The 144,179-nt window shown below is 44.2% G+C and overlaps 1 protein-coding gene across 5 annotated transcripts; it reads left to right on the forward strand.

The window, feature by feature from the left end:
• Positions 1–44,434: 44,434 nt before the first annotated feature.
• Positions 44,435–94,477, forward strand: POC1A (POC1 centriolar protein A). 5 transcript variants are annotated; one of them, XR_006416699.1, is made up of 13 exons: positions 44,435–44,536; positions 46,602–46,686; positions 47,948–48,119; positions 49,326–49,505; positions 51,138–51,245; positions 52,123–52,238; positions 53,865–53,998; positions 58,624–58,692; positions 62,143–62,289; positions 69,819–69,878; positions 72,657–72,809; positions 92,589–92,921; positions 94,380–94,477. XR_006416699.1 is itself a non-coding variant. In XM_044451309.1 (12 exons), the coding sequence occupies exons 1-12, from the start codon at positions 44,519–44,521 to the stop codon at positions 92,736–92,738; spliced, it is 1,395 nt and encodes a 464-aa protein (XP_044307244.1). In that variant the 5' UTR covers positions 44,435–44,518; the 3' UTR covers positions 92,739–92,951. The 5 variants fall into 5 exon arrangements, 2 of the variants coding, with proteins under 2 accessions (XP_044307244.1, XP_044307245.1); XR_006416698.1 differs by having other exon boundaries at positions 72,654–72,809; positions 94,380–94,474; XR_006416700.1 differs by lacking the exons at positions 92,589–92,921; positions 94,380–94,477 and adding an exon at positions 70,069–70,251 and having other exon boundaries at positions 72,654–72,717.
• The last annotated feature ends 49,702 nt before the right edge of the window (positions 94,478–144,179 follow it).

The following is a 144,179-nucleotide window of genomic DNA, read 5'->3' on the forward strand; positions in this document are numbered from 1 at the left end:
CATTTCATTTTCTGTTGGTTTCCAAGACATTTGTGTTTCCTTCCTGCAGGATTGTCTCTTGTTCTTTGGATTACTTTGCAGCCACATGTATACTCCATGTCCCCTACCCCTGTATACCATAAATATTAAAGCCATGTGGGCGCAAAGGATATTAGGAGTCTGGGGAGAAAAAGAAAAAAGGCAGAAAAGCAGAATGTAAAAATATTCAACTAAAACCAAGTCAAAGTAAATGGAGAAGTTGAAGGGACATCTGAGCTGATCAAGAAGCAGGCCTAGGTTGATGTCTTCAAATGTTTTTAGTCTTAACTTTCAGCTCTACAATATGCTTGAACTTTACTTTTTTAATTATACTTTTAATTATGTCATGAAGCGATAGGAGGAGTCTGATAAGGATTTTTTGTCAATAATCTTGCTAGATTGTATGAGATTAAATACATCAGATTGCACATAGATACCTTGCCTGTGACACCGTATAGCTTGTAAATGTGAATGTATTAGAAACTATGTCCTTGGGGCACAGCCGTTGGCAACGTCTCTTGCACAAACTCCACTGAAACACATTAAGTCGTACCAGGCAGGGCTCTCCTCTAGCTGCTCCTCTACAAATCAGATAAGATTTGCAGAAGGGCTATTCTAGCAAATTCTTTTCATCCCCGGCTCTTGCACAATCACATCTCTTGAATTCTTTCTAGCATTTTAAACATCCAAGAACACCATTTTTCTTCTACACCTGCCTATTGTTTTGTCAGGTCAGCTAGGGCCAGTGGTCCCTGACTTCAGACACTCAGATTGCGTTAGAGCACACTGCCTAGCTTCAGTAGCCCCATCTGTGACGCTGTTTGCACAGTGCCTGATTTTTTAAGAGTCTTGCTGAAAGCGTTCCTTTCAGCTGTCCGGTGGAACACAAAGCAGATAACGAATCCTCTCCTCCTCACTCCCTCCCCCAGACTATGGCCTTATTTTGACAGTGGTTGAATTAATTATCCAAAGTGCCCTAAGTGGATCTTTCTATAGCTCTCCTGCTCAAATATATTAACTTGCTGTACACATGAAATAAACAAACATAAAGTCCTCTTGCCATAGTCTACTAATGTTCAGCAGCTGCTGGTCTTCCTCCTGTCTTTTTTGCAGAAACGGGTTAGCTCTATTGGGAGGGTAGGATGATCGCAATAGTGTGTGCGTGGAGGAGTGATGTCAGTGTGGGTTCTCCCATGACACTTGTTCTTGATCTTTACTCATGGCTTTCGTTTTAGCTAAAGCTTTGATGTGGGAGAAATACCGGAAGCTGTATGCTATCGCATATGAATTCTCAGCCTTAGTTCCCAGTCTGTGAATGGGAACAATACTAATCTACTGAATCTCACAGAGCTGGTATACAGAAGAAGCAGATACTGATAATAAAAATCATGTACACCTCTGAAGGGGAAATGCTTGATTCTTATATTTTATAGATTGTGCTACAATTATATCCTTTGCTTGAGTTATTAGGCTGTCTCATTCGCAGTTGTCCGTGTTCAGCAATGCACTTTCTAGTCATATGTGAAGCATTGCAAAGATATTTTGGCCATCTGTATCTGATCTAGCCCAAGACTTTGTGGTTGAGGATATTCACAGCAGTTTGGATCTGATGAAACCAAGTCTGGGATTCTGGTAGAAAAGCCATGCACAGCATGAAAGAAGCTGTAACATTCCCCTCTACATTTTGAAGGTCGTGCCACTGATTGTCCTGATTATACTAACATGCAAGTACCATATATACCAACATTTAAGGTGACTTTCATATAAGACAAGGTCAATATTTTGGGCTGGTTTTTTGGGTGTTTGTCATATGTCAGGCATATAAGATAGCCCCCCCCCCCATTTTTGCTTCACTATTTTCAGTTTCAAGGGGTTCTTATATGCTGGTATATATGGGTATTTGTCAGTTAGAAGCTTCTAGACTCTCATGACATCATATTACCGTATCTTAGCTAACAGTCGCATTCCCTCTTTGATTTGGTGGCTGACAGCAGCCTGCAAAGATGCTGGCTGCCTGGGGCTTGTCAGGGAGGGTGGTCTGCAGGATGGATGCAGGGGAGCTGGGGGTAAGGGTGGGCAGGTGCTGGATATGGGCCATGTCTACAACTGCATGCAAGACTCACAACTTGATGCAATGTAGGACAAGCTTCTCTGGTACCAATAAGAAAGTTTTAAAAGTGATTATTAATAAAAACAAGCTTGTAAATACACTTGTCTTTATTATCTATCCTTTATAAAAATGATGAATATGAATAAGATAAATTTTTTTCACTTGGTGCATTGGATGCCCCTCCCCCCTTTTTTGCCATGCTATTTTCGGTTCCAAGAGTCTTCTTATATGCCAATATATATGGTATACATGTATAACTAATTGGCATGTTTCAGAGGGGCATCTGCTTTAGTATGCGGCAGCAAAAATAATGAAGAGTGCTGTAGCATGTGAAGAACTGACAAATTTTATCATCTGGTTTCAAGGACACTCTGCTTTTTCAGATGTAAAAGAAGCTCATGTCTGTGAAAACTTAAGCCAGAGCAATTGTGTTTCTAGGGCACCACAAGACTCTTTCTTGTTTTGATCAACATCTGAAAAAATAGATCTTGAGCCTAGAGGGGTACCATGTGGAAAGGTGTGCTTTCCATTTATCCCAACAGGAGATTAACTCCTGAACATCAAAGACCAAGTCTTAAATTAAATAATACAGGCTGAATTATAGAATAGGTGAGATCATCAAATATACAACTTTACTATGCAATAGTACGTGAACTTGGATCAGCAACCATTACACAAGGTGCACAGAGCCAGTGGAAGAGAGCAATGGAGACAGGGAAGCAAAAGTTGCTGTGAAAAAGGAGAAGGGGCCAATTCAAGATGTAAAGGACATTGCTTAGGCAGCAAGAGAAGCCCTAGTGTCTGTGTATTTCTGTCATCAGTGCAACTCACGTTGAGAGACAATATCTGGAAAGCAAGGCAAAAACAATGCAAGTATTAAAGAGACAATTATGTGAAATACTGAAAATGTACCACAATGTTGTTTTCTGTTCTGTGACCTTTAAAAATGGTTGCCACAAAAATCATACAATTCCTTAAGAAATGGAAGCTGTTTCTGTGTCTTCCTGGATACAGTTGTCAAACTTTTAGCCCATTTATGTTTTCAGAAAATGAAATGCAACATTTCTCCAGTTCTGAAGGAATGGAAGTGAGAAACCCAAAATGAGACGTGGAGAAGTACAATGCATTCCTGACTGACTGTGTTCCAGCTGCTGGTATTTACAAAGAAAATTACAAAGATTGGTAATCCAAGTTAAAAGAAGGTTTGATGCATGATAATAGCACAAAACAGAGTTCAGTGGAAAAGAAGAACATAGACGGAAAACATAACGTAGGCAACCATTCTCTATAAGCAAATTAACTTGCTATGAATACCCAAAGACTTCAATTTTCTTTGTTCTGTTAACTGTAGTTTTAGCAAGTGAAGCAAGATTGGCTTGCCTCTGTTGAGCCAGAATGACAGCTCTTTACCTTCATTTTCTCACAGTGAGCAGAAACAGTTTTATTTATTTCATGTGATGGTTTTTATTTATTGCTAGGGACAGGCAGAACTCATGCTCTGCTGAGTTTTGGCCAAGGAAAAAAAATGTACTAGTTCTACTCCGGCAAAGCTCTGGAGTGGAGCAAGAAAGCTGGAGTGGAGCAGACTAGGGTGTGTTGTATGTGTGTTAGTTCAGCAAGTGAAAAAAACCAGATCCCTGGGAGGAGGTACACACACTAAGTAACACACAAATAAGAATGCCACCTGCTGCTTGCATCCAAGCCTTCAGAGGGCGGTGAGGTGCCTTACAAGGCCAGGCTATGTGCGAATACCCCCCCCCCCACACACACACACACCAGTCCCACATGCAAACAGGAAGGGTGTTCGCAATGTTTCTCTCCCAGCAGCCCTGGTCTTACGTATGGATGTACCAACAGAGAAGTAATTGGATGAAGGGAACGTAAAAAGTATGTCTTCTCCTACATCTCAGGCTGCATAGGTGGCATGAAGGCAAAGTCAGTCACAGAGGCCTGGTTTCCTGATCCCCGTCTCTGACAGTCTCCAGATTGTTCTTATTTGCTTTTTTTAGCACCACACCTGCCCACCTGCCCACCACACCTGCCCACCTGCTTTTTCCCCTCCAGAATTCCCATTCCATAAAGGTTAAAATACTAACCCCTCACCTGCTGCTGCACAGGAGAGGAATACAGCCTTCCTCCTTGCAGTGGAGGCCTCCCTGCACCTCCAGATTGTGCTGGGATCTGCCAGCAAATCACAGTGCCCTGATCCATCCTGGGAATATCTCTGCCCCCTAGAAACGCCAGCCCCAGGAACCATGGAGGCGGAAGGATCACACAACCTTTTTTTTTCTTCTTCTCTCATTTACCTCACCACTCTTTCTCCAAGGATCTCAGGATGCCTCATACCCAGTCCTCAGAGGCCTCTGGTGCAGGCAGCCAGCAGAGCCTGCCCTGGGTGCCTTAAGAGCCACCTGGAGGCCCAAGGAAAGCTCTTCTTTCTTCCCCAGCTCACAGGGCATGACAAGGAAGGGCCAAGGAGAGGGATGTACCCACTATTACACTGGCATGCCTGAGCACAGTGGAAGCAGATTTCCCGCCAACTGGGGTAAAAGCAGCCTGCCTGCCAACAAATCACTACTCCTGTGATTAGGGGCAGAGCCTGCTGCAGTATGCAGAGGAGGGGGTGCTGCAAGTATTTTAAGAAAAGCTTGGCGAAGAGTTCCTGAACTAGTTTTGTCTTCTCAGTCAGAAGCTGAGAACAGAGAGCTGCCTCGTGACTTCCCTGAAGGTGGCCGGTCCAGCACTCCCTTTGGCACCCAAGGAAGCCATTTGTAGGCTGCACAGGATGTGCCTCCAGGGTGGGTGTGGGTGGGGAGATTGCTTTGATTGTTCCCAGCAGGGCAGAGAAGGAAAAGAGTCCAGTGCTTTGCCTTTTCTGCCACAGGAAAAAAGGCCCCTGCTGTGCTTCAGTGACATAATATAGGTCAGAAGTAAGCTGAAGACAAGCATTATTGAATAGTTTGTGAAATGTGTGCGCGTGTGGCTGCCTAGACTCCTGGTAAAGGGGCTGATGACCCCCCTTTCCTTCCCATCTTCTAAAACAGCGAGATATTGAATAAAGTAACATTACAGGCTCTGAAAGTGTGTCTCCGCTAATCAAACAGCAGCTTAGCCTTTGCATGTTCTAAAACGTGAGGAAGTGGTAATCATGAGTGACTTCCATCACCCCCCCCCCCGGCACTGATTGGACAAATGTGTATTCCAGACATGAAAACATTTCTTGATGGTCTAAACAGCTGTGCCAACTCGAACAGTTGGTCATGGAATCAACAAGAGCGGAGGCAATCCTGGATTGTATCCTAAGGAACTAGTATGAGATGTGTCAGGGAATCCTGGTTTCACAGCCCACAAGAATGTATGCACGGCTCTACAGGGAGATGTCTATGCTATGAACCTCAGCAGTTTTATTGGTGAGAGCACCCAAGAAAATCCCTCTGCAGTGACAAACCTTTACAACAGCACTGCAAGGTAGAAGTACGCCCACCACCTACAAGTTTCCAGAACATACAGAGTGTTTTACAGGTTTCCAGTCATGTACACAGGAACAGGGCAGATGATGAGGAAAGATTAGATATGTGCCAACAGATAATGCATTCGTTAACAAAACAGTATGAAGAAACTGCAGAGGGGACATGGCATAATGGTAGTGTTAATATCAGTGAATACAGAGTATTGATATGGCAGAGAGAAAGGCACATGAATCAATAGATTTTGGGTGTGGGTATTGACATGCAAGAGAACTAGTCAGGGCAGTTTGCTGCAGCTCAGCAGATAAGAGAATTAAAAGCCTCAAGGTAGTGAAATGGGGAAGCTAACCATGTAACAAGTTCAACTTTGCAACTAAATGTGGCAGAAGGTGAGCAGAGAGTCTCAGTCTCTAAAGGAACAGAGAAATAATAAAGCATCAGGGGAAAGGGGGCTGGCTGGGAATTCTGCTTCTTTCTGGGCAAGAGGACCAGGGACACTGTGGGTTGGATTTTATGTCACAAAGGCACATATAAGCAGCCTTTCTCTATAAAGATTTATTTGGATTTTCCCAACAGATGTAAATATTGTTGCACCAACTGGAAACCCTGATCATGGTGTTATCAGGGGTTTGTGTGTGTGTGCAGAATAGCTCTGGAAGTCCAACACAGTCATTCAAAAGTGGATGCTTCAAAAGTGAGAGAACTAGTAAAAGAGAATCTGAAAGGGGAAGCCAAGAGAGTTAAAAGAAACATATTGCTAATGACCTCAAGGTCAACTATCAACAATTATTTAAATATATTAGAAGCAAGAAATAAGCTAGGGAAGCAGTTGGATTATTAGAGGATAACTAAATGAAAGGGAGTACTAAAGAAGGATAAGGAGATTGCAAAGAAGCTGATCCAATTATTTTCATCTGTCTTTACTATATAAAATATAGCACAGATATCAGTGTTTAATGATGTTTTCAAGAAGGGAGTCTGAGGAACTGAGGCAAATTACTGACAAAATATAAAGATGACAGACTGAATGTTAATAAAACACTGAACCCAGACAGTATTCATTCTAGAGTGAAATTCTAGAGTAAAATTTCTGACTTCCTTACAAACTTGAAATGTGGAACATGTCCCTAAACTGTACCAGAGGAATGGAGAATGGCAATGTAACACCAATTTTTAAAAGGGGACCTGGGACATTACAATTAAACTAATTTCCATTAGCATAATATCTGTTCTGTTTCAAACTTATTTGAAAGCAACATTAAAGATAAAATTTGTAAACATATAGAAGAACAAGCTCTGCTAAAAAGGGAAATAAACAAATGAATAAACCACATGGCATCTAAAAGTAAGTTCTGTCTCACCAACCATAGAAAATTCTTTGCGAATGGCAATAAATGTGGACAGATAGACAGTAGATACTGACAGATACTGTTTAACTGAGCAAATTTAGTTACAGGGAAGGTACTTTTATGGAACAGTAACTGCTTAAAGAGCAGAAAGCAGAGAGAGGGAATAAATGGTACATTATCTCAGTGGAGGGATGTAAATAGTGGGACCACAAAGAACTGATTTTCAACTTTTTAATAAATGATCTGAAATTAGGAGTGGGCAGTGAAGTGGCCAGGTGTGCTAATGACACCAAATTATGGAGGGTGGATAAAAGCACCCTCTCCCAGCTGGGGGGATCAGCATCAAATGGCAAGCATGGTTCAACATAAGCAAGTGTAAAAGACTTTCAAAGTCTTCCTCCTCCTTCCTCAACAGTATGCATTTGTGAGTAGCACTTGGTGGGATTATAAAATAGTGGTTACTGTGCTGTGTTCATTAGTGTGTGTCTTCAAAGCAGCAATTGCATATTAAAAAAAACCCTGGGACAGTGGAGTCCCCAAACAAAAGGAGGTCTATTCTAGATTGGCATGAAGGGCAGCAGCAGTGCTGCAAATGTGCTAAAGGGGACCGGGGGGGGGGGGGGGGGAGAGAAAAAGAAAAAAATACCCTTTGCAGGGTGAAAGAAAGAAAGAAGTAGCATGGGATAATTTAACTCTTATGAAATGCCTCAACACAGACTGGTGAGATGCTATTTATTTCTGCTGACCTCTTCCTGATTCTCACCGTGAACCAGGAAGAACCAGAGCTTTGGTATTTTCATGCTATTTCCTCTGGGACTTTGCTTCTCCTTACCAAGAAACTAACAGGGCAGGCTGGATCGCCTGTGCTGAGCAGACAGCATGGATCAAATGCTCTGAAAGAACTGCTCTGAAAAGGCACAGCCCTGGTATACAGAAAGGTGATCCTGCGGGAATGGGAGGCGTTCACTTTCAACAGCTTACACAAAGACAGATCCTGCTGTGAAGCTGGTCCATGGCCTGCCTATTCTCCACCTCCTCCCAAAAGAATGCCCCTTACTGGATGTCTGAGCTTGTATAGTTTTTTGTGTTAGCACACATAAGTCAAAATGTATGTCAAGGTTGCATGGCACTTGGAACTGTTTGCTACAGTACATAATAGGCTTAGCCAATGCCTTGAAAATCTGTATAGTGACAAAGTTCACAATTACTTGACTATTTGTTCATTATTTATTTGCTGTATTTTAGTATCTGGTGCTTTTCAAGGTGGGACATAAGGAAGTGAAACAATAAACAGGATACAGAAAAACCCAGACAGTTTACACAAAGTCACTGATGTGCTTCTTGCAGCTTTGTTGACCTTTCTTGGCCTTAGAGGCTGAATGCTTTCTGTGTTAGTTTTTTCCTTGAGAACGGACATAATTTGTGCACTCAGTTTTTGTGAAGAATCTGAATGATGCTATAGCAAAAATATGCACTTGGTTGTTTTCTGTATTGTTGTTGAGCTTTGACCATGCTCACCACAGGCACTGACTAAAGAGCACAATGTTAGCTCTTCTAAACCGATTGGTTCGTATTCCCATCATGCAGCAATTCCAAATGTTTTGAGCAGCCATACCAAAGGAATTCTCGAGATGTTTCCTGCCCTTATTAGCAAGTGTTTGTGGCTGTATTTCATCGCCAGGTACTTGTGGCCTAAAATCAGTAGCTTATTTTTGGGATTATGCGGTACCTTGAAAAAACCCTGTATTTTTAAAAAGATCTGTAACTCCATTTTGGAAGGACAAAACTCTCATTTTGTTACTTGGACATGGTGTACACATGTGAAGGCCACATAATCTTCATTCTGTGAATTTGGAATCTGTTATCCATGTTCCTCCAAATCTTGCCTTTGCTTCTCCTATGGATACATTCATGAACGCAGAGGAAGATTTGCCTGTTTGAGTACCCATTATAATATCTTTCTTTCTGTGACTTCAGGAATAACTCAACAACATTATACAGATTTTATTTTCCTGTGTGGATGATCAACTCCCTTTCCAAGTAAATTTTATAGGGTAGGAGCTGTTCAGCTAGTTATTGAGTTCTCTCTCTCTTTCTGGAGAAGGGACAATTCATTCCTTTGGGATAAGGGTGCTCAAAAAGCACTATAGGAAGATGAAATCTTACTTCTTTGTTTACAGAGTGTGCCAGCAACCTTTATTTCACCTTCTTTTAAGAATGGCTTGACTTTTGAAACTTTTTCCAACAAGGAATAGAGCTCACCAGGACCCATCAGCATTCAGAGGTTAGGCAGTATTATGTCTAGAAAATTGTCCTTCTTTGTTTTGTTTTTTTGAAGTTGTCCCCCTGCCCCCCAACACACACAACCTTCCCCACCTCCATGCTTTATAAAGTCTGTAAAGGAAATCAGGAGTTTTATTTTTAACCTATGCTTATGATTTAAATATTAGGAGCAGCTTTTGTCTAATGAATTATTTTCACACTTTAGCTAGCCATACCCAATCTGCACTGGACCAATGTTTGGAACCTTTCTTAGCTGCAGATTACTGAGGGGGATTTAGGTGTCTTATACTATAATCCAACATCCGGTGTCTTAAAAGTTGGGTAGTGGTAACAGCTGGTCAGAACTGCTTTGTGTCTTACCAGTTGAAAAATAAATGAATGAATAAAGTATGCATAAAGATAAAGGTTTTCCCATGACATTAAAGTCCAGTCATATCTGACTCTAGGGGGCGGTGCTCATCTCTGTTTCCTAGCCGAGGGAGCCAGCGTTTGTCCTCAGACAGTTTCCGTGGTCATGTGGCTAGCATGTCTTAAAACCGAGGTGGAGAGAATGCTGTTACCTTTCCACCAAAGTGGTACCTTTTCATCTACTTGCATTTATATGCTTTCATAGACACAAAGAAACAGAGAGAGTCAGAAGGGGCCTCCTGGGCCATCTAGTCTGACCCCCAGGCTCCAGCCAGCTCCACTCATGACATGCCCACCATGTGCATGTCTAGCCTATCCTTGAACACCCTCACTGATGGGGCCTCAAGCACCTCCCGGGAAAGCCTATTCCATACCTTTGGGGTCCTAGTTGTCAGGAAGTACTCCCTGGCATTTAAATTGAACCTTGGTTCCCTGAGCTTGGCTCCGTTGGAGTGTGTCCTGCCCTCCTCTGCAAGGGAGAACAGGCCTCTACCCACCTCCGTGTGACACCCCCTCACATACCTGTATGTCGCCAACAGATCCCCTCGGAGTCTCCTCTTTTCCAGGCTGAAAAGACCCAGTTCCCTCAGTTTCGCCTCATATGGCTTTCCCCACAATCCGGCCACCATCCTTGTGGCCCTATCCTTCCTGTAATGAGGGGCCCAAAACTGAACATAGTACTCCAGTTGCGGGCACACCAGAGTGGTAGTAATACCTCTCTTGATCTAGAAGCTTTCAAACTGCAAGGTTGGGAGGAACTGGGACAAAGCACAGGAGCTCACCCCGTCCTGCAGATTTGAACTGTCGACCTTTTGATCAACCAACCCAGCAGCTCAGCAGTTTAAACCACTGTGCCACCCACAGTCCCAAAGTATACATAGGTTGGTCTAAAAGATGGGATAGGAAAGATCAGGTCTGATTCACCAGAGTTTAGCTTCATAGCTGCTTGTTTATTCCTGTCTTCACCTAATTCCATTATTTTTCATTGATTGTACCGGCAGTTAAGAGAGCACTGAGAAGAGATCAAAAGGAATATGATACTGATAGGGACCCCATCACATGCTCTTTAACCTTTCATTGATAAAAATAAGGACACTTTAATGTTGCTTTCTTACACCATGGATCATTGCCAGAGGGTCGTTCTGACTTATCAGGACATGTTGCTAAAGGCCTCCTGCTTCATGCACTGGCTGTTGTTTCTGCATTGATTTAAAAGAAAATTGGGTTTTGTTTGAAAATTGGTTACAGATATAATTTGATTTTTAAAAAAGAAAAGAAACTTCCTGCATGTTTCACTACAAGCACAAAGGGATTACTCCCATGTATGCCATGGGCATTCCTTAAATGTGAAAATGTGTTTTAAAAACTGGGACAAAAGTGGCTTGCCACAGCCTTGGAAGAAAACACCTTCATGGGCCTTCACAAGGCTGCCGCTGAAGACACATGTAGGCCTAACTGTGTCCAGAGGAAGGCCTCTTAGAGATGCTGAACCTGTGTGCAGGAGCTAGGTCTGAACCTCTTGTCTGAGTCAATATGCATACATGTTTGCTTAAGATAAAGAAGATATTATGACTGTTATACAATCTAAGATTTTAATATGGTTGATCAGAGAGATCCTGGGAGAATGAGAAGCATGCGTACATGATTAATTAAGCTCTGCCAACCATGTCTGCTAGACAGTAAATACTTCACTGATAACAACTTTGTTGGTAAGAAGGAAAAAGAGCATTACTTCTTAAAAGAAGTATGCTAGCCACTATTTTATTACAAATCTGATTATCCAAACTGTATCCACTGATTATGTACCTTGCTTATTTTAGTATAGTAAAGTGTTGTTATTTTCATACGCTATTTTGTACCATTGGGTGTTATCTGGCTTGAAAGGTGGGTCAGGGACAACAATCCATAAATTGTGGCAATCACTAAGTCCCACACTGTCAGAATTTACACATTTGCCACTGAATGAGGTTTATGCACATGGACAGTTTTCTTTCCTGGTCAGAACAGTCACAGACACACCTGCTCAGATAAGAGGAACAAGCGAGCTGGCTGGTGTGCAAACGGTTAGTCCATCGTGAAATCTTCACATTGGATTTACGAAGTGGTCTGGGTATAACCTTGCGGTGGCTTTTTTCCAACAGGCTTATGCGTTGCTTCACTTCTTTCTTCCTATAGACATTTCTGTGAAACCCCCCATAAAGGTTGTCATTTAGTCACAAAGTCGTGCCTGACCCACTACGACCCCATGGACAACATTCCTCCAGGCTCTCCTGTCCTCCATCATCCTTGGAGTCCACCCAAGCCCACACCCACTGCCCCAGTGACTCCCTCTAGCCACCTCATCCTCTGCTGTCTCCTTCTTCTTTTGCCGTCAATCGTTCCCAGCATCAGGCATTCTCCAGTGAGTCCTTCCTTCTCATTAGGTCCAATAAAGGTAGCTATAGGTTAATTTTCCCATATGCTTATCCTTTTAGTGTACACTTTTAGTATTTTTACACTTATGTACCTTGAACTATGCAGAAATTACCTGGTTATGCAAAATAGTATGATAATTATATGTACTGTAAATATATTTCATTATTATCACTTTCCATTTCTCTCATACTATAGCCTAATAAGTGGTTCCATTTACTATCTCTTTTTGCTAGATTAGTCACTCTAAAGGAAGGTGTCGCAAATATTTTAAGTACATAAGGAAGCAATTTTCTAGGAAGAGGAACAAAGTACTTTGTGGCTATCTGGCATTTCTACCTTGCATTTTAGCTAGCAGTATAGGTTCCTTCTTGTAACCTCCATTTCAGCACCAAGCAGCATATCAGGATCTCTGGATAATAGCAGACAACATGCTTGTTTCTATAAGAGATCCCAGACCTACCAACTCCATTCCCCAATGACAGAGCTGTCACATCCTCGGCATCTCTTAAAATGAACATAATCTCACAGGAAAGAGAAACAACCTCTCCTCTAAGCATTTTAACTCTTCTTCTTTGGGGTGAAAGTGTATGGATGTATGTGGTGGATCGGGCAACCATCAGGGTCCAACTTGACTGGAGGAGTTCCCTCCACCTGTTAAATCAAATCACTCTGGCTAGAGGCAGATAAATGTGTTTAGTTTTGCCTATGAAACTTTCTTCCACCAGATGTCTGTGAGGCCTTGTGCATGCAGCAGTATGTATGTGGGAGAAACTAACTTGGGAACTATTCAATATATGCCAGATAGGGCGCTGTGCTAGGGCAACTTTATTTCATACCCTTCATGCAACCCATTTTGGTATTTTTTCCCCTTTTAGATTCCTTTCCCATTGTTTCCAGTAAAGTTTCTTAATTGGGATCTGGGGACTGACTGCCTAATTAAATGCCCAAGGAATAATCTCTCACAGGCCAGACTGCTCAATTTATATTGTAGGCTTTGAGATAAGAGCTCTGAGGGGAAATGGACTGAGGCTCACCCAGGAGAGCTGAGCAGCTCAGCAGGCAGTGTAGTTTTGCCAAATAATATCCCATAGAGCTCTGAGGCTTCCTTCTAGTTTGTGAAGGGTGGCAGTGGCAGGCCTGAAGGAAGCAAGGGAGCTATCTGCCTCGAAGGACTCGTGTAGGGCAGGCATGTTCTGTAGGCAGAACATGATCCTCTTTGTGGCCAGGAGTGAAGAGATGTAGGTTTGTGTGCTCTATGATGCTTTCAGTAGACTCACAAGGTCCAGCAACTAGCATAAAATAGTGACTCAGGAAGGTGGAGACAGATTAGAGAAGTACGGTGCTTTGGGCTGTATCTTCAGCCCAGGAATTTGCTTTTGGTACCAGACTGGACCTCTCGTACTATTTTTTCTTTCTAGCCCAAAGTAGGATTAGGAGAGGAAAGTCTTTTTGCTTTTGCTACAAATTACGTGAAGATTTAGCAGTAAACCCAATCTATCATCCATCCATCTCCACCACAGGTCATCTGATAGAGTGAGAATTTGAATTCAGATTAGAGATTCATTTGCTTTGCCTCACACAACTTCCTCCTAAGCAAACCACAAAACATATATAGCCTTACATCATTCCAGACTATTTAAAAGTCTTCTATTTCAGTTGGATAACTGTGTTATACAATCAGCAACAGTGGGAAAAAATCCATAGAGGATGAAGCAATTGGCTCATTATTTTCCTCTAGCAGAATTCATAATCACAGCACAACATGCAAAAGCATGATCTTCAAGTTTGTCATGGTAGCCCCGAATCCTATTATGATCAAATTAATTCATCAACAGTCTAACCCATTTATTTTAAAATGTCCCGCATTATGCTTTCATCAACAAAGGGTGACATACGTGAAGGACACAAGGGGTCCGGCTTTGGTATACACACAACAAGGAGTGAGAGGAAAAGAATGGATCTCATTCTTGAGATTAGGTCCTATCACAAGCAAAGGGCAATCGACCTGGGACTCATGGTGCAATTCCCTTTTATGCCTTCAGTGACCAGGTAGCAATGACAGATGCTCATTGGATTGAAATTCCCGCTGCGGATGCTGATTGGTACATTTGAATTCTGGTGGTTCCTGCTCTTAGCTTGGAGGCTAGACTCAGTGGAGCAAGGGATTTCGCATCCCCTGCTTCTGTGACTCAGCTCCAATTGCTTCAGCATTACAGGAGACATGACTAGCCTGTGGCATTTCATGTCGGCTGGCCAGGTATGTCCTACATACAGGACAGTACTTTTTAATACTATATTGTATCAGCAATAATAATTACAACTAAAACCTCAATAAAATAAAACTGAGAGGCATAAAACAATCCAACCAGTGAAAAGCACAAGTTAAAATGCCTAGGCAAGTAACAGTTTTGACTGGGCACCAAAGAGAGTGCAGGGTCAGTGCCAGTAAAAGCTCCCTTGGTTATTCTAGAGTAAGGTTGGCACCACAAAAGGCCCTATATTTGTGGACAGGCCATGCACTTTTCCTAAGGATGCAACCCAGAGGAGGGTCTCATCTGATGGGCTTAAAGCACAGGTGAGATGGTGTGGGAGGAAGCACACCTTCAGATATATGGGCCCTGGTTAGGGCTCCAATGGTAAGCACTTTGGACTGAGCTCAGTAGCAAATAGGCTGCCTTTTCCATTGCTGTAACAACAAATCCGTCAGAATTCTAAGTGCCAAGTTCTGTACTAGTTGAAGCTTCCCAACAATTTGCAAGGGTGGACCCACATAAAACATGTGACAGTAACTGAAGCTGGAGGTTACCAGTGCGTAAATCACCATAGCCAGGCTATCCCTGTGAGCTGGTTAACCATCAGAAACTGGCCATAGTTGTTCTGTGCTACCATGGCACAGCCTCCAGAAGCACCTACAAGCTGCTCACCTGCTCCTTCAGGGGCAGGTGAGCTGCCCCACACAGAGCTGTGTAACCCCATCCAGAATAGATTATACAGGAAGTTCCCAGACATTTGAACTGCTTGCCCACACCACTGCTGTTTACTCATGCTTTGATTTCGATTGATTGTCCCTCATCCCACTACTTACTAAATTAAGGTTCAGCATCTCCAAGCCAAAGAAATAGAGGTGGGTATTGTCAGCATATTGGGGAACTTGACACCCCGATCCAATGACACCCACATATTGGGGACAGCTGGTGTCTGACGGTTCCAGCATGTCCTTCTCAGGACCTAGATGTGATTATCCCTTCACCCTTTAAAAAAGCTCTGTTGAATGGCTACCCACCAATGCAGCTGTGGGGCTGAAGCCAGACTGTGACGTTGCCTTCGCCACCACAGAGTAAGCTTAGTAAGTCATAGGCACAGTGAGACATGTGCCACATGCATTCAAGTCATTGTTCTGCTTGCTTCATTGTCCCAAACTCTCTGGTAAATCAGGAACCTGGCTGGACCCTCCAACACAGCCAAGGAGGCCTGGGAGTGATCATGACAGCAACTCTTTCCACTACGCTCCATAATGATATGAGGCCTCCAAATGAAGGCAAGCCATGTCAACACAACCTTCTCCTGGAGTGTTTAGGAATCCACTGGATCCCTGCAGAGGGAGATGGCCACCACCCATTTAAACATGACTAGGAAGCTGTCTGAAGATGAAGGGAATACAGAATCCTTCCACCCTCAATTCCTGATGTGAAAATTTCAGTCATCTAGGGCAGGCATTCTAGGGTTCTCGATACCACACCAAAGACAACCTTGGCTAGCTGTGGCAGGCTGGACCTTGAACCCTCATCACCAGGGGAGCCAATCACTTGTCCGCCAAGGAGACTCCAGAGTTAATAGTTTAGGAAGGCAACTCAGCCACAGAGAGGTTTGCACATCCCCTGGACCCAGTTCACCAGAAAGACCCCAGGATCCAAAGGTAGTTTTATCGTTCTCTCAGTCTTTGGGGGCTTCAGCCATGAGAACACTAGCATACCCCTGTTACTCCCACATCATTGAAGCCTAGGTTTGTTTAAACAGACCAGGCCCTTTTCAGAGGCTGGGCCAAATAGTCCAAAGACAATTCTCCCCATTTAACTCGCTCAGCTCTTTGTTGGAGAAACACACAGTCTTGTCCAGCTTGCAGTCCCAGCAACACTCAGAGCTTTCTGTGCTGCTGACCATCTTCCTGTCTTGCTTCCTGAGCAACCTGGCTCATCTTCACCCTGGTGAAGATCTGTTCTAAGAGGAATCCTGTAGCTCAAGCTACATTCCATGTATTAAATTTCCATACTGCCCAATGGCCGAAGCTCTTTTGGGCAGTTTATAAAGATTAAAACTTAAAAATACAATAAGCAAACACACACAAACATATTGTTGGGTGTTTACTTGGGAGAACTGTATATTCTCTGTGAGCACACTGAATACATCAGATTGCATTGTGGATCTTTAATCCCACATTTGGAGTGTCCCAGTTTCAGGAGAAAATGACTCATGCAGAGGCTGTAGCTTAATATAAAAAGGAAAAGAAAGTTTAATAAGAAAAATACATAGAAAAGTCTAATACATAGTTCTGTCTCAAAGCCATGTGCTCAGAATAAGCACATGGGAAAGGCAGTAGCATGACTTCTCAGATAGAGGACAGGAGGTCTGAGTGATCACAGACCAAAAGAGATATCCTAAAACAATGGTCATGATAGAGGAGACAGGAAAAAGGGGTTAAATCTTAAGAAAAGAAGGCATCTCTATCTGTTCTACTCCCACAAGCCCTACCGGTCATTTGGGTAGGACAAGTGCAGAGAGATGATGCCAAGGTCAAGTTTCCAACAATATAAACATATACCATGTAGAGGAACACTCATGTATCTAAAAACAATGTTTAAATGATCAACAAGAAAAATTCAAAACCTGATTAAAAACCTTATCATATGCTGCCAAGTGCCTGAGACAAGTAGAAGGTCTAACCCAATGCCCAAAACATAACAAAGAGGCAGCAGGTGGGCCTCATGAGGAAAATAATTCCATAATTGGGGGCCATCACCAAGAAGGCCTTTTCTCTCATTGTCATGTAATGAGTTTAGGGATTGGGGTCATTCCCCCTATAACAGAGCCTTCAAAGGTTGTTGAATCGGATTCTGATTTAGAAGACAGGGGGATCAGAATCCACAGTTAAATGGCCAAGGTCAGTGAACCCAGAAATAGCCTAGTCAGTTGCTGAGGATCAGACAGTTTCAAATTCTGTGGGAAAGTTTAGTGAGTGAACAGATACAGGACTGGGCAGGCCTAATATCATTAGTTCGATCATACAGTGTCAGGTTAAAATGTTGGATTAGTGATAAGCATCAGCTGCTCCAAGCAACTGGCTCTTAAGCAGCATGATCTACCCAGCCCTTTTTGGTTTCTCAGTATTCAGTTTGGAATCAACTTTCAAGATGGTTTCATGAGACCTCCCCAAACCAAAATCTTGCCCTTCTTGTGGGAGAACAAAATTCAGAACAAGCTGAGTATCTGCCATCTGATGTGAAGAACCATGGAATAACATCATTGCAGTCTTGCCCATGCCATCAGATTATCTAGCCTGAAATGGCACACCAGCTCAGGAAGGGAGACTCATGGGCAGGGGACTGAATACTGGAGGTGTCTTTCTGATGCCACAGTCCAGCCCCATGGACTGCTAATAGCCTGAACTCTGATGATTTGAAACATTTTGGATGCCTTACAGACTCTTCCAGTTGAAGAGGCTGACGATACCTCAGGAAATTCCCCACAGAGTGACATGACTGATCGCAGTGCAGTACCTTGAAAACTGGCTTTGGATACCTCTGTGAGACCTTTGCACCTTGAATGATATCGTGCGCATGATAGAGTCTACAAGGAAGCAGACTGTGGGTACATGCGGGTGGAAAGCACCTGGGAATTTCAGTGGAAACGCAGTGGGTAGCAGATGAATTAACCCAGCTTTACCTAACCTGCCACTCTTTTGGACTGCACCACTGGTCATGCTATCTGGAGCTGATGGGGGTTGGAGTATTAAGCATTGGGAGGAGTGGGGGAAGGAAAGCAAGTGAGTGAGAGCACTACTAGGAAGCTTAGAAGATTTTGGAGAAGTGCACCTGCACAGGGAAGAAACTTTTAGAAGATTCCCCATACTTCCTGTGATAAGAGGGCAAAAAGGATATAGGAGAAGTTTCTGCTTGACTGTAACATGTAGCTGCGTCTTTGCATGCATTGGGATCAAATGTATATGTTTGTGATTGGCTAAAGTGCACTCATGCTATATTAGGCTAAGAGAGGTATAAATTCTTCAGGTCATTGTTTTGGGGAAACTGCTCTTTTTCTTAGCAGATTACTTGCTCTGCAGAACAATAATAAATCTTCCTGGATGCCACAAACAGTTAATCGCTTTATTGACCTCCAAGTCAATGAACCAAAATATTGCTTGCAAAATCTCTAACCTTGTTTTGAAGTGAGAATGAGACTTTTATGATTTCTCTGACAGAGGTTACCCATTGGGGAAGGCAGGAGTCACCTTACACAGATATATACCTCATCACCTCTCTCTGCTCCGTATCATTTACTTCTCTCCCCTAAAAGAAGCAGGTGCTCATCTTTTGTACCTAAGTTCTTCCTTCAGACTATCCTGCTTTAACCAACCGAGAAAGATAAAATGCAGTAACCCCACATACTCCATCTGGAGTTCCTTGGAGGAACAGCATGGTGAAAATATCATAAGGAAACGAATGGTAGGCTTCGTTATGCATTTAGAACTGGCTGATTAATTCTGAGAGCTGTTGTTGCAGCTTTGACTTATTTATTTACCACAGCCAAGATCCAGCTGTCTTAATCTTCTGAGATGAAGGGCCCTTTAGCTCAGCAGAAGGAAAGTGATATAATGATGCCTGTCTAATAGCAGAACAAAGCACATAATAGTCCAGTGTATCTGTACTGCTATTATTTGCAATGTGAATGGTTTTTGTTCTGCTGCACATCCCATTCTGGTTGAATTGTGACAAGATTCAGCCATCATCTCTGCAGCTTGCTGTTCTTGACAGGGAGCTTTGTGGCACTCCTTCTAGTGTACTTACACTGTGCTTTTTACAAGGGCTGGTTTTGACATATCTTCTGTCCCACTCCAAGATTTTACCTCAAGTATCTGTCAACCTGACACTTGTTTTCCTCTAAAGATGAGAAAAGAATAGCTAAATGTTTCCTATAGCAGCTCTGCAAGAGAGCAATGAAATCTGGGTGAAAGTTGCATTCTGGGTTAGGGATGGGTATCCAACTTGTAGATTGCACAGTATATATTTTTCTTTCTTGGTCGTATTTCCTGCTCCAGCCTAAAGAGTGAAGAAAAGGCACACAGTTCCATTTAACCCACATTTGGTATTTTAGCTATTATCATTAATAGGAAGGAACCTGAAAAACTTCTGCTAGACAGTTGGCAACTTGTGACTTTCCAAGAGTTCCAGCACAATTCCCATGGTCCCTAACCATGGTCCCTCCCTAACTCGTTAAACCTGATAGGAGTTGTAGGTCAAAACAACTTGAGGGTCACAAGTTCTTCACCCTGTGCTACACTGAAAAAAACTGCATTCTGTGACCTGAATATACAGTATTATATATGTTATATATTTGCTTATTTATATATTGTTATGATTTATAAGATCTTTAAATTATATTTTAATCCAGCCTTTTCTAATCTGATTATCACTAGATGGGTTGATAAGCAACTCCTATCATCCCCAACCAACATGGGAGTTGGCATCCAACCCATCCGAAGGGGCACCAGGTTGGGGACATATGGATTAATCACTCTGTTTCATGTATGTATGTGATCATTTATGTGGCCAAAACAACAGAAGAAGGATCAAGACATTTGGGGGAATCTCAGAATGTGCAGAACTACAAAAAATCTTTAGGAAAAGAAGTGCCCAACCACAAACATGGGAACAGGTACTCAGGACATATCTGTTTTGTTGTTCGCTTGCTAGAAATATAATTACTCTTCACTCTGAAGCAAAGTATCTATTATGTTTCTTTAACATGAGCAGTAAGAGAAAGATAAAGAGTGAGAAAACATTTCAGCCCTAATGAAACCTGTTCTCTCTTTCGGATAATAGATAGATTGCCATCAACAGAGATGATGGTCTATGAAACCGATCAAGGTTTCATTTGCAACATATAGCCTTCAAATAGTAAAAATTGGCAATGATGTCTGGGAAAAAGCAGCACCCATCTCCCAGTGCTCCAGGGTTTCAGCTTAGTGTTCTGCACTGTAATTTTAAGTTATTGTGTAAGGGTTCAAGGCACAGTGATAAGCAGGGTTATCACCTCCAGAGTTATCTGGAAGTGCTTGTTTGGTTCTGTCACCCAGCCTGAGAAATCCTGACACTGAAGTGAAGGCTAGCAACAAAATAGACATCCATTTTGTCCACAGTCCTAGAGGGAAATGTGGCAGCATATGCTACAGTGATTTAAATTACGGTGCATCGGAAACAAAACTCTTAATGATAGGCAAGTCTTTGGAAATTCTGTTCTAGGAAGCTTCTTGTGCACCTGTTCTTTGGCATAATTCAGAAATTATACCAAGATGTAAACTGTGACTCAAAAGATTCCAGCACATTTCAGTGGCCTCCTGATGTTTTGAGCTTCAGCTCTCATCAGCCCCAGCCAGCTTGCCTGATGGGTAGGAATCCTGGGAATTGTCAATGGGAACATCTGGAGGGTGCCAGCTTGGAGAAGGCTGTTCTAGCCCATACGTTTCATTAGGGCTGGGCAACCTGTGTTCCTCCCTGTGTTGCTGGACTGCAACTCCTACCAGCCAGCACTGGCTATGTTGGCTGGATTGATAGGACCTGCCATCCAAAATAATCTTGAGGGCCAACCAACTGCACAAAATACAACAGGTGCATATCAGAAATACCAACATCACAAACCCTGGAAAATTCCAAAACAGCAACTCCTTAGTTCCGAAAGATAAAGACCAGCCGGGGCAGGGGGGTGGGGTAACTTTCACAGAGGAGAGAAATGCTTTTCAGCTGGAGGCCTTCCTGAACCAGATTTTGGCCAGATGCTTAGAGTGTTGGGTCTTGGCAAATCTCACCCAGAAGGACATGCCACAGGATGGGTGCCACTGCTAAAAAGGCTCTACTCCTTGTTGTAGATGGTCAAGGAATCAGGAACAGGACTTCAGATGATGAACAAGGGATGATGACTTATAGGAAATAAAACTTAGGGTCAATCTGGACAGGACGACAGCAAAGGTCTATAAAGCTGTGGGTGAGGTTCTGCATTTTAGAGCAAAGGGGGTACACAGGTTTACATGTTTAATTCCTTGTTTACCACTCCACACCCACACATTTCTTTGGCTCTAAAAACTGGATCCCACCTTTGGTATGTGATTGCAGCACTTCCACCATCATCTACCATATGGTTTTGTTACTGTGGTTTTATTGTTTATTACTTCAGTGTTTATATGTGGTTTTTTCTTTTATATGTTTAACTTTTGTTAACCACTATAGTTAATCTTGGCTATTGAGCAGTATAAAAATGAAATAAATAAATAAGGAAAGAAGGACCCCCATGAACACTGGAGAATGTGTCAGATGTTTTAAGAATAATGTGTTTGTTTACACTAGCATGGGAAACCAGTGGCCCTCCAGATGGTGTTCAGCTACAGCTCCCATCATCCCTGATCATTGGCCATGTTATATAGGGAAGATGGGAGTTGGAATCGAATTACAACTGGAGGAGTCACAGGGGACCCATCTCTGGAGTATAATACTTTGAATGAACCTGCTTGTGTTTATGAAATCCATCCAGCAGCTGACACCAGTGACCAGCTGTGATTTCCCTTCCCTCTTCCCTTCCCTTCCCTTCCCCTTTCTCCTTTCCACAGATCATCCTATTCTTGAACAAGTTTGAGGACCACCGATTATTAAAGTCCGTTATAACATTTTCTGGAAAATTTGCTGCCTTTTCTAGAAAGGATATTTACAGTGGAGTCCTTTGCTCATCATTTCAGAGGTAAGTCCCATTTATTTCAATGATTCTTACTCTCAGTAACCGGATACAGGATTTCAAGCACCCATAATCTCTAGAAGCAACTCCAAGAAGATAACAGTTATTCTTGTCCAGATACATCCTGGTTCAGATAAGATCAACCAGCCTTGGTGTAAAACTAATCAAAGGCCCTGGCAGTACAGGCCAGAATCTGCTAGGAGTGGTTTTAAAAAGGCCATGTAGGAACCAAGCACAAGGATATATTTAGGATGCCCAGGCAGGAGTGCCCTCACCTTTGCATCACAGCCGTTGCTGCCATCCTTTCTGAAGTACCAATGCACATATCTGAGGCACATATCAGCTTGGGTGTGGGTGGGGAAGGAACACACTGCCCTAAAACATTGTTTTGTTGAAAGGAACCATTGTGCTTTCTGAAGTCCAATTGTTTGCTTTTCTGGAATCTTGGTGTCTCTTTTCTCAATATCTCTAAGACTCTGCTCTGTCTCCAGCTCAAAGCATTCTTACAGAAATGAGGTATGTTAAGCAAGTTTCTCTTCTTGCCTGTCCAGCGGGTAGTCAAAGGATATTAATACTTGATGACAGATGCTTGCCTTCAGCCTTGGGGTTTACTAGTACAGATTAGATGCATATAATGTACACTTCAAGAGTGGGAGGATGAGGAGCAAGAAATAACCTAGGGTATTTCCTGGTTGATATCACAATAGATATGTAAAAATGGTCACTATTATTTACTATACATTTATTCCTTTCCTGTGTAGATTTAACAGGTGGCTATACAGATAAGCCTTGCAAAAGACCTTCGAGTTCTGCAGCCACTCAGAGCAGGCAGTACTGGGCTGTGGACCAACACAGTGTACTTATCTAACGCAGTAAGGCAGCTTCCTCTGTGTAATAAGTCAATACTCTGTAAAGCTGGGATGATGAACTTGTTTTTATCTTGCCTCCCTGGACCAGAACATGGGTCCTCAAACTACAGCCTACAGGCCAGATACGGCCCGCCATGCTCATTTATCCAGCCCGCCTCAGAGTTTTTGGACTCGCTTGGAGAAAACAATATATATATATCCTTGGCAGGGCCCTGACCGGCCATGCAAAAACTCAGACGAGTCACGGCCACTGAGTCATGGCTTGTGATGTCATCGCCTTGTGCAGCTACTCCTTTCCGAGCATGCGCATGTCCCCTACGTGCGCTGTTATCCGATGCTCGGTTGCTGGGGTGACTTGGCTCGCATGCTGACAGAGAGGGCTCTGTATGCTCGCTGTGGCACTCATGCCATAGGTTTGCCACCACTGCCCTAAGCATTTCCCTGTTTGCATTAAGTCAGCTTGTTCATTTAAACTGGTCTGCTTTTTACCCTCTGTCTGCTGGCCACCCTGAGTGTCTTGTGAAATTTTCCTCTCTACACTTCCTTGTTGAGAAATGAGGCTGGGGGGGGGTCACTTTTGCTGTTTCTTTGGGGGTTTCTTTAGCAATTTTTTCAAAGTATATTCCACCCCCCACAACAGTCTGAGGGACAGTGAACTGGCCCCCTGTTTAAAAAGTTTGAGGATCCCTGACCAGACTCTCAGAGAGTTGGGCTCTGCCCTCAAAAGTCTTCCCTGACAGCAAATGTTCCTGCCCACCCATTTTACCTTGCTCTGGAATGAGAGATGCAAGAAGCTCCATGCTTCTCTCAACATGGAGAATGGGACTTGCCTGGGACCTGAGGGAGAGGCTCCTGTGTACACCTGCTGAGCCAGGAGCTTCCTGCTCATGTTATTTCTGATCAGCAATAACATGGGGAATCCTTATTGCCCTGAAGAAGGGAGGAACTTGGGAGAAAAACCTCCATGGGCTAGAGGTTCCCCAGCTCTACTTTAAAGGCTAGACAGATGGGGTCCTTAGCAATATGTCCAGCAAGGCTGTCAGCTGGGAGTGGAAGCATCAGACACATCCCAGGTAATGGACTGTGAGACTCTTTAAGAGCTTGAACATTAAGGACTACTTCCAATGGGTTTGCACTAAATAAGACTAAATCTGGATCCAGCCCCATTCAGTTCCCACAGTGAATTCATCACGCACACTTACAGCATCTGGGATAGATCCACAATAATACTGATTTGTCAGTCTGCTTGGTGTGATAGGATGCAGGTGATGGTTCTTGTGGAGCACAGAACCTGCACAAATGCAAATAATCTTCATTCAGTCCACTGTTAGAATGTCTGTGGCCACAAGGGCAATCTATGCTGGAGGTGAAGAACACAAAGTGTCAGTGTGGTAATTTTAAAAGTGGTTGTGAACAACTCAGGGAGCTTTGGCTACTGGATAATAGAAAAATGAAAGAAGCAACAATAACCTGCACCATATCAAGTGAAAGGGTTGTCTTGGAATCATAGAATAGCAGAGTCAGAAGGGGCCAAGAAGGCCACTGGGTCCAACCCCTTGCTGTTGCAGGACACCAATTTATACCATCCCCCTCAGATGACTGTCCAGTTTGAATGTCTCTAGTGTGGGAGAGTCCATGACCTCTCCAGGCAACTGGTTCCACTTTCATATTGCTTGGACAGTGAGGAAACTTTTCCTGAAATTGTTGTTACATTTCTAAAGTGCCCATAGCTGAAGCAGTCTCGGTGGTTCACAACATTTTAAGTCACCCATCCAGATTTCAACCAGGCCTGACCCTGCTTATCTTCCAAGCTTAGGCAGGGGCAGGCACTTCAGGCTATATCTAGCCAGAATCTGGTTTGTTGCAACTTGAGTTCATTATTCCATGTCCTTCACTCTGGGAGGATTGAGTTCTTGTCTTTCCTCTTTGTGATAACCTTTCAGATACGTGTAGAATGATATCATGTCCCCTCTCAGTCTTTTCATCTCAAGGCTGAATATACCCACTTCTCTGAATCTCTCCTCAAAGGGCAGTGTTTCCAAACCCTGGTTCACCTTTGTTGCCTTCCTCTGAACCTTTTCCAATTTTTCCACATCTTTCTTAGATTTTGGTGCCCAGAACTGGACACAGTATTACTCAGCTATTTGCCCTCTTAGAACAACCCTAGCAAAAAACAGACGATGAGAGCTGAAAAGCTCAGCTGCCCACTTGGTCAGTACTTTCGTACCTTTCGGATATACATTCACAATCAGCAGAGTGTAGTACTCCACAAGTACAACACAAGTCACATATTTTATTTACCATTAGGTACCACATTTTCCCTTGTTAGTCCTTTAAATCACATTATGTCTCCACTGACTTAAGTGGAAATATATGACTGAAGATCCATTCCCTGTTGTGCCTCATTTATCACATGGCTTCAGCATCTGTGCATTTTACACTCTGCAGGAAATAACTGATTTGATTATCTGGTGAGTGGTTCCATCTATCAATAAACTACCCTGTTATCTATGAAATCTGCAGGCTCTTAATCTCTTCTCTTGTACAACATGTGCATATACAGTACATTTCATTCAAGGCCTTTTCTTACTTAATACATCCTGTTATTTTTAAAACTAATTCTTTGCTTTCTGAGTCAACATTTTCCAATGCAGACAGCAGCCCTGAAATTTTGTGAGCATGATTTTTTGACAGAAACATGGTACAGTGGAGTAGGAGTAGAGAGTTAAATCCACTGGGGTCCTAATGTTCCTTCTTGCTATGTAAATTACAAACATGACAAAAAGTATAAGCAGCGCTTGAGGGGACTGACGGAAGCTTCCCCTCCTCCCCATCCAATGATGGGCTGCCTTGACATCCAAGAAATAAATCCCACAACAAGCCATGGGTGGTTAGGGCAGCTTATAAGCCAAGCGTAACCCATCCTGACAAACCCATTGAGGGTTTGCACATCATTAAGCCCCACCATATTGTGAACCACAGTCAATAATACAAAACCCCCCTGCATATTTTAGGAATTATTAGCAGTAGCCAAGTTTGTAGAGGGGCAGTTCGATCTTCCAGAATAGGAAAAACCTGTAAAAATGCCAGACCTTGGCCAAACAGTTGGTGACTGGGGAACCAGAGTGTGGTCATTCGAAGGACCTAAGAGAACATACATGGACACCAGAAAGACTGGATTTGGCTTACTGGCCGGAGAACCCTTACCCCTGCAGCAGGGCATGGGGGCCGGTGAAGCAAAGGTTGCACAGTGCTGAGGCATTCAGGATTTTAGAGAGATGCTAGTAGGAAATCACTTGGGGACACTGAAGTGCTGCAGGAAGTGTTGATACTGATTCATTTTCATTCTCTTAGCGTGTACTTCAAAGTTATAGGAGCTTTATATCAGTCTGTCATGATTTCTCAAAGGAATCCTGGAAATTGCAATTTGGTGAGGTTACAGAGAAGTAGCAAACCATGTTGTTTTCCCAGGGGATAGCGGGGTGGGAATGGCTCTTAAACTTATCGGATGGGTTTGTACAACAAGGCAAGCAAGGGTGGTTTTTGATGCAAGTTGGTCTGTCTTGCCATACAAACCCTGACATTGTATTTCAGCATGGTATGTTTGGCCTTGAGAAACCACAAACAGAAGGTCTGTTCTATGGTTTCTTGGTACCAAAATCACTTGTGGCATCTGGACCAGAAAACACAACTCATTGTGGAACCAAGGTCAAAACCAGAGAGCCGCCTGGCAAGAGCAGCCAAAATCATAGTGCCTCTTATGGTTTGAATGGCCAGGTAGCTCCATATGGATATATGCAGTCCATCAAATAGCCTGCCCCCACAACATTTAGAGCTTAAAATCAGCATTTTGAATTCTTAGCCACTAGATTTCAAAAGCAGTTTTTAAATGCAGTCTTGCCTCAGGACATTACAGGAAGTGTCCCCAACTTTTTTGAAACCATAGACACATTTGGAAATTTGAGACACTGCTGTGGGGCCACCAGAAGGTTGTTGATAGTCACGCAATGGCTGCCTTGAGGGCCTTGTTACATCAAAGGAGTGATGTGGGAGCAGAGGAGTGAAAGAGCAAGGCTGAAGGCTCCGAGGGCAGAGAAACAGTGAGGCAGAGTGGGGAGAGAAAGAAGGTCTGACAGGAGTTGTTATCCATCACATCCAGAGGCTACCAGGTTCAGGAAGGCTGGTGGAGGAAATGAAGGTCCCCTTCCCCCTCTCCTTGGCTGCTTGTCATTAATTAGGAAGCCTGACCCAATTTGTTCCCATAATGCCAGAATCATGAAATGCAGTTGTACTGGGATGGCAGCCAGAATGGCTGATGAACAGGACATGAACACACAAATGATGTCCAAACCGTGCACGATGGAAAAGGAAATGTAAAAGAAGACACACAAGGCGGACTGAAGTTTGGTTGATCCAAAATGTCTTTGTTTTGTCCTGCATGCTGCTGGAATTCTCTGCAAAGACATGACTGTACGTAACTGCACCTGTGCCTCTCCAGGTGAATCTCCACTATCTAGATTCAGTTTCTTTGCAGATAACCTGCCAATTAGCTGCCAACAGAACAAGCAGTTGCAGTCACAGCAAACTTTCCAGGTCATCTCCTTGACCCTCCTACCCGCCTCCCTGACACGCTTATCAATTAATGAGTCGACTGAAGTAGAAGATTGAACAACATCCTGGGAGACATTGCATAGCCCCAAGCGCCTCCCATTTCCATTTCTTTCCATTTAGTTTTGCTTACACATTGCACTACAGTTTACCAGATATTGGCAGTGTAATTTATATATGTCTATTCAAAAGAAAGGTCCATTGAATTCAGTGATATGTACTCCTAGTATAGTGTGTATTTATTTATTTATTTATTTATTTTTCGATTTATATCCTGCCTTTTTCCTACAAAGGGCTCAAGGCAGCTTACATCTCCTCCTCCATCTTATCCCCACAACAACAACCCTGTGAGGTAGGTTGGGCTGAGAGTCTGTGACTGGCCCAAAGTCACCCAGTTGGCTCCATGTATAAGGTTGCAGCCTGAATTATATGTTAACCTGATGGAATATAGTAAATGAAGGAAACAACACAAAATCTTCAAATTACTATAAGAGCACTGTATAAGTTAGCAGTAAAAATCTAGAAACTGGAAAGCTTAGTCAAAACAAAACAAAACAAAACCCCTGTCTCAAGGAACAATAGTTAAAGACCAGGTAAATTTTACTTTTAAAAGATGAACAATTAAGTCAACAATCAGGAATAGGCTGCTTAACTTTTATTCATGTCAGTGGGAAACTTCAACTTGATGGATAACGGTTCCCTTGATGCTAGTTGGACCAAAACTGCTGTGCAGAGGAATCCTAACAATGTCAGTTAAGAAATAAGCCACCCTGAGCTAATTGGGGCTGAGAAGTGAATATGCAGAGACTTTCTACATTGAGCAAAACAACATAGCTTGGCATTAGAGCACATGTTTCTTGTGCCAAAGAACTCAGGTTCAATCTTTGGCATCTCTGAGTAGGACTGGGAAAGAACCTCTGGAAGCACCTTTGGAGAACCAGTGTATACTATACCCATGTAGGGTAGGGGTGACAGAAATGGAAAACCAAGAGATCTGGCTGGCACCACATTGGGGAAGGTTGACCTACACAAGTCCTGAGTTAGATGGACTGATGGTCAGCATCAGTTAGTTTCCTATGATCCTGCAGGCCTCAATGTACATTGATGAAAGAGTGGAAAGAAAGAAAAAAACCCTAAAACAGGGATCCTGCAACCTATTGGTTATGTCTACAGGACTTCTCCATCTGGTTCTCCACCTTCTTCCCAAATCTCTGCTCTCTCTACTGACAGGGAGAAGTTCTTATCTTCATTAACTGCACAGTGAAAAAGAAAGCTTTTGTCACTGTGGAAAATATAAAATCCAGCTCTTAACTGAGAAGTCTTTCCATCCATGGAATTACTTCTTAGTAATAGCTGGAGTTTATATTTACAAAAATGGTGGAACCAGCATGATGGTGGATCCCTTTTTCTCTCAGTAATCCTAAAAGCACCTCCAGGTTCAACCTGTAACCTTATCACCTGGGCAAGCCTAATATGAATGTTTGCAGGCCCCTCCTCCCCCATTTCATTTTTGGATGCTGAACATGAAATCACCATCACATTTTCTTCTTTGTTCCTCACCCCATTTTTGTACCATCTTGCCTGATGAAGAGATCTGGAGAACTTGAAAGCTTGTACATTTGTAAATATATGTGGGTCAACATGATAAAGATCTTCCCCTAGTATGGATTTTGGAACTTTGATTATGACTAAAACACAGCTGCATTTACTTCTGAAGAAGCATTGCTTATTCTGTAGTTCAGCTGGACTATGGAGTTAATACAGCTGTGCAGCCCTGTATGGGACTGAATAATGACAGAGCATGCAGACTACTTCCACTGGAAAACTTTGTGTGAGAACCAGCTTGACAAGCTCTATTAGGGAGCTGCTTTCTTAGGGATTCATCCCATAGCCTAAACCAGCGGTCGGCAACCTTAAACACTCAAAGAGCCATTTGGACCCATTTCCCACAGAAAAGAAAACACTGGGAGCCACAAAACCCTTTTGACATCTAAAATGAAGATAACACTGCATATATTGTTTTTTACCTAAAAAAACCCAGACTGGTAAACCAGTCTCGTCAGCAGTGAAAGCAAATAAATCTGACCACGTACCATTGAACGTTCTGTTTTCTTATGAAACTTTTCTTTTCTTGGATTTATCCATGGTTGGCCTACTGGGAGTCAAAAAGCTCAATAAACTGCGTGCCAGCAGGTGTCGCACACTGGCGATTGTGACGCATATTTTGAGTGGCAGGGAGCCGCAACAGAGGGATGAAAGAGCCACATGTGGCTCCGGAGCCGCAGGTTGCTGACCCCTGGCCTAAACCCTTGGCACAAACTGGGCAGGGCTGATTGTGGGTTGGCTGATTGTGCATTTCACACACAATTAGATTAATTGAGATCCTGGACTTAATGGTCTGATGGGGGGCCCTTTAGAGGGCCATGTGTATTACGCCTTCTGGTATGAAGCATCTAACTGACTTTTCTCTCCCCTGCTCCCACCACTCCATGCTTTACAACTGCTTCTTAAAACAATAATAACAAAAATGTTTGCCAACGGTTTGGTGTACAGGTAGATAGTTAGAAGTATATATTGTATGTGCAATTTTCCATTTTAAATTCACTTAAGTCATAGCACCATTGTGACTACAGGAATAAAATATAACATGGATTTTGCTTTTGCTGTGCTCATGGTCTGTTACTTTCTGGTTAGTTATTTGCACTTCCTGGGGACTGCAGGACCTTGGATTTTGGCCCCAAAGGCTAGCTCTTATTGCACAACTACAAAGCATGATGATAGGAAAAGGACCTATATGACTGAGCCTGCCCCTACATTCCTGGGACTTCACACCTCGCACAACTCTGTGGGAGTGCCTCTGAAAAAGAGGGCACCTTGTTGCCAGGCAATCTGGAAGATCTGATTTTGAGGTTTCGAAGTCTGCAGGGATCAGGTGAGGCACCTGCATCTCTCATTCATTCTAAACTGCCCAGGACAGTTGGGGAGAGGTGTAGAGAAGAAATTAGATGGGAATCTTTGCATTCTTTAAAAACTTTTTTTAAATTAAAAAAGTTAAATAATTAAAATTAAAATTAAAAAATCCATTTGCTATTCCTATTCCAAATGGCCTGGAAAAGGGAGTGCCATGTTGCATTGTGAGTTTGCTATGAGGGCCGGCACAAGCAGTACTACAAGCACTGAAACCTACAAGCAGCTACCAGAACTTCCAACCATAATACTGAGCAAATAACTGAGATGTCATTGAACTTGCATGATCTAGCTGACTTGCATGATGAAATGAAAGCAGCAGGCCAGAAAGGACTGAGCCTACAAGGTTACAGTTTAGGATGCTGTTCTGTAGTAAATCAGTATTTGCCAACAAGCGCCTTGACAGTGTATAAATTAGAAAGAGGCATTTTCTTTTGACCTCTTATTTTAAGCTCCAGGAAGCTCTAAATGGCTGCAGTACCAAAATAAACTTCTCAGGTTAAACTAGAGAAAGGCTGGTTCTCATTAATGTGGAAAAGCAGAGTATTGGGTCAAATCCTTTCTAATTCCAAGAATAGCATAATAAATAAGTATTTAAATTAATAATGTTTTAGGCTATATACATCTGAAAAAGCTAAATCTGGGCAGCTGAAAGCAAGCCCTAACCTGATTCTTGTTTTCCCATCTGCTCAATCCTGGAAAAAAAATGTAAAAGCCCCCCAGAACTTTAAGAAGATGAGAACTTGCTGAGCTCTCAAGTTTCCCTCTACACAGAAAATGAGTTTCCAGGAAAGGCTGTTCTTAACATTCCATTTTCTATGCTCCGGTAGTTTTTGTGTGTTTTGTGAGAACATTGTGTCACATAAGTTCTTACCTGTGGTCTGAAATGGTTCAGCCCAAATATAAATTGACATTCCGTGAGAGTGAAGCCATTGTGACTTATCTAAGGCCAGCCACAGGGTTCAGTACTGAACAGGTTTCACAATGACCTCTGAGTCCAGTATTTTGGCCACTGTACAAACTGACTCTGAACTCTTCAAAGTTTACTGCATGGGTTCAATGCTACAGAAAAGACCCATCTGCACAGGAATCTATTCTGTGTTCCATGTTAAGTATCTGTGTAAGAAACAAGAAGTCCTAGAAAAACTACCACTGATGGGAAACAACACAGTATAGATTAAGGCCCTGTTAGCCATAAGAATACCCCCAAATCCATTTTAGGTTAATTTCTTTATTAGGTCAATTCAAAAGGTTCCATATTCTCTTTGGTGAACTTTCTGTTGATCTAACAAAATAATTACCCTGCCATGAGCTTCAGTGTAACACACTATTCAGGCTAACTGCACAATTGCTCCAGTGCAAATGTACAAGGAATCAGCACAGGCTGAGTAGAGGCACCATGTATCTTAAAAGGATCAGATGTGCTGAAAAAGTGTTTTCAATAGTTGTGTAACACAGAGCCCTATCCTGATTTCCTAGAAGGACAGATTTTATGCGAAATCGTCAAGGCATAGTATGCTTGATCTAGGGAAAGAGGGTAGATAGCCATGCTCTTTTAAGTGCAGGTTGGCTGTATAGCCACCCTGACTTAAAGCTGCTGGGGGGTCCCGGTTGTGCTGGACTAATGATGGGGCAGAGCAGGGGCCCTGGGGTACTTCCTTCCCCCTCTTCTCCCCTCAGTCCTCTCACTGGTATCCCAGAGGACACCATGGAAGCACTGAGGGGAACAAGTAGGACAGCTGCTGAAAGTGAGTATTTTTGGCAGCTGTTATCTGCTTCCTAATAGCAATCCCACTCTTCCAGCATCAGCAGGGGGGCACAACCCATCTTGCACTAAGCTTGCAAGCCTGACATAAGGTGGCCTGACCTTTCTCATGCCTCAGGAGCTCCAGGGATGTGATCGCTCACGGATGGCTCGTCAGCTAATTCCCCTACTGCTAATGCTGCCCTCTGCGTAGCTACTGCTTCCAAATGGCTAGAACAGGGGTCTCAAACTTGCGGCCCAATTGCCGGGCCGGGCAGGGCATGGGGGAGGGGCCCTGCGGCCTTCAGAGCGCCGGCCTCCGGGAGCCACGCGGGATGAGCGGCCCCCCACCACCGCTTGATGCGGCCCAGCCTCACCCAGACTTTACTTCCAGCGGCCCCCAGGAAAGTTGAGTTTGAGACCCCTGGGCTAGAATGTCTCTCTTGGACAGGGACATGCTTGGATTTCCAGGCTACCATCTTTTATCATGGGATGGATTCCGTGACCCTCAGAGGGTGGAAATGACCGTGTGGGCTTCTCCTCTTTATCCCTCTCTGCATTGCTCAAGCAAAGTCTCACTGATTAACCACCAAGTCACCAGCCAAGCACATTTTACCCTGTTCACTTATTTCCTGCCTTGGAATGGATCTCTCTCATTAGTGAGAGAACGCTCTGTTCTCCTCAGCGCTGCAGAATCTCCCAGGACTGGTCCACACTGTGCTCTTTTTTGCCTGTGGATATGACTTCCCTTGGCCTCCTGCACAATGCATGACTGCAGCTAGCCAACCACGTTGCTTTCTCCCCTCCTGGCCTCTTTCCCCACCCAGCATTCTCCCCACTCCCCTGCTCTCAGTCTCCTTACAACTGATGAGCAGCGGCTCTCCTCACGCCCCCAGCTGAAACCCCCTCCTGTAGCCCAGACCACAGCAGCCGGCCCATTACAGCAAACAAGGCAAAGCCAGAGAGCATCTCCTGACGAGTGTGAGCAACTGCACAGAGAGTGAGCAAAGGCCCAGGAGAGAGAAAGAGAGCCAGGCTTGTGAATGACAGGGAACTTCCTGCCCTCTGGCTTGGCAAAGAAAAACACTTGATGCCATGTGCAGTTTGGTTCTACGGAGGTAATGAATGCAGCATTCAGGTGCAAGTAAAAAACAAAAGAGGATTGCTTTATGGAGGCCAAGTTGCTGTATTGTTACTTTGACTGCTGAGGTGTTGTAGCTAGAGCACATGCCAAAGCTTTTGGGGAAACCCTTTCTATGAGGGTTTTAGGAAAACTGTTTCTATGGGGAAACCTTATGAAGGGGAAGCCTGTTCACACTCCCAGAATCCTCGTTCCAGGGTTGTGGGTGTTTACAATGAGAGCTGTGATGAGGGCTGAAAGAGGAGCAGAGGTGGCAGCAGGGAGTGGGTAAACTCCCACAAACTCCAATGACTCTTCTCTGATATTAATCTTGGCATCCAGCCTATTTGTGTCATGTGTCTTTGAGTTCAGCACAGGCTGTGAACTTTTTTGGCCTTCTTGTGCAAGTCCTCAGCCCAAGGACTGGGAGGAGAAGCAGTCCAGCAAAAGACTGGAATGTGCACAGATCAAGGCCAGAACCATGTAGCATGTTTTCTTAGGCATCAGTATGAAAACTCAAAATAACTTCTGAGCTAGAGGTTTCAAAATGTCTTGTTTCATTTGTTGCACATTTATCCCCTGAACTTTGAGAGATCCTGACTTTTTTAGAGCTTTCCAAGTGATGTCAACGTATCAGCCAGTGTTGCAGGGCATTTTGCCCACTCAGCAACTACTACTGCACTTGAAGTTTCTTGCTCTTACGCAGGTATGCTGTCATTACGTCGTGCACTGGTCACTTAGATGCCCACTTCAAAATATCACTGGAAGGTTAGGGATTTACTCGTATAATGAGCCTTGTACAAACCCCTAACTATTCCAAGCAAGCTTTTCAGATAAAGAATCTGGTCTAAAGCCTAGGAAGGAATGGAGAATTGCTTGGAAGGGTAAGACCTTCATACTGTTCAAGTACAAACAGATTGGATTTGCCTGTAGTTGTTCACTTGGGTAACATAGAAAATACGTTATAAATCTGTTAGAAGTGTTTGCATGATGGAGAGAGGCAGCCTTCTTTCTGGACAACTTAAGGAGATGTATCTGTTTGCCACCTCTCTTCCCAATGGTGCGCATACTACATGCTTGCACAACCAGTCCACATACTTTCCCATGCCTCATACACTCTTCTCTGTTTTTCTAATTAGGGATATCATTTTTCCTTCCACACTAATTTGTACTGTGAAGATCTCCTGCATAAAGAAGAGTTCATGTCCATGCAAAGAGCGCTCAAATGGGAAGCATGCTCTCCCCTCCCCTGAATCTATTGTGCCTAGGACATCGCCTACCGCTATCCTTATGGCGATGACATGCCATCTTATATCCTCAAAGGAATGTAATAGAGCCTGTAGTCCATTAAACTGGAGTGGAACTTGAGATATAATAAATACTGAAATAGTCCACTGAAGACAAAGATATATGAAAAGTCTTACAAGCTGCTCCCTGGGTCTCAGCATTTCTTTCTCTCATGGAGGAAATTATATGAACCCTGCAATTTGTGGCCCTCCAAATGTTTTGGCCTATGGCTCCCATCACCCCTAGTCAGCAAAGCTAATGGAAAGATACTGTGGGAGCTGTAAGTGAAAACATGTGGAACATCTGGAGGATTAAGTGTGGTCCAGCCCTGACTATGGCTCATTATGTGTGATGATCCTAGAAATGTAAACATCTCTGTACTTCCATTAGGAGTAACTTCCACTTTTATGCTGCCAAACATTGATTCCTGTCTAGAATTGGTAGCTTGATAATTGTATTGATGGGTGAGGGAAAATGAGGAGTCTCCTCTCCTGAGAGGATACCCATTAACATCTGTCCAAATTCTTAAATGTCTCAACCTCTCCTAGTTAAATGGAGTGGTGAAATGGACAAAAACCACCATAAACTTCTGCTCAAATCAATATCTATCTATCTATCTATCTATTTATTTATTTATTTTAAGGATATTTCTAGGCCGTCCATCACTTTTGTCTCTGGACGGCTTACAATAACATCTATAAATACAGTGTACATATCCCAAACAGCAATAAATTAGATATCGCACGACTGACATAAATAAAATTAATTATTAAAATAAGTTAAACAGATTAAAATAACTATAATAATACTTAAAATCTCTTAACATTAAAATATTGGTTAAATAAAAAGGTTTTGACCTGGTGCCAAAAAGCATATAATGATGGTGCCAGGCGGGCCTCTCTAGGGAGTGCATTCCACAGCCGGGGCACCACTGGGGGGGCAGAGAAAGCCCTCCTCCAAGTATTCTGTCTCCTGATCTCCTTCAAGGAGGGTCCCTGGAGGAGGGCCTCTGCTGCAGAACTTACGGGGTGGGAGGGCATATAGGAAAAAAGACATTCCTTTAGGTATCCTGATCCCAAGTCATTTAGGGCTTTATAGGTCATAACCAGCACCTTAAATTGGGCCTGGACTTCAATGGGAAGCCAGTGTAGCTGAATGAGGACCGGAGTTATGTGAGAATAATGACCAGTCCCTGACAGCATGCTGGCAGCATTATTTTGCACCATCTGAAGTATTCGAACCGTCTTCAAGGGCAGCCCCATGTAGAGTGTGTTACAATAGTTCAAGCGGGAGGCTACCAGTGCATGTGTCACCGTTGCTAGGCAGTTCTTGTCCAGGTAAGGACCAGTTGAAGGAAAGCGCTCCTTGCCACCACCATCACCTGGGCTTCCAAGGACAGTTCTGGGTCAAGGAGCACTCCTAAGCTGCGAACCCTGTCCTTTAGAGGGAGTACAACCCCATCCAGGACAGGGCCAAAGTCACTTACCCGAAAACCCAAACCACCCACTAACACGACCTCCGTCTTATCTGGACTGAGCTTCAGTTTACTGGCCCTCATCCAGCCCATTACCCGGTCAGGCACCAGTTCAGCACAGCCACTGTCTCACCTGGATTAGTTGAAAAAGAGAGGTAGAGCTGGGTGTCATCAGCATACTGGTGACTCCGCAGCCCAAACCTCCTGATGACCTCTCCCAACGGTTTTGTGTAGATGTTAAATAGCAAGGGAGACAAAATGGAACCCTGCGGCACTCCGTGGCAAAGTTGCCATGGTGCAGAGCCATAGTCCCCCAGCACCACCTTCTGGCATTGGAGGCTAGGTAGGAACGGAACCACTGCCAAGCAGAGCCTCCTACTCCTAACCCAGCCAGCCTAACCAGAAGGATACCATGGTCGATGGTATTGAAAGCCACTGAGAGGTCCAGAAGAACCAACAGGGATGCACTCCCCCTGTCCCTCTCCTTACACAGGCCATTGTACAGGGTGAACAAGACAGATTCAGTACCATAACCGGGTCTGAAGCCAGACTGAAATGGGTCCAGATAATCCATTTCGGACATTCTTTTCATCCAAATGGAAAGAAAAAACAAAGATTTTCAAAATGGTGGTACACTGAGGAATGGCAGAAAGAAACTAATGTCCACCATTTTAAAAAGGTACATGTGTGTCTTGTGGGATAAGCAATGTATCTTTTTCAAAGAATTTTAAAATGTCAGGTTCAAGGCAGAGAGGAAAGGCTTCAGATGATTCACTAGCGATTTGTTTATTTCCCATACAAAAAGATTCCAAAGAGCACATTTTCAGAGCTGTTTGAAAAGCAAACAGTGCTACAGACACCAAGACCACATTAGCTTGTCAGGCAGCCCTACCATTCCCAGATGTCAAGATGATAAAGCTATTACATTGATGTCTGACTCAATTTCCCTTCATTCTTTTTAGTCTAAATGTAGGGAGAGTATGATTGCATCCACTTTGCCTTGTAATTGCCAAACAGCAGCAATGATTGGTTCTCCTGATATGGTGCTGCTTTTTAATTAATAAAAACTGCAGTAAAATAAAATGAAATAAAGGCTGGATATTTACTGACGTTGATTCTTATGAAACATTAGGGCTAGCCTTGCATTATCCCAATCATTTAAAGCTTCATTTTAATAAATAAAGAAACTCCCACGATTTAAAGAAAACAGTTGCATACAGATAGTGAATCCATTTACAAGGCAATACTAATTGCTGTGTTCAAAGTGATAGATGTGAAAGGATGATTTGAAGCAAGGGAGTAGAAAGATTTAAAAAGGTAAGGAAGAAAATTACTTAGCCCAAAGGAGGGGAGGGGCTAAGATCAGATAGCACAAGGTGTGAGAAAAGGCAGGATGACGGAATGCTGACTCAATGACTTCCCGATTGTTTATTGACAAGCTTGGCAGAACAAAATGAGCCTATTGTAGCCCAGCGGGGGCAGGGCTGGATTGGGAAGAAGGGCCGGTGTTGGAGCAGCTCCGAGTAGGCAGGCTGAAAGATTGTAAACTCCCAGTACCCCAGCCAATTAGGGGAAAGGAGGAGGGAAGAAGCAACTGGGAGCAGGGTTTAAAAAGGGGAGGCGAGCATGTGCTCAGGTGAACAGAAAAATGGGAAGGAAACTATTCTTTTCTGTTCCCTTCATTGTCATAAAGTTTTAAAAAGAACTCCCTGCATGCTCTGGATATTTTTTCTCTTCCGATGGAAAGGAAAGAGTGATCATAACAAGAGTTCAAGTTTTAATGACACTGAACTGATGCAGACATACCAACCTCATGCTACATTATGACCAACATCTTTCTGAAAAATTACATTTTCATACATTGAATAATAATTGAATAGCTCTACCTCTCTTTCTCAACCAATCCAGGTGAAGCTGTGGCTGTATTGAACCAGTGCCTGGCTGAGGTAATGGGCTGGATGAGGGCCAATAACCTGAAGCTCAATCCAGACATGACAGAGGTCCTGTTGGTGGGTGGCTTGGGCTCTGGAGTAGGTGACTTGGACCTTGTCCTGAATGGGGTTGCACTCCCTCTAAAGGACAGGTCTCAGCTTGGGAGTGCTCCTAGACCCAGAGCTTTCTTTGGAAGCTCAAATGACTGCTGTGGCGAGGAATGCTTTCCTTCAGCTTCGGCTAATCCATCAGCTGCGTTCTTACCTGGAGGTCGACTGCCTAGCAACAGTGACACATGCATTGGTTACTTCCCGATTGGACTACTGTAATGTGCTCTACGTGGGGCTGCACTTGAAGACAGTCCAGATACTTCAGATGGTGCAAAACAGAGCAGCCAGGCTGCTGATGGGAACTGGGCGTTACTCTCACATAACCCCATTCCTCTACCAGCTTCACTGGCTCCCCATCGAAGTCCGGGCTCAATTCAAGGTGCTGGTTATCACCTACAAAGCCCTTAACAGCTTGGGACCTGGATACCTAAAGGAACGTCTGCTTCCTTATTTGCCCTCCTGCCCCTTGAGATCGGCAGCAGAGGCCCTCCTCCGGGAGCCCTCCGGGAGAGACATCAGGAGGCAAAGTACCCGGAGGAAGGCTTTCTCTGTGGTGGCGCCCAATCTATGGAATGCGCGCCCCAGATAGGTCTGTCTGACGCTGTCATTATTTCTTTTCGGCGCCAGGCTAAGACCTTTTTATTTAAAAAATATTTTAATAATGTTTAATATCTGTAGGTTTTAATTGTGCAGCCAGGGTGTTTCTGGATTTTAATTGTATTTTGTACTATGTTTATTTATTTGTGAAAGCCGTCCCGAGGCTATAAGCAATAGGATGGCATACAAAAACGCTAAATAAATAAATAAATAAATAACTACTAACAGCTACTTCAGATTACAAGCTAAATCCTTCTAACTAAAATGCTCACTTTCATTTCATGGAATCAATGCTTTTCAGAAGTCTTTCATAATAAACCACACATGCTTGATATAAAATATGTTGCAGTCTTATTTGTGATCTTTGACAGGGACTGTCATGCTAGCTCATGACTACAGGTTGAAAGAGAACAATATATCTTCAGATTTATTTATATGCAGCTTTACGAAATTATAAACAAATTATCAATATGATTTGTACACCAGAAACATTGTATTTTTATGAGTGTTATAATATTGTACTGATATTCACATTTGTGAGCTAGCATACATTACAATTAACAAACAGTAAGATTTAATGTGTCCCTTAGCAAAGAGCTGAAATCTGCTTATGAAAACCATCTGAGAACTACTTTTCAGTTTAAGGGTTATAACTTCTCCTAGCTAAATTTCTGGGGCTCACAGGTCTTAGGTGAGTGGGCCAAAGCAAAAATTGGGTGGTCTACCCTTCTCTCACATACATTCATACTACCATTCATTCACATATGATACAAGCTTAGAAGCAGAATGCTCTGTCCTTGCTTCACCAGCTCAATCACCTGAGTAGACCTATTCAACAGAAAGAAATGTGAAAATGGCTCCTCCTTTCCCATTGCTCAGTTGTTTCCTGAACATTGAGGCCTTGGCTGAGCAGGAAGAAGTTTCAAATAAGACAATGTTCTCTTGTAATAGAAGAACAAAACTATGGCCACTTGAGTCTTTTGGGCCTCACAAAGATTTTCTGGCAAATCACAAAGTTGCACAGGCCCAACAGCCCTACCTATTGCCGGCACATTACAAATCTGCATTTTGTGTTTCTTGGTGTGATATTGTGCTGGTGCTCTCATTTCATTGAAGTGAAGCAAATAGCAGGATTTGTGGGATGGGAAAGTGTGTTCCTGCAAGAGACTAAATATTCACCCTTCCCCATTTTCTGAAGCTTCTCGGTAAAGGACTACCAAATTCCGACAATGCCTAACTGGATTACCCGGCAACCTTTAACACTCAGAAAGCCATTTGGACCCGTTTCCCACACAAAAGAAAACACCAGGAGCTGCAAAACCCTTTTGACATCTAAAATGAAGATGACACTGCATATATCGTTTTTTACCTTAATGCTATGTATATCTTCATTATGATTTAGCTGCAGCTCTTGTTCAGTCACTAAACACTGTTATTTTTTAAAAACTGTTCAGTCACTAAAAACTAGTAGGACTCCTTCCATGTATTTTGAATAGGAGAACAGCTTCCTGAAGAGTCAAAGTCAGTGCTAAAGGGCTGCATGCATTAAACAGCAAACCCCATAAGTTCGTCAGCAGTAAAAGCAAATGAATCTACCCACATATCATTAAATGTTTGATAACGGGGCGGGGGGGGGGAGCTCAGTAAAGATATAGGTGTGTTTAGTGACTGATTAGCAGATAAACAGTCAAGTGCTGTGAATTGTGTAACATGAGAGCCTGCAGGAAGCCTGTTTAGCAGAGGAATGTAGTGATTTACTTAACTAGCTAGGGCTACTTTCTTGAGTGGAGCTCTGAGCAGATCAGCGGCTGTGCTGGCGTGTGTTTTGAGCGACGGAGCCGCAGCAGAGGGGTTCAAGAGCCACATGCGGCTCTGGAGCCGCGGGTTGCCGACCCCTGGTCTATGCAATGGATCAATGGAATACAATTTCTTCTGTCAATTTCTGGCCACATATGATCTATCAAAGCAAATGCATGCTCATTCAAAGGTTAAGATGTAGAGCTAAAAGAGACATTACTTGAAATCTATGTGTAGCAACTACATCTCTTTCCATAATTGCTCCTTTAAAGTAGATCCCTTGTACTGGGTTGCAAAGGATTTTTAAGATAGGAAGTGAAGTGGACTTGACCAGTGCCTTGAGAAGCCAGTGGAGTCCTGAATTAGCTTTGGTTCCCACTTCCTTTCCACAGTCAGAAAAAGGCAAAACTCTGCGAAGCTGGCTCAGGACTGGCTGAGCATGGAACCAGCTTCACACATAGCCCACTTCACTTCTCTGTACACCCCCCTTAATCAAGGAACACATAACGGTCACTTCTGCCACCTCTCTCAGCTTGGAGCTTCCCCATTCCTGGGATAAAATATTGCCCTATTGTAGATTTTAAAATAAGTCAAATAAAAATTACTTTCGCAATTGCTTAATCAAGCAACATCTAACCAATCCAGGAAGGTACTTTAAAGTGAATCAAATTTCAGTGATTCAGAGGGGTGATGTTCCAGGACACATATTTGTGCAAATGGAAATGAAAAGTTAATTTGGATTCTCTTTCCCCAGTAGTTACAGACTTGGGCTGCTTCTAGCACTAGTGGTGAAAATGCATTATACAGTTATTCTGTCTTTTCCATCTTAACGGATTTTTGTGGTATGAAACAAAGATGGAAGATGATATGGGAAAACATGGGGGAGTGAAAAATGGAGCCTGGACCACCACCTCTTAAAATCCCATGACTGAAATGGGGCAATAGCATAATAACAGCCTCTTCTGGAAGCACCTTCAGTAAAACTTAGTGCTCTGGAGGGGCCCACATTAACAGGCTGAATCTTGCCACTGGTTAGAAATACTGGCATGTAGTTCAAGCTTGTCCTCTGAGTTAATTTAGCGATGATAAGTTAATAATTTCATTTGTAAAAAAAAATCAGATGAGGCATTATCTGTATATATATCCCTTACAAAGTCCTTTTATTGTTTGGTGTTAGTGCCACCTAGTGGTTATGATGCAGGATCATTTCTTTCCCTCACTATTGTTTTCACCAACAATGGTATCTGGCTGGTTTACCCAAGATGGGAAACAGTTTAAACAGTTTTATATTTTCAAAAATAGAGGATCAATAACTGTCTGCAATTTTCCCAGGCAAAATTACCTGGAGAAAACAATCATACTGGGAAAAGTCAAAGGCAGAAGAAGAAAAGGAAGACCAAATAGCAGATTGGATTGACTCTATAAAGGAAGCCACTGCCTTGAATTTACAAGAGCTGAGCAAGGCTGTCATGGATAGGACAATTTGAAGAGTTTTCATACTTAGGGTTGCCATAAATCAGAGACTTCATGAAGGCACATAACAGGGATACTAAAGCTATCAATCACATTTTGAATGTCTGCAACCCTTCATCCTCCATATCATCTTAAGAACCTGGTCATGCTGATGTTGACTTCATTCAGACAACTCAATCCATAGTCAAGGGTTGAGCATAGGTTATCACTGAACTGTGGGTTGTTGAAATGTGGATTATCTTTTTGTCTCATCCCTGCTATGCTAATAAGCCATGGCTGTTAACCACAAACTCATGAAGAGAACCCATGGTTTGTTGGGCTGTGAACTGTGGGTTATTCACTATGGTTTTTTAACTTGGCTGGGTTCAGATAACACAACCCACAAAAGTGACCCATGGTTCAACAATAACCTACATTCAACCCTTGAGCATAGGTTATTGTGTTGTCTGAATCCAGTCATCTTGACTACATTTAGTCATTTTCCCCCAGTGCCCCATTCTTTCCACCAACCTGCTTTATTTGTAAAATTTACCTGTGGAAGAAGTCTGCAAATCTCAAAAGCTTGCATAATTTGTTTTGTTTTCTAATTGTCTTAATAAAGGCATTACAGTATATGGATTATTATTATTATTACTACATGGGTTATGCATCCATTATATGGATTTTGGAATAAAAGTTCTCTAGTCTAATAAAAGCATTACACTATATCGATTTTGGAATTTCTCTTACAAACAACACAGCTGCCTTTGTCATTTTATAAAGAAAATTGTGGGATACATTTTTGGCATATTCCCCATTAAAAAATGATCACACAAAAGCAATGGTTTTCAGTCCATGTAATTTACACAGGTGAAAAATTTCTTCTGTTGAGAGTTACTCATAAAATTCAAATCTCTCATCTTTTGGTAATGCTTACCCATAGACAAGTGGGCAATTACACTGTGAACCTAGGGGGAATTGTATAGGAATACATTCCACTATACTTAGTGGGACTTATTTCTGAGAAAATGTGCACATACTGAGTCTGTAGTTCTAGGAACACTTACTTGTGAATAAATATCATTGAAATAATTGGGGCTTCAGATCAAAATGCTTATGATTAAGTTGCACATTAGATCAGTAGCAATTACTTCATGAATAAACAAAAATTTGGACCCAAGTATTATTCCCTTAAAAAAATGTTGGGCAATTGTAGAGATCTTACTGTCCATCCACTTTAAACCTATGTTCCTCACACTACAAGCTGATACCCACTTTCCTGTGAGTAAGCCCCTCTGAACTCAGTGGGACTTACTTTCAAGTAGATATGTATAGGACTGCATTGTAAAAGCCCTTCATACAACACTTTGGCATTCACTCTCACATATTTTCTAAATAATAATAGTTCAATAAGTCTCTGTAGTTTGGCCATGCAGGGCTTTTTTTGTCATAGAACGCACCAGAACGGCTTTCCGGCACCTTTTTTTCAATGGATTTTACGAAGTGATTTTGAACGGAGTAGCAGATCAGCAGCAAACATCATTAACATAGTGCCTGCAGGCTGCTATGGTGTCCGCTATCTGATAGTGAGAGATAGCTACTTGGGACGCTGCTCCGCTGCTCGGCTTGGGATTGGTGTGTGTGCTTACTGCCGGCGGGGACGCGAGTTCCGGCACTTTTTTTTTTTTTTTTGTACAAAAAAAGCACTGTGGCCATGTATCCCTTTTTATACAGGTCCATCCTGTTTGAAGGCATCTTCTATTTGAGGACTGTCCAGTTCCAGTTTAAAGAGTGATAAGAATGGTTGCCATCAGCTGTTAGAAACTGAACAGCAGGCTGAAAATGCAGGCACGCAAGTTACTTGCTCATAGTCCTTCACACTACAGTGAAATGTATTTTAAGCTAAATGATAATATGCACATCTAACTTTGCATATGTAAAAACTATGCAGAGTGGTTTTTTTTTTTTTTGGCAATGCGCTTCCTTTTTTGGGGGGGGGTGCATTCTTATGTAGCAGCTCTCCGAAAAGTTGCAATTCGGAGCCCCACAGGAAGGGGAAATATACACATCTCGCAAACTTCAGGAATGGTTTCACCACCGGCTGTTGTTTTCCAACGGGGGTGAAAACCTGAGGTCTTGGAGGCTGTTGGAGGACTCCGACGTCCAGGTTTCCTCCCCACTGCCCTCTTGGCTAGGGATGACGGAGCTGGAGTCCACCTCATCTGGAGGGGGCCACGGCTCCTCACGCGTTTCCTAGGAACTGCCCCAGCCAGAAGTCCCCCACCTCCTCCTCGGGAAGGCTCGGCCGCCCGCAGCAGGGCGCTGCGTCCCCAACGGCCTCCCCGGCGAAAAGCGCGGCCTGATAGCGCCGCCCTCAGGACGGCCCCCTCGCTTTCCCGCCTCCCGTGACGCGCCGGACGCCGTTGCCAAGGCGGCCGGGGGAGCGGGCAAACCGAATCGCTCCGGCGGCAACTTCCGTGACGCCTCCGGGTTCCGCCTCGGCTCGCGCGGCGCCATGGCGTTCGCCTGCTTGGTGAGGGCAGGACTGGGCTGCTGGGCCCGCGCGAGCTCGGCCGGCTCGGCCAGAGGCCGTGGGGAGGGGGCGGCGTTTGGGCGGGGAGCGCTGGGCCCGGGGACTTGGCGGCCGGGCCCTGCGAGCTTTCCTCGTTCAGGCGCCTTCTGCGTTGTCCTTCGCAGACCGAGGCGGTCGGTAGCCAGGAAGGGGCGGGGGAGGGAGATGAAGAGAGACGCTTCATCGCGCTAGAAGTTAGCGCTCCTCTTCCTCACACCGGGTGTAAAATGGAGGTAGCGGGGGAGAAGGTGTTGCCGGGCGTGATGTCAAAAAGCCCCGCGGCCTAATAATCTTAAAATGGCACGGAGGGCTTAAGTGCTTGATGCAAAAAAGAACAGATGACACTTTGTGTAGAAATAGTCGTGTGCTGTTTTCCCCTTTTGCCACTAACAGCTGCAGGGATGTAATAGGTGAAGTGTTCTTTGCTGAATCCTTAAGTCTTTTGCTTTACCTGTTGAATTCCCGCCTGTCACGTCACTATTTACGGGGATGGGAGATGGGATGGACGCCTGCTGAAATTTCTCCTTATATACGACTGTAGAAAAGTAGGGTGCCCGGACTACCTTTGAATGTGCTTCCCCTATAAATGTTTGGTAGGGTGGCCTCTCTGAAACCAATGCAATCTGGAACAGCTCCATATATTTTATTTTTTTGAATTTTTTGGCACCCCCTAATCCAGATGGCTTGATGCTGAAGTAGAAAATTGTAGAAATAGATGCTGAAGTAGAAATTTCTTCACATCTCCAGTGGGTGGGTTTCCCCACAGGTAGCTGGTAGGAACAGAATGCTAGAGTATAAATGGACCCTTGGTCTGATCCAGCAGGATTTCTCTTGTGTGAGACTAAAAACTCAGGGAACAGTATCTCATAAAAGAAGTCATCTGTTTCCTGTGTGTTTTATAGGGGTGGTTGGCTTTCAGGGATTGAATGCACTGATAGTGATTCCTCATAACATCCTCCAGCCTGGCCACAGTGGGGAAGTTACTCTGTTGATGGCCTTGCTGGCTGGAGCTGATGGGAGCTGGTGCCCAAAACATCTGGAGAGCACTAGGCTGGGGAAGGCTGCTTAAGTGCTTAATGACACTGGCTTGAACCCAGACTTATCCTATTGGAGACAATGGAACTTAAGGTAGAAATTACTAAGTTGGCCTGTTGAGCTCAGTGGGTCAGCTCTAAGCACGACTATGTTTGTAAAGTGTAACACTTAGGGCACAGTCCAATTGAGAAAAATGAGAATCATCCACTGCAGAGTGGGAGGAGCAGCGGAGGCAACACATTTTTGCCCAGTGGCTGTTTTTGGCTGTCTAGCTAGGGCATTTCAGAGGGGGACGGGATGAGTCTGCAGAGGATACAGGATATATTTTTCTCCCACCAGAATGTCCCTACCATAGTACCCTCTTTCCTGGTCTCTGAGATCAAGTTCCTCACTTCATAGAGGCAGTTGGTTAGGTGCGGGTCAAGGGGTGAGGCATGGATTCCCAGCCCTGAGGTCAGAGCTCTGTTTCTGATCTCAGATCTGAGAATCCAAAATAACCCATGGGTTCCCAAATTAAGTATTGTATGAGTTCCCTATGGGCTCCCAGTCTAGGAGCGATAGGATTCCTCCTACCTATTAAATTTGTCTTTGAAATATCCTTTTAAGGCACAATCCTATGCAAATTTATATAGAAAAGGGCCTATAACTCCTGTTGTGTCCCAGCTAGCAAGCAATGAGGGATTCTGTGCAGGCAAGTGTGTGTGCTAACAGTGAGGGGACAGATCGTTCTGGCCTCCACTTAATTGCCTGCATGGAATGGAATCCCTTATTGTATGTATGTGTCCCAACTGCTTACGGGCAAAGCCGTATTAGCCTCTCTTTAGCTGAATCCCTTGAAGTGGCTTACAAAATGAAACACTAACACATCACAATAAAAATGAGATGTATTATGACAAGTGTGCATCATCCAAAGCCCAAGTATGCGTGTTGCTTCAGAAGTGTTTTACCCATACCAAGATTTAGTCCAACTTGATTTTTCCCCCTTTTATAGGAAGATCCAACATTGGAGAGGCATTTCAAAGGCCACCGAGATGCAGTAACTAGTGTGGATTTCAGTCTAAATAAAAAACAGCTAGGTAAGTTACTAACAGAGCATTATTCTCCTCAGTTCACTCTTTCATGTAAAAAACCTTTGGAAAGTTGTCTCTGAATAATTCAAAATATGTTACAATTTTAATTCCCTAAAGTAAGTGGTACACCTTTAAAAGCCCATGAACATACCCAGCTATATAAAGAGTGCTGCATGTACTCTTAACTAGAAGTCAAACCATATTTGGGCAATTTATGCCTATGGAGTATATGGTTTGGGCTTTTAGCTAGAGTACTTTAGTTGTTATTTTTGTTTGCTATCAAGTCATGTCTGCCTTATGGCAACCCATGAAAGAAAGCCCTGCAAAGCATCTTGTCCGTGACAGTCCTGCTCAGCTCTTCTAAATTCAAGGCTGTTGCTTCCTTTTCAGATTGAAATCTTCTCATATTTCATTTTTCTTTTCTTTTTCTGTCTTTGACTTTCCTTAGCATGATTATCTTCTCCTGTGATTCTTGTCTTCTCATGATGTGAGAAGTATGTCAGCCTCAGTTTTGTCATTTTTGCTTCTGAGGAAAGCTCCGGCTTGATTTGATCTGGGACCCACTTGTTTGTTTTTCTGTCAGTCTAGGATAGCAAAGCTATTTTCGAGCACCATATTTTGAATGCATCAGTTTTCTTCCTGTTGTACTTCCCCTAGTTTTAGTTAATACCTAAGAAGAATGCAGAAAATCTCCTGCATGGTCTTACAGAAGCACAGCCATGCTAGTTGGAAAATACTTGGAAATGTAGGACTTTCTTTCTGTTTAAACATGCATAGGATTGCATTCTAAAAAAACATAGCTACAAACAGTAGAGAATTTAGAGGATATCAACAGAAACATAACAAAAGAGTATTAGAATTAGACAAATCTGAAGGAAAGAAAGTGTTTTTACAAAAACATAAAACTAATGCTGTGATAAAAAGGCATTTGTACCAGCTCCCCGAAGAAAAGAAAAAAAAACAGTAATAGGTTTAGGCTGAGGAAAAGGGATTTTAAACTGAACATTGGGAAATACAAGTTTAGTTGTGGAGCAACTTGGATATTTATAATTCTTCCAATTTGCTTTGCTGTCTATTTTTAAGAAGGAACTCCAAAACCCCTGCTATTGCCAGGGGCTAAATTAGGATGTATGCTTGCTTTGAGTTCTGTGATTAGTGAATATTGTGTTCTTTCAAAAGGCTATTGATATTTCTGCTGACCATGTGTGTGATCTGTTTCCAGTGTAATTTTTAAAAGATGGTGAGCATCTTCTTTTATCTAATCTAGTTAGTGGGTCTATGGATTCGTGTTTGATGATTTGGAGTATGAAACCTCAGATGAGAGCCTATCGCTTTATGGGTCACAAGGATGCAGTAATGTGTGTTCATTTTTCACCATCTGGCCATCTGATTGCTTCTGGCTCTAGAGACAAAACAGTTCGCTTGTGGGTGCCTAGTGTGTAAGTATATACAGGTTCCCTCCCGTCTTATGTTGTGTATGTGGTTTCTTGGGATTTTTTAAAAAGCAAGTTCAATAAAGGTGAAGGTGGCAGCTTATTAACATCGGGGGCAGAAATTATTTTTCCTTGGAAGCAGTTATCACTGACATACTTTGCCTTTAAAAAAGGGCATAAAGCAGGAATATTTAAAAAGATAGCAAAGCCAAAACCTCTGTGTCACTTCAACTAGAGAAAAATTAGTTAGTGCAACTGTATGCATGATAGACATTGAAAGTTCCTATAGCTTCCAACATCCCTGCATTTGCCATGCTGGGTGGGGCATTCTGTAAGTTGTAGTACTTTTTTCTTGGGCTTAGGATAGTGCCCTGAGATGCTCTGTGTGTGTGTGTGTGTGTGTGTGTGTGTGTGAGAGAGAGAGAGAGAGAGCGAGAGCGAGAGCGAGAGCGAGAGCGAGCGAGCGCCTTTCACATAGGGAGTAGTCTTGCAAAACTAGTTTTTACTGGATTGATAGGGAACATGAGTTGAAGACCAGAACAATACTGACTAGTGGTAGTGGTCATATACTGTTGCAGTATTTCTTTCTTGCCTAAATAAGAAGGAACTATTAATTTATCATATCTCATGTTGAATCTTGGAATGACCTCATAGGGTACATTTCTGGGTGGGAACAATGATGGCTTGGGTGTTCAGTTTTTCAGGAATAGGCTCATGCTTGGAAATAATTCCTAGTTTGGCAGTTTTTAGTTTCATGTAAACAGTTGAGTTATACACAAGAACATAAAAAATATTTATAATGTATTGTGCAAGAAAATACTAAGGTGAAGTGTTATACAGATATAATTAAATGTAAATTTCTCACTGGATGTCCATAAAGCTTTTCTGGCTCTCAACTTGCCTCTCATGTTTATATGCCATTTTCCTTTTCACAGTATGACATTTAATGTGATGTACTTGCATGTTCTTTTTTGTACTGTTTTGACTTGCCTACTTCAAACATTCCTTGCGTAAGTTGTCTGAAGTTAGGAGCTGTTCCAGTAACTGAATTTAAGTAGAACAATTTCTTTCAGTACTGTGCTTCGCATATTGCATACAGTTAAGACTTCCCCTTAATGTAAATTTATATATTAGAAACCTGTAGGAAAAGTTCTATAAGCTGTTTGAAATTCAAGGTCTTGGTTTTCTTCATGCTTTCTTTTCTAAATGTAGCAAGGGCGAATCGACTGCATTCAAGGCTCATACAGCAACCGTCAGAAGTGTTCACTTTTCTAGTGATGGCCAATCACTGGTAACAGCATCTGATGACAAAACCATTAAAGTATGGGCTGTCCACAGGCAAAAATTCTTATTCTCACTTAATCAGCACATAAACTGGGTTCGCTGTGCTAAGTAAGTAAAACTGTTTGTCTGCATGACACTGTTGTGGAGAAATAGGGTTAAACTATACCGGGAAGTTCAGGTCTTTTGAGCACAACAGACTACCTGCCCACTTCCAATCCAACGATCCAAACTTGGCCAAGTCAGGTTCCTGCTGATGAACTTCTGTCTCTAAGATAGATTGTGGTTTATATATTAAAAAAAAAGCTAAGGAAATTTTTGCAAGTGATGCTATTTGTGCAATTTGCATAACTTTGCACAAGATAAATAAAAGTCTGCAAATTTTGTATATTGCAGTATTTTGCATGTTTCACTTGAATTGGCACCTGAAACGCATGTGGATGTGGTGTGATTTGTATAAAGTTGGTCAATCTTTTAAAAGGTTGCCTCAGGTTTTCTCCTAGGTAAAACAGTTAGATGGCTGATTTTGATTATCTAAGTGTTTTGATCCAGTGATTGAGGAGAGAAGGCAATACAGGGAATATTGAGTATTCTGGTGTTGTCTGTCTTCTCTCTTCCCTGACTCCTTCCCACTCACAAATCTTTTGCCTCCAAGGTTGCTCTTGCATCCTCACAGTCACAACCAATTCAGTTCTTTCTGTAAGGGCAGAGGAGGGTTTATCTGAGTTCAGAGTCCCAATTCTGACCTCAGAGCAAGTTTCCAAGCTTAGAGATGAGACTCTGAATAATCCTATCAGTGTCTAGACTCTGTCTAGTGGCCATAGGTGTGCTGAAAATCCTATTTAATTCAGTAGGACTTCTGAATAAACCCTTAAAATGCTTCCTTATCATCATGGTTAATATCAAAGGTAATTGAATTTTAGATAACAAAATGAGGGAGATATTGGAGAAAATGAAAATATATATTTATGAAAATAAATAATGGATTTATCTCTTCTATGATGCCATGAAGAATTATTCACCACCACCACCCCAACCTTTCCACATTTTATTGTGTTACAACCTGGAACTGAAATTAATGTAATTGACATTGCCACTTCATATACATAAGATACTAAGCACTTTAAAACTGCAAAATATTGTTATTGTGGCACAAAATTGAAGCAAGCAAAAACAAACTGGCACTTGTAGGTTGCAGAAGTCCCCCACTTTCCCCCCATTGCTGTGACATGCCTGAAAAGGTTCTGCTGTAGCCCACTGCTTCCAGAAGTCACATAATGTAAGAAGTTGAATGGAGTCCATCTGGGTGCAATTCCAGTGCCACATGATTTCAGATTAAATACACCTGCTTCTAGAAGGCTCAGTGTTGGTTGGGATGGATCCAAGATCCAGGTGTTTGAATAATTCTGTAATGCATTGTACATACACCTTAATCCAATACTTCACAGATTTCTTTCTAATAAAAGGTAGACTTTTCTAGTTTATATATATTTATAATGTTACTTCTGCTGCATGTCATAAGAAGTGTGAATGGAGAAATCCATTGTCCTGACTTTGGTTAGAGTTAGTAAAGTAATGTTGAGGGAGCTTCCCAAAGGGGGAAGTACAGTTTGATTTCTGTAAGCCTATTAGTTCTGTGCAAGGGTCTCATTAGCTCTCTATTTCTGAAGTAGTATAGAAACCAGATCTCACTTCTGTTGCCTCTGGCTTATGCATTCGCTTTAACAGATTTCTTTCTTTTAGATTTTCTCCTGATGGAAGATTGATTGTATCATCTAGTGATGACAAAACTGTCAAACTTTGGGATAAAGCAAGCAGAGAATGTGTACATTCTTTCTGTGAGCATGGTGGGCAAGTATCAGAGCAGTTCCTTGGGTCTTCAGGGGCTGGTCCTGTTTTTGAAAAGTGTATGAAGACTGTTCCTATTTTGATCTTTTGTTTTTAAGAGTCATGTATAGCATTATGTATGATTTATAATCCACTCTAAAGCCCAAATGTAACCTTGCCTTAGTGCCTCTAGATCTGCTGTCAGGCTCTTTGGTTCCACTGTGGCAACGTAAGGCTCGTCTTGAGTCCCTTTCAGCTTGGAGGCTGTGTGAATGATTGTGGGCCAGTCGCTGAGTTTCCAGCTAAGCTATCTCACAGCATTGTTGAGAAGATAAAGTGTAGGGAGTAAGAGCATGGTCCCCAAGTGGAAGGATGCGCTCAGTACAATAAGTACTAACTGCTCAGGTCTTCTCTGGTTGCCTTTTGCATGAAGGAAAGGAAGACATGCCCTTTAGGAAGATGCAATGTTATGACAGTGCGGAGAGGTCAGTGCCTCCCCGGGGTGAGCAGTATTCTTCAGGGCTGCTTATGCCTGCCCCCAAGGAGGTTAGTGGCTGTTTTTTCAATCCCTAAACTGAGGCAGAGAGCTTGCAGTCCTGCCACCTGTGGATTTCCTTACTTCTTGCATAGAAATAAGGCTATTGTCATGCTGGAGAAAGTCTTCCCATGTGAGATTGGCCTGTAGAAAACTTTAATATCCATTTTTCATTTTAAGAAAACTTAGTCTGAGATAGTAGTACAAACCAACAGAATGCATTTAAGAGCATCTTTGGATTTCTTACATTTCAAACTAGTATTTTGTATTGCTAGCAAAACTAGTATTTTCACTTGTTGATTGTATGGCTAGATTTTACATTCTCTGAAACAGAAGAGATTCAGTTTTGCTTTTTAATCTTTGCAGGTTTGTACCTCATGTAGACTTTCACCCAAGTGGTACATGTATTGCTGCAGCTGGCACAGACAACACAGTGAAAGTATGGGACGTTAGGATGAATAGGCTTCTGCAGCATTATCAAGGTAAGCAGCACCTTTTCAGAGTCTTACTCTGTTAACTGTAGAGCTGGATTCTCAAGCAGAATTGAAAACTTAATAGGGAATAATTTGCATCCTCCCACAACTGCACCTAGCTGTAAGAAAACTTTGGTTTAGAGTCACTTTTATATAAGAAAATAACATTAAAAATAAGTACAGCCACAAATAAAATGATTTTTAGGAAATCTTGTTTCATGATTACATCATGATGCACAGATGGCTTAGTTTCTGTTGCAGACATTTGTTTTTAATACTGCATCAGGGTTTCTTTGGGCACAATCCTATCACCTCTCAGTATTGTCTTAGGGAGCATAGAACAGGCTAGAGCTGGGATTCTGTCCCTGGAGGACCCTCTCTCTGCTTTTGGCTTAGTCCTCTCCATGTTGGCTGCAAAACCTTTTTGCAGACAACTCGGAGGGAAGGAGTGAGACATCATGGTCCACCAAAAAATCCTGGCTTTGGCCTGTCCTCATGAAGTAGGGGGAAAACAGTTAGGTGGCCAAAATTGGCTGTCTAAATGTTTTGAAGAGTGGGTGAGGGGAGCATGGTGGTGATCCTAGCTTCCGCATTCCATTGGATAACTATAACCCTCAAAGTTTAGAGAGTTAGAGGCAACCACATGGAATGGCATCCTCTGTCTGATACAGTAACAAACCATGCAAAACTCATGTAAAGGAATAGTGCAGCTGAAAGGAATTCATAAAAATAAATTATGTTTGGGGCATCACATTATTTTAAAAATTGCTTTAGGTTGCTCGGTCCAAAAGTATTTTGCAGATTATAAGCAGCCAGTGTGCTTGTTTTTTCCTGTTTCCATCAAAAGAGTTCAGAATTGTTCAACTGCTCTGCCCCAGTGGAGTGCTATTCAAAAGCCAAAAGTGCTATTCAAAATCAAGGCTTTTGCAGTTTAATTTTTGAAGTTTGTAATTTTTCACAGTTTAATATAATCAATGTTGGTCATAAACATTCAATCAGCATTTCTAAGTTTCCCTTTACGGCTCAAGGCTTCCTGAGCTTTCTCTAACGTCAGCACAAATACATGGTGTCATGATAGGGACAGTGAGCAAGGAAGAAAACAATCATGAAAGGCTGCAGGAGGAGGAAGAGGGAAATACAGGATAGCATAAATGCAACCTATTGAACAGAAGGGTTGCAGGGTAGTATTACTGCTAAACCTGATTCTATTATTTTACTGCTTATATTCTTGTCAAAAACTAAAGGGTATGCTGTGTGTGGCTTTTGATTATTTGTGTGTCACTTAACCAAAAACAAATAATTAGAGCTTGATTTATTAACTTTGTGTTTGTATTTGTTTTGCTTTTAAATTACGTTGATGACAGGCATTGGGAATCTCTGAGGCAGGTGCCTTTAATTGGTACATCCGTTATCATTTGTTGCTGTGTTTTATGTAGAACATCAAGTCTGAGCTGCTTGAAAAACTCAAATTGCTATCTTGTGACTGTAGTGAACAGAAAAACGGTCTTTTAACCATTCTGTTTTAGGATGGGTTTGTGCCTTGGAGATCTTGTGCCTTTTTATTTTGTGTTGTATCCTTTTATTCATATCTGTGTTCACAAAGTATGTTTCCTTTTGTGTTGTTGTTTTTTGTAGTACACAGTGCTTCTGTGAACTGCTTGTCTTTTCACTCCTCTGGAAACTACCTCATTACTGCCTCCAATGATTCAACTCTAAAAATACTGGATTTACTGGAAGGAAGACTGCTCTATACACTTCATGGCCACCAGGTAAAGAGAATTGCTTTAAAAAGCAAGCACTGGGCTGGCATAGACCTTTTAAACCTCTGTGTTTGCATTTCATAAGAAAATTGGTGTACTGTACAGCTTGTATATTGATTTATTTATATGGGTGCAGTTGCATGAAAGAAAGATGCCATTTTGAAACTTCATGACTTTTTTCCCTTTAAAAAAATGTGGAGAGTCTTTAAAACATCATGCATGAAATAAGCTTACAATCCTGTGACCCTTGGGACAATAACCAGCAGTGATAAGATGTGTTGGATATCATGCTGGGGATGGATAGAGAAGTCAGATATTGGAGGGGGGATCCTGCTGTGCAATTTCCCTCCTAGTTGCTGTGGAAAGACTCTCTCCCTCGCTTCCCTTGATGGCAGTGCTGCAATGTCAGTGGATCAAAAATTCCCTGAGCATATTTAGAGGATCAGTCAAGGCATTGGTCCACAGTATCCTGAGCCTTCCTATATTTCTAGACTGTCCTAGAACTGGGGCAAGATATGCTATTCCTGGAGCTGGTGGTGTACACCATTTTGTCCCCAATGCAACAAGCAGAAGAGAAATCATAAAAGAAAAGAGGAGAGAACTAAAAGGGACAAAAAGAAAAACAGTATGTCTCTTTCTTTCTGTTCTGCTGCTCTGTGCCCAGCAGGGGTTTGGAGAAGGTGGTTTCTTCACTTTTGGGTCTCCCGCAGCCCTTTAGAAGGATTGCACAAACAGTTTTTATTTTATTAGAGGATTGATAGAGTTTCCTTCAGTGGAAGTCTCCCAAGATGGTAAACACATTAATACAAGCAAAGAGAATAAATGAAACAAAGCAAAATCTACAATCTGAAGTAACAGGCATGAAATCAGAAGAGTAAAAAAACTCCAGTAACAGACAGAGATTGGATTTGGAGAAGCCACCATGTGTGCAGGGGTCAGTTACAAATCCAAGTCTTCTCAGGGGTTGCCATGTTGTATGAACCCAGCATCAGAGAGGGTAGTTTAACCTTCACCCATCTTATGCTTGCTGGGTGCTCACAATACACCACACTTGTGTGGATGCCTCATTGAAAATGGCAACAGCATGTGCTATATCCTTCTGTTATTTAACCTGCTATTGGGCTTTTGTGTCATTCAAACAGTCCCATTGGAACACAAGCATGCTGGGGTGCCTGGGTAAGTAAAAGGTAATGGCTTTCCAAAAAGGAAGGAAGGAGGATTAGCGCAAGTTTCTTGGGAAAGGATTTTATCAAGGGTACCATGATTGAGGCAGCCCTGTCCCTCGTCACCATGTGCCTCTGGGTCCCATGAGGGCCTACAGGTATTGCTGAGAAAGGAGGAGGTGGCAGGCTGCTTTGAAGTGTTGCCTGGTAAACCTGAAAGCAAAATGGATACAAGGAGAGGTGCTGCTGCCTGGCCTTGATAAGCTTGAGCAGAGTGGAGTGACGGGGTGGAGGAGTCAAAGCAGCATGGGGGAGGAGGACGGCAGAACAACTGGGGACTTGGGGCGGGGGAATATCATGGAAGGTAATAGGAAATAAGAGTGCACAGAAAGAAGATAGGTAGCAAATGGCAGGTACGCAGGCACCCCCTCACACCCATGGGGATAAAAGTCAGCTCTACTAGAATACAACTTTGATGAAAACAACTCATAAATAAAACCATTATTTTCCCTTTCCTTCTGTAAGCTAACAAGGAGGAATTAGGGTGGCCAGGAAACTGCTGAACTATATCATCATCCAATTCCTGTCGAAAACTAAATACGCTTTTTATTATGACTAACTGCAGTATCCTGATGCTCATATATGTATACTGTTTGTTATACCAACCGACAGAGATTTGCTAAGGTGATGTACCATTTGAAGGATTTTCAAAATTGTAGCTAAATATTTGTTGTTTGTGGCTATAGTTAAAACAGTGTTAAGGATGTAAGCATTTCTAAATCAAGTGTCAGTTCTGCAGCAATTATCAGTCACCTTGTTAATTTTTTAATAATTAACATTTTTGTGCTGAAAACACTGTCCAGTTAAGATTTGGTTCTTATTCTGACAGTTGAGTGGTGCTTTGGGATAATTACTCATGCGAAAAGCCTTGGATTCCTTAGATATGCTTTGACGTAACTATTGATGTACCAGGAATTCATTACCAACTGATTAGTTCTAGTTTACATGAGGAAGACTGCCAAGCTTACATTGCTGTCTTTAATTATAGTGGTGCTTATTCTTCATAGCAGAAGGATTGTTAAGGAAGAGAAGTTTAACTCTCAGCTGACATGGACAGCTGCAAAATTTGTATGCTGTGATTGCATCTTGAGTGTCTCCGTTTATAGACTGCGCTCTCCTTGAAATACAAACAAAACTTTGAGTGAATACATTCACTTGTACAGAAACAGGATGTTCCACAACAAAATCATTAAACTTGTGCAAACGTATATATACTATTGATACATTTATACTTCTCCAAATTTTATAGGCCGTTTGCAAAGTTCCCCCCCCCCCCGAAAAACACTTTTTCTATTTAATAAATGAGCCCCATAGTGTGAAGTAGTTACTGGGATAGAAGTCATTCTTAAACAGTTCACTGGGTACTTAGGCTTAGGGTGCATTGCTGCCGGTTAGATTAAACCTTTTGACCTGAGAGATTTCTGAGTATCCCTTTGCCATGCCAAGCTGGCAACAGGGTGGGTAGAGCAGTGGAGGCAGTTTTCACCTCTTTGTCCTTTTTTGCAATGCTTTCCCCTCTTGGTAGACCTCTAACTTCATCTAAAGGAGTCATATTGCTGGGACTTGAGTGGCCGTAGGATTCTGCAGATCCAAACTTATTTTCCTCCCACACACTGAAATGCTCTGTTCTTTTCCTTCCCATGAAGAGTAGCCTTGGAAAGTACACTTCCTCTACACAGTTCTTTCTGCAGCAGTAGCAAGTGGGTGAGAGAACAGACTAAACTTCAAGATTTCTTTCCCAAGGTCATAGGACTGTGTACATGCACAGGAGGGGGACTCTGAAATAACCCGTGGGCCCTGGGATGTTCTCTCAGGGGGTTGCAAGATCACTCTCCCCATGACACAGACATCATTATCGTCACAACTACTGTTGAACAGAGTAACGCAGGAATGTAAAATATATTGACTGCAAATGAGATCTTGTTCCAAGTGATGAACTAGGATGAATAATGCCCACAGTTGGAATGAATGAGTACAGTTTTATTATTTTTAAATATTTTCATTACTGCCTTTTTAGGCAAACCCTTTTCAAGTGGTGTATTAAATAAAGCCATAAAACAATAACATTTGGACTATCTTAAGGGAGGTGGACAGAGGACAGAGCAGATTGATGCAAAACAATCCTTCTGATGTGGTGTTTGTATTAAAAAATTTTTTACATTTTTTTTAAGAACATCTAAACCACCTTTCATAAAAATCCCAAGGTGGTATGCAAAAACATACATCAGAATAATAAAACAACACATTAAAATACTACAATTTAGTGCAATCCAGGGCAAGTTTTACCTTTTAGTGGAATAAAGCATCAGCCATGGTCTGGGTACATCCATAACTTTTGCTGAAAGATAAACAACATTAGCACCTACCTGAATTCAAGGAGAATCAAGAGAATCATAGAATGGTAGAGTTACAAGGGGCCATGAAGGCCATTGGCTCCAACCCCCTGCTGTTGCAGGACCCCAGCTTACACCATCCCACTCAGATGGCTGTCCCATTTCTTTCTGAATGTCTCTAATGTGGGACTATTGCCCTAGGAGAGTGCTGCCTCAGAGAAGGATTGTTTCCTGGTTGCTGCCCAATGTAACTTTTCACACTTAGGCAGTACCTGCTCAGCCAGTCACAGTGATCTGACAGGACCGTAAGGGACAGGACACACTTCCTAGTACCTTGCTGTGAACTGCCCACAGAGCTTTAGCAATGGACGCTTTAGAAATGTTAATGATGATAATGATAATGATAGACTGTGTGTAAAATAGGAAAAATTAAAGTTATGTTTTACAGATCACCTGTCTTGAAAACTGAGAAATTAACATTTTATTTGGAGTCCCCCCACCCCCTAAAAGAGGAGCAGTGAGCAGAAGCTTATTAGAAGAATGAAGTCCAGCAATGGCATGGAAGGCCAGTGTACTTAAAGGGCACTTAAAGTCTGGAACCAGGAGATTACAAACCAAGGCAGGAATGGTTCAAAGTAATAAAGTCTTGAGACAGAGGTTGTCAAAATAACACACAATCTTAAAACTCTCAGGCAGTACCTTGGAATTAAGAGGAAGTCAACAAAAAGGATAATATTTTTGGAGAATCACAAGGCTGTCTGTACTGGAACTGGGTAGCACAGCCTTGCATCTAAACACTAGTCTGATAGGTTAACTGTCTTAGGGCAGGGTATAAAATTTTAAAGTTGTTCAGTGTTTTAATTGTAAGTTTTCTTGGGGACCCAAGTTGAGCTGAAAGGTAACTCATAAAGGTAATGCAAAGAACAACAATGAAAAAATCAGTGATAAATATAATAAAAATATCAAATACTAAAATATTTTAATGGAAAAAAATAGCTCCCCCACCAGACTTCAGGCTTTTAGTCTGTTCAGCAAATATTTTAGTCTTACTGTATCAGTTGTTCTTTTGTCTTTACAGGGACCAGCTACCTGTGTTTCTTTTTCAAGAGCAGGAGACTTATTTGCTTCTGGAGGCTTTGATGAGCAGGTAGCTACTTTACATGCTCTCAGATGATAAGTGTATTGCCTATATGCCGAGTGTGGAGGTGGGATGGTATTTGACAGGTAATGTTGCCCAGCTCTTGTCATTTCTTCTTTTATTGTGGACGGTGTTGCATTGTCTCCCCATGGAGATAATCCTGATGGAACTGAATCCAGGAAAATAGTGACAATGAGATGAAAGAGTGGCAACTCGAAAATGGCCGTGTTGCTGTTTTTCTGTTTACTTTGTTCCCTCTGTTTTCAAAACTGTCTCTGCCCTCCAAAAGATTGGAATTTCTTTTTCAAGCTGTTTAATGAGATTTTGAAAAAAATATGGACTGCCTTTCTATGAAAATGCTCAAGGCATAGAGTTTATATTGTCACGAGAACCAAAGCAGCAGTTTGAGAGAGCTGAAACACGATAGCTTGATGTCAAAACCAAAAATGTGCTCCAATGGGCTTGTTCTTCAAGTTGTACCACTACTGCATGAGAAGTCCTGCCCTGCTGCTTAATGATCTGCTATCACAGCTGAGTGGAACCTGGAACTCTCCAGTTGATTTAACAGTCCAGAAAGGTACACGGGTAGGCAGCCCTCACAGACCCCCAAAATAGACCAGGGCTTATGTCAGAGCTATGTGGGGGTCGTTTAACCCTCTCATGACAAAAGAACCTCTGAGCGGGGCTTGCATATTCAACATGGTGGCTGCATGTGTGGCAGCCTCACTGGCTTAAATAACTCAGTGTGAGCTCCCATGCTGCAGAAAGAACTCCATTTGTATGTTTTATAGGTTTCAATTATAGCTGCCTGAAAGATGTATGTGTGGTTATGTTTTGTCGCCTTCTGTTTTCCTAGCATTTATAGGTAATTGGTGTGTTCGTACATAATGACAAGCCATGCTGCCAACTGTGCAGGTACGGCTTGTTGTTACATGTGAATTCAGCAAGCGAGGTGAAGAGTGTTTTGTTTGGTTTCCATGAAACCCCATGGAGAATCAGCAGTCTGCTTTACTGTATCTGTGCTTCTACCACTACTTGCTGTTAATGTGTGCCTCTAGTTGCCATGTTTTTACACAGTTCCTATGTCTCCACAAGCCTCTATTTTCCATTGGTCTGATCCAGTTAGCAAATGCTGATATGCTAGTAGCACTGTTCTAACTGGCTATCTTTTCACTCCCTTGCTTCACTGCTGGCAGGTGTGCCTCTGATGCCCTTCTGCCATGATGCCCCGCTGCTCTACCACTGTGATGTGCACCCCCCCAGCAAATTTCTGTCTCTGTGGCAGAGTGGCAGGGCATTGTGACAGTGGAGCAGCAGGGAAGCTGGGCATCAGAGAGGCACATGTCAGCTGGGAAGAAAGGGGAACACCTCCAGCAGCAGCAACTGTGAGAACAGCCATGCCTGTCACTCCTGGCTGGCTGCTGCTCTGGATTGGATCAGCATCTCAGATGTGGTAAGTCCTGTGCTTGTCTTGCACTGGGAGCAAGTGAACTTGTGTGGCAAGGAATGTGTAAGCAGTGCATGGACATTGCCATCAGGGTGAATAGTCTGTGTCCCCCACTCTGTCTCCAGCTGTCCTTGCAGACCTCACACCTTGCAGAGATACTTTCCCAGGCAGATGCCCAGAAAAGCATCCTTGGGAAAAGTGTGGCCAGCAAAGCATGCTTCCTCCATCACTGGCACCAGTGCCTGCACTGCCCTGTGTGCTGGGCTGCTGGGGAGAGGCAGTCCTGGAAAAACCTTTCATCAACTTTGATTTACCAACTCGGCTCCTATCTGGACAGGCAGAATCTGGCAACAGTAATCTCTGCCCTGGTAACCTCGGCTTGACTGCTGTAATGCACTGGACGTGAGGCTGCCCTTGAAAATGCTCCGGAAGTTGTAATTGGTACAAAATAGAGCAGTGCATCTACTTGCAGGGACTGACAGACAAGATCAACTATCACTAGTCCTGTGCAATCTCCACTGGCTGCCAATTGCAGTTCAAGGTGGTTGTATTAATATATAAAGCCTTAAACTTAGGACCTGATTATTTGGAGGAATGTCTCCACCCATATGTACCTACCCATGCCTTAATATCAGGCCTTTTTCTGGGAGCTGCCTTTAAAAGATGTGACGAGGGCGACTGCTCAAAGAAGGGCCTTTTTGGCAGTGGCACCTTCTTTATGGAATTTATTTCCTAGAGAAGTATGCCTGGTGCCAATGCTGTTCATATTCTTGTGCCAGGCAAAACTTTTCTATTCACTCAGCATTTTAATGTTAAAATGACATTAATATCTATATTAAGGTCTTTGTTTTACTTTTCTGCTTTGGTTCTTGTTTTTATTTGCTGTTATTGGGATCTTGTAGTTTAATTCGTCTAAGTTTTTTTTTTTGTTTAGCTTTACTTATTGCTTAATTGGAATGTTTAATTGATTCTCACTTTGTTTTAATATATTGTGCTATGTTTGGATTTTATTGGACATAAACCTTTTGGCGAGCCAAAATGACTGAGTGAAAGGTATACAAAAATTATGAATAAATAAATAAATGTGCAAATCCAGCACAAGAGAGGGAGAGCATTGGGTACATGAGTAATGATGGAGGGGGGAGAAGTGCAGGTGGCTATTCCTGCATAGCATGGAGTGTGGCAGCAGTTGGCGGCGGGGCGGGGGACTGCTTTGTTGCTCCCGCAGAGCAACAATCCTGCTCTATGAATAGATAGTGGCTTTGCGGAGCAGCAGGAAAAAAGAGTTGTGGGTGGCTGAGAACATGCCCAGGAGAGTCTGTGGGCCAATGGGGGAGAGGCAGGCAGGAACAAGTGCATCCTGGGATTGATTTCTAGCCATGGGGGCTGATGGGATATATGCTGTCATTTGGAGGGCAGATGGAAGCATGTGGAAACTACTTGTGAGGACAGAAGGTGAGATACTATGCAATAACTACATGCCATTGTTTAGCATTACATGTGAGCACACCCAATAAGGGTTTCATTTGTCTTTCCTGTGTGTAAGTGTGAGAGAGTATGAATAAACATGGGGCTGGGTGAAGGTGAGTCTGTGACTGAAGGTCAATTAGATATAATCCCAAGTTTATCTACATGGCTGTAGTAATTTTGAAAGCAGATTATTTTAGAAAATGTTGCTAGTTAATTTATCTTACATTTTCCATTGTGGCTGCCATGCTTAACTTTGAGAGACCTTGATGTGTTCCAAGCTATTCCCTGAGCCCATTCTTCAGAAGCTGAAATTTTATAACTCTTATTGAGGCTGTTAAGTGTAACTTTTGTATTTGAGTGGGGTTTTTCTTTGAGAGGCATGGGTAATACCTCATTGTATTCCAGCAAATATATTTTCTGGCATTTTTTTCTTTAATTCTGGATAAAAGTTCTATTAATCCCATGAACCCTAATATTTTTCCAGACATCTGTCAAAATAGTTGGCAAAGTACAAACTGTTTCAAATTGGCTTTATTTTGCAGGTGATGGTATGGAAAACAAACTTTGATGCTGCTGATTATAGTGATGTACTAAAAACACGCAAATGTAGTATGAATGTGAATGGTGCTGATTATGGAGATACAGTGAAAACACAGAAATCGAGTGTGAATAGTGTTTTTAACAATATGGTAAGTTGATACCTTTTCTAGAAATTTAGGTGCTCTGACTACTATGAAATGTTTGCAGTTTGAGTTTTCTTCAGTAAGAAACTGAGACTTCTGTTTCACCACGTTTGCATCCTTCTTGAACTACCTGATGTGTGTCAATGGTAAAGAAAATCAGACCCAGTGAAATTATGACAATCTGTATTCCACTGATACTGGTTTTTAGAAATGATTATTTGTAGGTATTCCTAGATTTTTAGACTTGTTTTGAACTTTACTTAATATATTTGTATGTCACTTTTAAGGGCAAAACCCTCTTGAGTTGACTAAACACCTCCAATGCTTAATACATTAGTAGGTATAGTTTTGAGGCTAAAGCCTAAGGGCATTATTTTCCCCTTACAGAAAGACTACATAGGTTCTGTAGTCTTTCTTCTTACTTTTCTAAGCCATTTTGTACTATGAAGTTATTGTCTTATTACAGTGTCCCGAATATTTGTAAGGAACAACAATATGTTGTAAGACCTGTGCTCAATCTTCTGAGTGTGTTTACAGTGTATCTTGCCTAACAATTATCCCTCAAAGGAAATCGCATGCTTCATTATAATGCATAGTTGTTCAATGTTATTCTGCTTTTGGAGAAAAAATATATGGAGTATTTGTAAAAATTGGCAGAACAGACCAACAGTTTTAGAATTTGGAGTTTTACAATGCTGAACACTCTCTTAAATACAAATGGCTCATTAGATAAGAATGGAGACAAGAAAGGAAGTTGGAAACAAAGAAAAAGTGGTAGGCATCCTTACTGATCATTTTTGTCTTGTCCCATGTAGGTCTAGGATATAACTTGTGGGAATGAAGAAGAAAAGCATAATGCTGCTCTCTCAAAGAAGTCATTTTACAGAAATGACTGAAGGCTGGTTTGCAGGATCACTGTAGCCCGCTGTGGCTTTCAGTCTGTGCCAGTGGCCATTTTGTGAACATTGAGTCTGTAGCAGTCAGTCACCGTGGTTTATTGTGTTGTATAGACCAGGCAAAGACAGCTTATGTGAAGTTTCTATGACCCTTGCATAACTGTAAAGCATCCCACAGGTTATGTAATAGTCATTGTATTCCCACATATGCCATTTGTTTTGGGTTCACATGACATGATAAGCCACAGTGACTGGTCACTGCAGTTTAAATATTCAAATGAGTGTCTGAGGCTAGCTACTTAGAGTAAATAAGTCATCACTGGCTATGTTGATCGTGTGTATTAAATTGTTGTAGTTGGTCTATCCTGTAAGATCCTCCCCCTCTCAGCATTCTGCCTAGACAAGAGGTTTTTAAAACTAATTTTCTATGGGTAGAATTTTGACCACTTCATCATGCAACCTATTCAGATAGGAAAGGAAAATACTTTTCTGCTGTATTGCTGCTCCTTCTGGTACAGCTCTGAAGGGATGTTCCAAATGAAACTTTTATCATGCTATTACCCTGTCTCATTCAAGCAATTTAACAGGGGTGTAGATGTTGCAATTTTCCATTTGTAGGCTTCCCATGTTTTCCCACCACTTCTTCCATCTTTTTTCTTACCAAAGAAAATGGGTTAAGAAGGAAACCCCTTTTGGAAGCACCCTAAGCTTGAAGTACAAAGACTCACAAAACATAGCAATAAAAAAACCATAACATCTCTTCGTGGAAGTCCTTGCTGACTATTAATTTGGATCGATGAAATATTGCTAGCATGTGTACTACTAGACATCCAAAATTCTTTCTGTTGCTGCATTTCAGTTGCAACTTTGTCAGGGAAATGTTCATAGTAGGCTTTCAGTGTTTAAAGCCAGGTAACATATGCTATTTAAGTGATGCTAATGATCCTACACAAATATCATCTCTAAGGGAAAACTTATATGCTGTTGTTTCTGAAATGCGCAAGTAAGCTCTCTTCCTTACTTAAGCACTTTTAGCAAAACTCACTTGCTAATCTTCATACATGGATTTTCCTGTACAGAGTTTGATATGACCTTGACATAAAGTTAGGCAGAAGGGTTTGTTATTTTGCCCTGCACATACTAACAATTCTAGCAGATGGAACTGGGCTGTAAGCAGTAAAATAATAAAGTGTACTTGAGCTATGCAACAGAACTGCAGCACTGGAACTCGGGAGATCTGAGGAGGAGATTGAGAGGAGGAGGAGAATTATGTAAGTTGTGTTGAGTTCCTTGGAAGGGAAAAGGGATATAAATATAATAATAAAAATGGAGCTGCTGAATTGATTAAGAAACAGGCTCTTATCCATTACACTTACACCAAATAGGTACAATGATAAATTAAGATGATATCCAGCATTTTGTACAGTAGAAAGTACTGTAGAAGTGTTGGTGATAAATTTCCCCGCGGAAGATAGGGTTGAGCCTGACTTGGATGAACGCAGGGCCAGCCCAGTGCAGGCTGCCCTCTCTATGAATGGGTGCCTGTGAAGAATATTATATTTTCGCTTTTTGAAAAGCAAAATCTGTGTGAACATTGCTGGAAAGACTTCTGAGCTCCAGTGGGCACAAATTTTAAGCTCCTCTGCTTGTAAGACTTGGTTGCAATAGCTGTGGATCGTTCATCTGGACAGAGTTCTGTGTCTTTCTTTCTGTACAGAGGATTATCAAATAGATTACATTAAAAGGTTTGTCACATTTTATTAGAAAAATAAAATTGTTCCTCTCGAATAAAAAAATGCAGCAAGAATGCATATTTCAAATGAGTCAGAAACTGATGGAACATGCAAGTTTCTTGCTATGAGTCCTCTGGTTGCTATGCAAGACAGTCGACTTTCTTCACTAGCCTCTTGGACTGTTTCTGTCGCTGACTATAACATTTTGTTCCTTTCACCAGTTATTCTTTATGTAAGCAAATTCTTCCCCAACTACTCATATGCCAGATGTGTTTTTTCTTCTGACCTCGTGGTTCTCAAGTTAGGAATGCATTCTAATTTTGGCATTGGTTCATTTTTTCTCCCGTTCCAGCATCTTTCTGTTGTATTTGCGTGGGAGTATTATAAATTATTTCCCTGGGGCTTGTGCTCCCATTATGAGTAAATTAAATAACGGTATGCAGCATGCAGTGTCCTTTGATGCTTTTGTTTGAGGCGATATACTACAGCTTAAAAAGCAAGTCCATCTTTAGATACTACAGAATCCCATGCATATCTACTCAGATGTAGATTGCATTGAATTCAGTGAGAGTTATTTCCAGGAAATAATTGGGCCTGTATCTCATTTTTATCAGAACTTGAGACTTGTGGAAGAATCCTGTGATTTGATCAGCTGGGAGATTGGATGGAAGTTCTGATGTCTTTCATTTCTTCCTGTTTCTTGTTTCTTCTATATCTTTTCATGTCTCCTAGCTCTGTGGCATTTGCAAAAACAGAAACATGTTTAAACCTATATCATAAAAACAACTAATAAGCAAAAGCAGTAATCATGAGCAATCTGTGGATCTTTATACTTTTGAACATATGATTTCCATTTCTTTGGTTTAATCACTTTTTAGTAGTGTGTGTATGTTGCTGAATGCAAAACAAATGAGCTAATGCAAATTGGGGGCATTGGGGAAGAAGAATTAATTATCTATGGCAAAACATTGGTGCTTTGTTTCCCATATAATCTTTTCAGAATTGGCTTGCTCAGTTTGTTACCCATGTGTGTCTTACTAAAGTATCAGGAAAAGGAAGTCAAGGCAGTTTAATTGAACTATTTAAGTATATCTCAGTGCTGCGCTTCTCACATTAAATGTGGAAATTTCTTTCTGTTTTGCATCTTTTTTAATAGTGAAAACTGTGGGGTTTGGAGAAATATGACTGGAAGCGTCTCGACCTCCTAGCTTGTTCAATCAGTTAAGACAAGCTAAACTTAACAAAGCCATTCATAACTTGACAGCCAACTCATAGTGAGGATAGGGTGTGTGTGGCTGCCATTTTGAATCTGCAGTGCTGGCTTGGGGCTTGCCATATTGCACAAACATGACAAATATGGATTATGCAGGGATAAACAACACTTGCACAATCTATGGTCTGTTTTAAAGTTCTCCAAAGGTTGACTGCTCCTAGTATATGCTTGCTTGCCAGGTTTGCACAGCATTGCAACCTCCAAGTGGGTCCTGGACTGCATATAATAACTGACAGTCGGGTGACATTCACTGATCCTTTCCTTCTTTTGGATTTAGTTCTACACTGAAGAGCTGGGGCATCCTCTGGCACAATGTGGGTAGTGGAGCATAGAGCTGCAGGTTGAAGAGGGAAATGCCCACCCGCCCGCCCCCTTCCTTCCTTCCTTCCTTCCTTCCTTCCTTCCTTCCTTCCTTCCTTCCTTCCTTCAGTGGAAACCACATGGAAGGTTAATGCTAGATCCGGCTTACTCTTGAAGAGTACCAGCTGGAATACATTCATTTCTTGGATTGGGCAATTCACAACAACATGTTGCAATACCAAGAATCGCTTTAAGCCCTACTTGGAATTTCTGTTCTGTGTACTCTTTTATTTTCGTGGTTAATCCAAGGAAAACATAAGTTTTCCTTCCCCAAGCTCAAATGAATTCATTTATATAAAGTGCATTTTATCCTAGCCCCTCCAAAATTTGAACAATTTGTAAAATAACGTTATAATAACATATAAGACATAATAAAAATAAGACTTCACATTTGTAGAGCTCTGTGCAGTTTTCCCATCATCAAAACCGGATTGTGTATTGTTGTTCATTGCCTAAAGAAGCTTTTGCTTTGATTGGCATTCAGATTTCTTTATAGCCATTAAAGGTATATAGATTGCTTGTCTAGTTGTGTTATTTACTGGTTACCTTGATGTGATTGATCTGTCTTTTACTGCATGCCATCTATTCAATGAAGCCATTCTCTACAAAACCTCATGCCTCAATAAATTGCCTCTAAGGTCCTGGTCAACTTCTGCTTTGTACTACCAAGGCATAATTCCACTGGATGTCAGTCTTACTCTCTGTGTGCAGCTAGAGCTAAGATGCCTTTTACTGAATGCTAAAATAGCTAGTCTAAAAGGGGGTTAAATGAAATTGTAATTTTAATTGTTCTCTCCCTCCCCACCAATTCATAACCATGTTATGCATTTGGCAAGTCATATTGTTTCGTACAGTACCTGTAACTTTACTGTGGCTGTAGCATTTGTGGGAAGATAGGCCTATAATTTGTTCTCTGTTAAGGTGATCAGAACATTCTTCTTCATGTTTGGAAATCCCCTGAACAGAAAACTGCTGAGAACTCAGTAAGCAAGATTTGTTTAATGTGTTTTCAGCAATTTTCGTAGGGCAGTACTTGAGAAAAGCCAGATGGACCAGTAAATGGTCCAGCAAGTCCATTGTAGTGGAAAAGAAACAACTGTAAACTAGGAATCCCATGGTTCAAATCTCAGTGCTACCGTCAATTTACTAGGTCACCCTAAGGGATTTCTTAGCCCTCCTCATCTGTAATGTGAGGCAAAGGATATGTATTCTACAGAGTTGTTGTAAGGATTATAGCAGTTTGTAATGTGTGTGAAGTGCTCTAAACACTCAAATGCTACATGTTATTGTTGAAATGATTGTTGACTTATGTTTCTATGATGAATGGAATTTTCAAGTAAAGGCTGAGTTTTCCTTTTCAGCAAATATTTTAGCTGAGGCTATAAATAATGTCATTATGCTGATTCCTTGTTGTTAGTAATAGTACTAACAATTGCTTGTCTCTCCTATTCTTTTGTGTTCTTCTGGTATTTGAATATTTCCTGTATTTATAGGTAGTGTCAGATATCATTTTTCTTTTGTGCTGATCAAATTGTACACTTGAACAATTAACTAAAATTGGCTTAATGCCTACATTAGGGTAATTATATAGTACCCTTACCAAATAGTCCCTGTTTAGCATTCTGCACACTGGATGCAAACATGCTCAAAATGCACATTAAATTTAATTTAGTTGCCTGTAGCTAGATAACCACTGAGTCAAGTACCACTGGGTCCATTTTCACATAATGTCAGCATTTGGTGGCAACTCATAGGCTAGTTATAATTAACCCATGATTTGTGGGTAGTGTTCTTGCATCAATCTCAGTTTGCAGCAACAATCTATGAATGCTTCATTTGTAGATTGTTAGTGTAAAATCTGAACCTGGTCATTTATTTATTAACTAAGCACAAACTATGGCTTTGAATTGTTTAACCCATGAACAACCCAATGTGTTTGGGTTTGGCTGTTACGCTGACAACCTTGAATGGGGCATTTTAGGTTGTTGCTGCAATCTGGAAGTGGTTTGCACTCAATAGATTACCCACAAATCATGGGTTAATTAACTTGTCACTGATTGCTGCTGTTTCATGTGAACAAGGTGGCTGTCTTTATATCCATCTGAATATTTCCTTGATTTAGAGGATCTAAAGGCTGCAGTTTCCTTGTTTGAAAATAATTAAGTTGAACCATCAGTGGGGAAGCCACAGTTTGTAGGGAACTAGCAGAAGCAATAGAGGGAAGCTTTTTCTGCCCATTACAGAAAAGCCAGGTCTTTTCCTTGTTGTGCCAGACACCCGGCTATTTTTTCACTTAACTCACAGTGCAACTGCTTCCTAACAAGCACTACTAAACTCCCTGCTGTTATTCTCCCCTCCACTGCCCTGTCCACAGCTTTAGTTAGACAAGGAAAATGGTTCTTCAGGATCAAATCATTAAGACTTAGGAAAGTCACTTTAAGGAAAAGTGGCTTATGTTGAAATTCTAAGAATCAATGACAAAATATCTGTTTTTCATTCCCTGAGGGTACCGTTTAAGGCAGCCTTTCTGAACCTGCTACTGTCTAGGTTTGGACCACAACTCCCAGGGTTTGTGACCATTGGCCATGGTAGTTGATATTGATCAGAGCTGAAGCCTGTTGCCTCTGGAGTGTACCATGTTGAACAGGGAAGCTTTAATTATTATTATTATTATTATTATTATTATAACATTTCTATGCCGCCCCTTGCCGAAGCCTTGGGGCGGCTTACAACACAATAAGATACATTGAAATACAATAGAACATAATAAATTACCAATAAATACAGAAATACAAAAAATACACTGAGATACAATAATATAAAATTAAAATTAACAGTATAAAATAAGTAAATAAAGAATATAGGAGGAGGAAAGAGAAGGAAGAGGAAGTTGCCCTGGCCAGATCATATATTTTAACAATTAAAATGATGTTTAAATAAAAAGGTCTTTACCTGGCGCCGAAAAACCAGTAACGACGGTGCCAGGAGGACCTCTTTGGGGAGTGAATTCCATAGGTTGGGTGCCACCGCAGAGAAAGCCCTCCTCCAAGTACTTACTCTCCTAATTTCTTTCATGGAGGGTTCCCGGAGAAGGGACTTGTAGTGCAGAATCCTAGTGCTGAGGCTATCAAACTGGATATCTGGATTTCTTTTTTTTAGATTGTGTTCTGTTTCACAGGCATGCAGCTGATTTAAACATCTTATTGAGAATATTTATGAGTAATTGTACAAAAAGTAGAATGTCACAAACCTTGTTTGAATGTTTGCTTGCAGAAACCAGTGGATGCTATCAGCAGTGAGGTTCAAAAACATGGAATGTACAGGCAAGAAAAGGTAAAAATCAAATACGGTTTCTTATGTGAATTTTTCTGTGGTTTAATAGTAATTAGTAGAAGGAAGCCTGCACGAGTATTTCAGCAGAATGCTTTGTCTCAGAAATCAGTCATCAATTTTGGTAACAAAAGCATACTGTCTGAGCTGCGAGAACGGTTATTATTAACATGTCCACTGTGTGTGCCCACAGTGAACGTCAAGATGTTTGGTGAAGGACAGACAGCTATCTGCAAACATAGGATTAACTGAAACCCAGGAGCTGCAATTCTCCAGGAATCCTGAGCATGCGTTTACAGTGGGCATGTTCACATGTCACACTAATCCTCCCTGCAAATAAACCACAGTGGGTTGATTATTTGCAGAATAATTTATGGTACGCCCAGTAGGTATTCAGGGTTGCTGTGGCTTATTCTCTCCTTCCTTCCCTCTCAGTCCTCCACTCAGTCATGGCATGGATTCTAGGGGTACCGTGGGTAAGCATTGCTGGTGCTGGTGTCCCATTTTCTCTGTTCCTTTCACCCACCCTTTATGACTGTTTTTTAACTATCAGGAATATTTGCACAATTTAAATAAATGGAAAAGGAAAGCTGGGAAGTAAATGGAAGGGTAATTTGTGCACCTGCAGCAACAGAGCTTGTTGCCATTTACTTCACAGGGTTTTTTTAACAACTGAAGTGGCAGAATGGGATGAAGCAAAGGGAGCATCAGCACCTGCAATACTTACCCCCATGAAGTTCCATGCACTTCATTCCACGCAGGCTTGTTAGTTTAAATAAAAGCAAGACACAAACACTTTCAGGGAATTCTAAAAAGGAGCCAGGGAAGCCTGTGTGCAAGAGAGGTAATATATCTCCTTTAGGGAGTGACTAAAGCATTGAGGAAGTGTTGAACAGGGTGAAAGATACCAAGATGTGTCAGTTCAGCACTTAAAATGCAGGGGAATCACATCTTCAAGGTGGAGATATTGTCCACCACCCACTTATAGTGCATTTGCTCCTTTGCCTTCACTCCCCCAACTCTATTTTTTGTCCTTCCAAATTGTATAACCGGGTTCCTTCTTTCTCTTACTATTATGTCTTCTCCTGTCCTTTGCAACTGTGTGTAAATTAGCTTATATGCAACCTTGTTTTGTCAGTTTCCTTATATGTTACCTACTCTACATCTCTGCTCCCTTGGATAGCTGATACAGGTCAAGAAATTGACCTAGCATGACTATAGGTATGAGGCAAGCATAAGAGTGTGCTTGAGAAAAAGCCAACAAAATCACCACCACCATCGCCCCAGTTGCACACTTTTGAGGCACCAAACTATAACAATAGTAATTCTAAAAGCTAGGGAACAAGAGATGGTCCTTCCAAAGTGCCCTTGGTGAAAGAGTTGCCAGTGGCGAGGTTGTGGTGAGTGAACAGTGTGGGTGTTTTGCCTGCTCTTGCTGAGTGACTCAATAGGCAATCATAGCAGCCTATGATAAAATTAGCCTCCTGGGTTCAGATGATACAACAAACTGCCATAGTCAAGAACAACCCTACAACAAGCTTCACATTCTGTATGGCTAGTTGTTGAAAAATAAGCCATGGAAAATGTTCCAGGTTCAGCTGATATGACAAGCAACCGTAGCTGGCCACCCATGGTGGGTAGTCATGTCAAGGGGACTCAGTCAGTGTGTTGCAGGCATACATCTCCCTTTCACTTAGAGAGAAATGCTGCATGTTCCTCAAATTTTCCTTATGTGAAATAGCTTCAAGTTAGGATTTGAACCTGGATCTTTCTGAATTCTTTTCTTCCTATGAGTGGTCTATATGGACTGAGCTGGAAAGTATGACTCAGTATTCAGTTGGCTAGGAAAGTACAATTTAGATATTTTAACAGTTTGATCAACATTGCACTAAAGTTATGTTTATCCACAGTGTATATTCATACATAAATTATCAAAATGTAAGTGAGGTAGAGCACTTTATGAGTTGTGCTGTCAGTGAACCAAAAACCTCTGAACTCAGAGGTTTCTGTTTGTCTAGTGACTTACTGAGCTGCTTCTACCAGAGCGGGAGGAGTGGTAAAGGTGATTTTAGCTCTCCCTCCCTCCCTCCCTCCCTCCTAGGAGGAGAGGCCTCTGTGCCTAGTGAGGGTGTGGCGGGGCATGACTGGGGCTGGAGAGGTCATAAGATTGTTCATATTCTGATCTTTGTCCACTGGCATGCCTGCTTTCTAACCTCTTTCAAGGCTGCTTCTGTGACCTTGGGAAGCATCTAGAACAGTTCTTTGTATGACAACTGCAAGAGGGCAGGTTGCAAGCTGGAACTGGATACTAGATAGCAGTATCTGCAGCCTTAGAACAGGGAATCTGAAGAATCATAAGACCCCAACATGTTATCCTGCAGCCATAGGATCTTGTATCTCTGTAAGCACCATTTCTCTCATACCACATGTGATGCTCTGAGGATCAGGTACTAGATAACTCCCAGGCCTTTTCATCAAATAAACCTTAAGATGTTTAGAACTTTGGTTTTTTAAAGCACCATTTTGTATTATTTAATAGTTTTAATATCGTAAGTCTTGGATTGGGAGAGTGTTGATAGACTGATTTGGAGATAAAATGTTGATGCTTCTCTGATCAGCACTGAGTTTCATTCACAGTTGCAGTGCAAAGATTGGAAGGATGCATTCACACAACTCTTCACAGATGGTTGGACACTCTTCTTTTCTGAATGTCTTTTCCTACTATTGGTTTTTTTAACCTTCATGCAGCATGGTAAGCAATGGTTTTTCATCTTCCAGCAGTCAGAGATGGATTTTGGAGAAATTCCAGATAAACAGAAAATTCAAGAAATGGAAACCCCAGAATTGGTCAGAAGGCAGCAAGAACAGATAGATGAAGCCAGTCTTGCCAGTACCCTTCAACATATTGTGGGACAGCTGGATGTTCTCACCCAGGTATAGAATGCTTTCAGGAGTTCTAATGAACCCCCAGCTAATGTCTTCATAAAACCTGTGTTGATAGTTGCAAAGAAGAACCAGTTTTAAGAAGCTGGTGGATAAGTTTTTGAGATATTCCATTTCAAGGTTCGGTTATGGGCAGTACTTCCTTTTAACTTGTCCTCGGGTAATAGGAGCAAATGCAGGTGGTTATGATTCACACAATAGCCATTAAGTTCAAGTCATGAATGTTTGAACAATGAGCTGCTGCCTATGACACAAATAGTAACTTCTCATTCTATGTACTCATGGAAAAATAAATCCTTGAGTTGGACTTCACAAATGGCAGCCAATATATTTTCCCCTAAGTAGAAGTGACCCTAGGGTGGTCATATCTAGACAGTGGTGAGCTGATTTTTAAAGAAATTTGGGTGCTTTTTTTGTTTTTGCCTTAACCACTGCTTCTTTAACAGTGTGCAAAGCTGAACTACTTGGTAATAGTTTGTTTTTGTATGGAGTAGTTTCCCAATTGGCATTTTCATTGAAAGGTTTGCTTCAGAATAGAAAGCTTGTAAGACCCAGCTTCTGCTGATACCTGGCACCGGTTACCTGTTGTTGGATGGCCAAAGGTATTAGGTGCTACTTGTCCCGTGCCTCATTTGTAAATAGCTTTCATGGAAACAACTTTCTCGTTCCTCTTTCCATAGTATGGGTCCCCCTATTTTATTTCAGTATACCTAATCACCCATCCGAAGAATAATCCAATACAGCAAATTGAATATGCATTCACTGAGCAGAAGCAGTTAGGCAAATGAAAAGAAGTTCCCAAGTGTGCATATTAACATTGCAGAACATGTATTCTATAGGTGAAGGCTGCTAGCGAAAAAAAATAGAACAGCTCTTGAGTTGAAGTTGCCAACACTGAGTGATTCTGTAATATGGTGAGACTTGCCCATATTTATCCCCCACTTCCACTACTTTAGCATAACAATAGGAAGGAGGGAAAGTTAAAAGAAGAAAGCAAAACTGAATGATTAGAATGTTCAGGAATCATGAAACTCTTGTACTGCTGTACTTACCATTCTACCCTAAATGATAAAATGCAGTATTATGACTTACACTAGCAGCTGAGGTTGAACCCGTTATCCCTGTCAAAGATTTGGTATCCACAGTAGATATCTGCACCTGGCTTTGTTTTAATCTTTAACTGTATATGGGAAGAAAACTGTTCAGCACTCAGTCTAGATGCACAAAACGTCAAAATCAACTCAGTTCATATTTTTGTCTGTGAGTTCAGTTGTTTTCCTTGGTTATAATGTGAACTGCCTTGAATGCCTCCTACTGTGGCAAAATGGCAGGATATAAATGTTTGTTTAATTAATTTGAATTTATCATTGTGTTAAATAGCTTCCTTCTGCCAGACATATATCTGTTCATTCAGTTTAGAGGCCACCCTGTAATAAAAAGGTCACAGGTCACAAAATAAAACAGGCTAAAAACATAAATGATAATGTAATACATACAGGGCTTCAGGAAATAAAATCACAATGATACCAGTTTTAAAAGCCTGAGAGGATAGGGTTGTCTTTGCCTGGCACCTAAAAGATTACACTGGAGTGCTGGGCAAGACTCCTCAGGGAAGGTATTCCATAAGTGAGAAGCCCTCTGCTGTGGCCATTTGGTGGAGGATCCCAGAGGAGATGAGTTAGTGGGGCAGGGGGGTGAGTAGATAGAGGAGGGACATTTCTGGCCCCCAGCTGTTTAAGGGACTCAAGGTCAAGACCAGCACTTCCAACTGGGTATGGAAACAGACTGCAAGTGCATTTTGGAATGGTGAGGCTGGAGTGTCTTTCAATCTTGAGAACAGGATGTGCATAGTCAGCCTGGCTTTTCCAGCTGTAACATGTCAGCTAAAGAAGGATGGTTTTATTGGAGCAAGATACGGGCTACTGATGCCTTGCTCAACAATGACATCTTGAGAATCATCCCTTTTGTACTTCGTGATACATCATGCACGCAGCTTGATCTGAATGTCAGTACTGCATTCAGTCCAGAGAGTTTCTTCGAAGGATCTTGCATAGATTCTTTAGAAAGGCAGAGACTGAAATTAGCCGTAGTCCTTATAGTTCTCTTATACTTATTTCACTAATGTAGGCAAAAGACACAATGTTAATACTGACTTTTATTCTTTGTTCATAGCATTAAAATATAAGCTGTAGAAATATTTGCTTGCTATCTGTATAAATTATGTTTTGCACTGAAAATTGTGCTAAGTTTCTGATAGCAGAGGGTGCCTCTTAGCCAGATGGCTATGTTGCAATGAATGCAAAAAGTCCTGTGGCATTTCTATGAAGATAGATTTATTGGGTTGTTAATATTACTCTGATCAGTACCATAGAATGATCAGTAGAGGGCCCTAAAATACAACATGCCATATTGAAAGAGAAGCTTTGTATGGGCATTCTAATATATCTGAACTTCATAGTCAAGCTCATACATGATTCCTTTAAATATGTGTGTTTATCATTCATAGAAGGCATCAGAATGATTAAGGAGGTTACTGATGCTAGCTGCCATTTTATTTCTTCTTTTATGTCTATTATTTTATATTTGTTTGGCATCATTCAGCTCATCTTGCAGGATATTCCCCTCTGAAGTCATTGCTGCACACAATGGAGTAGTAATTTTGGTATATACTGAAAAGTGGTACCCAATTTATTTGTCTGTGGATGGCAAATCTAAATAGTCCTGGCTGTATTATACTTTCACTGCTAGAGAAACTTTTCATTGCTACGAAAGAGAACTTGGGATGTGGCTATGCAGATAGGACCTGCCTTAGTTTCATCAGCTCCCTATTTGCTGTGGCAGCAGGCAAGTAGGATTGCTCACAAGCAAGACACTTGCATGCCAGTAGTGACCCTGAATATGCACTTCTACTTTCTTCCATAAAAGTTAATTGCGGCAATTCATTCCTGCGAGGCAGAATAAAACACTGTGTGGAATAATAACATGGTGGGCATTCCTGTCTTTGCTACCATCTTTGAGGCTTGGTGGAGTGCCCCCCATTGATGGGGAACCCATAGAGAGCCCTCTTTTCTCTTTCCCCCTCACCAAGCAAAATATTTTTTAGATAGTATGACCTCTGCCCTTACCAAACACACCTTCTGGTTTGGAGAAATTGGGGGTAGGGGCAGACATGGAAAATCAGAAGTATCTTAGATGTTACTCTGCCTGCTGCATTGGCATCCATAAGCAGCCTGGACAGGTGGACGGTGGACTTGTGGGAGGGCCTGTGGTTCATGCCTGCCCTGCCTCTCAGATGTGACTGGCCTTCAGCACATAGGTCATTACGGGCTGTATTTTCTTGACACCATGACATTTTCAGAGGGGGCAGGCTTATGGCCTTGGATGGGGTGATTCTTTGGCAAATTTTATTTGAGTTTGCTTTTCTTATCTGGTGTGTAATGGTGACAGTAACTTATGGAGAGCAGCAAGAACACACACATAATGCAGTGAAACAAATGTTCTGTTCACCAATCAGCTTTACCCTTGTGTATCAGCACCTTGCATATGAATTGAGATGTTTCAACTTTGTGTGACTTTTTTGTTGTAATTGTGGCTTTATGCTGTTGGAAGTCTTGTTTATGCCTTAAACCATATGCTTGGATATAAATATGAGGTGCAGTGTAGTCTGTTCACATTTTTACTCAGAAGTAAGTCTCACTGAGTATGTTTTTGTCCCAGATAAGGGGAAAACAGTTGTTTTCTTAAACTGTCAGTCTTAAAGCACCTTTTTCATTTTGCAGACTGTTTCCATTCTAGAACAAAGGTTAACATTAACAGAAGACAAGCTGAAGGAGTGTCTTGAAAATCAACAAAAAATTGCTCAAAGTAAATCCAATTGATCCTCCAGAGAGCTGATGAATCCAACAATGTAGGAGTACATGTGCATTCTGAGAATTTTGTGTGAATGGTTTCAAAAGGAAAATATTTCCTATTTTATTAGACTAAATTGTACAGTTCAGAGTATTTGTAAATACATTTATATTAAGATTAAACTTTCTCTTATTAAAAGATCGTAATTTGTGATGTTTGGCTTTACCATGTGAGTTCACAAGTTCATTTGGAAGTAACATCAGTCGCAGTTCTCAGAACTGCTGTCTTAAATGGTATGCATCCTTAAGTTGAAAATGATACGTTTCTAGAACCTACTGAAGTAGACTGGTTGAGGAGCAGAGGGGAGCAAACATAGACTGGAGAACTATGTGGGAGTTTCCTTCCAACACTGAATTCCCTCAGTGCCGAATAAGTTCTTCAGTCCAAATGCACTACAAGTATTCCAAGTAGAAATGTGAATCACCCTTGGGGGAGATTCCGTTTGAAGCCTCAACTGCTAGAACAACATTTTAAAATCTGAAAGTCCCTTGTACAAAACGGTCCTGGAATGCAGGATCTATATATCTACTTTTTCAATAAAGTTTAACCTTCACATGAAATACACCAGCAAATCAGATCCAATTTCGGTCCAGTTACTTGTGAATATTACTTGTCTAACAATTAAATATCAGATCCCTTGACTTCTTTTTCCCATGTGTATATATGTGTACGTAGACTCTGCTAGCTTTGTATGCATGGCGATTTGTTTTAGCATAGCCACACCTTTGGTCATACTGATAAGAGTACTAGGAATCACCTTAAATGCAGGGGAACTACGACTGGGCTGACGTGATGTTACTTTTCTGGTGTGGGAGGCACTGCTGCAAAGGTAGCTTCAGATACATAGAAACACAGAAACAGAACAAGTCAGAAGGGGCTTCCCGGGCCATCTAGTCTGACCCTCAGCTCCAGCTGGCTCATGACATGCCTACCCATGTGCATGTCCAGCCTATTCTTGAACACCCTCACCAATGGAGCTTCAACCACCTCCTGTGGAAACCCATTCCATACCCAGGAGTCCTAATCATCAGGAAGTACTTTCTGGCGTCCAAACTGAAACTTGGGTCCCTGAGCTTTGCTCCGTTGGAACACGTCCCATTCTTCTCTGCAGAGGAAAAAAGCTCATGACTCACCTCTGTGTGACACCTCCTTACATACCTGTTTGTTGCTAACAGGTCCCCTCTGAGTCTTCTCGGTGCAGAAAAGACCCAGTTCCCTCAGTCTTTCCTCATATGGCTTACCCTGCAAACCAGCCACCATCCTTTGGCCCTTCACTGTACCAATTCCAACCTTACTATATTCCTCTTGTAATGAGGGGCCCAGGACTGAACTCAAAAATCCAGTTGCAGGCGCACCAGAGTCATATAGTGGTAGTAATACCTCTCTCGATCTAGAAGCCACACTTATGGCTATGCAACCAAGGGTGGCGTTTGCCCTCTTGACCACCGCATCACACTGCTGACCCATGTTTAGCCTGCAGTCAACCAGCACCCTGAGATCCTTTTTACAAGTGCTGCTCTCCAGCCACTTGTCCCCTAACCTGTATTTATAACACCCATTCCTATGCCCCAAGTGCAAGACCTTGCACTTGTCCACGTTGAATGCCATCCTGTTGTTCCCCACCCACTTCCACAGTCTGTCCAGATCCAATCTAGAAGTGTGGCTTCTAGATTGAGAGAGGTATCACTACCACTCTGTTCAACTCTGGTGCACCCCAACTGGAGTAATGTGCTCAGTTTTGGGCCCTTCATTACAGGAGGGATATAGCCAGGTTAGAGTCAGTGCAGCATAGGGCCACAAGGTTGGTGGTCGGTTTGCAGGGGATGGGATATGAGGCGAGACTGAGGGAACTGGGTCTTTTTAGACGATACTAAAACTGGTGCAGTGGCCACAACTGAGGAGCAGGTACTCGAGATCCAAAAGGATCTGGACAGACTATGGAAGTGGGCAGAAGACAACAGGATGGCATTCAATGTGGATAAGTACAAGGTCTTGTTCTTGGGGCATAGGAATAGCTGTCATAAGTACAGGTTAGGGGACAAGTGGCTGGACAGCAGCACTTGTGAAAGGGACCTCGGGGTGCTGGTTGACTGCAGGCTAAACATGAGTCAGCAGTGTGATGCGGTGGTCAAGAGGGCGAATGCCACCCTTGGTTGCATAGCCAGAAGTGTGGCTTCTAGATCAAGAGAGGTATCACTACCACTCTATATGACTCTGGTGCACCCCAACTGGAGTATTGTGCTCAGTTTTGGGCCCTTCATTACAGTAAGGCTATAGCCAGGTTAGAGTCAGTGCAGCGTAGGGCCACAAGGTTGGTGGCCGGTTTGCAGGGGATGCCGTATGAGGCGAGACTGAGGGAACTGGGTCTCCAGCCTGGAGAAGAGGAGACTCAGAGGGGATCTGTTGGTGACATACAGGTACGTGAGGGGTTGCCACATGGAGGTGGGTAGAGACCAGTTCTCCCCTGCAGAGGAAGGCAGGATGCGCTCCAACGGAGCAAAGCTTAGGGAGCCAAGGTTCCGTCTGGATGCCAGGAAGCACTTCCTGACAGTCAGGACCCCGAGGGTGTGGAATGGGCTTCCCCGGGAGGTGGTTGAGGCCCCATCGGTGTGGGTATTCAAGGATAGGCTGGATGTCCACATGGTGGGCATGTCGTGAGCGGAGCCGGCTGGAGCCGGGGGTCAGACTAGATGGCCCGGGAGACCCTTTCAGACTTGCTCTTTTTCTATGTTTTGGATCTGGAGTACCTGCTCCTCAGTTGTGCCAGCACCCCCATTTTAGTATCATCTGAAGATTTGATTAGACTTGTCACCTGCTCTTCCAGGTCATTGATGAAAAGAATTGAACAGAATCAGTCCCAGAACAGAGCCCTGGGGGACCCTGGTTGTCACTGACTGCCATCCTGATGAAGTTTTGGGTCACGTGAAAGGAGTATCTAACTTAGAAAATGAGACAGCACTGGAATGGGAAGGAGTTGCAGAGTGGGCTTCTCTAATATCCACAGGGTATCTGATGTTACTTGAGCAGCACAGGACGGGACCATGGTGCAGCATCTCCAATGCTATAAAAGTAAGCTGTGTGTTTGTCCTCACTTTGGTGCTGAAATGCTTTTGCTTCTTTCGAATACCTCCATCATGGCTAATTTTAAAGGCATACCTGCATTGCTGAAGGTCCTTATATTCGGACTCCCCCTCCGCCAACAGATTCCCCCTATTATTACCTACAGTCTTTTAACATTCCTTAAGAACAGCAGTCTTCTCTGACATCTTCTTTTCCAGAGAGTCATCTTGGCTAATGGGCGGGATAGAAATTTAATAAATAAATATATCTGCATGTGTTTTACTAAAATCTTTAGTCTTTTTGGAGTCTCATTATTTCCACCTGGGAGGTTTTTTGCTTGTTGTCTTTTACCTCATTTTCCATTTCCTTCCACTATACTGTACTCCAGCCATCTCAGAAAGTCTGTTAAGAGCTTCAGGTTATTTTGCGTTTTGGCTCGAAATGAAACGAGGGAGAGATTAGTTCCATTCTTTCTTTGTTTTTGCAGGCAATTTCTTTCCTGAAACACCTTGCCCAGGGGTCTGGTGCACGTTACGGGAAATGGTCAAAAAGGAAGCAAGAAGCTTGTTGGCCGCATGGGCACCACATGTGGAAACGGCTCGGCATCTGCCCATTTGGTCCCACCCCCTCTATATTTCTAGAAAGAATGGGAAAATAATGCCAAGTGTGTCTTGCTTTCTCTTTTGTCACTTTACATAATGTGCAGAGACACTCATTCTTGTAGGGTGGTACCCATCCTTCTGAGGTTCCTTTTATGAATTTGGAATGCAATGTGCATATGGAAATCTTGGGAATTTGCTGGTGAGCTACTGGCATATATTTATTGTTGCATTTACCTTTTAAAAAAAATTTACCCTTCTCCAGGGAACTTAGGGTATTGTCTGTGGAGTTCTACCCTGAGTTTGACAACAAATTTGCAAGGCTGGCTAAGCTAAAGATGGTGACTGGTTTAGTTCGTCAGTGAACTATATAGCTGAGCAAGAATTTTAATCCAGTATTGTCTGGCCTCAAGTCCATCCACTTCATCACATTGACTTTCTTTTGCCGTTAATATGTACAGTCTCTGAATGCCACCTTAATTATGTTAGAGTGATGGGAGTTCCAGTACAAAGCTAAGCCTTTATTTCAGCTTGACCCAAAGCCCAGTCCAATGTCTACTGAGAAGCAAGTGCCATAGAATTCACTGGGGCTTAATTGCAACTAGATGTGTTCAAGGCTGCATTCTTACACCAGCTTTGTAAGGTTTGTAACCAGTGTGGATTTTACTCTTGGAGATGCTCCCATGCTCCAGCAACATACTCAAGTGCCTTCTCTAAATAGTATGTTCCTATAGCATAGACCTCTCAAGAGTTCAGGCATTGGCTGGGCTCTAAGTGTACTCTGACTGGTGTGAGAAGCATCTGTAGGGGCAGCTGTGACCTTAGGTGTAAAAGGATAGTATATAACGGGACTTTGTTTAGAACAGGAGTGGTGAATGTATGACCCTTGAGATGACGGACTGCAAGTGCCATCAGCCCTAGCCAGCATGGGCTGGTGAGGACTGCAATCCAACAGCTACTGGAGGGTCACAAGTTGCTCACCCTGGATACTTCTTAGGCAAATCTGAGACTTATGATCTGGCCCTTCCATTGTCCATACAATGGCAGAAGATCAGATGATGTGTCATTTGTAGCAAAGGAATGTGCTGTGCTGATTAATTATTTTAGAAGCATTCCAGTCAAGCTGGTGGGATCTTTCATTCCATTTGGAGGTGGACCTGTAAGGAGCTACTTGTGGACCACAGCCGGAAGCACCACTGCCTTCATCTGGATTTCCTCCTTTGGATAGATAAATGTGCCTTCTTCAGTTTCCAGTCAAATATGCTGTTTGATTAATATCACTTATGCATTATGTTCATTAATGGGTGCCACCAGTATAATTCAAGTTTGGACCAAGTACTTTGGCAAATTTTAAGAGTATTCCTTCCCCTGTGCAGGGGAGGAGGTAGCTATAAATACACTTCACTCCTAGTGTGTAGCTCTTTTTCCTGACAATGAAACATCTGTGCTGATCGTTTTGCTAAGCTCCTAGTTCAGGAAGCAACTGAATAAATTGGTGAGGGGTGGAGATGTGGGGAGGGATTGTTACAGATTCCAGATTTAATATTCCAACAGCATTTAGGAAATTACTTTGTGTGACTGATTCTGGGGAAGATGACAAAAGGGTTAAGGATTCTGTTCAAATCTTGGAGGCAATTACTAAGCCAAGTTCCTAAAAAAGCAGTTTAATTTGTTGCCATTAGGTTTGCCAAACATATGACCTCACTAAAGTTTTTAGTAACAGCTCTTTTTACTCAGATTGGTCCCTAGGGGAGACACATATGCCAGAGGGCTGAAGTGAAGGGAATTTTTTTGGCTGTTACGGGCATGGAACATGTTAAAACATACTTGTATATTGCGGAGGGGGGCAAAGCTGTCTTTAAGCGATGCCCATGTTCCTTCCTGTCTAGGAGCTAACACTGATGCAAAAACATGGTTAATTTGGAATTATCTTGGAAGACATACACAGTGCTATATGAGTGGTGGTGATAGGCTGTGGGTCAGATGGCCAGCGTGAGTTGACTCTGTTTCCATTCTCACAGTGACTGTGTAATCTCTCTGAAAAACAGGCCCACCCTTTGTGCAGATCCTAGTGTCTGTGTGTTTATGCACGTGCACACACACACGCACACAGGACTTAAACTCAGCCTCTAAAATATCTACTGCTTTATTTTTCAAAGCCTGCTTTATTTCCTGGTTTGCATCCATTCAGAAGGGCTTGCAGGAAACAGGGGCCTTTCCAGCTGTTCTGAAGATCCAGCTTCGGGGGGAAAATGCTTCCAGTCTGGATGCATCTATGAATGTTCAAAGGCTAGATGGTATACAATTGGGAATTGAGATCATGTGACTCTTACCTTGGTAACAGAACATTGCCCTGCAATTACCACAGAGAGCATTAAGGAACAGGCACGCCTGGATTGCCTTCCTTGGTCTATATGCAAAGATATGAGGCAAGACTGAGGGAACTGGGTCTCTTCAGCCTGGAGAAGAGGAGACTCAGAGGGGATATGTTGGCGACATACAGGTATGTGAGGGGATGTCACATGGAGGTGGGTAGAGACCTGTTCTCCCCTGCAGAGGAAGGCAGGACGTGCTCCAACGGAGCAAAGCTCAGGGAGCCAAGGTTTCGTTAGGATGCCAGGAAGCACTTCCTGACAGTCAGGACCCCGAGGGTGTGGAATGGGCTTCCACGGGAGGTCGTTGAGGCCCCATCGGTGTGGGTGTTCAAGGATAGGCTGGACGTCCACGTGATGGGCATGTTGTGAGCGGAGCCGGCTGGTGCTGGAGGTCAGACTAGATGGCCCGGGAGGTCCCTTCTGACTCGCTCTGTTTTCTATGTTCTATGTTTCTATGGTCGTTCCGAGCACATCTGTTTTTGAGCTTCATCTTGGTTTCTTCTGGGAATGACCAGTAAGCTCAGTGCAGGGGCAACATGCATGAAGAAAGTTTCATATATGACCCCGGGAATGGTCAGAGGACAACATTCTTTTTCATGGCAGCGGAAGGCTGCGCTGAGAGATCTGCCATCCTCTTGATGGGGTTCCAGGGGGGGCTTAACAAGGCTGTGATAGCAACAGTTGGTAAGACGCTTGCTTGTATAAGCCTCCTGGGTAAACCCACTCTCTTATAAGCAGGTTTACAGCATGCATCAGCTGCAGGCGCTAGCCGGTGGCCTGCATATGTGAATGAGCAGATTTGTGTTACCTGAAAGACGATCTCCCATTCGGACCTGACAAGGTCCTAAGGTTTTCTGGAGCGGCCCCTTCCTGTATCCTGCAACAGCGGAGGCCTGTTTGGTGGGGAAACATGAGAGAAAGAACACCTCCTCAGCCGATGCTTCCAGACTCTGGAACCTCTGCCAAGGGAGGCTAGCTTGGTTCCCCCTCTGCTGTCCTCCTGCCAACAGGCAAATGCTTTTTTTATTCAGGCAGACCTTTGGCATACAAGCGGGTCTGCTGCTGAAGAGGGTTTTAACTGATTCGATGCTGTTTATTGCTTTTATTGTGTGCTCTTATGTTAAGCTTCTGCTCTCGTTTGTATTTATTGTTGGCAGCGCTGAGCACCATTTTCTGGCAGAAGGACGGATTCCAAAATAATAAGAGGATTTATATGGGGAGGTGGGACCCTTTGTTCAGGCAGGTGCTTTACTAGGGCTGGAACATCAGGCCATGGGTCCTTCTTGCTTGGTCCTTCTGACACTGACTGGCAGATGCTCTCCAGCATTTCAGGCTGGGTTCTTTCCCAACCCAACCTGGAGATGCTTGGAACTGAGCTTGAAAACAGGCACTGCAAGAATGATGTATTTTTTTTTTCTTTTTAGGGAAAAACCCACCTGGGCACCTAGCGGATGCCCAAAGATTCCAAGTATGGAGGCTGCCTCTGCGGGGCTGAATCTCTTTTGACCCCCAAGAGGACTTTGATTACTGCCCTCCCCTGTCCCCTCTGAATGTGTTACACCTGGGACAGGGATCACTGAATTGTAACTAAAGGGTTCAAATGTGCTCTCCATAAGGCTTAGTTTTGACTTGTGGCCTCTGTTCTTGGACAAGGACACTCTCCCTTAGCATCTGCCTGTAATGTCATCCACTGGCATTTTCAGCGAGAAACGGAACATAGCATTTGTATGTGGCATGTTCGATAATATGCATCAATCTCCAAATGGGGGTTGGACAGGTATTCCTTTCAACACTTCTTGAGCCCTGGTTGTGTCATGCTGGTTGGGTAAGCAGCTTCTCCCTTTGTTGCTGCTTTCCTAGTATGGCCAAGAGCTCCCTTAATCATCCCCCCACGCCATAAATGGGTCATATGAGCAGCAGTGGCTCCTAAAAGGGTTAATGTAATAACTTTGCAGTGAGGGTTGTTTGGATGAAGTTCAGCATTGCTTCACTTCCCTTTTACACTCCCTCTGTGAGTATTTTCTTAACAGCTGTCTGGGATCTGTTCCATGCAGACTTCCCCTAGTGTGGGCCTATGAAAACATACAGTCTGCTACTCTCCGTAGAGTTTCCATTGTCACACCCTTTACTGGAAGGAAAGCGAGAGCTTTACGCATAGGGCTTAAATTTAATATGTAGTGCATACTTTATTTTAATAAGTGAAAAAGAAAGAACAATTCCATTGTTGTCTGATCTCCCAAACACTTGAACACCCTTACCACTTGGTCCACGTAGCCAAACTTCTCCTAAAACTCACTTATAATATAGAAGTAGGCATCCTTTTGAGGATAAAAGTAAAGTTGCTACAGTTGTTCCCATCGTGGTCTCTTTGCCTTTTAAAAATGATAGAGCAGGCAGGGATTGAGCAGGCGGAGCATGCCCCAGTCTTGCATTTCTAGACTGAGAAGATGCACCAGTTGAATTATTCCTCCCAGGGAACCGTTAAAAGTACAGAGGGCACCTGATGGGCTGCCAAATCCAGTCCTCACCTCCAACTGTGGTTCTGGCTAAGTTACTCTCCAAGTGTCTGTTCCTGATCTGTGGCATGAGAAAAAAATACCTTCTTGTGAAGCTGAAAATGATTATTCTAAAACCCATTTATGCAATAAATCGATACTTTCCATAACACGATAGTTGACACAGAGCTCAGCAACATGGCAGCACTGAAAGGCAGAGCCTCCGTCCAAACCACCTGAGCTCCACCCTTGTGCAACCTGATGGAAGAAGTGTGTATCCCTCCCTGCTGCCATCTTCCCTATTAGCCGAGGGCTGTGTCAAGGCTTCTGCTTGGCGTATGGCTAAGCCACCTGCACCAGGGAGCCATGAGGGGGGTGGAGGCACCAGGACGCTTGTCGTGGCCCAGGGCTGCAGGGGCTGCAGGGGTCGGGAGAGAGGCACCAGGCCTGGGCAGCAGAACTCAGGGCAAGAGTCCCAAGTCCAACATCAAGGTTCTGTAGCAAAGTCCAATTCATAGTCGCAAGCCAGACCAAAGTCAGGAACCAGAAGTACGTATTACAAGACAAGGAAGGAGCAGGAAGACAACTGAGCAGGGAGCAGGTGCCTGAGGTGGGGTAACCAGGCAGGATTCAGGGGCAGCGCAGGTGTAGCAAGGAAGGCCAGGCATGGTGACGCAGCAAGGCAAGGCAGAAACCAGGTGCGTCAGGGACCAGCGAGGTGCAGGAGCTGACCTACAGCTCGAAGGCCTGCATTGCTGGGGTGAGAGAGCGAGGCAAGGCAGCCCCAGGTGCAAGCGCTGGCCCACAGCTAGCAGGGAAGCACGCTTTGCCAGGCTACGTGGCAAGGGCCAGGCAAGAGGGAGGCCCAGCGGCAGGCAGGACAAGCTGCATTGCTGAGGGAAGCCCTTGCTCTTAGAGCTGCGGGAGAGGCCCTGCTCCGGGAACCCTCCCTGGAGGAGGTAAAGAGGACGTCTACTCGGAGGAGGGCCGTCTCCGCGGTGGCTCCCAGACTGTGGAATGCGCTCCCCGGAGAGGTGCGCCTGGCGCCAAGCCTATACTCTTTTCGGCACCAGGTGAAAAACCGTTTTATTTGAACGTCAGTTTAAGAATGAGATTTTAGAAGTTAACAGTCGCTTTTTAAAGAATCTTAATTATTTAAATATATATTTTCTCTTTTGCATGTGAGTTACTCATTTTTAACTGCGATTGTATTTGTATTACTATTGATTGTACTTATTATTACTATTGATTGTATTTATTATTACTATTTATTGTCTATTGTATTATTGATTGTTTTTATTGTTGTTGTTGACTTTAAGCTTGTCAGCTGTCCTGAGACGCTGTCGTGAAGGACAGGATAGAAATGATTTAAATAAATAAATATATGGCTCTTCCTCTGGGGCTCCCAGCTGGTGCTCATCAGGAGGCAGAGCGCTCCAGCAGGGCCTGGGACTGACCCTATGAATACCAGGACAGGCGTTCTGGTTCTGGCCACCACATGGAGCCCCAGGGCAAGCCAGATCCTGACAACTCTTGCCTCATTCCTTGCTGGGAATGAGAGGGGTGATTGTTCTTGGTGTGCGCCCCCCGATCACACTGATCTGGACTCCGAGTTGGAGCATGAGGAGGAGGAGGAGGCAGAGGGGCTGGGAAGGTGGGGCTCCAGCCTTTGAGATGAGGCACTTACCTCAAGACCACCCTTCCCAAGAGCTCAGGCAGGCTCTGAGAATCGCCAGCACAAGGCTGAGACTATGGGCTTCCCCCAGGGCTCCCCCAGAACTAGGACCTCATGACATGGTGCCAGGAGAGGAGAGCCAGCCAGCCACCTGGAGGGTTGGAGTGCAGGTCCTCCTGAAGGGATTGGGCCCAGAAAGACTCAAAAGGAGGGTTTCCAGAAGTAGTTGTCTAGCTAGGGTAGCTGGGCATGTTCGGAGATACGTTCTGTGGTGATGCAGTTTATTGGGTACACCTTGGTGAATAAAGGGCTTTTGCAAAGGAACGGCCTGTTGCCTTGAATGTGCAAAGGGAGGAAAACCCCAGCTCAAGGTGATTCTGAAGCTTCTTAATGGGATGGAGTCAAGCAGCCCTGGGTGCTGCAGAGCTTCTCTTCACAGCCAGCAGACTAGAGGCAGTGTGTCCTCTGGGGTGGAAGCTGCAGAAGAGCAGACACAAAGATGGCACCCTCTCCTATGTAGAACTTGGCTTGCGACACACATACCCAACTTGGTGTTCTGGCACAGATCGCTCAAGAGAAGAAATTCAGCCCATTTCCCCAGTTAATGGCAGTAGGAGTTGCACCCCCTGTTTGTCCTTTAGATGTGATCCTACACACAGTTCCTCAAAAGTATGTTCTATATAAAGCATAAAAAGTAATGAAGAGCAGACATTGCTTGTGCCTTTCCTAAACATTCCTTATCTATAGTAAATACGGCTGGGTGAGGTCATATTTCCCTGCCTAGAGAGGAACTTGACACTGCAAAGCCGAGCCAAGCACAACAGGAACTGACAGTTGCAGGGCTTCAGGTTCACAGATGGGAGAGTTGAGAGAGCCTGATGATGGCGTTTGATGTTGTCTAGCTTAGCAATAAATAAAAGAAGGAATAAAAGAAAGGAATAAGTAAATAAAGGAAAGAATAAAGCAGCTGGAGTAGAAAGGATACTAGTAGGACGTTTCCAAGCTGCAGAGGCTGAATCAGTCCAAATCCTGACAAGAACATGCCAACAAATATGGGAAACAAAACAATGACTGGAAATATTCGATATACATTGTAGTCCCCCAGAAAGGAGATGCAAAAGAATGCAACAGCCAGAGGGCCCATCACAAGCAAATTGATGCTCAGGGTGTTGCAACAGTGTGAGCCAGTGAGAGCCAGTGTGGTGTAGTGGTTAAGAGCATGGGACGGGGACTCAGGTGATCTGGGTTCTAGTCCCCGCACAGCCATGGAGCCAACTGGGTGACTTTGGGCCAGTCACAGACTCTCAGCCCAACCTACCTCACAGGGTTGTTGTTGTGGGGATAAGATGGAGGGGGAGAATGATGTAAGCTGCCTTGAGCCCTTTGTAGGAAAAAGGCAGGATATAAATTGAAAAAAAATAAAAACAAGGAATATTACCCGATATGGAATGAGAAATGCCTGATGTTCAAGCTGGATTCTGAAAAGACAGAGGCACAAGATTATATGTGTTAGATAGTGGAACACAACAAAGCATTTCAGAAGAGCAGTCTATGTTTTATAGACTGCAGTAAAGCCTGAGACTGTGGATCATAAGAAGCTATGGATGGTCCTGAAAGGAATCAGTGTGCCTCAGCACAGGATGGTCCCGATCTGTAACCTGTATCATGGAAAGAAGCAACTGTTAGGTAGGACAGGATGTGGAGAAAGAGAATGGTTTCCTATTGGCAAAGGCATCAGGCAAGGGTGCCTGTTATCTCCCCATCTATTCAGTCTGTGCACAGAACAGAACATAAGGAAAGCTGGATTAGGACCAGAGGGCGGAAAATTGGTGGAAGACATCAATAATTTAACACAGCATACTGCATTGCTGGCAGAAAGTAACAAGGAATTGAACTGATTCCTGATGAAAGTGAAAGCAGAAAGTGCAAAGCAGGGCTGCAGCTGATCAGTACAAAAAAATCATGCCTACAAGAAGAATTACGGGATTTTACTATCAACAATGAAGAAATCGAAATTGTGAAAGGTTTCACATGCCTTGGCTCAGTCGCCAATTCAAAGGGACGCTGCAGCTAAGAAATCTGAAGACTGAGACGTGGAAAGGCAGCCATGAAGGGACTAGAACTGTTAACCAAGTGTAGGGACATTTCATTGGCGATCAAGGCCAAGTTCATCCACACTATTCTGCTCCCAATAACCATGGATGGGTGTGAGAGCTGGACCATGAAGAAAGCTGACAGAAAGAAAATAGATGTGTTCGAAACATGTGCTGGAAGAGAGCTTTGCAAATACCTCGGACTGACAGAAAGACAAACAAATCACTCCTACATCAAATCAAACCAGATTTTGCCCTAGCAGCAAAAATGACAACACTGAAGCTGTCATACTTTGGGCATATCGTGAGAAGATGGAGAAGGCAGTCATGCCAGGGCAAGTCGAAGGCAGAAGAAAGCAAAGACCAACTAACTATGAGATGGATTGAACCCATGCAGAAAGCCACAGCCTCGAGCTTGTAAGAACTAAGCAGGGCTGACATGGACAGGACCCTGAAGGGCAGTCATCCACAGGGTCACCATAAGGCAGAGATTATGTGACGTACCAACAACAACAGCTGAGCATTCCTCCAGTGCTGAGTTACAGAAGGCTTCTTAGAGCCACAAACTCAACAGAACAGAGTCAAGATAGTCAGATATAAGTGGATAAAGTTCAGGCAATGAGCTCCGAGCTGTTCATTTGCTTCCCCATGTATCCAGCAGGGCTTGTTCCAAGTATGTGAGCATACTGAGCAAAGATGCACAGGCAGCACCCTCAGCTTACCCATGGCTATGCGTACATGGGCTTATCACAGGGAGGCTGGCAAACCGAGAATGCCGAGACCCATACTTCAAATGACTCCCTCAAAAATAATGAAGTAAAATAAAAATTGAGCATGAAATAGCCCGTCAAAGTCTATTACTATAACTCCTTTCACTTGCTATGAAAGGAGGCTGTTCCAATGGCTGTTTCGTCACGTACCACCCTCAGATGCTGTTCACAGCAACCCTGTTTCCCGGCAAGCACAAAGGGTTATAGTAATAGGCCCTTATTTGACATTTCTCACTCCTATTTTTTATGAGGAACATTCTGCATCTGAACCTCCTTTGTCTCCTACTCTCGCCATCAGATAAGAACAGTTAACTAGGATCATGATATAGTCAGATACAGAAGAGGTCTCAGAACTATTAAAGGGGATGGGGTAGAGTTTGATTTCCATGGGAGTTAAGGCTGCAGCAATTCCTTCTGCCTCTGTTGCTGCAATGGGTAGGGATCTACTCGGGATTGTCGGGATGTTGACATGGCAACTCACACTTTGGGTTCAGATCAAAAGGCATGTCCTGCTTGGATGGCCAAATTCTGAACTGTGAACTAGGCTGAGTCAATTCTTCTTCCAACTGACATGAACTAACCTTTCCATTCTCAGGTTTAACCGTGAAAAGTAATTTAGGAGCTTTAGTAATAGATAATGACAGTATAAACTCATTCATCTGAATTGCTTGGAGAATATCTAATGTGATCATCCAGTTAAGTGTTTAAAATGATTATTTTGATATGAGACTATCTGGGGACAGCCAGTGATTTCAGATAATCCAGGAGATTTGGATAGTAATAATAATGTTTTGGACAAGGGCAACTCGCTTTGTGCTACAGTTGCATGTGGAGGGGCCTCCTCGATAGAGCTGGCATTATGCAAACCCTGTGGGAGAGAGACATCCTGTGCCAGCCTCTCTCCATGGAAAACATGCAGAAACGAGAGCAGTAATCCAGTGCAATTAGAGGAAAACTTACCCACCGGGGCATCAGTGTAGCCTTGAGCAGCATTTTCCGTACAACACAAAGCATGTGTTCAGTGTTAGCCGCTATGCTGCTGACCTCCGACCGGCCCCAGGGCCACATCAGGCCCCTCCCTGTCCCTCATTGCCTGCCATTTCCCTTTGCCTTCCACCTTTTCATCTGGCCAGAGGGCTCTCCATGCAGCTAGTGCTACAGCAGCCAGAGCCAAGGGGAGCTGCAACAAAGGAGAGAGAGTGCAGGTGGTTGCCTAGGGGGAGGGGGTCAGCCACCCCCAGGCGAGAGAGAGGCTGGCAGGTGCTCCAAAGTACCTCCTGGAAGTGGCAGGACAGGGTCAGCAGGCCCTCCTGGTGGGGGTGGGGAGCGGGTTTGGCTTGCCACTCCTAGTCTGCCACCTGATGTGGGCACCTCACCCTTCTTTAGGGGAGGGCTGGTCCAGCCGACGATGAATGTAGTATATGAGGAAGAGGCTTTGATTGATACAAGGATGTTGGTGGGGAGTACCACAATCCCACCCTGCTTCACCTATGGATTGCATTTATATCCTACCTTTCTTTGACAGAACCCAAGGCAGGATTGCCAGGAGTTTCCCTTCCAGGCAGTGACCCGACCCAACCTGACCCAGGCTAACATAGAAGACTAAGAGAGGGTGCATGGGTGGATCTGTCTACAGTTCTGCACCTGGTGTGTGTGTGATAACAAGACGAGTAACAGATATTATCTACTGAAACAAGACTCCTCCTCCTCCTCCTCCTCAGACCATTCATGGAAGTCTGTTCTTCTCTTGTGTCCTCAGCCTGACCTTCATGATCACAGGAAGCTGCTGATATGCAGCCAGCCCTGCTGGACTATCCAGCTGCACGTTGTCTTCAGTGCCAGGAGTAGGCAGCCTGGTTCCCCTCCAGGGGTACAGCTCCCATCAGCACCAGCCAGGGATGATGAGGGCTACAACCCATCTGGGGGTCACCAGGTTGCCCAGTCCTGGTCTGTCCTGACTGACACAGACTGGCAGCAAAATATGCTTCAGTCAGAAAATTTTCCCGATCCTACCTGGAGACACCAGAGGTTGAACCTGGACATCCTCTGCTGCTGAGCTATGGCTTTTTCCCAAAGCAACACAATTCCTCTTGACCTTTGTGTGTGGGCACAGCCCCATGCAGAAGTGTGGCGGCACGCCTCCACTAGCAAGCAGTACACAACTCTGGGCGGAAAGAGCTGTGCTAGCAGCACCTGTTCACGGTTCTGTTAACGTGCAAAGCCCACCTTCCTGTCCATGCACTCCGTTGTCCCCTGAGGTCTTCTGAGGCCTTTCTGGCCACTCTGCCACCAGTGGAAGGCCTGAAGGGAAGAGCACTTCAGCTGGCTTTCTTGGACACAGCACCCATCCTCCCGTGGTTCTGGAGGCAGAGACAGTGGCAAGTTTCAAACACCCCTTGAAAACACCCCCTGAAAACACCCCCGGCCATTCCTGCTTTCCCTGACCTGTGATGAATTGCATCATTGCCCCTTGCTGTTCTTGCCGAAAAGTTGGTCATGATTTATTATTTCATATTGTTTTATATTGCATTCTAAATGCATTTTAATTATATTGGGATGTCTTAAAAATATTGAGTGGTATAGAAGTATTATAAAAGCACAGATAAGCAGGCACTTGGCAACAGAGCTATTCCCCTCATTATTCCTGAAGTTACTGTCTTATTTGCCAGACTGCCACCCGCTTCTATTTTGAGGGGAAAGTTGTTTTCAGAACGTAACACTTTTTCATGCTGTTTCTTTTGGCTGAACAATTGATAGTCCTGCTTGCAAATCTCTCTCCTTTTCTCTCCCACAGCCCTTTCTGCTCAACCTGCCAGATAAAGGTGACGGTCACAGTTTGATTCCCCCTCCACTCGATCTAAATGTTTTTGGTGATGGTGTGAAAACATGGAAGAACAAAAGGATTGCCAATGCCTTCTGCCTGGAACAAGAGGTGGAGATGTAAAACAGCATGAGCGTCCTGTCAGTGCCGCGAAGCAATTAGCAGGCTGATCGGAACTCCCCCAGCAACTGCTCAGACTAGATTGTTAAGGACGGCAGGAGACTTAGCAACCTTCTGTCTGTCTCCCTTCTTGTCTTTATTTGGAGACTCTGGATATGCAGCCCATGAAACCTGCTGTTACTTTATGTAAGTGAAACCTCCACAAGTTAGGAGCTAGGAGGAAAACAAACAAACAGACAAACAAACCTGGATTCAGAAACCCGGATGGATGGATGGATGGATGTGGACTGAAGAAGTGGACTGAAATAGCCAATTGCAGACATTGCACCCACATCACAAGGCCTTTTACTTAAGAATCTATTTCATAATCAGCTTTAAGAAACACTATGCAAAGTTTCCTAGGGGAAAGTCATAAGGCTGTACATGGACATGTGATTTTTCTTTCACTGTGATAGACCCTAAGCAGCAGTCTACCAGGCAGGTGGCTCAAAGTGTGGCATTAAAAGTGCATCAGGTCTTGTCTGCAAGTCAGCAGCACCTTGGCTTCTGTGAGATGAGCTTGATCGGCCCCTTCTTAGCAACCTTGTGAGGAATGGGGTGCCCTGGTGCATATCCATCTGGTTCAGACCATCGCGAATGATGATGCAGTGATGTGCACAAGGTCTGCCTCTTGCATCAAGAGCAAGGATGCAGAGAACTTTTCTGCCCAAGGCACTGATTGTGTGCTTATTCCCTACCCCCGGTTATTGACAGGTTCTGAAGGCCAATCCAGTTTCATTCCAGTGTTTTAAGAGTACTTTATGGAAGGCGTTTTAGAATGGGAAAAAATGGAGTACTATTTATGAAAAGAAAAGAAAAGAAAAGAAAATGTATTGTCCTACTTATGCAATCGTAATGTTTCATTATAACCCAGCTGCCTCCTAGAAGTTACAAAGCAGGAAAGGGAAACCCCTTTGTCTAGACTTTGGATCTCTGTTCTATGATGAAAATGAAGGTAGTTTCAACAGATTGGCAGGTTTGTACACAAAAGCTCAGAAGAGATGCTGGCTCCAGATTTTGGAGGGCCCTTGGGCTAGATGCCCCAACCTGCCACCCTGGGCCTGATCTGTCTGTGGGCCTGTCTTTCCACCATCACTGTCACCAGCTGCTATTACTTCTCCTGCTCCTCCTCCTCTCTGCAGGACTACTGGTTCGTCTGGCAGGCAGAGGGCCAGTGAGCAAGTGCGCAGTGACATTTGCTGGTTCTCCACCTCTTCACTGTTGCGTAGGAGGCTAAAACCGCTTTTGCTCCCACTTGAAGGAAGAGAAGCCAAGTACCACACCAGCTTCTTTGGGAAGGGAATTCCACAGCCACGGATTTTAAAAAGCCCTCTCTCTGGTCCCCCACCCACTTTATCTCTGACAGTGAGGGAGCCCGTGGAAGGGCCACATGGAAGCACTAAATGCAGGGGCAGGTAGATTTGGTGGAGGATCTTCCTCAAGCCAACTTGGCCCCCAGTGCTTTAGGTCAGAGCAGTGTGCCACATACCGGCAAGAGGCCTGGCAGCCCTGTGATGCAATGACAGGCACATGGAGCTGAGTTTTGCATGGAGGGGGTTGCTTCCAGGGCATCTCATTTAGTACGAATTTGTTCACTTGTTCCAGAGCATGCAAGGTGTTGAAGGGGCCCCGTGCCTGTGGATTCTCGCAAAATCACGAGGCGTGCAGCACAGATGGCTGCGACCAAAGCACTGCTCCTTCACCCACAGAGCATCCAGCCACAGGGGCCCTGTGGGTCACTGGGGTCTGATGCTGAAGCAAGCAGCTCTCAAATGGATGACCCGCTCCACAGTCATCTGATGGGGAAACGTGAAAAGCAGCAAGCCACCAGATTCCTTGCTTGGCAGAAAAACGTGTGTGCCCAAGCAGAGATGACCTTCATCCATACCCAGATGAAAATGCTGAAAACAGCACCAAGAAACAGCACAGAAACTTCCAGCTGTTCTCATAGCCTGCGAACAGTGCCCTGGGGTGAGAAGTCTGTGAAATGGGGATGGATGGGAAATGCGCACTATAGACTCAGAAGGCCATAAAAAGAATTAAAGTTGAGAAAGAGGATGGCAGTCATCTTCTTCCTCAAAAAATGCCTTGTTTTGAGTTTTTCAGTCAGTTCTTGCTCTTGCCTACGGGAATTGCCTGTGGTGGCTTGAATGCTACCCAAAGAACAGAGGAAGGCGATGGTGGTGGTGCTCATGGCGGGAAATGGTGGAGTCAGATTGCAAGTATCTCACCCTCTCACTGCTGCACTATTCCTTCTGTCGTTCACCGGGGATTCCAGGAGGGTCAGCCATCAACTGCTTATTCCCCATGATGTTTATGTCTTTGCCAATGACATGCAGACCTGCCTGAAGGTGAAGGCCCATCACTCAGTGCTAAAACCCTTGGTATCTCCAGGTAGGCCTAGGAAGGCTTCCTACCTGAAGCCCCGGGGGGCTACAGCAGCTGGCCACTCTTGACCCTTCTAAGTTAGGTGGACCAGCAGCCTGGCTCCGTGTAAGGTGCCTTCCCATCTTTCCCAAAACCACAGTAGACATCAAGTTCAAGATGGCTTCAGCCATGACTTGAATTTCAAGACCAGCCCCATTCTAGCCTTTGGGCTTCCTTGTGTGCAGCAATGTGCGTAGGGGAAGGAAGTGGCGCCTAACGATCGATGAGCTCAATAGTTGTGCTTGAAGACATGGATTCTGCTGCAGGAATGGATGTTCAGTAAGACGGACAAAGAGTGTGGCGTGATCGGCTCATGAATTAAAAAACCCCTTTCTCTGTTCCTAGAGCAGGGCACATCCTTCAGACAGAGGACAAGATGAAATTTAGGGGGGCACATTCTAGTGGTGGGTGGGGCCAACGGCAAAGGAGGCAAGATCCAAATCCCACAATGAAAGCTAATTTTAGCTTAAAGTTTGTACTGCCTTGCTAAGCTAAAGGAGAGGCATTTCCACCTTTTAGAATAAGAGAAAGTGGTGCAAAAGCCAGGAAACCACCAAAGGACTGGGGACTGGGGAAAGTGGCCGGGGCCAAAGGAGAGCCATGGCCTGGGGGCCTGCACCCCCGTCCCGCAGCTAATGTTCCTAGAGTACTGTAGTACCTCGAGTAGTGCTTCGTTGTTGGTTTTACTCTGCATGTGCGCTCCGCATACTATTTGACCACAACTCTCCCTTGCATGGCTTGCCTTCACTTTTAGATGTGAAGGGGATACTTTCTGTATTGTCTCCAGATGCTGATGAAAGCGAGTCCCCCTCCCCTGCACTGCTAACCTTTGCCAAGCAGATGCACGTGAGGCATGGAGGCAACGTGAGACGACCGCAAATGGAAACGGCTTTCCCGGGCCTGAAAGAAATTTCAAGTTGCATTCACAGCGCAAGGAAGGGCGAAGGTTGGAAGCGGCTGAGGAGGCCAGAAAGGAGGATACAGCAATGGAAAAAATGTGGAGGGAGAAAGGCTGTAAGTTTGATGAGAAGAAATCCACAGTGGATACCTGCTGACTGAACTGACTTGCAGAGCCACCAGCCTCCTGCAGGAGACACCGTGGTTGCAGAGTCCACGGCTGTTCCCATAAAGCAACTCACACATGCTTTCCGAAACATCTTTTCCACTGTGCCACTTACCTCCCCCTGGACAGAGCTAATGCGGGGCACCGGCAACGTCCTTAGTTCTTCTGACAGACGTATTCAAGGAAGTGTCTGCTCTGACAGAAAGATCAGAATAAGGTGACCTGTGGAACTCCTTTCCCCCATGGATTGCATCACTATGTAGCAATTCAAAAAGCTATGGAAACTCCAAGTCAGTCAACAGGTGCAGCATTATGTGACCTGAACTTAAGGGCAATTTCTACCCTGCCGGTAACTGCAAGCACAGGGCAACCTAATCCCAACCGCTATGGAATATCAGGAGCGTATTGGTAATTACTGTGCTGGGCACCCTGCAACTGTGTTGCTGGCCCATCACACACCTGCAGAGATGGTACAAGCCATCGCCAGCATTGGTCATCATCAAGCACGGTGTTCCATTGGCTCCAGGGAGGTAAAGAGGCAATTATGCACTGCTGCCCAACTGTTCAAGTGAAAAGACAAAGTGGCGTTAGTGGATTCCTCCCCTGCCCCTTTAAAACATGCTGAATTTCAGTAACTGATATCCAGGGATGTCTATTCCACAGAATGGACATGCGATTGCAGTCAGAGTACCCCTCATAAATGGCTTGCTTTTCAAGCAAATGCAGTTCTCCATCCAGAAATTGGTCGTTCCGAGACTTACTGTTCCATTTTAGAAATGCAAATACTTCTTCATGAATATATTTAGGGAGGGATGTACTTACAGATTTTGAATACTTTATGAATGGAAATAAATTATAATGACCACAGGTTAGTTCTGGAAAAGATAGAAGGCAAGACAGAAGACATCAGAATGCAAAGGTTTACCAACAGTGTCATCCGGGTTCTTAAAAAAAATGTGGTAACAACAAACAGCAATTCTGGAGAAAAAGCTAATGTGAAGGAATGGTAGTTTCTGCTCACAGAGGCACAGTCCTCCCTCAAAAGAGGAGAACCTCTTTTTGGCTGACAATACTTCTGGGTTTAATAGGACATGAAGCTTCCACTTTCAGACATGCCTCTTTGAAAGGAGAAGATAACCCAGAAGTTTTGGGTTCCCTGTAACAGAGAAAAGAAAGAGTAAGGGTTTACAGGGTTCTCCAGAAGCTTGAGAATCACAAACAGGAGGGATAGGCATTAAACTGCAGTCCTTTCTTTTCAAAGAGGATTGAATAGAAGTGCCAGAAGAACAGTTTCAACTTCAGCCTCCCCCCCGATGTTGCTTGGAAGGCAGAACAAAAACGTTTGAGAGTGTCCCTTTCACTCCACAGAAGTAGCTGTGCCATGTCAAAACAAAACTTTCAGCTGTCGGAAATGCTTGGCAGTCACAAATATAAAAGAAACAATTGGAGAAGTGGGTCTCAAGCAGTGGCCCTCACCTTTTCTTCGTGGCCAGCTGCTCTCCACCCCGCTCCTTCCTGTGTTGCCTCCCCCTTTGTTGGGCAGCTGCCTGCAAGCACCGCGTGAAAAAGACCTAAGTGCCGAGTCGGCACGACAAGCCCTTTCTTTGGTTCACGGGCGGGTGGAAGAAGGCGACCAGGCCCGGCTGGGATCTGCTTCCCTCCCCATCGCTGCTGCTCATGTGCTGCCCCAAGTGATCCAGGTGGAGTGGCAAGGAATAAGCAGCTTGCAGCCGTGCTCCTCGGAGTCAGAGGCTGGAGGGGGGTTGGGAGGAAGGGGAAAGAAGACAGAATGGCCCCGTATGTGTGCCCTGTTAAGGCTGATACCCCCCATAGTGGTGGCGGTGGGGAGGTAAACATCAGTGGCTGTGAATATGCCCCACTTTCCCCCATGGAGCTTGCAGTGGAACTCTCCGACCTCATTCACACGATCATTGCAGGCCAGCAGGGCTTATGGAAAGCCGGTTTGAATATTCAGCTCCTGATTGGTGGGTTGCCATGGTTGCTAGTGCCATGTGATCTCAGGTAGCAGCGATCATTCGAAGGTAACCCTGTAACAACCCTACAACAGGCCTTGTGCTGTTTGGGGATTGCCTAACCTTTAAACAATTCCCGTTGCCCGTGACCAGACAACGCAACAAACCATGACAAACCCCAATCCTCATGCACACATATGCAGAGTGGCCAGCGGCATGTACCACAGGCTGCTGGGGCTCACTGAAGCCGCAGTGGGGTGCAGTGATCATACAAGCCAGCCTTCTGTTTGTGAGCAGCAGCTGTTTGTTGTCCTCCATGCATCTGAGCTGTGACCCTGCGGGGTGAAAATGCGTGTGAGTGTTGGAGGGCTGGAGCAGAGTGCTGGGCCTCGTAGATGGAGCGCGTGGCTACCCAGGGGGCACAGCGCTTCCCCTGTGTGGGGGCCACATGCTGTGCTGCTGGGAAGCAACAGAATCAGTACTGTGTAATAGAGGCCAAACCTGCAGATATATTCCCCTGTGGCAAAAAGAGGCAACGGTGAGGAGGGAAATGCATGAGTCCGTCACTGCAGCCGTGCTTTGCAGCAAGTCTCTTCTCTCCATTCTTGCATCACCGTGTGCAGCACTCTGCTGTCTGGTCCCCCGTTTCACACTGTAGAAGTAGATGGGAGTGGGGTGGGGTGTTTGTGTCATTACAAGGTCCGGAGGCAAGGTACCTGCTAGGTGGTGACATTGCAGCAATGTGCTTGAGTTCCTAACAGTTGGGAAATGGTCGCTCGTGACAGAGAAGAGAAGAGAAATAGAATTGGAAGGGGCCTATAAGGCTATTGAGTCCAACCCCCTGTTCTGCTTCTCCAGGTGGTCACCCATCCAGCTGCAGGCCCGTGCATTTTCAGCTTAGCAAAAGTGGCTCATCCTGCACGCACAATGGATAACTATGTAGACAGGCATGAAGTTGTGCTGCCAAGGACACACTCCTCTTCTGTGTCCTACCCACAGCTCGGCCCCATTTAGTTTATCGGTTTAAACTTTTCATCTAGTATCCCTTGTTATTAACTTAACAGCTGGTGTATCAAATCTATCAAAATCACAAGTACAGCAAAATACAACAATAAAAATAAATTTGAAAACCTCAAAATATCTATTGAGTTAGGTATGAAAATCCGCAAATGCTGGGTGAAGAGATGCGTTTTTGACCAGCATGGGAATACCATGCTGGCAAGGAGGGCAATTGTTGCGTGACAGGGGTGGAGTGGGGGAGAAAGCCAGAGGGTGGGCACCACCATTTTGGCTGCTCAGCCCGTGTACCTTTGCCAGTGAAATGGCTGGATTTTGGGAGAATTCCATCCATTTACTGATGGTGTGGAGTCTACTGTGCTCTATTTGTGTACTGGGGCCTCTGCTGGATGCTGGTGTCCCTCGGCTGGCAGATCCTGAATGCTGGATTGTGCCTTCGAAAAATCTCTCCATAATGAAAGCGACAGATGGACAGACCTCCAGCAAAGTTCCCCAGACCTGGTTTTCACACAGTTTCAGTTCTCCTCAGCTTCAAGGAAGTTCTGGAGAGTCCCCAAAACATCTGCTTAACAAAAAGAGAGAACAATGCTGCTTCTGTTTGCACAAACATTACTCATGCCTTTAAGCTCCATATGATAAAGATATTAATACCGTGGTTTTCCACAGAGGGCTACTTTAGTAAGTAGCACACAAGGCTATCTGGTCAGCCAGAGAAGGGGGCATAACTTAATAGCAAGAAGGGCTGTCATAGAACCAAAATGCATTTCCTGATAGGGTGGTCCATTTTCTTCTTTTGCACTGGACACTGCTTGAAAGCCACTCCAGTCCATGTTCCAGTCCATGTTAAAAGATAAAGAAGTGTAATAAGGCAAAACAGGGGACCTGAAGTTGCCTATCTGTGGTTAGCATTGGAACAGCAGGCTGGCCAGACACATAGGCCTTCTAAATCATCTCTGAGTTTGCCTCTACATACATAAACAAGCATTTGCAGCTGTTCTGCAGGGAAGTACCCTTTAGATTTATTTGGTTATGTGCTTCCCCTTTTGGGGTGAAATGAATGGGTGGCAATTGCAGATCTGTGGGAGAGCAAAAGCTTTCATGGACGTCAAGTTCCACATATGTGAATCTGTTGTTAATCAACAGAATTCCATGGCGCTGCTAAGCCAAGACATACACTTTTCCATTAAAAGGAAAGTTACTGATGAATATGAGGAAGATATAAAGTGCTTACTGGGTAGGCCCTCTTTGGGGCACCCACTCCCAGCTCTTCTTGTCCTGGTTGCTCCAGGGCAGGCAGGGAGGTTCCTCTCCAAGCTGGGCTTGGGAATTTGCTGGTATAGATGCCTGATGCTTGGATGAGCATGTATCTAGCAGTGGTAGTTAACGACTCCACAAGGAGGCAATGCTGGGAGTGCTGGGCTTGTTGTAAAATAAGTTTCTGTTGGTGCTGAAAACTGTGGGTTCAAAGGAGTTGTTTAGTGTGTTGAGGTTCAAACCTCCCCTTGGCTTTGCACTCAGTCTTGTGCGCAGATGACTTGTCTTATGCCACACCACCCATGGCAGCCATTTTGTGGTGGTGCCCAAGAAAGGTTCTCCAAATGCCAGTTGTACCCACAGTGCCCAAATCTGTTGCATACTCCCGTTCTACAGTAATAGAGTAGCAGCTCAGGAAAGTAACTCATAGGATGATTAGATGGCATTCATGGCACAGCAGATGCATGCAAAGCCACCCTGGTGGACACAAGGAAGCCGCAAGGATGGCTGAAGAGCAGGGCTAGTATTGAGTCCACACTCGCTGTTCCAACAGTCCACTGGATGAAGTCTCTTTTTCAGTCCTGGCTCCAAGGGAAGACCTCGGAGCAGGGGTCCAATGGACCTTCTCCCGGAGTGACCCTTCCACCTTGCTGCTGTCAGCCTGCTCATTCAGTTAGGTCCAACTGGCAGAGCTATCCAGAGGAAGAGGAAAGGTGAGCAGAAGCTGCAGCTTTGCTTCTTCTCTTCTTTCTCAGTGGCTGAGGGCACAGGTGGGCCACCCATGGCCTGCAGGCCACTTGCAGCCCTGGCTTTCCCCCTGTGTCAGTTGTGGAGCTCACTGTGTGAGAAAAGAACCTTGCCCCGCGAACGCATCCTGTAGATCGCTGAGGAGAGGTGTGGCTATTACACACCAGAATCATAAGAACAATTTCCCAAAAGCTCTGATGCAACCAGGAAAGCCCACAAGCACTCCAAATAATACTCCCAAGAATGCTTCAACTCATGCCAATGCAGACTTGCATTTGCTCCCCAACATGGTCTAACCACAGATTCCAAAGCATGAGAAATGCCTGGAAAATGGCCATGTTTGAAAGCTGTGGCTTGACCACATGGGGGAGCCTTGCGCACTGCCATTTGCCATTGAAGAGCCGCAGGCCTTTCTAATCAGGCGGTTGCAAAGCTTGTTTGACAGTGAATGCATAAATTAAACCCTTAGAGAGTCAATGCAAACAAGACGTTCCTCAGCCTAAAATCCCCCAACCCAGAATAAGAATCATGGTGTCCACCACTCACATTACAACCTTTCTGCCTGAAGTGGAAGAACAGCAACCCTTAGAGACATTTGGGCTTTCTGCAAAGAATCAGGGTGCTTCTTCTCTGGGCTGAAGGTCTTCTTCTTGTTTTATATGAGACAGAGATAGCAACAGGGAAGTACTGTTCTTTCTCAATCTGCTGTCCAAATCAGCATGTCCAGCATGAAGTCTGTGTCCACAGTACCGCTCTTGCATTTCAGTTTATTTGTCCATATTTCCAGCTTTCCTGTACATTAGTGCCTTCTCGACTTGAGAACTGCAGCTTGTTCACTTGCTTGCTCACTAGCTCTCTGGATTGCAGCTCAGCTGTAGAGCCGAAGGACCTGGCACATCCCACTAGGGCTGGATGAAACGTCTTCCTGAAACCCTGGAGATCTGCTGCCGGTCCGTGATGACAGTACTGGGCTGGATGGACCAAGGGTCTGACTCATGTCAGGCGGCTTCCTACGTTTCTTTTTCTTTTCCAGAACTGAGTTTGTGGAATTGCATGTAGGTACCTATAAAGAACCTGCCCAAATAGATCTGCTGCAGGGGGCAACAAAAGCAGGTGGAGGTGGAATTCATCCATGGTCTACAAGGTTGCTTTCAGGAGGAAAATTTTCATCAGTTTGAGAAGATGAGTGCTCTCCTAAAATCTATGGTAAAGCTCTAACTACACTGAAAATATATGGAGTACCTGACCAATGAAATATATTGTACACCAGAGCCAAGTAAATACCCCCATCAGCTTGCCACTCCTTGTAAGAAAGGACTCATATATCAGCATTTATTAAAATACAAATTGAATGGATTTCCCCCAGTCTGTAGTGCAAACCGGATTAAGCAATTGCTCATCCAAGTCACAATCATTAGGATTGCATTAAGGAATTAGTTAACTGTAATCCTTAGCTGTCATTTATGCTGTTTGATGCACCTTCCTTATGACCTATGATGGCATGAGCAGGCCAGTAGAATCTGGGAACACCAGAGCGGTGTGCAGTCCTCAAGGCGAAACCTTGCCGTGACTTTGAATGAGAAGGATGTAAAGTCTGGGATGAAAGAGTAGATCCAAGGACATGAGGTAAACGTAATGCCAACAGTGAAGGAGAAGCCTTTTCGATCTACACTTTGAAGGCCTTATTCCCACATGGCTTAAATGAAGCAATTAACTAACTGGATGGCTGCTCTTGGAATTTCTCCCTGTTCTTTATAGTCAGTATTGTAATGTTTTATAAAAGATCTGTTTAGCTCTTACCATTATTACTATGTTATTTTTATTGATGTTTTAAGGTTTCTTATTTGTTATTTACATTCTTCTGTAAGACACAAGTAGTTTGTCTCCCCTCTATGCCCATTAAGGATGCAATTTTATGCATGTTTCAGGACAGGAAAAGAAAACCCTACAGCTCCCAGCATGCTTCTTCTGTCAAAACATACACAGAATTACACCTTAAGAGAAGTATCCTGTACATAAGGACAAACAATGGCATTTAAGGGGGGGACATTGTGTTGATATACAGCCAACGTTTATTCTTTGTGGAGTGCTTTGGCATATATTGTCTGTCTGTCTCTGTCTTTCATTTTGTAACATACAAAATCAAACCTTTTAAGTGTTTATCCAAGTGGAACACCAAAATTGGTTGTTGCATATTTTCCTTCTGAATACTATCTTAGGTTGGAAAGTATTCTGGCCATTGATACTTTTTAAAATTAGCATATCCTGGGAATCATTCCAGTGGGCTGAAGGAGTGAGATGCCGAAGAAGGCCATTCTACCAGCCTCCCTAAAAGACTGCTTGCTTTTCCCCCTTCCCTCCCCACCCTTTTCATGTAGCTCCTTCTGAGATTGATGGGCTACAGGGGTATGCATCTGGCTCACCTCCAATGGCATGTGGCTTCCCCATGGTCCATGCATTCACATGGGCATCTGAGACGAGGAAGCCTTTGGGCGTACACCTCCACCCATGGAGCACTGGAGGACCAAGAAACCTCTGTTCGTTGATGCTCAAGGGTGTTCCCACCTGGGATGCTCATGTGACTGCGGGGTGGATGAGGCTAGAGAAGGGAGCGTAGCATGACCTTAGAGTAGGGCTAAATGTGGGGCCCTTTTGCCTGTTCGCTGAAGTAATGACTGGAGAAGGTGCTCTTGGCCTCAGGAAGAGGAACCGTGGCTGCACTGCTGCAGTCTTGCCATAAACAGGCCTTTTCTTCAAAGGGGGAGTTTTGCATTTTACCTTCTCCATCTATCGTAGTAAATGTGTGCCTCTGTTTCAGACAAAGCCTGAACCCAGAGCCCTGGGAAGGGGCTGCTTTGAAACAATTCAGACATTGTCCAAGGTGACACAAGGCAGCTGCAAGAGGCCTGGGCTACCCCTGAAGTTTCAGCTCTGCCTTGGACACCTGAAACCTGTAGGCAGCTAGTTTGCCACCGCCTGTTTGTTAAAAATGGCATATTTTTCCTCTAAGGTGTATTTTGAAAGAAAATGGAAGCTGGAGGGGAGAAGGGGTGCAGTTTGGTCATCAGGGGGTATAACTTCCAACCAGAAATGACTTTGCCAGGACGCACCTGTTTTTACTTCCAGTCAGAGCGCTTTGGGAAAGGATGTAGAAGGAGAGGTGCAGTCAAATGTGCAAAAATCCAATCAAAGCCTCAGATAATTTCATTCCTCATAACTCCCTCATTACTGTGCTGGTCTTTCTGAAACAGGAGAGATTAAAATGGGAAAAGAAATTGGATGTGCAACGTATGGGATGGAAAGACAACTTCCCCCTTCACCCCATGGCTACAGCCCTGAAAAAGATGCTGGCACTGTGAATTTCATCAGGACAAGGTTTGGGAACAAGTGAAGCAGAGTTAAAAACAAAAACAACAATACAATAACCCAGAAAAGGTTTTATTTGACCTGCTTGCTGCTCTCTTGCCTCCCTTAATGTTCCTTTTTATCTTTCATAATTCAGTTAACTTTCACTCTCATTGTCAACCCATGTAATCACCTCTGCCTTACTCTGCCATGTCCTTTAGCTGAGCCATATTATTTTCTTTCTGTCAAATATGCTGTAACACTTTGTGGATCTGAAAATCAATTTTGATCTCTGTTTGCACCAAATGGCCAGAAATGACTAGAAGCAATGTCTGGGTGTGAAAGCTGGACAGTGAAGAAAGCTGACAGGAAGAAAATTGATGCATTCAAAACATGGTGCTGAAGGAGAGTTTTGCAAATACCCTGGACAGACAGAAAGATGATCAAGTGGCTCCTAGATCAAATCAAGCCTGCACTTTCTTTAGAAGCAAAAAGACAAACCTGATGCGGTCACACTTTGGGTACCTCAAGAGACGGCAAGACTCCCTGGAGAAGACAACAGTGCTATGGAAATTGGAAGGAGAAGAAGGGGAAGATCAAACGCAAGAGGGATCAGACCCGCAAAGCAAGCCACAGCCTTGCATTTGCAAGAGCTGAGCTGGGCTGTCAAGGTCAGAGCATGTTGAAGGACACTCATCTATATGGCTGCCATAAATTGAGGATGACTTGACAGCACATAACAACAAATATTTATTTACAACATTTATAGACCGTTTTATGTTTAAATAGATTCTGGGGTAGTTTGATTTAATTATGATCAATCTAGGGCAGCACTCTGAACTTTTGGACTGCTAGAGGGTCATTCTGTTAAGTGCCCAGAAGCAATTCCTGAGAATGGCGTCATGGAGACAGTTCACAGGGATGGGGCACTGTGATTTGTGGATGAGCAGGATAATGACATGGTCTGATATTCTCCCCTGGGCTTCCTTATTTCCCCTGAGCTTAGCTGTAGCCACCCTCAGTGTAGCTGGCAAGGGGGGGGGGGCGGGTGAATTTTCCTGCAGGAAGTGTTCCTGTTGAGATAAAAAGTATTTTGGGGTGGGGGGTGGATTGGGCAATTAAGACTCGTTGGCTCAACCAAAGACCTGCTTCTGGTGGAAGTGCAAACCACTAGAACTGGGTTCCTGATATGGGTCTGCATAGATGCTTCCATTTCGGGCTTCTCTATGGGGCTGTCATGATGAGCACCTGCCCTTTGACATTTAGAACTGCATCATTGATTCCAGAAGTGTAATAAATGGCTCCAAGTGGTGGATTAGGTAGACAGGAACCAACATCTGAATGGTGCAACAGGCTTCTTAAAATGCTGGACGTTGTGTGGCTTGGACTCTGCTTCAGGCATGGCTGGCCCTTCTGAGTAGTCCATGGGAAGTCTTCTGAGCAGGTTCAAAGTGGTCCTATTTCTTGATTCCATGTTGCTGTATCTGGAGTTCCCTTGAAAATATTGGGTTTGTCTGCCTTTAGCCACAAAGCTCGGGGGCCAGTTCATACCACCTTCTCAGCCTACAATGGCTTATTGCCAGGTTAGGACAATAAAATAAGCCACGGCTAGTTGTGGAGATGGTGGGAACTGGGTCAGAGAATGCAGGCAGGGAGCTGTCTCTTCAGCTTCCTGGTGGGTCATGCTTCATTTACTTACTACCCTGCAAGTAGCAATTTGAACCCATCTCTTGCCTGTCCCGGTTTGCCTTTCTCTCTGTAAAATCCCAAGCTGAATTGAATAATTTGGAAAGTTGGGGGCATCTAAGGAAAATGCAGTATCTGTTTTAGAGGTCTTTGTAGGCATGACTGTGATTGCACATGTGAAGCAAATCTAAGCTGTGTCAAATGTGAAGTGCTGTCATCCATGAGAGCTGTCTGGATGTAGGTGATTTCCTCATCACTCAGTGACTGCTCCATCAAGTGTACCAAAGAGCTATTAGAGAGGAAACATCACCATGGCTATCGCCTTAGCTCATCACATTTCTCTGCAGAGGCGGCTTGTGTGCTCAGCTTTGAGTCATTGAGGGAAGAGGCATGGTGTGCTGGCCCATGCATGTGTGAATCAGTCCTGAGCTTTCCTCTTACCCATCAGGGCAGGAAGCACAACACTCTGCTTGATACATACTTGGCCTCTGTGTCCCTTCTCCCTGTTTGTGCTTCTGTCAACACCACACTGGAGAAGCTACTGCAGTGACTGCTGCTAAGCAGCTCCTTCCTGTGGCCCGTGGTTCTGCTCCTGGCCCTCTGAAAGGCCCACAGAGAAGCTCATCCTGCTTGCAGCCTGACAAGAAGTCAGGTTGGTTATATTCTTTGTGGCAATGACCCATTTCTTTGCTTCTTAGAATTGCACTTCTGCTGCACACTTCCAGAGAAGAACCAGAAATTCAAGAAACAGAGGCCAGAAGTGCCAAAGTGCTCTCTGGGATTTTCTAGAAGCCAGAATATTACTTTTCACCCAGTAGTGAGCCTGAAGGAGCTAATTTAAAAAAAGAATTACAGGTCCAGACCAAAATGGAAAGAAATGCAAGACTTGCACTTTCTGGCTGTTAGCATTGCTGCTTGCACAAGTAGAAGGGTGGACTTTGTGCAAAAGGCAGCAACTTTCTTTTAAATGCAAATACTTTGCTAATTAACAGGGATGAGAAAGGAAGAGTGGAAAGTACCTGATGGATTAATGAGGGCTTGCTAAAATATATGCCCTTGTGTTTTATTTTAGCAAAGTGGGCTAATTCAGGATGCTATCTGCATGACATCTATCCCCTCTTCACTTGAGGAGTTCTGGCCACCTCATCTAAGATGGCATTAGACCAAGAATGGGCAATGTGTGGCCCTCCAGATGTTTAGCCTACAACTCCCATCACCCTTCATCATTGGCTAATTTGGTTAGAGCTGATAGAAGTTGAAGGCAAAAACTTCTGGAGGGCTTCAAGTTGTACATCTCTGTGTTACAGTCTCAATGAAAGTATGTGCTACAGCCCTAGAGGGGCATATTTTTGTTCTTTCTGGGGCAAAGTGCAGGGAGAAGTGATTTTTATTTTGATTGTAGCAGCACAGGGCTCCCTCATCACAGTGTTCTCCCACCATATATTTTAATTTCTATTAAATTTTAATTTCTATTATAATCTTGGTCACAATCGCTAAATGTGTGCGTGTTAGCAAATGTACATTTTATTCTGATCTGTGTACTCTTTTTTCGCCATGCGTAAATAGCAACCCTGGGGGTTCCATGTATGTGGGAGTGGGATAAATCTATCAGCCGGCTACTGCCTGGGAATACTTCAGGATCATGGGAAGTGTCCTTACACTGAATCAAGGCACCGATCGATCTGACTCAGTACTGCCACCCTGCCGGGCAACTCCAGGATGTCCCTCCAGGGTTTCAGGGGGATCCTTTCCTACCCTCTGATGGAGATGCAGGCCTCAGCCCTGGGGCCTGCTGTGGGCTATGCAAGTGCTCTGCCTGGAGCCACAGCCCCCTTGCACAACCGCTCAGGCAATTCCTTGCCTGGGACAGAGTGCGACAAGGCCTCAGGAATGGTCAGCCGGCAGCCTGGGTACTCCCAGGAGCCCAGGCAGATGGAACCGGCCCTCCAGAAGCAGCCAGGCCCTCAAGCTTCACTACAGACCTAGAATCAGGCGTTTCCTTTGCAGAGCCTCCCAGAGCTACTTTCCTCCAGCTGGAGCTTCCCAGGCCTGTTTCTCAGGCCAAAGGGAGAAAGAAGCTGGGGTGGGAGAAGGAAGGGGTACATTGGGAGCAGCATGGAGGGGGAGGTTAAATGTCCTCCCTCAGCCAGCCCTTTGCTGCCATTCTCTGTTTTGGCCACAAACAGGGTAGATGAGGACACTCTGTCGCTTCCGGATGTCTTGCTCCATCCTGAAGTGAACGTTACAATGGATTGTGCTCTAAAAATTTTAGAGGGGTGGATCCAGGGTCTGCCTCCCATGAGAGTAAAGGGTCTGCTTATATAAGAATTCTCTGCCTGATATTTTTATATATTTATTGGTAGAGGGGAGGATACTTTGCAAATACCTAGACTGGCAGAAAGATAAACAAGTGGGTTCTAGATCATATCAAGCCAGAATTTTCCCCGGATGGAAAAATGACAAAACTGAGGCCATCTTACTCTGGGTACATCATAAGAAGGCAGGACTCCCTAGGGAAGACAACAGTGCTAGGGGAAGTCAAAGTCTGAAGGGAAAAAAAAGCAGAGCAAGTATGAGATGAACTGAGGTGTCCCGCTTTTCTGAGGCATTAAAGGACTCACTCAGCCACCTGGGGACTGGAGGGGGATCAACAGGTGTTTTACAGACTCAATTTTTTATTCCTTGTTATTGACTGCATTTAGCTGTTTTAAATTGTCAATTTTTTTCTGATTCTATGATATTTTATTGTATTTTTATCATCTGCTTTTACAAACTGTGAAAACTGTCCAGAGAGCTTTGGCTGTGGGGCAGTACAGAAATGAAATGAAATGAAATGAAATGAAATGAAATGGAAGGAAGGCAGGAAGGCAGGAAGGCAGGAAGGCAGGAAGGCAGGAAGGAAGGAAGGAAGGAAGGAAGGAAGGAAGCCACAGCCTTGAATTTACAAGGGCTGAGCAGGGCTGTTGTGGATAGGACATTTTCATTCATAAGATTGCCATAATTCGGGGGGATGACTTGACAGCTGTTGGGAATGGAAGAGGCAGTTATTTTTGGTGCACTTTCTAGGGCCGGGGTGGCACCGACTCTTCGGATGAGGACAGGGAAGCCTGGGAAATGAAGTCTATGGACATAGAGATGGCAGAGGAGGGAGAGCTCACCTCAAGGCTGCCATTTTCTGGTGTTCAGGCAGACCTTGGGAAACAGCAGGGTTTGGAACTGCAAGGAGGGGATGTGGGAGAGGAGCCAGAAGACCTTGGCTTGATCCCTGACCCCATGACGTTGCATTGGGAGAGAATGGCTAGCCAACTAGAGGGCATGCATAGATTAGGAGGTTTGTCATCTCCATAGGGGGCCTCCCAGAGGGGCAGAGCCCAGGGTTACCAAAAAGGAGGGTTCTTGGAAATAGTCTCCTGTTTGGGTTCAACAAACGGCTCTGTGCAGGCTCAAAGACTCTTCCCTTGACAGCTAATAGCTTGCTAGATATACACTGGAAATAACATGTTTTTACTAAAGAACTGTCTGTCATTTGAGAGACAGAGAGAGGGAACCTGGCTCCTGACAACAGCACATGAGAACAACTTACCTCACAGCTCACCCCATTTAGCAGTGTCAAAGCAACTGAAAATGAAAGCTGATGGGTGGGAAATTCTGGACAGACAAAAGGATTTCCTTTTTCACACAGTGCATAGTTAAACTGTAGAATCCACTTCCATGAGATGCAGTGGTGGTCCCCAATTTGTACAGCTTTATAAAGGGATTGGACAAATTGATGGTGCAGAAAGCTAGTCCGGATGGCTACAAACCACCTCTAGTATCAAAGGAAGTATGCCTACATACACCCGTTACTGGCAGTTTTGGGTGGAAGGGTGCTGTTGCACTTGTGTCTTGCTTGTGGGTCTCCTGTGGGTAGCTGGTTGGAATGCAGGACTAGAGGGACCTCTAGCTGGGTCCAGCCTTGTCCTCAGTCGGACAGAGTAATTGTGCTTATGGTATCATTAAACTGGGAGACGAAGCAAGCAAAAATGACAGTAAGTCCTCAAGGAAAATGCATCCCGCCGTTTTAAAGAGGAAGAGACACTGATTAGAGGTGGCTGCCTCCATCTCAGCACTTTTTACAACGAAAAATCATTTGGGGAGGGGATCGCTCTGAGCAAGCAGGGATGGTGCATAAATGCCCCACCTGACGAGTAGCCCCTGGAGCCCTGCTGCTACAAAGACACTGAGTCACAGCTGCAGAGCACACTTTCCTCCAGGCTTGTGGAAGTAGACTTTTTGTGAGCGGGTCTGGGCATGTTGATCTCAGATCACTGTGATGAAATGCTTTAAAGCAGAAAGTTGAATGAGACTAGGAGGGAATGGATCAGACTGACTCACCCGCCCCCAGCGACTGAGCTTGCCCCCCTTTTACCCTCAAAGTGTGACTTCTGGATTGTTGTTAATTACAGCTTCATGGAAAGAAGAAGAAGAAAAAAAAAGGAACAGGTACAGTTTTCTTGGTAGCTGCATTTTCCCAGACACTCGCATTTTCCAAAGGAAGAGTGGGGCTTTCCACAGTTCTGAAACTTGGCAACAGCAGCATTGTTGCTCTGCAACTTTTTGCACATGGATCCACTGGAGTCAGTGTGCACCCACATCTCCACTCTGCAGTGCTATAGTTAGGGCTTGCATATTGTGGGCAAAGTCCAGGCCCCCACAGCCCAGGAAAACCTCAACAGATCACCTGGAGAGTGGCAAGAGATGGGGGCCGCTGCAAGCAGGCTGGTCTTGGCTTTCTGGCAAACACTGTGATTGATCTTTATTCCTGCAGCTTGCTTGCTCGCTCACTTGCGCTCTCTTTCTCTTTCCCTCTCTGAAATGTTATAGGGGGCTTATACTTGGTTGTTAATTCTCAATTGATTATTTTTACTTTAACATTATTATTCCTAAGTCAATATTTTTCAGCTCAGCACAACAAAAGGCAACTCCATTTTATTTCAGGAGTCATGATGATGCAATGTTTTAAGTGAGCTAAATTCATAGTTTATGCACACAGCATTTCAAGGATGGAGAATTTAATTTCAGTTCATTTTAAATAAGGATTTATTAGAATTCACAATTTTCTTCAGTTTGGGGAAAGAAAGAAGTTGAAGTTCTTTAAAAAAAACAACAGAATGAGGGAGAAAATGGGACAGAAGATTCATCCATCCCAGCCTAGGACTTCTATTGCTTTGTGCTTAAAGGCTGGCTTTCAGTTTCTGTGAATTCATCCATGCTAGTTAGTGCAAAATTAGAATTGCTAACTAACAGGCTGCAGCGGTTCATATCCATACAGTATGAGGGCGCACCAGGGTCCTCTCCACTCCTATTGAATCTGAGAAATTCATGACTGTTGCTTAATAAAAAAAATCTCCAACATTCTCAAAAGTCTTCATATTCTGGACAGAAAGAACTTGGGATTTTAACAATATGCACATGGAAGAAACTGCAAGCCAAGTTTGTCCATCTCTAGTTTTTATTTGGTTTAGAGTACAATTCCCACCATCCATAGCCAGCATGGCCATTTCCTGTGTTTGCTAGGGATGATGGCAGTTGTTGCCCAACACCTTTAGAGAGCATCAGGTTGGAGAAGGCTGATGCAGAAAAAGATGTAACCCATGGAAAAATGGATGTTGGGAAGATGATACATCGGGAAGAGAAGCATCACAGTAGGAGCCCCATATCTGTGGGGATAGGTTCCAAGCACCCCAGCAGATGCCTGAAACTATGGATAGCAGAGAACACTATATACTATGCATATACATTTATTTTTTCTCAATTTCACAGCTAGAAGATTTGTTCTTACCATGCATCTTAGCAACCTCAGCATATGATTTTTTCTTTCCCTATTAAATTGAGAATTTTCAATTAAAGGAAGTGTTTGATGACTGCTCTTTGACACTTTATGACTTCTCTTTCAGACAAAGGTCAACTGTGGTTAAGTGAAACCATGGTAACTAAACTAGTGGATGCAGGGTCCTACTGTATGTGTATGTTTTGCTGCTGAAGTAATATGACATGGCTGCCTAAAATTAACTTAATTGTTGTGAACCGCCCAGAGAGCTTTGGCTATTGGGCAGCATAGAAATAAATCAAATCTAGAAATAATCAGATCAAATACAGAAATAAATATAAATCAGATGAGGGGGGCATAAGACCATGAGCTCCAAGGCCTAAAATGGCTCCCTCAGTTCAGACTTTCAGAAACAAGTCTGAGACCCCACTCAGGAGAACAAAGAGGACTGACTTAGCACATTTTGAAGTAAATGAATAAATAAATTTATTGCCATCTATAGAGGGAGGACCCTGGGAAGCATTTAGTTCAGAGTCTAGAATTGCCTAAAGACAGTACTCCTTTGCCACTCAGAAATGGAACTTTGAGAGCATCCTCCCTCAACATGATGTCCTCAAGATGTTTTCTATTGCAGTTTCCATTATTCCTCAGAATGACTGTGCATGCTGGGGCTGATGGGAATTGAAGGCCAAATGGCTGGAGGGTACAAGTATGAGGAAACTGAGAATGGAAACCCCCCCAAGAATGGCAACTCTAATGCTTGTGTGTCCACTCTGTGTTGGCTTCAGTCTTAGTCATGCTTAGAGTAGGCCCAGTGCAGCTAGGATGACTTAAATTCATCATGACGAACTCATCCCATTGATTTCAGTGGGTCAACTCTAAGCAAGACTAAAGCGGGATCTCACTCAGTAGTCACAATTTGAATTATTTTTTAAAGGCAGTGATCTACAAGAGGCAGGAACTAGGAAACAAGATGGCAGCTCCAGGCCAATAGAGCTAGCTGAGCACCTGCCCTCACATTACAAAAGTTTCACCCATTCCAGTGGTGAGGACCTGATGAAGGCTTTCTCCTGCGTATAGAAAGTCATGGCTTATGGTATGATTAAATGGGGGAGAAAGCATCTTCTTTGGGAATATAAGCTGCTGCCATTAAACTGAATGGGTAAAAATGCAAGCAACGAGGGATGGACTAGATGTATTAACCAGATTACAAACTGGACACGTTAAGTTGGGAGGAAGTCCTCTATTACTACAAGACTGCAAAGTTTCTTTGGATTTAAACCGATTGTAATGTAACGTGGTCTGAAGAAATTAAACACAATTTTTCAACTATGCAACCATCGCAGGGTAATGGCAGAAATATAAAGATTAAATCAGTTTAAATTATACCTTTTAAAAAAGTTTGTTTGCTCTAAGGCTCAACTAGTGATACACCTGATAATTATGAACATGTCAGATTTGATTTGCAAATGAACTCAGTGCCCTTTCCAGTGGCAACTACTGTTTTCTCATCCATCTAAGTAGAAGTTAAGCTTGGTGTGCCATTAGACATGAGCAACCATCCCATTCTGATGCCTTCCAGATATTGTGGGCTACAGCTTGCATCAGCCCCAGCTGTCATCATCAATGGTCAGGGATGATGGGAGATCATCCCTGACACATATCTGAAAAGACACCAGATCAGGGAAGGCTGGGCCTAACAGTGCTTAAGAGATACTTGCTCAGTTCACTTTTTCGGGAAAACCTGCATGCCTTGCTGAGTGATGCCAGCCCATTCCTCTGTCTCCCAGAAGATGTCACCTTAATGCAGAGCTGAAAAAGTGGGAGAAATGAATGCTGCAGAGAAAGATTCTTATCTGCGCTTTCCCATCAGAGGTGTGGAGAACTTGCATTCACTCCCGCAGTTGCAATGCGTCTCTGTAATTAGTAGGCGATTTTTCATATATCAAAGTGACTAGCTAAGGATAAAAGTATTGTACTACCTGTGATGTCTCTCGGGCTGCATTCATCTTGCTGTTATGAGATTTGGGCTGAGAGTTTAAAAACAATCTATGTAGTAGGGAAATGTAGCAGGAAAGCCAGAGGTCTGCAAAAGATAACTGGGCAAGTGGTCTCTGGAGACTCCGACCATTATGGATATGGCTGAACACGGTTATATGACTTAATATTATAGTGATTCATGTGGCCTTTTAGAGGCAGTTGTTTCTTCAACCTCCTCCACCTCCAAACTCATTTATTTCAACTAGCCATTGTGGAAAGTAGTTTTCTGCTCCTTTCAGGCGACCCATACAAGTAGGGGAGGGGTGTGATTTTTTATTTTTAATCAGAGGGAATTTCTAATATTGCCATTCTTCTGTCTCCAGCCCACTACAAGGTCAAACTGATTATGTAAATAAAATAGATGCAGTTATAAGCAATCCCTCCACTTGCATGTAACTTTGAAAGGGCAATATTTTCTAAATAGTCTCAGAGAACCCAATTATCCAATCTGAGCATACAGGAAACAAACCCTGAAATACATCAAAAAGGAGATTAGTGTTGTATAATGAAATGCTACTAAAATAGACCATCATCTGATAAATGATGGAGTTATATCTATGCTGGTAAATTAAAAAATGAATGTTAACTCACAATTTTTGCAGTGTATTCTCTTTTTATCTAATCACTTAGCCAGAAGAAGGGGAAAATTCCAGTTCCAATCCTATGCATATCTAATTGTGCATGCATGAAAGGGTAACCAAAATGATTGTGGGGCTGCAGCAACTCTTATATGAAGAAGGTTACCTTGTCTGTACTGCTTAGCTTATAAAATGCTGAGTGAGAGGAGACATCATAGAGGTATACAAACTATGCATGGTGTGGAGAAAGTGGAGGGAGAGACATTTTCCCCCTCTCCCATAACATGCGTATCCAGGGTCATCTCATGAAGCTGCTTGGTGTAAGATTCAGGACAGATGAAAGGAAGGGCTTCTTTACATGTTATGTTATGTGTTGTTATGTTATGTGTTGTTATGTTGTGTTGTGTTGTGTTGTTATGTTATGTTTGTTATGTTATGTGCGAAGTCACATCCAACCCATTGCGGCCCCATGGACAACACTCCTCCAGGTCTTCCTGTCCTCCACCATCCCCTGGAGTCCACTTAAGCTCACACCAACTGTGTCAGTGACTCCATCTAGCCACCTCATCCTCTGCTGTCCCCTTCTTCTTTTGCTGTCAATTGTTCCCAGCATTAGGCTCTTCTCCAGGGAGTCCTTCCTTCTCATTAGGTGGCCGAAGTATTTGAGTGTCATCTTCAGCATCTGGCCTTCTAAAGGGCAGTCAGGGTTGATCTCCTCTAAGACTGACTGGTTTGATCTCCTTGCAGTCCAAGGGACTCACAGGAGTCTCCTCCAGCACCACAATTCAAAGGCCTCAATTCTTCGGCGCTCAGCCTTCTTTATGTTAAAGTGCAGAACATTCTACCAGCAGATATAACGATCGCCACCTACCTACACATCTTTAAAAAGGGACTAGACAAAGTCATGGAGGAATGGCAGGATGTATATTTGTACTGGGAGCTGCTTTAAGCCTCGTGTGTAAAGGCGCCCTTAGAGCTGTTTGCATCAAAACCCTCATCAGATTAGATTTTACTGAGCTCTCATTCTTTGCTGAAAGCAACTTTGAACAGTATGAGAAGCACTGATAACGAATGCATGGGTGTCTGGCTTTTTGCATTCCCACTGCAGCATCGGAAAGGATTTCTGCCTAGGAGGTGCAGAGGTTTCATATCAGCCTTCTCCAACTGGTTTCCTTCCGTTGTGATGGTCTACAGTTCCTATCATCCCAGAGAGGGTTAGGGTTAGGCTATGGAACAGGAAAGGCTGCTTTAGATGGATAGACAAGTGATTATTATAGGCGTCATTCACTGGAGGTGAAGATGATTACAACATATCCAGTGCCTAAAACCATTAGGAGAAGATGACATAGAATACCTAAAATCACTAGGTGCGGTGCAAAAATTATATCAAACAAAAGTTTACCATCCAAAGTTGCATGCAGACATAGCCTCAAAGAGGAGCAGGTGGATGGTTTGCTTGCTGCAGGTCCTGCTCTGCTCCTGAGCAAACCAAAACACCGATGGCTGCCCCATCATCATCATCATCATCATCATCATCATCATCATCATCATCATCTATTATATATAGTCACACACTGCCATTCTTCTTCTTGCAAGGAACACATGATAGCTTAGTTCTGCTCTCCATCTTATCTTCACAACAACAAGCTTGTGAGGTAGGTTAGGCTGAGAGGCAGTGACTGGCCCAAAGTCACCCGGTGGGCTTCAAGGCAGAGCAGGGACTAGAACCCAGGTCGCCCGAATGCCAATCCAGTATTTTACCCATTATTCCACACTGGCTTTTCTGGGTGGAACCAGAATCATTCCTCTCCGAAGGATACTGATGGTGGGATGGGATTTCTGTCTATCCCTCCCCACCCCAGAGAGCTGCAGTTCCCACCACATTGTCTCCTATATAGGGCTGAGAGGCTCTCTAGAAGAGACTTGGAGGGCATGTGGGGGGGGGGCAGCTGCAGGTCGGGAGGAGAAGATGTGCAAGTCCCTTTCCACCAGTGCTGTTGAAGGAACAATCCTGGCTCCCACCCATAGTTCCTGACACATTTTGAGAGATGCCTCGTTACCAAGAGACATTCTTAACTTGTTTCTAAGGCTGGACCTGCACCTAACCTCGACCATCATGGTGCTGCTATATCCACATTGCTCCCTCCTAGCTCCTACTGCACCTGCCAAGACCTGTTGCAGGATATCCAGTTTTCGTGCCATTTTTCCAGGTCACATATATGCCCCCTTGTGCTATTAGTGGGTGTTGTTTGCTTGATGATATTTGCCATTATTTGAGAATGTGCTGGGAAGGAGATGTGTACAGGGAGATAGCCCTTTAAGCTTTCCTTGGTTTTGTCTTTGTTTCCTCTGCAATTAGCTATGTGCAGGTGCAAAGGAATAAACATGGATAAAGACTGAATATACCTCTGCCCCCTCTCCCATAATGAAGGATGCTTGGTCCTGTCCTCCCAACCCACAGAGTGAAACCAGTGAGACCAGCAACACCCCATTCCTTCCACCTCAAACCAGGTAAGCACAGCCCCCTCCTGTGCAGGCTTTTCCACCACTTAGCTCCACTGAGGTCAATGGGCTTTAGTTGTAAGGCCATTGAAGTGAATGTGATTTACTACTGAGTAGACATGCATTTCAGCCAGTCATGTATTGAGCAAGAGGACAAAGAAGACAACCTGAGAGGCATGAGAAACTACTCTGGCACAGTCAAGGATGACGTGAAAGCATGGAGGGTACAGGTCATGGCTGTTGCCTGGAGATGGCTTCCCTGCCTTGAACCCAAATCGTGCCCTGCAGAAGACAGTGTGATCTTCCAGGCTTCGTCAAACTGCAGCATGCTAAATGCACAATTAAGATTCCAGTGCAAGTGGCTGCATCTGAAGAGGCAGGTGCTAGTCTGTCCACTGGCCGGAGCTTCTGATTACCAAAGCCTTTGTGAAATGAACAGATCTTTTCCTTTTCCCTTACCCTTGTTCTTCCCACTGCCAGGAAGGGGCTCAGATTGTGCGTATGTGATTAAACACTGAATGCATCTGTGTGATTGTGTCTCTGGGCCACTGCTCTTCCATTTAATATGCTAGGGAAGTGTGTGTCCATGTGTATGTGTGTGCAGGAGGAGGTTGCAACAAGTTGGTGAACTCATAGCTTCCATATAGCCTGAAGTGCCCGATCCTGCCTAATCTTGGAAGCTAAGTGAGGTTGGGCCTGGCTGAAATCTGGATGGGTGACTTGAATCCTGCTTTGAGCAGGCAGTTGGACCTGATGGCCTGCTAGGCTCCTTCCAACTGTGTGATTCTATGATTCATGGGTTTTTGGTTGTGAAGCAGCTTAACTTTCAGCAAATGAAACTGGAAAGATATCTAGGTCAGTGGGTACTGAGTCACAATATGGATGTTTCAGTGGAATAAAATATTCAAGAGAAGAAGGCTCTGAGAGTGAAGGAGGAGAGGTAAGCCAAAGGGAGATGTGATGACACTTTGGTTCTTTAGACCAGGGGCTCCGGTGACTGGACCCGAACTTGAGGAAGTGGACGGCAGGTCATGAGATGCGGTGCAGGCATATTGGCAAGGGATTCTGCCAGAAACAAAAATGGCTGCCCTGGATGCAGGTTATTTACAGATTTGTGTCCCTGCTCATTTGTTTAATCTGCCTCACATAGCTTCCAGCAGGTTCACTAATCAGAGCCTCCATTTCTGGCATCTCAAACTTTCCTACAGAAAGTGGAAAGTATTCTGGATTAGTTCCTTGGTCACGGCTGTGCCCACATCCGTTTGCTGTCTTTTAGTCATCCCTTCTGAGTCACGGGGCAGCTGGGGCCAGCCTCTCTTCTGGAGCTGGCTTCCCCGCTCAGCCATGGCTGTGTCCCTCCTTGCCGCTTTTGAAATGCCCTTTTCAGCCCTCAAAAAGTTCAGCTTTGATGCGTCACTCACTCCATTTGGAAGTAGCCTTTCATGCTGGCACACACCTTGCGCACAGCTGTTAAAAGGCAGATACCGTTACGTGAAAAACCATAAAGCCACATCGCAGTGATGAATCCCCAGGTGCCACATCAAGCTAAAAGTATGTTTATGGCAATGTGCACACAACTGGCCCCCAACAAGTTGATTTAACAAGTTGGGGTACCCTCCCTTATTTCCAAGAGGAAACCATGGCATCTAACAACAACACGCACACGGATATTTATCAAAAGTGACATAGTCTTAATAAGAACAATAATAAAATCATCACATCAACACTGGAGGCTGGAGTCCATGGGGAGCTGTACTCCTTCCCTTCCTTTACTGCTGAATTTGTAGCCAGTGAATTTATACTGGTGGTAGCAGATGGGGAGGAAATGGAAGTAGTGACAGATTTTATTTTCCTGGGGTCCAAGATCACCGCAGATGGGGACTGCAGCCAAGAAATTAAAAGATGCTTGCTCCTGGGGAGGAAAGCTATAGCATACTAAAAAGCAGAGACATCACCCTGCCGACAAAAGTGCGTATAGTCAAGGCTATGGTTTTCCCAGTTGCAATGTATGGCTGTGAACGCTGGACCATAAGGAAGGCTGAGCGCCAAAGGATTGAGGCCTTTGAATTGTGGTGCTGGAGGAGATTCCTGCGAGTCCCTTGGACTGCAAGGTGATCAAACCAGTCAGTCTTGGAGGAGATCAACCCTGACTGCCCTTTAGAAGGCCAGATGCTGAAGATGACACTCAAATACTTTGGCCACCTAATGAGAAGGAAGGACTCCCTGGAGAAGAGCCTGATGCTGGGAACAAGTGATGGCAAAAGAAGAAGGGGACAGCGGAGAATGAGGTGGCTAGAAGGAGTCACTGAAGCACCGAAGCAGTGTGAGCTTAGGTGGACTCCAGGGGATGGTGGAGGACAGGAGAGCATGGGGTAGCGATGGGTCAGACATGACTTTGCTAAACAACAACAACAACAACAAAGCAAACATTTTCAGGAAAAGAAGTGGCCCACCTTATTGTGGTTTGATGTGTTTTTCTAGGCACAGAGGCTGCCCCACAGCCCTTTTGTAGTTCAGCTGTACCCCTCCAGGTAACATATGAAGCGGGCTAACAATAATAATTGCTAGGGATGCCCCTCCTGGGACACAGTACCAGACTTTTGCTATTTATTTTTGCATTACATAATTTCATTTACGGCTTTCCAGCAGGCTATCAAAGCAGTTTACAGAAATGACAGACATTTACTCTTACTCACTGGACACACACCAAAGTAACCACTGCCCCACTCCATTCCTACTGACTGCTGAGCTGCTGGTAGTCAGTGGTGTCAATACTGCGTTCAATTAGGGATGGGGAACCTTTGGCTCCCAGGCTGAGTCTGGCCTGCAGAGGTCCCCATCTGGCCCATGGAGCTTCTTGGGATCCCCCCTTGGGCACTCCTTGGCCAACCCCTACTCCTGGAGGAAGGTCCTCCACTGTCGTCATGCAAGGATCTCTCTGCATTCCACTTGGAGGAGGGAGGTGCAGAGGGATCCTAGCTGATCACAGACTGGGGATAAAACAGCATAGATAAAACAGCCCAGCCCAGCCAGTTTGAGAATCAGTTTGATGGCATATGCTGCGTGAAAGGGCAGCTCACCTAGGCTGCATCTTGCCCCATGATGGAGGAAGTGCAATCTGGGCAAGGTGGGTCCTAGGCATGGAGCACTCCAGCCACCACATGGGATAGGGCGTCTTTGCCCACGCTGCGCCTTCCCCCGTCAAGCTGCTAGATGGACTGGTGGACTGACTGGTCCACTGCTAACATCTGCTGCTCACCTGGGTGTCCTTATCATCTCATTTACTCTCTAAATCCTAGCAAGCCACTACTGCGGACCACCCAGAGAGCTGCAGTTATTGGGTGGCGCAGAAATAAAAAAACAAATTCAATCAGAAAAACTGCTCTGACACTTTGAAAATTGCTTGCAAATGGTCACAACCATACTGCCCACTGCAAACCCCAAAGTGGCTGAAAACTTTACATGCCTGTGGGACAATATATTTTTAATTTGCACAGATTCAGCAAGCAGTACCCCAGGGATCTCGGAGGGGTGCATCCAAGTGAGTAGGAAGAACAGCCTTAGCAGTCATTTTCCCATTCACCGCAACACAGCCTGTGCAGCGGAGTCCCTGCTCGCTGCATGGAATACTTGCCACTCGGGAGCTGAGATCAAAGACATGTATGGCAATTGTGTAGCGAGACTTTTGATCCAGGGACTGGGCTGGGGAACTTGAGGGCCCCATGCTAAGGTTATCGTCTGAGCTACAAAGTTCCGCTGCAAGCCATGTGTGTGTGCACAGGCAGCAGAGGGACCTCTTCCGGGCTCAACACAGCCTTCTTATTTGCAACAACTCCCTGCGGCACATACGATTACTTGCACTGCCGCTTCTCTGTTATTGTCTGGGCCTGCGGAGAAAAAGCACCTGCTTTTACTTGTACAACAACCTGAGAATTGTTCTCTGTGGTCTGGGTTGTCTTGCACACCATCATCAGGTGAGGCCATTCACTCAGGGCTGGCCCCACCGCGAGGCAGAGTGAGGGCGCTGCCTCAGACCGCTGATGTGGATGTCCCGAAGAACCCTCTTGCACTTGGTGGGACCTGGCACTTGTGGGATTAGGGACCTGCCTCAGGTGCCAAAACCATGTGGTTGGCCTTGGGATAGAGCGCCGCGTGACTTGGAGAGGTGGGCTGGAGGGTGGTGCCCCTTGCCTGCTGCTTTTGCTCAGGCAGCAAGACGTCCTGGGATGGACAAGTGTTAAGTACGTTTTTAATTTTTTATTTTTATAATAATACAAACATTATTTGTATTATGTTTTATTTTATTTTATGTAAGCCGTCCCGAGGCTATGCGATGGGATGGCATACAAATACTCTAAATACATACATACATACATACATACATACATACATACATACATAATTTGCAGAGCACGAATTCAGAAACCAGAAAGCAGGCCCACTGGCCAGTAAGCAGCTAATATGCCCAATCTTGCCAACTGGGCTAGTAATAAGCTCGGCTATCATTCAAGGAGCATTTGCACACAGGAAATACTTTTCCTTGTTAGACTCCAGGCGTGCCGCAAAGGATTCCAAGAGAGGCAGTGCAGTAAATGTTCAGTGTGGGAATCTTTTCCTCTCAGTCCTGGAATCCCACTGGTTCTTTGATGGTTTTGTACCCCTCTCCTGGCCATTAGTGGCCATTAGCCTAATTTAGTGACCTCAAGACTGGATTACCTCAATGCACTCTGTGTGGGGCTGCCCTTTGGACTGCCCTGGAAGCTGCAGCTGGAGCAGAAAGCAGCAACTCAGCGGCCGCCAGGAGCTCCCTCTTCAGCACGCGACTCCTTTGCTGAGGGAACCGCACTAGGTGTCTGTTCACTACTGGGCCAGGTTTAGGGGGTTGGTACTGATGTACGAAGCCCTGAACAACTTGGGACCAGGATGCAGGAGAAGGTGCCTTCTGCCTCACCAGCCTGCCTGCTCATTCACTGGGTCATTGGACCTGCTCGTGGGGCTTTTGCCTGGGCTGTAGCCCGACTGGAGTCCACCCAGAGGAGAGCTTTCAGTGTAGTGACTCCCCTTATGGGATTCCTGTGTCTGGAGGCAGGTGCCAACACTGTGTTCTTTTCGGTGCCTCCCGAAAACACATTTTTATTTCAGGAAGACTTCTGTGACTAAAAAGACACATTTTATAGTTACAATGTGTTTTTAGTGCATTGCTTCATTCTTTTTATCTGTTTTTATCTTTTTATGTTCACTATTCCAGAATCTGTTTTGATGTAGAGTGTATAGAAATGCTATAAATAAAGAAATAAACATTAAAAAACCCCAACCATTTAAACTCATGCATTGTAGGCTGAATTTATATCTCCAAAACCAAATAATGTTCATCATTTAGGGATGATGGCTCACTGGGAACTTGCTAAGTGTCATATCATTTTTTAAGTTGAGAAAGAGTCAGTCAAGCAGAGGAAGGAATGGGGCAAAAGAGAAGGGAGAATGGCGGAGACAGATGCCATAAAGTTAAACTATTTCGCAGGCTGTGGTTAAAGATTAATTTACTGCCTTTCCCAGGGACACAAACTGCAGTTAGGGAGTAGAGGTGTCAGCCCACCTTGCACAAACCCAGAAGCACAAAGTCTGGCAGCTCACCATAGCCAGGTGTGATGGATGCTGCGGGACACCTGTCAGGACCAAGCGTTCCAGGATCCAGGAGAGGAAGGGTGCCATTTTAGGGGCTGGACGCTTGGCTATTGCTGTCATTCCTTGGTTATCTGTCCCTTGGCAGCAGAAGTTCCAAGAAGGCAGCCCATGCATTCCTCCATACCATGCTGCTCTACACGGAGCAAAGCATATTATGCAAGGAAACTGATGTGAGCAATTTCCCTAATCAGGTAAAGAAATTGCATAATGAGCTCAATCACAATCATTTTCTTGACGCTTCTTGTGATGAGCAAAAATTGTGGATCCAACTGAGTCTTATGTAACAGTGTCTTTTGTCAGACAAGATGACAACCCAGAGAATTCTATACTAGGCTGGCTAATTATTCTAGGTCGGGGATGCTGGTTCCAGCTAGAAGTGCTCCCATTACTAGTGGCTCATTATCTGTGATTTGCTATTGAAAAAATATGACCATGCAGTAATCACGGGTGTCTCTTAATCAGGAATGTCGAACCTCTTCAAGCTGAGGGGCTGAATTCCATCCCAGAGAAACCCCTGCGGCCACATTCCAGTGGAGACTGGGGCCCAAAGCAGTGGGAGCAGTGACAGCAGGGGGTGGGGCTGGAATGCAAACCCTGCCTAGAGGACCGGCATGTACCAGGTCGAAGCTCTTCCTGCCAGTAAATAAGCCATCTCTGCCTTTAAGAATGAGGGCAAGTGCCAAAGCCTGGACATCACCCGGAGGTTGGGGGTCGGAGACGGGGAAGTACAGTGCAAGGAGTGAGGCCAGGTTGTCAGGACTGGCTTGTGTGCCGGTGGCGGCTCAATTCCTTTGCATTAAATGTGGGAAAGGTGCTCCCCTCTTTCATGACAAGGCAGAACTGGGCAGAGCAGATCTTTGCTCTGTTGGCAGAACTCTTCCTCTTCCCCCTCCGGTGTGCACAGACTGTCGTTAACGGAGGGTGGCCTGCCTTAGCTTCCCGGCACGTGCAGGGGCCAGTTTTGCATGCTGAAATAAACCACCCTGCAAAGAAGCCATGGCAGGCTGTTTGTCCACTTAGTAGCCCATGTTGCTCTGAGCAGACAATGTGGTGCACTGTAGCTTACTGTGGTTTGTTTCCCTCTTAGTACTTCTGCCTGCCTGAACCATGCGCAGTCTTCCAAGACAGCAATTAAAAAAAAAAAAAACCAACAACTTGCAAATGGAATAATTGCACAGAAAAGGAGTAGCCACTGGAGTTTTTTCATCCCATCCCGGGGACACCTGGGGAAAATGATCCGCTTTGCCACTCCTGGTTGTCTGCAGCTGCCCGAGGGCAGAGGGATCTCTTTCACTTCAAATATTAGGGCCTCCAAAAACTCCCCCAACTAGAGGGCTTTTGTTTGACTTTTTGTACATACATTCCATGTTATGTGTGGATGACTGGATTAAACATGGATATGATGTGATCATCTTTGCAAGTACAGTATTAGATATTGGAACTGTTTTTTCATTTGTATTTATTGGTTCTATCTAGTACTTAGGTTTAAAACTGGCACAAGTAATGTCTTGCACTGTTATGATGAACGGAGCTGGAATGCCATTCATCTTTTCTCCAGTCCCCTATCATAAGATAAGACAGATGCCTATCTGACATTCTTGGAAAATCTCTGGGAAAAGAGATTACTCAACAGTTACTAGTGGACATCCTGTGCCTCTGCTAGGGTGAGATCTTTAAAACACTGCTAAGCATTGTATGCAATCATTCTTGTTGGAATACATGCCTTTGCATTGCAAATGGATTGGCCAGAGAACACAGCCCAGCATGCTGCAAGGAAAAGCTGGGAGGGCTATGCATTTTTCTTTTTCTTTCTTTTTTTTAGCTAGATGGCATGTACTGAAGTTGCTCACTCATACACTGTGTCACAGTGACTACAGAGAGGGGAATCCGGAAAAGTGGGGGTGGGGAGTGGATTTCATTTAGATGGAAGAATTAGGCCAAACATCAGGGGGAAAATAAAACAGATGTTTTAACTCAGAGAAGAATTATTCAGCAATGAAAGAAGCGGCATGCAGCAAGGAAGGAATCTTCTTCCCTGGAAGTTTCAAGAAATGCCTGATATACTTTTGTGAGGCCTCTAAACAGGAGCAGAATAACAGCATAACTTTGGACAGAGAGATGGGTGATCTGACTTTTCCCCTACTCATTCACTGATGCTCTGATCTAGAGGAGGTTAGTTGAACTCAAGCACCGTCCATGGCCAGTCCAAGACATTTTGCTGCATGATGCAAAAGAAAAATGGCATTTCTCTCCCATTCCATCTACAGAAGCTGACTTGACTGGACTGGCAAATGACTCTTACTTCAGCACTATGAGGAAGTGGAGCCTCTGACTCCTCCATCGCACTCGAGGACGGCAGTCTGGCTTAGGAGGTGCAGGGATGGCCGAGGGACACAGAGCGTTCCATTTCATTCCCACGGCCTGCCCTTCAGGATCTACTGTCTGGGGCTGCTGTTGCACTTTCCCTCATGGTGGGGCTGGCCTTGGTAACTGCTGCCATCACTTTAATGCAATGTAAGTGTAAATAGTTTTCTTTGAATTGTGGCCTGTGGATTTGTATTCCCTTCTTCCACAGGAAGGAATAGGTGTTGGGAGGAAAACACTTTCAGGATTCAGGCATCTCCATTAAGCACTTCATGGGTTAGATCCAACCCTGGCCTTGCACTAACAGAATGGAAAACTGGCAGAAAAGTTTTCCCCTAGCGCTGCAGCCTCCCAGATCTGCTCCAGAAGGTCAGGAAATGTTAATCTTCCAGAGCAGTTCAGTGTGTGTGTCTTGGTTGTAGAGTGGAAGAGAGCGGGAGAAGTCCTATTGTGCAAATGAACCTGCTTCCAGGAAGGCTGACTGGCTGCACCAGCTTCCCAGCGTCAGATGGGTGGCCCCAGCTGCAGGAAGAATATGGACTTAGATGGGCCTCAGCCTGGCATGGGAAGGGCACGTTTGCATTATCACTCAGCTTTGTGGTAAGGGGTTGTCATGTGTGCTGTCACTCTACAGGTACCTCAAAGGCTGTCCCAAAGGGGAAAAGATCTCTTCTCACTCATCCCAGAGTGCAGGACACGGAACAATGGACTTAAACTACAGCAGACCAGGTGCAGGCTGGACACCAGGAAGAACTTCCTAACTGTCAGAGCAGCACAACCATGGAACCAGTTGCCCAGAGAAGTTGCCTGCTTCCCCACATTACAGTCATTCGGGAAGAAGCTAGACAGCCATCTGAGTGAGATGGTGTAACTGATGTCCTGCACCAGCAGAGCTAGGACATGATGGTCTTTTGGCCCCTTCCGACCCTACTGTTCTTTGATTCTATGAGTGGGTCTCTTTTATCTTTATCTAGCAGACTCAAATGAAATTTTAGAAGGACATTTTTATTTATAAAACTTAACTGGTCACAGAATAATATAAATCAGAGTAGCATTCTCTTTGAGTTGCGGGAGAAGCATCTGCCCATGTAAAGAGTTGAATCTAAGCTGAAACTTATCTCTTAGAAAAATGCCTGACACCACCTGCTGCTTGTGGGCTAGAGGGAGGGAGTGCCAGAAACTCCACAATTGGTCTGCTTGCAACACCTGTCGTCAACCTGATGGCATTTCCCCCACTTGTCCAGTGCTGAAAAACTTTCCTCCCTTTCTCACACTCCGTCTGAGAAACTTCATCAGGTCACCTTGAACCTGTCAGCTCCTCCACCCGCCACGCTCCTTTGGCCCCTCCTCAGAATCTGAGGAATCTATCGGAGCATCTTGCAATGTGTGAGGGACGGACCCCATAGGGTTCCCTTCCCCACATCACCAGGCAAAGAGCGGGAGGCTGATGAGGGTCATCCCAAGTCATTCTGTCACCTGAGCCAGAGAAAACGATTCCCCTGCCTCTCTTCCAGGTACAGAAGCTGTCTGGACATCAGTTGGATCTTACTTCAGCCCCGGCAGCGGGACAGCTTCCTCAGCAGAACCTGAGGTCACCTGGCCAGGCCATGTTGCACACTCCATTCCAGCTGCTTCTGACAATCCACCTCTGCTTCCTGCTGCTAAGCAACGTCCACCTGAAGTGGCCACTCCTCTCTGCCTACTGGTACCACTAGCCCTGAAGTTATTTGTGGCTGCTGGCACTCTGTTCCAGCCCAAGCAGCTGAGCAGTCTGAGTGGAGTTCAGCCTTGAAGCCCCCATGCAATTAGGCTCTGAGATGGTTTTGCCAACAGTGGCTCCTAAATTTACACTGAAATGTGGCCTACCAGAGGGCCTACCTGCTACTCTGATGGGAGAGCCTAAGGTGTTTAAAGGAGCCTTGCCTTCTTTAGTACCTGCTGGCTCTGACGGCATTGGAAGGAGAATGGAACTGTGGCAGTTTCTGAGCTGTAGACCTCAGTCTGAGGTCAGTGCATCCTGGTCAGGCACTGAGATTTTTGGGGATGTGGGAGTCATCTGAAGTTGGTGCAGAAGATAATTTGCTTCCACTGCCCCTCCAGAATCCATCTGCTCCACACAGAGCTCTTCTCCTGGGGTCTTTCACCATGCTTAGCCACCATCCCCATTAATTGCACGATCAAGCTGGAGACCAGCCAGTTCTGGGACTTCAGGCCCTAGGCTGGGTCCCCAGATGGCCCTCTGGACGTCCTCAGGTGGCTGCACCTTCTTTCCCTTTTCTCAAAGCACAGGTTCCCAGCTTTCCAGCTTTTGTGTTACCTCCCACCTCACTCCCCAACTCTAAGAGGTAAGATGTCTTCCTTGAGTCTTTGGTACAGGCAACAGGAGCTTTAAGCTACAGGATGCTGGTCTTTGTTTGTGTTTTTGGCCTTGCAGCTTTTGGCTTTAGGTTCACCCACCACTGGAATGCAGCCTCAGAGAGCTTTTCTGAAACCAAAACTAGCCCTCAGACTGTAGACTAAGACGGTGCTTGAAGCAGATACAGCGAGGCTTCTGAGAACTGTACAGTGCCTTACACACAGCTGAGAAGCAATACCTTTGAAGAGTAGCAGCAAAATCATAGCAATCCATATAGTATTGCCTGGTAGGAAGATGTGTGGGCCTCACTACCAGTGGGTGCTACCATAGGTCCACAAGCAAGACCTCTGTGGGAAAGCAAGCGCTTGTGTTCTGCTTCTTTATTTTACAGATGTGGCGACATTTTGCTATATTACTCACTTAGACAGTTTAACCACCCAAACCCGTATGGCAAACCTTTCTGAGGAGCCCATGCCAGCCACGGTTACTTGGCAATCATCCGACGACTGAGTCACTTGATAGGCTCCACCCTGCCAATCTGTGCCCACCATGTGAGGTAAGCATCACCAAATAGGCTACACAGGGTCACTTCCTTCCTTCTGTGACATGAGTAGAGATGACACAGAGACATGGACTGCTTGCTAATTGCTTTCTCCTTTTCCCAGAATGACTTTGGGTGTGATCATAAGAATTACAATCACTGAAGGGAAATAGAAGGACCTGAGAATCTGGGTGAGTAGGAAAGGGACTATCTGACTCACCACAAAATTGCAATGGTCAGGTTTGTGGTTGAAGATCTTTTCATTTTGCTTCTCAGGAGGCATCTGTATGTAGATGTCAAATTCTCAAGGGAAGACCCTGGATTCTACTGGCAGGGCATGTCCTTTGCATATGGAAGGCTCTAGATTCAGCCCCAGCACTTCCAGTTTAAAAAACCATTTCAGGTAGCAGGTGATTAAAGAGCTTTTTGTCACATGGTTTATCATCTTACGTTGTTATGTGCCATCAGGTCATCTTCAGCACCCCTGTGAATGAAAGCCCTCCAGAATATCATGTCCACGGCAGCTCCAGCTAGCTCTTCCAAACTCAGGGCTGTGGTATTAAGGATTCAAGTCATCCTATATGTGGTCTTCCTCTCCTGCCTTGGACTTTCCGTAACACGATTGTCTTCTTCAGTGAGTCTTGACTTCTCATGATATGCCCAAAATATGACAGCCTCATTTTTGCCGTATTTCCTTCTAGGGAAAGCTCTGGCTTGATGTGATCTAGGACCCACTTGTTTGTCTTTTTGTTGTTTTAGGGTATCACAAAGCTCTCCTCCAGCACCATGTTTCAAACACCTCAGTTTTCTTCCTGTCAGCTTTCTTCACTGTTCAACTTTCACTCCTATAAATTATGACTGGGAATAGAATAGTTACCTCTTCCCAGAAAGAGGTAGGCACTAGGCATTACCTAATCATATAGGTAAGAGAAGTGTTAGCTGTGTTACACCTCCAGCAGTTAGCCAATTTAGATGAACTCTGATTAAAAAGACATTGTGGCATCCACTATACCCCAGATACAAGTTTTTGGTAAATTAGACGTACCCCAAGGTCTGTTAACCCTTCTGAGATAGATGCCAATGCAGCAATTTATTGACTGGGCAAGATAGGACAGTCCAATTTATTATTTTATTCTTGCTTAAAACCCTGTGTGTTATATTTATCAACTGATAACATATTTATAAGCCTGAATCATGGGTTGATATATCAGCTTTGCCTTAATTCATACTTCCAAAAAGAGAGGAGACTCTGAAGCTATGAAAGCATCGAAGTCAAATCTAGATTGAAACAACTGGTTTAGCTGTCTATATTGCCATTCTGCTGTAACTGACAGATCTTATTTAACAAGCAAAGCCAAAAATGTAATTGAGATCCATTAACTGACCCAAAATTGTTAATAATAATAATAATAATAATAATAATAATAATAGCAGCAGCTTATCTGTCTAAATCTGCCAAGTGAACATTTTCTTACCAATGTTTAAATCTGGGTTTCCCCATAAAATTAAATTTGTGAGCAAAGATGGATCTATCTTTAAGTGGATGTGTTACTTTCTGCTCTTTTCTTGCTATCTGCTGACTTCTCTTGCTACCATAACTGTGGGAATTGCACCAAATAGTATATTGCAGTCTATTTGGAGAGAGGATCCAAGCATGAGTATTAGACCAGGAGACAATCTAATCTGAGTGCAAAAGACCGACATTTAGTACAACAAATAGGCCCAATGCTATAAAACTAGAACAGGTAAACAAGTACATCTTTCAAAGTTGTACTCTTTCCAAAGATATTCATGGCAGAGTGACCTCCTTAAGAATTTACAAAGCAAACCATTACATTTTTGAAAATACATAAACATTTCAAAGTGTTATGTTCATCTTGAATATATATAGCCTACCTCATAAGCTCAGCTTTAAAAATGTTATTTTATAACCCAGAAGATCTCATTTGTCATTTTATTTAAACTTAGCTTGGCCATTTGAGATATATCTCTAGGGAAGATTATTTGTAAATTAGTGATAAAATCTGGGTGGGGTCTAAATTGGCAATTTGCTAGCACATTATGGGATACGGTATCTCCAAATGACAACTGTTCAGACTTTAGCCAGTTAACTGAATAGCCAGACAAATAACCAAAAGTATTAATCACCTGCATGAAAACTGAAACAGAGTACACTTTTGAGATAAACCATTAAATTTTAAATTTGAAAGGGTTATGCACACATTCATGAACACTGGCCTTCATGAACAGTAGCAGACACCAGGTATTCCAAACATAGATCACATCTCAGTGGGGAAAGTGGACATCCCTGCCTGATATCTCAGACAAAAGTGATTGGTCCTAATTCTGACTCTTGGGTTTGAATACAGAACTTTGACCCTTCAGAAATTATGCAGGAAAATCAAAATATCTCAGTGTCACTAAAACAAATTTCCAATAAATTTGGCCAAAGGCCTTCTCAGCATCCGAAGATGCAATGGTGGCTATAGCTGCTCTGTCCATATGAAGTGCTATCAGGTCAACAGCCAATCTGAGATTACTTGTTCCCTGTCTATTTTTAATAAGCCCCACCTGATCTGGTTGAACTGGTGTTGTAATAACTTGTTGCACTGTATCAGCCAAAATTGCAGTTAATATTTTAATGTGAACATTAATTAACAAAATATATTGCTAGGTGTGATTCCTATCAAGCTTAGGAATCAGGGTAATCTATGCTTCATTGAGTGCTGATGAAAGAAACCCCATTTCAAAAATAAAATTACACCAACAACAAAGCTTTGGAACTGAAATGCACTTGGAAATTCATCTTGCCCAAGCGACTCCCCAGTTTTCAAGTTACTGCTCCCATCATTTCCTGAATGTGCAGCGGTGCCAAAGCAGGTTGCTTTGGTGAGGAGTCTGATCAGGAAGGACTGGCATGAGTCAAAGAAAGGGCCCCTGCCTACTCAGTATTTCACTACCTCTGCTGTACCTTTCTGAATAAAGTTTTGAAAATTGTTAGTTTATGTCTTTGGGAGAAAACTATACCTTGCCACTCTTATCCTAGCTGAAATAATATTTCACTATGCTAATATGCCTGTCTTAAACAGGGCAAAGGAGATTCTGCCTGCTGCTAAAGAATATCTTTCATGTGTGACATGCTATACTGCCTGATAAAGTCATGCAGTTGGAGAAATGGCAAACTGAGTTATAAGATTTTTCAGCTGTCTTTAAAAAATATGGTTCTTAGAAGAAGCTTGGGTGATAGTTTGACCCCATATAAAGACATCATTGGCCTCTCACTCAAAGGAACATGAGTCGACTGTATCCTCATTAATTTCCAAATACTTCTGTAGCTCAGCAAAAATCTGATTTTATAAAAGCTCATCATTAAACAATCATTGAAATTCCAGAGACCAGTGGGCTTTGTCACATTTTTAATTGGTAGGTCCAGAAAACTGGAGTATGGTCTGAAATGACTGATGTTTTAGTCTTGCACTTTCTAATTTGACATAGTTAGAGATGTGGAGATCAAAATGTCCAAAACAAATATCTAGGCATGAGTATTTCTAACACTGACCAAGCAATCTCAAGACCTTTGGTAAGCCACCAAAGATCTCCATCATCTCCATTACACCTAGCCGAGGACAGTATTTAATACCATAGAACTGGTCTATGTGTCTAAAGCAAGTACTTTGCCCTCAGAGGAAGGGCAAGCAGTCTGTCCGCTTACCTCCTGATGTGGCGTCACTTCAGTCCTTTCACAAGGGTGAGCTTCATCTTTCCTTCTGAGCCCATAAAGCAGCAGGGGCAGTGAGCTGATGCTGGCCCAGACGCTCCATGCGACAAAGGCATCAGGGAGCTGCTCGGGCACTCTGTGCAAATAGTGCTGCCATCCAGACAGTCCCAAGTTACCGGTGCTTTCATTTGGTGGTCATAATCCTCCCGGAGGCCCAGAATGGTCCCTTACCATGGTCTCCAGTTAGACTATTGCTTTAGCTGCATCATTTCCAAATTCTGAACACTCCTCATAGGGTGCTGAAATGTCTGTCAAACTCTTTGCTGTTAGTTGCTTTGATACATGCACATGCACGAGATCTTCCCGCCTGGCATTATCCTGAGCTGTGCACATCAGCATTCCTGTTTATTGTTTTCCAGAATACAGAAGAACATGCTCTGTATCTCAAGGCATGACTTTTCCAGAGCAAACATGCTTCCCCATTTCCACATCAGATGCTGCTATCCTTGGACAGCCATCTGAGTGGGTTGGTGTAAACTGGTATCCTGCAGCAGCAGGGGGTTGCACCCAGTGGCCTTCATGGCCCCTTCCAACTCTGCTATTCTATGATCCTACGGTTCTTGAATCCTTTTCCTGTTCACATCAAGCCAATTGGCATGTTAACGGATGGAAGCTGGGCCCATAAGTTCACTCCTGGCTCTTCTCCATTTTCCAGGCACACTTGTTTGGCCAGAGGGATCTGTCTCCTCAAAATGCAATGCCAGTCCCTCGCACGTTCTGCCCATTGGTTTCCCCAGTTTAACGCTCCCGGCCTGTGGAAACAGGCTGCAGGTGACAGGCTTGACTCACTGCTGCCTGAACAGGTGGGAGTGACGAGTGGGCAGGAAAATTGCCATTGCTGAGCAACAGAGACAGGAAGAGGAGCCAGAAGAGCTGTCAAAGAGATGATGAGCTGATGTTTGGAATTGGCTCAGCGCTTCGCCATCATCTTGAGTGCGTGGCTTTTATTGTGTGGGACTGAGTGAGCCCCAGTATGGGTGTTAGTTGCACATCAAGGTGCAGGGGAGATGGACAGAGACCCAGATGGGAGCTCTCAGAGCTCAGGGATCTCCCCTTGAGCTTTGAAGAGGGTGGGCGGACGGATGCATCTTCTGGCCTGGTTAAACCCAGCCTCGCACCTCTGAGCATCCAGTCAGAGGACAGCAGTGGTTTCCCGGGCTCCGACTGCAGCTGGGCAACTAATGTAAACCATTCCACGGCCAGTAATATGGACCACCACCCACTTCTACTATTGCAGGCAACGGACAGAGTGGCCCCACTGAGGAAGCGGCCAGCCTTCCCAGAGCAGACACCCAGCAAAGCATGTGGTGCATTGCAGGTGCTTTGGTCTTCAACTCACCTTGGCTCCAGCCAGCATGGCCAACAGGTGAGGATCCTGAGAGTTTTTGTCTAAAGCAGAGCCTAATCAACCTGGCATAGCCCAGTATTTTCCTTAGCTTGTATGATTTCTGTAGACCTGAGACTGAGCAGTTCCACTGGATGGTTTGTCTAAATTGCTTGGTAGGTTCTGGCACCATTCAAAACCTACCACTCACGCCTTTGCATGTGATGGAGCGATGATCCCAGGAACTCATGAAGGAGAAGGTGGGTGTGGACTGGAATGCGTGAACAGAAAGGTGCCCTGCACAAAGGGACACTATTAATCACTATGATAATTAACTACTGCCTTTAAAAGTAAGTGTCCTATTGGTTACTGCATTTCAGTAAGAGTATTGTCAAGTATTTTTTGTAACGGCTCATTTGGCAGTGGCAAGTACGTTATCAGATATTTTGCCTCACCCCCTTGGTAAAAATCAAAACATTTGAGGTGCTGGATGTGTCCTCTTTCTGCTCCACAGGTTAATGCACTGTCGCTATTGTTTTTTTACTTGCCGGTTTTTGCCTGTGCAAATGGTAGTGATGCGGTGGGGGCTGAAGTGAGGGCGACGCTGGGGGCAGCAGGACCCACTTGCAGCCCATGGACAGCGTGTTGCCCACCCCTGCTATTCATTTGGGAATGAGTCCTGCTGAACTGAGCAGGGCTGATTTTGAGTAGAATGGATAGGAGTATGTTCTAAGGCTCACATCCCACCACCAGGGGCCTACAGCCGACTCCATTCAGGCCTTCCTTTGATGTCATTATTCTCTTCCTAAACTGCTAGAATAGTCTCAGTACCACTATCACAAAGCGTATTTCTTCCAACCAGCTGTGAGAATGGAAGAAGTAGTTGCTACACCCTTGACTGAGTGTTGGTGTGCTTGTATGATTTTTAATTCAAAGTATGATTTTAAAAAATGAATATTTGAAGAATGAAGGAAAGCTGGGTTGGATCCAGAGCCTAAAGCAGAACCCATGAGCTGGCTGAATCTGCGGTTGAAGGGTGTATGAGGTCTTTCCCACTGGTTTCCCTTCATCCCTGAAGTTGCCTATGTGCCTTATTTTTAAATTAATTTATTTTTGCAGAGTTTGGATGGTTAGTAGTTAAACCATAGTTGTTAAATAGCAACAGAAGTACTTTAACTATTTCATTGTAACTACTGTTCATGAAAAGGCCATAGTCCCCCTCCAACAACATGAAGCTGTTAAAAGCCATTGACTACTTTGCGATGGGTTGTAAGTCGTGTTCTTTTTTAAGTACTACACCGCATGGGGGTCTGGACAAACCCAAAACTAGAGGATTGCACCAAGGCTGGGTGAGGTGTGCCAGTTCTGCTTTTGGCAGGGTTCAGCATGAGCAGCCTGAATGTACACATCACTTCTATCTCCCCCTGTAAGTCCACAGGCAAGCTTTTACCTGTCTAGAATGAGTCACAAATCCAAGCTTCAAGTTAGCAATAATCCCGCCGCCCCCCAATGACACCCGCTCTTTCTCTTTCTGATTGGGGCAGTCTCCTCTCTTATTCTGTCCTTTCTCCTTCTACTTAGGTGACTCTTTTTCATTCCAGAGTTAAAGCCCATTCTTCCTGGCAGTCAATCTCCATAACAATAAGGCAATTCTGAGTCTTGACATTCTTCCCCTTGACATTTTCTTCTTCTTATCAGTCCCAGTGGTGGCATTTGCACATATCCTGTTATAAATATTTCTGGTTTTCACTCCCATGATAATTTGCCTCACTTTGAATCATTCATACTAATGGCATCTCTCCCTTCAACCCCCCCCCCCCCCCATGTCTCTTGTTGTCCCTCTTGCTAGGTTTCTACTCTGTTCCTGACTTCTTGTAAATACAACCTCCTTTCAAGGTGGAGATCCATATGCTCAGAAAATTTCCAGCTGCTACTTCAGTAAGGGAGGCAAGACATTACGCAGGGTGCTATTCTCTTCAGTTTTGCAGGCGAGGATTTTGGGGTTCATGAACCAGCTTAATTCACATGAATTCCAAACTACTGCACAAAACCAGAAAGTAATGATATTTTGGTTTTCATACTACTCTGAATTTTATGATGCAAAAATGCCTTGTTGTTGTTAGTTGTGAAGTCATGTCCGACCCATTGCAACCCCATGGACAACATTGCCCCAGGCCTTCCTGTCCTCCACCATCCCCCGGAGTCCACTTAAGCTCACACCAACTGCTTCACTGACTCCATCTAGCCACCTCATCCTCTGCTGTCCCCTCCTTCTTTTGCCATCTATTGTTCCCAGCATTAGATTCTTCTCCAGGGACTCCTTTCTTCTCATTAGGTGGCCAAAGTATTTGAGTTTCATCTTCAGCATCTGGCCTTCTAAAGAGCAGTCAGGGTTGATCTCCTCTAGGACTGACTGGTTTGATCACCTTGTGGTCCAAGGGACTCGCAGGAGTCTCCTCCAGCACCACAATTCAAAGGCCTCAATTCTTCGGCGCTCAGCCTTCCTTACATCCAGCTTTCACAGCCATACATTGCAATACATTTGTGCATATGATAATCCACATGAAATGCTCCTGAATTTACATGCAGAGTCTTCCTTTATTTGTTTATTTATTTGCAATTGCAAATGGATGTAAAACTGGCACAAAATGAACTTGTGCCTAATAAGATACAAATTTTACAGAATGTGAAACAGAAAGATCCATCCATCTTTTCTTACCTCACCCGGCCCCTTCCATTTTTTCCTTGTATGCTGGTGAACCTTCTTCATTGGGTGGGTTCACACATTGCACTAACCCACCCTGATAATAAGCTATGGTGGCTTGGTGCTTTTCCAAACCATTTACGATAGCGGGTGATTGGGCTCCTCGTGGATAGTCCCGCCTTATCCCTTTCTGGTCCCACAGATATCCTAGGAGACACTGCAGCAGGTCCAGCTCGGCTCTTCTCCCACTGCCGTGACTGCAAGCCCTTATTGTGTTGCTGTGGCTTCCCCTCCCTTTCCCCTGAACCTGACCAGAGATTGTGAAAAACAATTGCCAAATTGACGGCCAGTGACTGCCCCTCGAGTGCCCAAGCAGCCGTACAGAGAAGGGCAGTAAAAGTGATCCGAGGGCTGGAGCAGCTCCCCTAGGAGGAGCAGCTAAGGTAACCGGGACTATCCAGCTTAGAAAAAAAGGCAAGTAAGAGGAGACCTGTTACACGTGTTTAAAATAATGCATCAGGTGGAGACATTTTTCTCCCGCTCATAACTCTTGAACCCAGAGCCATCCCGTGAAACTGATGCATGGGAGGTTTAGGGCAGGTAAAAAGAAGTGCTTCTTCACACAGCATATAGCTAAACTGTGGAGTTGGCTGCCACGGGAAGTGGAGCTGGCTGCTGCTCTGGATGGCTCTAAAAGGGGACTGGGCAGATTTATGAGGGAGGAGGCACTTAGAGGCGGCCCGCCTGCAGACACCAGCTGCTTCTGTGCGAGGAGGTCTCGCACCCGTCCTGCTTGCGGGATCCTGTGGGAGGATGGTTTGCCACTGTGTGTGCAGAGTGCTGGAGCAGATGGACCCTTGGTCTGATCCGCATGGCTTTTCCTATGTTCTTACGGTTGCCGTTGGTTGGCTGCTTTAAAGAAAGGATTTGCACCCCAAAATGCATCTTGCTCAGGTGCCCACGTGTGCATTAGGGTTATGATGTGGGTGACCTCACCTGCACAATGTCCAGGGGGATACCTGTTGTCAAAACGCAGCAGGATCATTGGCCCAGAGAGGCTGTAAAGAAGTTTAATTGGGACTTGGCTTTCTCTGGACAGCCATTGAAAGGTGAGCTGTCAAGGAAAAGCAAAGCTATGAGTGATTTTTGCCTATGACCACTAGATCACCCCCTTCATGTTGAGGTCATTTAATTTTGGGAGGCTGGACCTGAGTGTCTTCAGGGCCCTTGCACTTCCTGCCCTTTCCCAAGAGACTAGGAGTTTGGGAAGGTGGCAAAGTATGGGGTACCCCCTTTTATGGGAACATGGAGTTGTAAGAGCTAGCTGTTAAAGGTCAGGCTTTCCTTGAAAGCTTTAAAAAATCATATGCAAAATGTATATGTATAGGTCCCTGCCATACCCCGCCCTGCCCTCCAGTTAGCTCTGTCAAAAACTCTGGGGACTAACATCGGATAAAACTGATTATTCCATCTGTGCCCTCTTCAACTCCCCACGAGTACCCCCCACTTTTTGCCTTCCACACCCTCTCTGGATAATTCCACCTGCACTCAGGGCTTCTGCCATTTCTTCTCTGCGGATCGCTCAGTCAGTTACTTTGCATGCCTGCATCTCAGTTACTTTGCACGCCTGCATCTGAGCTCCTGCTTGCCCGTGCGATTCCCCATGCCGGCCTCTCCTTGAGGATGCCCTGCCAACACGCATGCCGATCACTGTGAGGGCCCCTGCTTTCAGTCCCGAAGCCCTCTCCCCCCGCTCCACCCCGAGGATGGGGCACTGATTCCTCGGCCTCAGCATAGTCCGTCTGTGAGATCGGCACAGTACCCAGATGCCTGTGCCCGTGTGCGCGCCCTGATCATGCATGCGTGGCACTGGCAATGCCTCTGTCCGGGAGCAGCCCAAGTGTTATTGAAATAGACACGCACTTATTATCAGCAGGTGGAGTCGGAGGAAATGAAATCACACTTTTTCTCTAAGCCATCTCTCTTCTCTGTCCTTGTCAGTTTTGCTCTTTCTCAGAGATGCACCTGTAACCATGTTTTGGTAGAGACGCTGTCTCCTGCCCTTTCAAAAAGAGCATTATCCAGTATTTCTTTCTCAGATTCCACAAACTGCTGGGCTGACATGCCCATGGCAGCAGTTCCTGGGATCCAGCAGAAAAATAGTTGGCTTGAGGGCACCGCTGGTCCCTCTGCGGCAGTATTGGACTCCAGCCCTGGTGCCATTGTGGGCACACTGCCATCCTACCTACTACGGTTGGTACAGGCTGCAATCCTATCCAAACCCCTGCGGAACTCTATGGGACTCACTTCCCAGGACACGTGTGCAGGATTGCGTAGCCTGGCTGAGGTGTGTTGGTCCAAGGCTTGTGAGAAGTTCATGTCTGGGGAGAAGCAGTGGAAGGAGCATGGGGAGCGATCAGAGCCGTGTGATGGAGCTCCCCTTTGCTCTCCAGTCTGAAAGAGGGGTACTGCAGTGCTTTTAAGTGGAGGGCCACATTCCATTTCAGAGAAACAATCTCGGACCAAATTGCAGCCAATTAAGCCAAAAGGGTGCACCAGCATGCTTCACATGAAAGCACCTACTGCCCAAAACGGAATCTTTAGAGAGGCACCTCCACCTTTTACAATGGGGGAAACATTAGAAGATTTTGCACCAGGCTCTTATGTTGAAAGGGTCTGAAGAAATACAGGCAAAGACGCTGCTAGGGAAGCCCTGTGTAGTCAAATACCCCTCAGCCAGTCACCCAGGTGAACCTTCCTGGGCATGTGTGTGAGAGGGATGCTGCAGAATAACAAAAAGAAGCCAACTCCAGGTTTTGGTGGACTTTGGGGTGAGATTTCTCCTCTATTCGCTTTCTCCTCATAGCTTTTGCACTTGCCCAGGGACCATAAGGAGGAGGAGAAGTACAGACAAGGCACTTTTCCTGGGGTGGGGGCCCTGGGAGGTGTCCCGCAATCGCTAGCCCCTGACACCAGCCCTGAGAAGAGGACTGGCTCACTTGCCAGAGCAAGGAAACAGGGCATCTTCCTTCTGCGTATCGTGCTTAAGCAGTCCATTGAAGCCGGGCTTGTGTTGGTCCTGGACTGAGAAGCAAACATCCTCTCAGTCACAGAGTCATCTGAATAAGGCCAAGCTCAGCATGGCAATGAATGCATAGAGCACCTTCCTTTGAGAGGAATATTTTCCTTTATCAAGAGGCTAAAGAATAAAGAAACAGTTGGACACTCTCACACACACATGTTGAATGATACATATTGTAATAAGAATGTTTGTATTTCAGTATGAATTCCCGTGCTGAACTGAGATGTTGGAAATTGTCATCCAATACATCTGGAGATCATCAGGTGGTCTCAGCTCATAAGGCTGGTAAAAAGATACACGTGTTAAGGATGCCAGGGTACATATCCTTTTGCTGAATGCTTGTTCTACCTGTTTTAAATACAGGTGCATAGGAAACTGCCTTAGACTGAAGCAGGATGTTGGCCTATCTAGCTCGTCATAGGCAACTGGTGATCTGCAGAGGTTCTAGGCTGCAGTTCCCATATTTGCTTATCACTGGCCATGCCGCCTGGGGTTGAAAGGAACTTCAGTCCAGCTGGAGGTTCCACATTACCTACCCCATTGTTCCTTTGCTGATTGTCTGGTAGGAACTCTCTGGAAGCAGAAGCCCTTGCTAGCCTGCTTCGTGCAAGACGCCTCTGGGTCAAAAGCTGGAGATGCCAGGGTGGAGTGGGCAAGGGCTCTGCTTGCATGTCACTCTTGAGTCATGGCCCTTCCCAAGGCAGCCTTCGATCCTTGAGGCTGGACGTGTCCAGCTGGAGCTTAATGCCTTTCCATGACTCAGCAGTGCTCGGGAAGAGGGGCGTGTGGCAATTTGGTCATGACTCCCAGCACTTCCACACGGCTTTGCAGTCCTAGGGTTTTGGTAGGCCCGTGGCCTGTTTTGAAGTGGGGCGTGTGTTGGCTGGGTTCCTCCGTTTTCCTTGAAGGGAAATAGGCTTCTTGAGGAGCCCTGCCTGTGCGGGGAGGCTTTGTCGTGCAAAAGAGAAGCATATTATTCTGAGCTGCGATCAGAAAAATGATTGGTGGGTACTTTTGTTATCCTGGCGGCTTGATTGCTTCTTCATCTGATTCTGCAGTGGCCCCTTCCTGCCTTTCGAAGGCCTGGGAAAGGCTGTCCCAGGAGGTCTTGGTGGCCTTCCGACAAGAGTGGGTGGTGTGTGGCCCATGGCCTTCACATGGCCCACCCGTGGGGGCCACTGTGTGGGGGGGCTCTGCTCCTGTACCCCCCCTTCACTGCTACACAGGGCATGCAAGGAGAGTTTTCCCCGCAGGCCTTGCATGGCAGCAAAATTGGGCTCCTGCCCGCCTGCCCATTATCAGCTGTTTGGCAGGCTGTCCGGAGCCCAGTTCTGCCAGGAAACCGGTGCACAGAGGACGAACTGTTCGTTCCATGGTCTTGGTGTTGCCTGTGTTTGGTGTGGAGCTGGATTCACTCGCTTGTGCAGAGAGAGGCAGCCTAGCTGGACTGTTCTGCTGTCAACAACCTGGGTAGGAAAAGGAAATTGGCCTGCTTCTTGCCCCACGTACCCTCACCAGGCTCATTTTCATCCTCAGCCTGTCCCGGGTGCTGAAAACCATTTCAAAGCATTTCTGGGACTTCACGGCACAGCCCTTTATTAAGGTTTCAGGGTCCATTCAGTAACAGAAGATCGGTATGGGCATGGCTGACTCAGGGGAACTTTGCTATTGGAACCACTGCCAAGCCCCCTAAATAGGGCTTTACCTCCACCAGGTAACAAATGCCGAGTACCCAGAAATCAGCCTAGACAAGTAGAACGGCAACCAATGCAGATGCTGGTTTTCAGGGTTCCAGCCAGCCAGCCAGCCATGCCCTTTTCCATTCCATTCCGTTCCGTTCCCTCAGTCCTTTCCATTTCAGCAACAGACATTCTGTGACTCTAATGGACTGTCTTTCTGAAGCTCCCTCTGCAAAGGATTTTTCCATCCTTAAACAATTTTGTACTCCTACAAAGGTTGGAGTTCCCTTAGGCTTGCAAATATCTTCCTCTTGTGAATGCTGTTATTTTGGTTAAGTAGAAAGCAACACTCAGATAAGAAATCCAGTTCAGGATTAGTATTTAGTAAACGCCAACCTGGAGATGCTAGATTTTCATGGCCAGGGAGACTGTAATGAGGGGCAGAGCGTTGGTGTGCACTACCCCACAACAAATTCTGAAATAGGTGCACGGGAATCTCTTTACCACGGGATCGATCTGGATATATAGCGCAACCATGCACAGTTCTGTAAACAAACAATGCAAACTGATACAGAGTGTTTGGTGGATCACAAACCTTGAAAGTCAGAAAATGAAGGCCCGTAACATGTGGGGGAGTTGGGGGGAGCATGTCAGCATTAATGTTCTCTGAAAGGCTGTTTATGTCTGACCTGTTTAAAGTTAGCCATGCCAATGAGTCTTTCCCATACATTTTTCTATAAGCAAAGCTTTTCACACTGCAACGTATTCCTTTCCTTTGTCTGGATCTGCAGTGGAATCCCCTTCATCGTGGCATCACAGGGATTTCTATAGCAACCGCACGTGTCCTGCTGCAGGAATGTCAGGTTGTGGAAGATTTGCTGCACGCACCGCACTGTTGGGAAGTGAGGTTTCTGGTGCAAAGGCTCAGGCGCTCAGGGAGCCGTTCGTGCCAAGCATGTGAGCAGTTCCAGATGATGAGGTTTTTCTAGAATGCCAAGGGCAAAGGACTTAAAACTGCTCTGCATCTGCCTTCCCCAACTGGTGTTCTCCTGGCGTTGGGCTATAACCCGGATTTAGATGGGACAGGAATGATGGGAATTATAAAGGTAGATGGGGCAGGAATGATGGAAATCGTAAGGGTAGATGGACCAGAATGATGGGAATTGTAAGGGTAACTTTCCCATCAGGGTCAGGGAAAGTTGCTCTGTTTTGTTCATCTTATTGTAATACTTCTTGAGTCTTTGTTTATTTGATTTAGTTTCCGCTGCCCCACAAGAACGCAAGGCCTTCCCCTCTGTTCTGGAGAGGGCACAGTTAGAAGTGCTCCTCCATCCTTGAGCAAAGGACACAACTAATCCACATGAGAAACTCAGAAGAAATGGAGTGGCTCCAATACTTTGGGCAAGATGTAGCACAGGCAGGAAGGGGCTATAATGCAAAGTCCAACCAAATCACATCAGTCAGAATACTTGGAAAACCAGCATCACCATCATTCAAGTCTGTGTTCCAGCAGAAGATGCTGAAGAAGAAAGCAGCATCCAGGAGGAAACTAATAACACAGCAAAACAAGATATGCTGATAATTAGAGGGGACTGGAGCACAAAAATGGGAAAGGAAGTAGAATCCAATGTTATGGGAGAATTTGGCCCACGGTCAGCAACAAGGCAGAAGAATAACTCAGAATTCTGTGAAGTCAACAACCTGCTTCTTGCAAATGCATGCTTCAGGCAACCAATCAGATGACTGTACACATGGGCATCACCAGGTGGTGAATACAGAAATTAAATAAATTATGTACTTGGAATTAAGAAATGGAGAAGTGCTCACTGCCAAGTCAAGCCCAGGAGCAGATTCTGGTAGTGCAAAGCTGAAAAAGATCATTAACAGAAGCACCCTGTCAAAATACAACTTTAATAGTGTTCCTGAGGAATGTAAAGTCCACACAAAGAACAGATTTGCAATATGGAACACAACTGAAAGTGAACCAGAAGAATGGGAAGTGGTGATGGCTACTAAACAGAATGGCTTTGAAAGGGTTTTGGGTGGATTCATGAGGGAAGAGGCTGTCAATGGCTACTTGCCTTGCTGGATATGTGTTACCTCTTTTACCAGAGGTGGCCTGCCTGCATAAGCCAGTTGCTGAGTAGCTTGGCCAGGCAAAGGTCTTGCACCTGTCCTGCTTGAGGGATCCTGTGGGCAGCTGATTGGCAACCATGTGTATGGAGTGCTGGACTGGATGGACCTTGGGTTGGCATGGCTTTTCTTCGGTTCTTAACTGTGGACTGAAGCCAGATACATTATTAGGGAAAGAGGCCAAAAGACCATTCCTATAGAAAAAAGTAGGGCAGGAAGCCACAGGAAATAAGAGAAGCAAAATAATAATAATAGTAATAATAATAATTATTATTATTATTTGAGGAGCATATTGCTAAGAACATCAAGGCCAACCATAAAGAATGCTTTAAAATATCCAAAGGAAGAAATCAGTGAGGGAGGCAGTTGGACTGCTGGATGATAACAGAATTAGAAGAGTGCTAAAGGAGCACGGGAAGATTGCAGAGAATCTGCAGAATGGATGAATTCTTTCTCTCTGTCTTCCCTACTGAAGACACTGGACAGGTCCCCATGCCTGAATGGATATTTCAGGAAGGGAGTTTGAGGAACTGAGTCAAACAGTGGTGTCAAAAGATGAAGTGCTTGACCATGTTGACAAATTAAAGCTTAATAAATCAACAGGCCCAGATGGTATCCATCCCAGAGTTCTTAAAGGATTCCAATATGAAATTGCTGATCTTATAGCAAAAATATGTAATATGTCCCTATGGTGAGCCTGTGCACCAGATGATTGGAGAATGGCCAAGGTAATACCAATTTTTAAAAAGTGATCTGGGAGGATCCTGGAAATTACAGGCCAGTTAGCTTAACATCTGTTCCTGGTAAAATGGTGGAAAGCATTATTAAAGATAAAAGTACTATGTATATAGAAGGACGAGTCAACATGGCTTCCACAAAGGTAAGTCATGCCTCATCAGACTTTTTGAGGGTTTTTTTTGAGTGACAGCAGGGCTTTTTTTGTCAAAGAGATTTTGAGTAGCAGATCAGCAGCAAACATCATTAACATAGTGGCTGCAGGCTGCTATTGTGTCTGCTATCTGATAGTGAGAGAGAGCTGCTTGGGATGCTGCTCTGCTTGGGATTGGTGTGTGTGCTTACTGCCGGCGGGGACATGAGTTCCGGCACCTTTTTTCACAAAAAAAGCACTGAGTGACAGTAAGTATGTGGATGGGCAAAAGCGGCAGACTCCTTGTTGAGCAGAATTAAGACAGGAACTGAAAACAGAATTGCCAATATCAGACTCGCCTTCTACAAATCTGTAGTGTGATCACACTTGGAATACTGGGTACAATTCTAGTCCCCGTTCCTGAAAAAGGATATTGGACATTGTGAAAGG

This window comes from Varanus komodoensis, unplaced genomic scaffold (assembly GCF_004798865.1).
Source record: "Varanus komodoensis strain SLA01 unplaced genomic scaffold, ASM479886v1 scaffold6_2, whole genome shotgun sequence".
Lineage (NCBI taxonomy): Eukaryota > Metazoa > Chordata > Lepidosauria > Squamata > Varanidae > Varanus > Varanus komodoensis.

Bases quoted from the DNA above. Each gene is read 5' to 3' on its own strand.
- POC1A (XM_044451309.1), top strand. The intron at 62,290-69,818 runs GTAAGTTGATAC...GTTTGCTTGCAG, and splicing joins ATAGTGTTTTTAACAATATG to AAACCAGTGGATGCTATCAG. The intron at 69,879-72,653 runs GTAAAAATCAAA...TTCATCTTCCAG, and splicing joins GAATGTACAGGCAAGAAAAG to CAGTCAGAGATGGATTTTGG.